Source organism: Aedes albopictus, chromosome 2 (assembly GCF_035046485.1).
Source record: "Aedes albopictus strain Foshan chromosome 2, AalbF5, whole genome shotgun sequence".
NCBI classification, from domain to species: domain Eukaryota; kingdom Metazoa; phylum Arthropoda; class Insecta; order Diptera; family Culicidae; genus Aedes; species Aedes albopictus.
The window spans coordinates 21906975-22051153 of NC_085137.1; the positions used below are offsets into that span (position 1 = coordinate 21906975).

Consider the following 144179-nt stretch of genomic DNA (forward strand, 5'->3'; position numbering starts at 1 on the left):
ATTACCGCATAAAAGTACGTATAACACGAACATAAACTTCATTATACGTGCAAATTGGTTGTCTGGGCACTTAACAACTGTCCTTTCACCTTATCAAAATAGCTCAAAACTTTACATATCTCTCGTTTGCAATTTTGATCAGCAGCACGTGTTTCTTGAGGCTGTTAGTTTTGTAAAAAAATAAATCGAATGAGTGTAATCAGTTTCGTAGCTTTTATTTCCACCCTATGTTGCTTATCCTTTGACAGATACGCGTATTTCGACTACCACTTGTAATCTTCCTCAGTGTCAGTTATCCGAGTGGATATTAAAAGGTACGAAACTGATTACACTCATTCGAAGAGGGTATTCTGCTTAGAGGGTTCGAAAAGTCGGTACAAGAAAAAAATAATGTTATATTCTTGTTGTGAGAAAACGATGACCAGAGATTTTTGCGAGTTTGTCGGGAGTGGGATTCGATCCCAGGTCCTCGGCGTGATAGTCACGTGCTTTAACCATCACAACATCCTATAAATATCTCATGCGTACGGATTCTAACTGGAAAACATTGAACGCACTATCACGATTTGTGCAACGAACGCAAGATTGATTCAGTTGCTAGCAGCTGTAGTAAGATAAGATTAGTAGATTTGTTCTAAACCCCATCATCATATGAAAATAGCATTATATTTTTTTTGTGTTTATTATAGAGGCTTTAAATTTCAAATTCATTCGCCTCTTAAGAATAGCATTATAGTTGATTAAACACAATATTGAAAATCAAGAAATTTGTTGCGCAGTTTCAATACATTTTGCTTTCCTGAACGTCACTTACCTTCAATTGAACTCCCACTAATCATTCAATACCCAGAACAAATTTCACAATTTAGCAGAACAGCAATGATCCACCAGCTGCTAATATTCCAATAGAACACTAAAACATGTAGCTGCACACGTCAAATCACAAATCTTATGAAACAATACACTCCACTTGTTTACAATACTGATCGAAGTGCAATCACATAAATTTCATCGAATTCATATCGACGGACGAGACGATGAACACATGTTTCCCTAAATAGCATTCTTTCGCCATCGCAACACAATGAGAACGAGCAGAGCAAAGCACCATAATCCAATGTTGAGGCAGGTCAAGATTTTCCTTTCTTTCCGTTACGCTGTTGTTTATAATATCGCTCGGAACCACTGCTAATAACAAATCATACTTTATTTGTTTTCATTTGGCTTCTATCCAGACGCCATGCTTCAAGGTAAAAGCAGTGCACTATGAGATCTCGCAATAAGCAAAGGGTTACAGTTGCGCCGTATCCGTCGGTTTCCTCGATGGGTTAGACTACGTACAGACTAGAATACGTCATTCTTTGTGGCAGGATTTTTTCTACTTCAATTTACACAGGCGGCATCTCCTACTTGCGCGAATCACAGGACGACATCACATTCAATTTGCTTCACTGGAGAGCAGGCCAACCTCTCAATTCTCGAATTTCACGTACAGCCACAAGAATCTTCAACGAGCAGAAAAAAACACGAAATAAGCACTTTCCACTCTTTTATTCGCTCACACTGGTAATCCAATTCCACACGGTTGTTGTCGTTCTGGTACCTCTTCACCACTGCTGCTACTGCTGCTCATATGAACGTGTTGTTGGTTTGGTGCGAATCGTCGCAGCATCCTGCTCCAGTGACATCGCCGGCTCGTCCTAGTAGTTCACCCTCCACCCAGACCTCGTCGCAGCCACTAACGGCATAATCATCATCTCCCTGGCCCAGCTGAACCCCTTCGCAGCAACAATTCATTAGCCACTCGAAACACGTTCGCTGCTGTTCGGCATTCCAGCCCCATCCGCATCCTCGCCACAGCAGAGCCACCCACCCAACGATTCCACCCGGAGTCGTACTTCGCCCACCCCCACCGACGACGCCGTTGAACATCCCTCGCGCGCGCAAAAAAATAACGAACCAGAGATGCTGCACAACACTTTCACTCAACGCACCACACCGGTGGTGCAGGTGCGAACCAACTGATTCCGACTTCAATCGAGCGTGGAGCCGAAATTGCGCGCGTGGTGAGGCGTTGGATCCGTTGGGAAAAACCGCATCCTGCGCGACCGACCGACGATACAGTACTGAACCTACTAGGGGGAGACAGCCAATGCTCCACATGGACAGGACGATGACGACCGTAGTGATGTTATTTTGGCACCGGGATGTTCGTGTCCCGACGGCGGTGGCAGTGAGTGCCACCACCAAACGGGATGACGAGAGAACTTCCTTCCGGAGTTAGTCCTGGGAAAATGGTTCGAATGGGGTGGATAGCGCTTGTAAACAGAGAGTGAGTGGGTGAGAGCTGTGAAACGCATCGAGAGGAGTGGTTTCTGCTGGTTGGTGGGACACGTTCGCTAAATTATGTTGTGGGCGTTATGCTTGAGGAAACAGCGAAATTCGAAGATAGTCGGGCCATGCAAGAGTGAGAACTTGAACAAAGAAGAAATTTTATGGCTCACACTGATTTCACTACTGCTTCATAGAGGGCTAGAAGAAGCAATTTCGAATATGTGATGAAGGGGAATATTTATAAAAGCATACATTTCGTCTCATGCTGTTACGTAGGGTCTTGTACCATTTGGGCAGGTGTACCTATTTTGGGCACTTGTCGCTATAACTAAGTCAATTTCAAACGTATTGATTTGAGTTTTTGTATAGAGTTAGGCACGTACAGCATCTAACTCCATACAAAAACTCAAATCAATCGGTTTGAAATTGACTTATTTATAGCGGCAAGTGCGCAAAATAGGTACACCTGCCCAAATGGTACATGACCCTACATACCTATCTGTTACATTATATTTAAAGCTTTGGAGCCGGAGGGGTCATATATGACCCCAACATAAAAACGGCTGTATAAATTCACACATACAATAAAACATACATAATTATTTTGTTAGCATTACTATCTTCGACAAAGTTGTTGAGTCCTCTATTGAGGAAAAACAGGAATATTTGTATTTGAGACTATGCTGGCAACCAAGAACATCCTGAAACCATGATGTTTGGAGAAACGAAATGATTGACCTGTTGTTCTGAAAGCTAAATTTGGATATGGGGTACGTTCATATGTATTCATTTAACCTTCGTCAAAAATATAAGAAGTTGTTTTATTTTCTCGCATCTTCTAGCTGTTCCGAACTGTCCTGTAGTAAAGTACTTCAAATCTACAAAAATAATTTGATGTGTTTTCGCCATAAACAATATCATTGCATATGTAATCTACTGGGATCCGTGCAGCACTTGAAATCTACAATGATAGCCATATCTGTTATACTGAGTAACGTTGCATAATCAATCGTGATTACTGAATCAATATTATTATCAATACTATTTATTATTATGAACCTTTAGAACATTTTAGGGTCGTCCAAGCTGTCCTGAAGTTAAGCGCTTGTCAAAAACAATAATTATTCTCACAATGAACTGTAACATCATACATCCACAATGTGGATTCCACATCCATCATACTATTCTGCTATTCTGCTATTCTGCTATTATCAACGCATCCCCTGGCTTTCGCCCATCTGCGTTGTCTTTTCACAAGGCAATACGTCTACCAACTGATGTTTATGGGCTTGCCGGATCAAGTCATGTAGCTAAGCCAAACACCTCACCTACAACTGTTGGGTAGGCACCATTGTCCCGCCCACTGGTCTTTTACAGCTAGTTGTAGGTGCATGTGTGCGTGTAAGTATTGGTGTGTGTGTGTGTGTGTGCTAGTGTTGGTGCATTGTAGACGCCAACTCGTTCTATCCCACTCTGATTGCTAACACCATTATCCTTAAATTTGGCAATCTATGAAATAGAATGAATTAAACGCCTGTAAAAAAAAAAGGTCAGTTAAATCAAACAAGGAATATTAGTATTAAAGCGAAGATACAACGAAGCAACGCCCCGAACCTCGAGAGCACAAACCCCAAGAACCAAATGACAGGCAGCGCCGATAAGTCGATCGACTGGCCACCACCAGTGAATAACCAATCGAGCAAACCCCTCAGCACAAACTGCCACCAGCGCTCCCGACCTGCGCCCAACAAATCCGAGGCACAGCCCGGCCTTAGCTTCACCTTAAAACCAAAATCTAGATTGCAGAACACAATACTTCCCAAGTAACCACGCAGCTCGAGCCGCAAATCACGCACACCACGGTACAAATAAGACAAACACTACCCCGCCCGTACAACCGAAACCGACGTATAGTAGAGAAGGGTCTCTTTCCACTCCAACCCGGACTCAACTGCACCTACAGGGCAGTGCACCTCACCCACACCGCACTCATTCATGCATCACTGTCCGAGCCGCACGGTCACCTGGGTTGGTCTATCTGCATGACCTCGCCCAACCCGTAACACAGAGTTAAAGTCCCTCTCTGGCATTACAAAGTACTCCCTCTTCCCAAAAGTCTGTGCGTGGTATAAATGAGATCTTAAGGCTGAAGAAATCGTCACCAATATAACCGCCAACACTGAGCACTCAATGATGTCGGCCTTATCAACGACGACCCCCTCAGTCCCAAACCCAATTATCCCACACTACCCAAGTAACCACCCTGCTGAAGCCGTATGCACCGCACGCACAAAGCACACACACACCGACACACATCACCCCACACAAACCATCAAGGCCGAAAAAAAGCGGAAAGCGGTGCCACCACTGTTGAATCACGACTTTTCCAGTATAATTCAGCAATCGTAGATCCATTCCCCGACCCTACTCAGCCCTAACGGTCCATAGCAATGTCTGTCAATATATGCGCCTCACACATGCAACCCCTACACCCTAACAGTATGATCACTTGGGTATCCCTGGGTTTTTGACATGATGGTCAGGGATCACAGCCATCAAAACGTTTCACACTTTATCAGGGCTTACGACCTGTAGACATGATGATTTCTCAATAGTTTCAAGCTCTTTCGGACCTTCCGCTATGGGAGACCATCATGGCTAGCGGTGTTATGGGTTCCACATCCATCATACTCCATAGCTTCAGATCTACAGTTGTGATAATAGCTTTTGCCACTACGTTAAGTAATAAAATGTGGTACGGTCAAAATTTGGTCATACAATTTTTTCATAACTTTGGACTGCGTACACCAAAATAGCTGATTTTTGGACCAGTAATGGTGCATTATATGTAGCGAATGCCATAAAATTTTCATCAAAATCGGTTTAGTTTTTGCGGAGATATTGTTGAATCCTGAGATCTGCAATTTTTAAATTTTGTACAAAGAGGCTTCAAAACTAAGAACACATTTTTACTGCTTTATTTATAGAGCCAGAAATACTGGACCTAATACATTTTTTTTCTGTATATAAAGAATGCATGTCCAAATGTTGTGTAAAAATTTAATTCAATTTGATTTTGCCGTTTCAAAATTATATTTGTTTAAGTGGCACCCCGTCAGTTTTTTTCATATTCAAACTACCACAAACATACATAATGGCTCAAAATTTTACTTAGATCATATTTGTATAACAGTATTATACTGTAAAATTTTCATATGAATCGGAGCAGTATTAGTAGTTTTATAACCAAAAGTGTGCTCTACTGATCTTAAATTGTCAAAGATTTACAAAATTCTAAAAAGGCAGGTTGTTGGTTTTATCTATGTATCAACCAATATTTAATGGATTTTGATGAAAATTTTATGGCATAAGCTACACATAATGTATCATTCCCAAGCAACACGACTTGTTTCAAAGCCAGTACCAGCAACATCAGTGCAATTTATTCACTGTTCAAATTAAGGACAACAGAATACAATTGCTTCTTTTTTGAAACGCAAAAAGCGCAAATTTTAAATCGTTATACAACTTGAGCTAGAGGGAATGATAAAAAAAATGAAAAAGATACATTCAGACTCGAACCATGGACATCAGGAGTATTAACCACTCACCTTACATACTACACCAGAAGCTCTGTGAAAGATTTGCTTCTCAATGCACCATATAAGCTACTGAAGTTACGCGTTACTTCATTGTACCGTCTTTGCCACAAGTTAGAAAGCTGTCAAAATGAAAAGACGCGCAAGTTCTCCGCAACACATTTGGAACCCAATCTGAACAAACAAACCAGAGTAAGATGTTTCATGTGTGTTACATAGCACATTTAATGCAAGCTGACTGTATTGTCACTTGTGAGGAATATGTAAGCTCCGCCTCCATAAATCGATGTTAAATACGATGTTATTTGTAATTCCTATGAAACAAAGCTGCAACTTAACGATATTCGGAGTTTAAATGCAACTTAACTGACAAGATGGAAGTTGCGTGCGCTTTTATTGCAACTCTTTTAGACCAAAGCATAGAAAACCACATTTTGGATGATGTTGCAGGTGCTGCTTGGGTTACTGGTCCAAAAATCAGCTGTTTTGAGCGTTGCATCCTTCCTGTCCGTTACCATAGCACAAAGATTTGGGACTAATCTCTGACTCTTAGACAAGATTGACGCAATCCTCCAACGGTCGAGTACTGTCCTGGCCACGTCCTTGCGACAGCTGAGGAATGGAAAGGGAAGCCTAGTTGGACACCTATGAAAGTACATAGAGACCTCTACATTCTTTCAGGCCTAGGCGTCACGGGAATTTGGGTATGTATTAGTGGGAGGATAAAAATCTAAGGAAACGTTTGGTCAACGTTCAGGTGCACAAAATATGTTTGGTTGGTGCCTGGTTCCTTTCACAACTTGATCCTTGTTGGGTGTTTGATTTCAAATCTGAATCCTCCTGGAATAAAACGTTTATATGTAGTAACAATTAAACAGAACGCAAAAATAGTGCAAATTATATCAAATATTGATCCTGCTTTGATCAAATATTTCTTTTTGGAAACAGCCAGATCAAAATTTAAGTTTGAATGCTATGTTTTCCATAAACTACATAAAACATTCTGAAGGTTTTAAATTAATAAATAAGTTATTGTTGATATTGCTTTTCAAGTGCAATAAACCTGTAAATATACTAATTTGAATTGTTATGAAGTTTGCTTCTACCATTTTTGGCGTATTATAGTGTATGAGTTTAATTATAGAAGTGAATTAATTATTTTTAGAAGGTATTCGAATGCAAGACTATTTGCATGAAAACGGACATATGTGTATAAGCTATTGATTTTTGTTTGCTAGGAGGAGTCGTACCAACATGCAGAGTACAATATCAACAATATTGCGTTTTCATAAAAGGGCTTGTTTGCAAAAAATATTGTAAAAACCAAAATAAATATAAAATATGCTTCTGTGAATCGTATGTTTGCCCCACTTGCATACTGAGAGACGAACCAGCCAAGGGCTGAAAGTCTCTTTAATAAAGACAAATCAATCAATCAACCATTTGCATAGGAAATCCAGCAAATATGGCAGTATACAACAAAATAATGTTAATACAAAGTGTGCTTCATGGTATGTGGCAGTGTTGTTGCTTTTACACCCGATTCTTTTCTGGCACGGGTCGTTATTTTGCTATAACTTAGTCAACTTTGAACCGATTCTAATGAAATTATGTACACTGATAGCACTAATCGTGTTTACATGTGTACAAAATTTCATGAGAATCGGTTGAAAATTGCATGAGCTATAGCAAAAACCAGACCCGTGCCAAAAAAATGTGTGTAGTAATTAAAGAAATAATTACTTATGAATTGAAATAAATAAATCAGAGTGATAATCTTAGAGACGTTTTACACAGGAACAACAATATCAATGATAACAAACGACTTTTACAGCTTGAAACGGGCTCACCGGTAAATCCTTTTGGCATCCTTGTTGCATCCGGCGTGCGGATGGTTCTCGTGCCTGGTCCACCGTCAAGGTTGAAAGCACACATTCACACACATGCACATAACTTGAATGCTTGCGGGCCACTGAATTTTCGTTTCGGATCACTTCGGCCCATGTTTTTCAGTTATTCGCTATAATTCTTTACATTTTTTTTCCCAAACTCTTTATTTGTTTGAAATGAGATACAATTATTCACACAATAAACACCACATTCCGAACCGATCCGCTTTAAATGGTTTTACTCAGGTTCCAATCAAACCAGCCTGACGCGATCCCACGATATAACTTTTTGACATTTCTGTTAAAAAGTAAAATCTAGTTATGGAAAAAAACACTCCCGGCATAGCTTTTATTTCTTCATTTTGATTGAAATAACCCCTAATCACTGCACTGTTTCCTGGATGTACGGGGCACGGTGGCCACTTGCTTGTGGGCAATGCTTCAACCAACACAAACACTTCTCACCGTTGCTTCGACACAAACTGAGATTCGAAGGACATTCCGCATCTTTCACTTAAAATCACTTCTCTTTCTTATAAACGGCATTTTTTAAGAATAACAAAACTCAATTCCTCTGTAGGACACTCATGCAGAACTCGCATGCTGCAACCGCTCCCCCACCGCTCATCAAACCGTTTTTTTTCACTTTTCCGGCTGTATTCCGTAAGGATCATTTCAACAAAAATCACTCTGAAAACCACATCAGGACGATTTAGTATGACTGTTTCCGTGAGGTCCCAAAAAAAAATGCCGGCGAGCCAGGGGAATTTTAACGGATGGGGAATAATTTCCGCGAGACGGTTTAGGTTTACAATTTCAACTGAACTGGTATGTATTTCAACGGCTTCTTTTATACAAGGTGTATTTCATATCGAAAACAATTAGCTGATACATTTCAATAGAGGCGTGTTATCGTATTGAGGTAGAGAGATAGAAATTTTGGAGATTCAATAGAGAAATAGTTGGGCTTCATGTTTGGCGCGAACTACGAAGGCGACGTCCTCAAATTCCGCTACAACATAATCCGCCCACCAAATTACCTCGAGGAATTTCTGCTCCGTTCCGGCCTGGAACATATTCGTCGTCCTCTAGCGGCATTCGTCGAATTCGTCGAACATCTCGTCGGGTAGTACCATTGGCGGTTTTGATGGGAACCACCCTGATGTGACCATCCTGTCCAGGGAAAACTTCTACGACGCGGCCCATCGGCCATTGCTTGGGTTTTTCGTTGTCCGCAACTAACAATACGAAATCTCCGATCGAAATGTTCGAAGCTGATCGCTGCCACTTTGTCATACGTTGAAGTGACAGTACGTACTCCGACTGCCACCTTACACGAAATTCCTGTACGGTTCGCTGAACGAATTCCCATCTGTTTAAGGATCCGACGCGGCGTTCCAACTGGTTGATCTCGGGTACGGAATTTAATGATCGTGATGAAGGACGAGAGAAGTGAACGTCGAGTGGTGGGGTGAACAGAATAGGATGCTTCGTGTCGTAGCTGAATTCCGAATGCTGCAACCTGCCGCCCACCCTGAGGAGCTGATTTGCATCCAGAAAGGGTTTCAGTTGATGAAGTGAGCTTCCGCGACTGACGTCGTGATCTTGATTCAATTGGTCGATCTCCTTCCAGTAGTGCTGGGACTGGACATGTCGTACGTAGATCCTCATGGCTCTGTTGATTTCTTGCGGGGTCAGACGTCTTGTCGATCTAGACTCTCGATGTAAGAAGCGCAGCATTCGAGCGGTAATTCGCAATAAGAGTTGGAGATTTGGATAGTATCTAGCTAGCATTGCATCGAGAAATGAGTTTTCGTAGACTACTAGATACGTCACTGCTGCCGAACGTTGTTCTCTCTCCACTTGTCGCTGATGGTTGAGATCGAGATTGGGAATAGAGCGAAAGGGATGAGTACTGCCGGGCGCAGTCCACTCGGGACCGTTCCACCAAAGAGGATTGTTGATGATTTGGTCAGGTGGTGCGCCACGGGAAATCAGATCAGCTGGGTTGTTGTGTGTGTCGACGTGTTGCCAGTTGATAGCAGGTAGATGGGTAGTGATCTCCGCCACCCGATTAGCGACGAAGGTCTTCCATCGCGATGCTCCACCATGAATCCACGCTAAGGTTACCGTAGAATCCGAGAACGCTTGTACTTCGTTGATGGTAATTGGAATAGCCTCCATGACATTCGCCATCATTCGTGCTAGTATTACAGCCGCACACAGCTCCAGTCGCGGCAACGTTGTTCGTCCATTGCCAATAGGAGCAGTCTTGGATTTGGCACACAGTAGATGCGATGACGTGTTGCCGTATTCATCTGCAGCTCTAATATAGACGCAGGCATCCATGGCTCGCTCGGATGCATCACTGTAGCCGTGCCACGAGCCGTGCAGATGAACGCGGAATGCGCCTTGAATGCCGATCACTCGACGAGGTACCTGCCAGTATTGGAGATCGGAAAGATTTTGCACGAACGACAACCAAATTTGAACAAACTCACCGGGGAGAGTTTCATCCCAGTCCACCCTCAGCTCCCACAATTGATGCATGATCAGCTTCGCCTTGACGATTATTGGAGCTAATAGACCGAGCGGGTCAAAGATGCTGGCGATTTGTGAAAGCATGCTTCGTTCAGTGGGCTGAGAGATCTTGATCGGTGCGTAGGTAAACTGGAACTCGTCGCTGCACGGCTGCCAGCGGATGCCGAGGGCCTTTATGGTGCAGGTGTTGTTCAGTTCGATTGGTAATTCTAGCTCTCGGTCTGCTTCAGGTACACCGTTGAGAACTGCTGAGTTGTTTGAAGACCATTTCCGCAGGTGGAAACCACCGGCGGCGAAGATGGTTGTTAGTTGTTGACGAAGTACTATGGCTTCTTCCTCGGTGTCAGCACCGGTTAACACGTCGTCTACGTAAGTGCCCTTTTCTGCCTTCTCAACCGCCGTTGGATACTGCTGCTTGTGTGACTCTAATAGCTGCTGCACACATTTCGTCGCAAGATAGGAGGCGCTCTTCGTCCCGTATGTGACCGTATTCAGTCGATATTCACCGATTGATTCATCCTCATACCATCGCCAGAGAATTCGCTGAAAATCACGATCGGATTCGTGGATGTCCACCATGCGGTACATTTGCTTGATATCGCCGGAAATAACGATCGGTGGGAAGCGAAACCGCAGCAAAATGTTGACAATAGAGTCTTGAAGTACTGGGCCAGCCATAAGCACGTCATTGAGGGACTTTCCGCTGGTGGTCTTCGCGGAGGCATCAAAGACGACACGACATTTTGTTGTAGAACTGGCTTCCTTTACCACACAATGATGAGGCAGGTACACGGGGTTCATTGGTGCAGGCCCCTCAACGAGAGTCATATGCCCCAGCTCACAGTATTCTCGGAGGAAGGAATGGTACTCCTGTTTTAGTTTAGGATTACGATGCAACTTTCGTTCGATGTGAATCAATCGTTTTTCAGCCATTTGTCTCGAGTCACCCAGTTGACTCGGGGGGCATAGGAATGGCAGCCGGATGGTAACTTTACCGTTGTCGTCTCGTACAACGTTCTTGTAAAAGTGTTCTTCACACTGTCTTTCCTCCTCGCTTAGATGATGCACGGGTAGAGCACATTTCTCCAGTTCCCAGAACCGACGCAACTGTTGATCGAGGGTTTCAGAGGTCGTCAACAAACATGTTGGTGCAGTTGCAATAGGAGAGATGCTAGGTTCTCGATAACGACCAGCAACCACCCACCCTAACTTAGTGTTGTGTAGTGTGGGAAAATTGTCTTCAGGGCCGAGGGCGATTTTTCCTGAATGTAGAAGCTGAAAGAAGGGCTCAATCCCGAGCAGGACATTGATCTTACCAGGACGGTGGAAAAGTGGGTCAGCCAAGTTGATGGATTTTGGAATTGGCCAACCATCGATGTTTGCTGGTTTTACTGGGAGTGTTCTGGTGATTTTTTCAAGCACCATGCACGGAACTGATGTGCTGTAGTCCGAGCATCGGGATGCAATGATGATTTGTGCGCATTTGTCTACATGCGCAGGAGTGGATGAAGTTCCTTCAAGGTCCATGTCTGCTTCTAGCATATCGAGCCCAAGTTCGTTGCAAAAGCTTTCGCTGATGAAGCTTACTTGAGAAGCAGAGTCCAGAACGGCACGACAGGCGTGCGGTCGGCCAAGCTTGTCCAAAACGTTGATGGACACTGTGGCGAGGAGGGTATTGGAGGCATCGAAATTGGCATTGGAATCAAGGGCCGAAATCAAAGATTGAGCGACCGAACCATCACCAACGTACGACGTTGATGGAGCTTCTAGAGAAAGTGGAGGCACAAGGGCAAAATGGAGCAGGGTGTGGTGGAGTTGGACACATTTTCGGCAGTTTCCCGATCGACATGTGTCACCGGGATGTTTCTTCAGGCAGTTGTGGCACAGCATTTGAGATCTGATAACACTCAATCTCTCTTCAGAGCTCATATGGATGAACCTGCCGCACTGCGGAGGGGATGTGGTGATTTATCACAAACGGCGCAGTTTGGACTTGTATTGGTGGCGACAAACGTTGTTGCTCCTCTATACTGTGGCTTCATTGGTGGCTTGTAGGTAGAAACAGCTCTCGGCTTGACGGGCTGTGCAGATTGCAAAGCAAAACTGCGAGAATCAATAAACGAGAGGAAAGCCTTGAGGGTGACGTCGGCTTCGGGAATATCGGCCACCTTTTGATACCAAAGCTGATAAACAGCAGCCACGTGTCGCGATCCTCTCTCTGCATGGCTTGGAGTGCGCGGACTACCTCATCGGAGACATCATGCAGAGATCGCAACCCATGAGCAGACGGTGACGTCATAGATGGCTGGTTGAGGAAGCGCTCAATGTGTTTGTGGGCTATCTCGAGTGGTTTGTCGTAGCGCGACTGAAGCTTTTGTAAAGCAGGCATGTAGTTTGCGTCCTCTATTTTCAGGTGCGAGATGAGCGAGGCAGCCTCACCAGAGAGATTAGTTTTGAGAAAGTACAATTTCTGACTATCTCTTAGTGATGGGTTCTGATCCACCATACTACGAAAAAGATCAATGAATGACTGCCACTCGAGATAGTCTCCACTGAACACAGGCAGGTTCATGCGTGGAAGTTTTAGATCCGATAGTGGTGTGAGGGCAGGAGGAGCATCAAGAGGAGCAGCAGATGTGCTCGCACGCGCAACAGCGGCCATTCTGCCGGCCATTAGTCGAAGAAGCTCGGCTTGCTGCTGAGCAAGCTGGTTCAACGCGTCGCTTTGGGGTCGTTCTTCTAGACTGCTATCGCGACCTTTGATCACCTTTAGCACTTTCAACAGCCGATTTTTCAAGTTGATATACACACTTTCGAAGCGGCACTGTTGCTGCACAGCATCTTCGTACAGCTCATCATCTTCACTTGCGTCCAAAATTCTTTTGTGCACAGTACAATAAGCTGCCCATATGTCACCCAGCACTTCCAGCTCAGTGTGCACTTCGGTTTCTTCAGCCGTCTCTGGCTTCAAGTTGGACACCACATCCGACACACGCTTGATCCGCGGATCAAGAGATTTCCGTTCGCGGAAAAGTTTTTCCATTGCGAGCTTCACACCACAGTTCTTTAGGCACTTTTTTTCTCACAGAGAGTTTGTTCGATCACTGTGTCACGGATTGGCAGTACCACCAGGCACAAAACGGCGATTCTATTGGCGGGTTACTTGGCCAACACACGCGACACAAACTAATCGACACTGCGCGGTTCACGACGAGGACTCTCGCGATCCGGCTCGAAGGACCATATGTTTCCGTGAGGTCCCAAAAAAAAATGCCGGCGAGCCAGGGGAATTTTAACGGATGGGGAATAATTTCCGCGAGACGGTTTAGGTTTACAATTTCAACTGAACTGGTATGTATTTCAACGGCTTCTTTTATATAAGGTGCATTTCATATCGAAAACAATTAGCTGATACATTTCAATAGAGGCGTGTTATCGTATTGAGGTAGAGAGATAGAAATTTTGGAGATTCAATAAATAGTTGGGCTTCATGTTTGGCGCGAACTACGAAGGCGACGTCCTCAAATTCCGCTACAACAATGACTACGCTGCCACTAAGCACTATTCCGATTCGATGGCTCAGCCGTGTCAGCCATTACACAGCCAAATCGGCCGAATCGAACTTTACGCGGAGGCGAAAAAAAAACGTGACGCGAAAATTTTCACCAAATTTTGACCGTACCACCCTTTATTACAAAATCCACTGTATTTAGAAAGGTAGTTCAAGGAACAATAAGCGTTATTATATATTTTTCTTTCTGGGATATTATGGGCCATCCTTTTGTTATAGAGCTTAGTTGATAAAAACAACTACAGTAACATGAAGTGATTTCGTTTTATGGGAGGTATGCACTTCAAACGGAATCGCTCAAGCAATTTTTGTTCAGTGCATTATTTTTCCATGACCGGAATGGTCAAGAAATTTAACACAGCAAGCCCCATTTGATTTGACGTTTCGTTTCAGCTCCGTACTAGGATCCGGAATAAAGCGACGCTTTATTATTTCTTGAGCGATTCCTTGCCTGAATTTTCCACGCATCGAGATAGGCCAAGAAATTTCTTGCGATCAGCGTACTACCCATTAGATAGGAACGTTGCACACTCAACTCTCAAGGGTTCTTTCATAATAGTTTTGTGATAATTTATGTCATTCAATCTTTCATGGACTACTCAACTTTATGTATACACTTACAATGCTAGAATGCTACACTTAATCATGATACATAATGAACGATGTTTACTAATATTATTCCAAGACTAGTAGGCATTGTTCTGTGCCTTTGAAATATTTAAGGTTGTTCAAACTATTATGAAACTCATTTTTGAAATCTGCATATATTCTAGTCATTATTTGTGCTATCAAAAGTTACGGCTACCTAATCTAACCCACCAAGATCCGTGAACTTCTGTAAAATTCAGAGCCATTCCAAAACACCTTTGAGATTCCAGGAATACTAGACTTCCCTAAAACTAAGAACTAAGCTAAGATCAAGATATGACGAAGCCATATCGCATGCATAAATCTGAAGGCAAATATGGGACGCAACTGAGGATAAGGACTGCAGCTACAAATCGAGTGTTTTGGTGAAGTATTATTGATTTAGTTTTATTATAATTGTTATTAACCTTCCGTAGTTCGCGCGGTTGGCCACCACCGTCAGCACCACGGCAATGCTAAATACAAATCGAAACATTTTCAGCGTGTTGTACAAAATACAACAGCGCGATCGCTCGAGGATTATTGCTAGATAAATGAAATAGATATAATCATTACGGTTGGCAATGTGGCCTCTTTATGTTGTACAACTCTTATCAGAAAAAAAGAGTTATTACGGCTGTAGACTCCATGTAATATATTCCGACACAGTGTGTACGATTCTGAATGTCTCGAAGCTATGTCATGGTCTCTGGATGACCCCAGCTGATCTGATGATGCCCATTGAATATTAAGAAGATTTAATGGGCATGATAGTTTACATATCGTTTTTTTGTATAATGAAAGAAGTTACTGTTACACCCTTAACAGTAACAAACAACAAACAACAAACAGCTTAAGAACAGTTTGGATGACCTAGGATATACCGACTGACCTGATACTGTCTATTGAAGTTTCAGAAGACTTACTGGACATGATAGAATATAAATCGTAGTTTTGTATAACGAAAAAAGGAACTGTTACACCCGTGGACTCTAGGATCTATACTCAAGAACAGTTTGGATGACGTAGGATATCCCGACTGATCTGAGACTGTCTATTGAACTTTCAGAATGTTTATTGGACATGATAGAGTACAAATCGTAGCTTTGAATAATGAAAGAACCTACTTGTTACACCCGTATACTTTAGGATACAAATTCAAGAACAGTTTGGATGACCTAGGATATTCAGAAAAAAATATTGAGCATCATATTCTACCCTTTTTATGATGTTGAGTACTAAAAACACCAAAATACGTAGAAAAACTCTGTAATAACGATTGGGAAAATACCGGCTTCAAAGGGTTAAACAAACACTTTTTAAGAATTTTACGCATACCGTAATCTGGGGGGTAGTTAATCACTATGGGATCGCTCCTGGGCATTTGGGGTTTATGGAGTTTCCAGAAAGTTCCCAGAGAGCCGGAAAAGGGGGGGGGGGGGTGGGTTCCAATGGGCTTCAGGCGCGTTTCAGTGGGTTGTTACAGGGGCAATTCAAGGGCATTATGTCAGGTTTAGTTGGGCGTTTCAATCATATCAAGGGGGTTTCAGGGGCATTAAGGGCAATTCAAGGGATCTCAGGAGCCTGTGAAGGGCGTTATAAGGGGTTTGAGGAGCGTTAGAAGTAATTATAGAGTCATTTCAGATAGTTTCAGGGGGTTTCGGGAGCATTTTAAGAGCGTTCCTAGAGATTTTAGGGGCATTTGATAGAAATTCAGGGGCGTTTAAAGGGGGTTTCAGGTGCGTTACCGGATCATTTTAAAGGCGACCAAAGGGGTTTCAGAGGAATTTTAAATTGATTAGATGATTTCAAGGGCCTTTCGATGGGATTATGGAGGTTTCAGGGGCATTTGAGGAATTTTAGGTCAGGGTCGTATCAGGGAGTTTCAAGAACACCTTTAAATCAAAGGGTATTCAAGGGGCATTTGGGCTGCAAAACGGTGAGTCAATAAGGAGAGCGTCCAACATAGCCCTGGTCCTCACAAGTTCCTACGTCATGCTTCCACGGATCAAACGATGACAAAGACCGCCAGCTAAGAGTTGTGTGCTTAGCTGGTAGTGCAGCCTGGGCACTGTTGTCCTTCTGACTTCAGCTAGATTGAGGAGGTACGACCCGAGTGTCTGTTCACCAAGGAGGTGCGGCTCAAACAGCGTCTGTTTTGGCATCCAGCGGCTGAATAAGAAACGCTGCACCACGCCCAGCTAGATCCAAGGTGGTAGCCCCATCAGCGTGGACGTCCCAGTGTTGGTTGGGACGTTAAACAGAACTGGCACGATGACCCTCCGGCGAGACAGGAGTGTTGGCGTAGGCCCAATAAGCCACCCGTAAAAATCCCCATTGCGAATAACATAGGAGAAAATACGACTCGATACAATCGGCAAAGACCCACGCGACGAAATAAGGACTACGATTGGAAACTTGGAACATGGAATTGCAAGTCACTAGGTTTCGCAGGATGTGATAGGATAATCTACGACGAACTACATCCCCGCAACTTCGACATCGTGGCGTTGCAGGAACTTTGTTGGACTGGGCAGAAAGTGTGGAAAAGCGGGCATCGAGCGGCTACCTTCTACCAAAGCTGTGGCACCACCAATGAACTGGGAACAGGAATTATAGTGTTGGGCAAGATGCGACAACGTGTGATCGGGTGGCAGCCGATCAACGCAAGGATGTGCATGTTGAGAGTTAAGGGCCGTTTCTCCAACTACAGCATCATCAACGTCCACTGCCCACACGAAGGGAGACCCGATGACGAGAAAGAAGCGTTCTACGCGCAGTTAGAGCAAACATAAGATGGTTGCTCGCCGCGTGACGTGAAAATCGTTGTCGGCGACATGAACGCGCAGGTAGGAAGGGAGGAAATGTGCAGACCGGTGATCGGGTGAAACAGCCTGCACGCCGTATCGAATGATAACGACCAGCGATGCGCAAACTTTGCAGCCTCCCGAAGCACCTTCACCCTCGCAAAGATATCCACAAAGCCACCTGGAGATCACCCGACCATCAAACAGAAAACCAAATCGACCACGTGCTAATCGACGGGAAATTCTTCTCGGATATACCCAATGTCCGCACATACCGCAATGCGAATATAGATTCGGATCACTACTTAGTCGCTGTATGCATGCGCTCAAAACTTTCGACAGTTATCACCACGCGTCGAAGTCGAACGCCGCGGCTCAACATCGAGCAACTTCGTAACGTAGAAGTGGCTCAAGACTACGCGCAGCAGTTAGCAGTGGCCCTACCATCGGAAGAGCAGCTTGGCGCAGCTACACTTGAAGATGGCTGGAGGGACATCCGATCCGCCATAGGTAGTACCTCGGCTACAGCACTAGGCTTCGCGACTCCGAATCACAGAAACGACTGGTACGACGGCGGCGGATGTGAACAGTTGAAAAACGAGAAGAATGCAGCATGGGCGAGAGTGCTGCAACACCGTACGAGAGCGAATGAGGCACGTTACAAACAGACGCGGAACAGGCAGAACTCAGACTTCCGGATGAAGAAGCGCCAGCAGGAAGAACGAGATCGCGAAACGATGGAAGAGCTGTACTGCGCTAAGGACACACGAAAGTTCTACAGAGGCTTTGTGCCACAAGCCGACATGTGCCGAGATAATCACGGGAATATTCTCACTAGCGAGCGTGAGGTGGTCGAGAGGTGGCGGCAGCATTACGATGGGCACCTCAATGGCGACGTTGCAAGTACCGAAGGTGGCGTGGTAACAGATCTTGGAGTATGTGCACAGGACGAAAGACTTCCGGCCCCTGAACTCCAAGAGACTGAGGAGGAGGTCGGCCGGTTGAAAAACAACAAAGCCGCTGGAGCAGATCAACTACCAAGTGTGCTTCTAAAATACGGTGGAGAAGCACTGGTGAGAGCACTACACTGGGTCATTACCAAGATTTGGGAGGAGGAAGTATTACCGGAGGAATGGATGGAAGGTATCGTGTGTCCCATCTACAAAAAGGGCGACAAGTTGGATTGCGGGAACTACCGCGCGATCACACTACTGAGCGCTGCCTACAAGATACTCTCTCAAATTTTATGCCGCCGTCTATCACCGATTGCAAGAGAGTTCGTGGGGCAATATCAGGCTGGATTTATGGGTGAACGCGCTACAACGGACTAGATGTTCGCCATCCGCCAGGTGTTGCAGAAATGCCGCGAATACAACGTGGCCACACATCACTTGTTCATCGATTTCAAATCGGCGTATGATACAATCGATCGAGAACAGCTATGGCAGATTATGCACGAATACGGATTCCCGGATAAACTAATACGATTGATCAAGGCAACGATGGATCGAGTAATGTGCGTAGTTCGAGTATCAGGGACATTCTCGAGTCCCTTCGAATCTCGCAAAGGGTAACGGCAAGGTGATGGTCTTTCGTGCTTGCTGTTCAACATTGCGTTAGAGGGTGTAATAAGGAGAGCGGGGATAAACACGAGTTGAACGATTTTCACTAAGCCCGTTCAGCTGCTTGGTTTCGCTGATGATATTGATATTATTGCTCGTAAATTTGGGACGATGGTGGAAACGTCATCCGTCTAAAGAGTGAAGCCAGGAAAATCGGATTAGTCATTAATGTGTCGAAGACAAAGTACATGTTGACAAAGGGCTTCAGGGAGGAATTAGCACGCCCACCACACCGAATTTCTATCGACGATGATGAAATCGACACCAGCAGAGAAATTCAGAGGCGCATTGTGGCAGGAAATCGTGCTTACTTTGGACTCCGTAGAACTCTACGCCGTAACACGAAGTTAACTAGCTACAAAACGCTGATTAGACCGGTCGTCCTCCATGGGCACGAAACATGGACCCTACGTGCAGAGTGTGTAAAGCCGAATACCGCCGGAAAGGAATCATCCAGCACCACAGCTCAGCACGTCTTACCTGAACGCTGTCCAACGAGAGAAAGTGCTGTGGAAGCGCTTTGCTGCATGCATGACCACAGTGCCGTGGTACAGACGAAGCGTAAACCCAAAGGGTGGAATCTATTGGAGTTCAGCTCCAAACACACCAGAAGCTGAATGCTCCTTCGTACCCACACACAGAGGACCAACGCGCCCTTGGAGTTTTCGAACGGAAGGTGTTGCGTACCATCTACGGCAGAGTGCAGATGGAAGACGGGACTTGGAGAAGGCGCATGAACCACGAGCTGCATCAGCTGCTGAGAGAACCAACCATCGTCCATACCGCGAAAATCGGGAGGACGCTGGACGGGTCACGTCATCAGGATGTCGGATGGCAACCCGACTAAAATGGTTCTCGAAAGTCATTCGACCGGTACAAAAAGACGTGAAGTGCAGAGAGCGAGGTGGGTCGACCAAGTGGAGCACGATCTGCGGACCCTACGCAGAGTGCGGAACTGGAGACAAACAGCCATGGACCGAGTGGAATGGAGACGGCTACAATGTATAGCAGAGGCCAAGCCCGTGCACAAGGGGGGGGGGGGGTGTTTGGGTGTTAAACCCTCCCCATTACCGCCACTTCATACACTAGGCGCCCCTCCGCCCTTCGCCGAAATTGGGAAAAACCCCTCCCTTGGCGCTACTTCTGTGCACGGACCTGGCAGAGGCCACCCCGGCCTAAGCCTGATCGGTAAGGTCAGTACGTTTTTCATCGATTGGGGATTTTGTTTCACAAAAAATATTGATTAAACTTCACGAAATATAGCTACCTTTATTTCAGCACAAAACATTCATGGCTTCGATGACTAAAACGCAGTCAATTTCAACTAGAACGTGAATTACACAATTTTTCATGAACCGTTGTTATTTGGGAGGGGTGAAAACGAAAACTAGTAAGTTAATTGATATTTACTATTCGGTGTTAACACACAAAATCTATTAAGCTCCTTTAGCATCACCGTTATTGTCGAACGAAGGAAAAAGGGGGGAGGGGTTGGGTTTAAATATCTTAGAGTATAGCTACCTTGAAATGTTATAGAATCGTAACTAACGCTAACATGTTAACACGTTACTAATCAGTCTCCACGTGGATCGAAGACACTTGTAATTGCTGAATATCATGCGTTTGATGTCTTAATGGGGGTCGGTTAGTTTTGCGTGTGGGAACTGAATCATGCTTTGGAAGGATCGCCAGCGATCCTTTCCACTGTTGTGTGTAGGTTAGAGGTTATGTATAGGTTGGAGCAAATATCAAGTAATATGGAACTATTGCAACTTGTGGGAAAACTGTGAACTTCAACTGACTCAAACTGTTATCCTTATCCTAATACAATTTTTTGATTTCGATTTCACCTAATTTGCAATCGACTCCATCGATCCCCGCGCAGCCATTCGCTTGGGATCGACGACAGCCGATGATTTGTATCGTAGCACCATGTTCTTGATGATGAGATTATCTAAGGCTATATTGCTAACGCCTCGCAGGCAGATGTACATCGTGTCGACATTACCGATGATGTACCCATAGGGTAGCAGCTCGGGCAGGCGGACATCGTAGGCTCGTTTCGCCTCACCAACGTGATAGCTGGCGATCGATTCCGTGCTGAGCCCGAGGTTACCACCGGGGTCCACCCGCTCGAGGAAGTCCTTGAAGCTCCGGTGGATGATGTAGTCCAGGCTTTGCCAGCTGGTTTTGGTGGACACGTACGTGAAGGCGATGGTGAACTCGTTCTGGCGGATTTTCCCGTTTTCCTGATGGCCGTTCTCGTTCATTTCTTCGAGGTATTTGGGGAATTGGTCCATCTGGCCGAGGTAGACTGCGATCGCGATCTTCTTGCCGTCGATTTGATCGACCATGGACTCGCTGGCGATGGAGATGATCTCCGAGTCGGGAATCATGGGCCGTTCGATTGTTGGGGACATGTCGGCGATGAAGGCAGGGCTGAGGGGTTCTGGAGGTGGTTCTGGGGCCGGGGCCGGTGGGATGTTGTCCTCTTCGCCTTCGTCCAGGTCCAGAGGAAGATCGAGCATAGGACGACCGCTGAGGTAGTCTACGGCAGCACTGTATCGTCGGGATTCACCTACAGAGCTTGTGGGGCTGGTTGATCCTAGGGAAAGTTCGCTTCCAGTGATCGACCGTCGCGTAACAATCTGTTGAAGCCGATCGTTGTTCTGCTTAAGGGACATCATCTCCTGGCGCATCTTCATAACCGTTTCCTTTAGGCTTTCCACTTGAGAGGCAGTTGTGAGAGCCTCCAGCCGAATGTCGGTTAAGACTAGATCCTTGTCACGAAGCTGTTTCACTAGGTGGGTGACTATCGGATTTCCGTCACGATCGAACGTGATGTGTTGCTCGCCTGAAAGTGAAGAACAGGTTTGTAAAGTACATGTGCGTAGAATATAGAAATTTGATTATCACCATTCTGAATAGGACTGGCCGAATTTGGTGGGCTAATCTTCGTCGGAGACAACGGTGGAACGTACGGCTGTGGACTGATACAGACGTCTTCGTGGCTTGGATAGTTCATCAGCATAAAGTCCGGATCCGGATTGGAACTCTGACTGACCGGACGACTAGCCTTGGAACCTTTCTGATTGCGGGAAAAGGCCCTTTGCAACGAATGCCGAAAGCCGCTTTTCTTCTTCGATATCTTGTCCTGGTTGGAACAGCTGGTGCTCGTTGAACTTGCGGAGTACATCGAGTCCGTACTATGGTGACGCTTCATCTCTCCGTTGGTGGGGGCTGCTTGCGATTGCTAAAATGAATATGAGACATTGATCGATCTAGTTCTGACAAATTGGAGTGAATGAACTTACCGCAGTCCCACTAGCCGTCGTACCGTGGGAAGAAGTGAGCGCAAGTAGCTGAGTGGCGGCTATTCCTGCTGACTGCTGCCGGAGAAGCTCGATCGTTTGTTTCATCTCTCGAATTTCGCTGTCCTGTTATATTAGAGGTCTCGTTATGTCAACTGGTTAGAAATAGAAAACTCATCAGTGGCAATACCTTTTCATCCGTTGAAGTCGTCATTTTCTGCAACTTTTGCGAAACATTGACCAGATTCTGCTCAAACGCAGTTACAGCGTTAGACTGGAATGAAATGAAAGAAATTCATGAAAATTAGTTGAAAAAGCTTGAAATGGGGGGTTTGAATGAGCTGAATTTATTGATTCGCGCCTCAGTCAGTAATTTTCGACCTCCCATACCATAGTCGACAACTTCACCTGCGCCGCCCCGATCAGTCCGAGTAGGCGTAGGTAGCCGAAAATGTTCACAGCCTACTATATATCACACGATCAGATTAATTTACGACCTATCGACATTCCTCTCCTTCCGCAAAGTCGAGATGCGACTCCCTCATCCAAGTTAACATTTAAGAATGCCATGCCATGACTACCTTTTTCAAAATGACAACCGGTAGAGGCATCATTCACGACTGCAAGCTCCCGCAAGTAATTTATGCAAGACAGTTGATTTATGACGTCGATCGAACGACAATGGACCACCTCGAGGATGATCAACCGGCATCATCATAGTATAGTTCAGAAATCATTAACGCCGTTGAAGGAAACGCCGCTAATTTGAAACTATGATCAAGCTTGTAAAGCTCGAGATAGCTTTACCGTAGCTATATAGCAATCACGCATGAAATTGCTTCGTAGTAGCTCGTTTGCTCTCAATTCTACAGAGTAGGAACACCGCACACCGTTGTCTGCCACAACAGAGCATCATAACGATGGGAAATTGATTCACACAATCATGCGCGCTTCGCCGTCGTTAACATTGTTGACCTGCGGCTTGATACACATAGCAAGCCATGATTAGTTTGATCGAGAAATGATCGGATGATGACTGCAGCACTTGCACTACGGTGGCAATTTATGCCCTATTAAGATGGAATGCCTGCCTGTGTTTGTTAGAGCAGAGGTGATGATGCGATTAACAGCTGGAAAGCATCGGTGACTGGGGAGCACGTTACGCGAATTGAAGGTTGTGTTTCTAGCTTCCGTTCATAATTTATGCAATTCTAGACTGAACTTATCTTTGTCGTTGATTGCGGAACAAGTATATTGTTAAGGCTCAGAAGGACTGGCACTACGAAGTCGACAAGAAGCGCTCAACGGCAAAAGGTTATTGCAACCATAACAAATTGCAAATGCACCGTAGAAAATCAAAAAGCGCTCCATAAAGAATGAATATATGTTCCATGAAAATGTTCAATGTTACCCATAAATAATTGAAATGGAACGTTTTTTATAAAAAATGTACCGGTAAAACATTAATTTTTTTCATTAAAAGTGAAATTTTGCTCCAATAAATAATACTGAAATGCTCCATAATAAAATACAAATGCTCCATAGAAAAATGCAAATGCTCCATAAAAAATTAAAATTGTACCCATAGAAAATTGAATATTGCTCCATAGAAAAATTGAATTGCACCATAAAAACCCAGATTAATCCACCTAGCGGTGATAGTGCCTTTCTCGTAGAATACGTTCTCTAGCTCCTGCAACATAGAAGCTTGAACTTGTAATAGTTATAGCAATTAGATTCTTCAAGGGTAAACCAAAAATATACAGTAAAATGGGGTATCTTTCATAGTTTTTCAGCAAATTTTCTTAATATTTTCCCATGTAACAGTATTTCCAATAATAACATACATATTTTCAAAAACTTTTGTTCGGTGCAGAACCATCTGTCAAAGTAACGCTTCGATTGTGAATATAGGAAAGTGCGTGCGCTGCTTTTGTAAGATCTGTAAAAGTGATCTTTAGTGATTTTCAAGTACGAAATGGTATCACCACCAGAACAAAGGTATAATTTGCGTTCCTAATGTGGAAACTAATGTGATTGCAGCTAATTAAAGCATTTTTTCGACAAAATTTAAGTGACTCATTATTGTTGCGTGAAAATCACGCAATTATGGGTGACTTTTTGTGCAGCATATATGTAATTGAGAGTTCTGCGTACATAGACATTGCATACTTTTAGGCGTTTATCGGTGGTGTGGGTGGATGGAGATTTGATCCCAATTTTGAAAAATTGATTTCAAATCATGAAAACACGCTTCGTTAAGGACAAACGTCTCGAAATCCCGCTACAACTGTGCATCAGAACTTCAGACGCACAAGTCTCAAGAAGCATGCTTTAAACAACAGTGCATTTTATTATTTTGTTCTTGCTCACTTGTAATATGCTTAAAATAAAAATGTCAGGTGCGCTGGTTTTGTTTACAAAGAGATTTGTGCTCTCGAAATCGTGAGTAGGTGCGAAAATCAGCCATTGTGGCGGCCATTTTGAGATTCTAACAAGTCTGTCCTTAAGAAATTTGAGACCAGCTTTAGATTCTACTATTCTTTATTACACCAACGAACCTAACCTCAAAATGACTGACAATTCTCAGGTCATTTTGACAGATGCAACATGAACATTAAAAGGACGGCACCAATGTCGATAAAGTAGAATATATGATCCGTATTTTTCGTGCATGTGTGTTGTCTGTCAAAATGACTTGATAATTGTCAAACATTTTCATGGCTAGCTTTGTTGGTGCAATGAAGAATAGTTGATCTAACGAGAATAAGTGATCATTCATTAACAAAATAGATGATAAAACTTGAGTAACTAAATAAATAATAGACAACAAGTTGACCCAAAATTGTTACACAGCCAATTTTGGCCCATTAATTTAGTTTTCATTATTCATCAACTTTTTAGTAATTTTCATCACTTAAAGTGAGTTTTACAAGCAGATTTTTATATAAAACAATAAAAAGGAGTTTCAATGATAAGAATGTAAAATAACAATAATGTGTTATTTCTGTATGAAAATCGATTATGAAATGATTGCTTCTTGAGTAGGTACCTAACCCATAATTGTGCTATGAGTGTAACTTTATGAATCAATTTTGAAAAAATGAACTACCCCATCCATATCCGAAAGCTCGAAAATCGTTGCCATCATCTTATATGGCCGGGGTTCTGCTAAACCGAACTAAGCGCCAAAAAGTTTATTCCGAGATAATTAAGCTTCAAGTTCAACCACTCAGAAATAAACAACAGCTAAGATTATTTGAAACTTTTTCGCACATATGTAACTTACAAGCCTTTATTAACCATCAGAGATGAAGAAAACATGTAAATTATTTAAAATCATTGATATAATACCATTTAATTTCTCAATACTTTGCACTCAGTTCACTCTGGCTGAACAAAAACATTGGAATATGGTTTATAGTTCAGTGTGGCTGACTGTGTTTCTTTGTTTCAGAGAAAACCAGTCGGAATGTGATAAAAAAATCTCGATTTTTCAGAGTCTATGAAGTTGAAATCGATATCACTCACAATACTTTACATGAATCAGAGAGGACGCGTAGTATGGTAGCACAAAGGTCTCAAAATAGTGTGAAATGTAAACGGCGGAAGCCCTCCCAGCTCAGCCCTTCCCATCTATGTTTTTTTTATAGGCGGTGCATGTGCAGGCACAGAACAAGAGTGATTATGTCAAATGATGTCCTTGCATGTCCTGAGGTCCTGAGATGTGAAAATGGAGCAATTTGTGTACTTCAAATTTATACTGGTCGAAGAAAACCATGAAAATGATCTGCCAAAGTGAACTAAGACAAAAAAAAATTCGAAAATATTAAAGAGATTCGAACTTGGGTCCTTTAAGTGATAACCAAGCACGTTACCTCTAGGTCATTTTACTTAGCTGAAGGTCAGGTGTTAAGTCTGAATCAAGTTCTAAACATTCTTCTCTAGCATGGTTTTCGTGAAAACGCCATTTTTCGATCAGCCAAAGCGAACCAAGTGTTTGATTTTTTTCAAGCTTTATTATTCTTATTAGCCTTGTTGTTCAATGACGGCTCCTGGGTTAAATAATCAGTATGAGGTGTATCAACATAACGCATGTATTCAAAGCCAGTTCATCTTTGTATTGTTGAGAATAAATTGATTTTTAAATGCAGTGGATTTGGTTCGGTCTAGCTGACTGTGATTTGGAAAAATGGCGATAAACGCCATCGAAATCCAAATCGATCCTCCAACACCCGTATTTTTGATTACGTGTTAAATTCTCTCACAGATTGTTACTATGAGTCGGTTAGAAGTTAGAAATCTGACAGCGATGAGGAAAACTTGAAATGTTCATCATTTGGACCAAAACTAAAATATTTCGCTGATTCTATGGAATGGTTTACAGTTCACTCTGGTTGGATGCAATTTTATTTTTTGTATGTTCTTCCAAACAGAAATTTTGAATTTACTAAACGAAGAGCTGTCAGAATTACTGGATTTTTACACGAAAAGAAGATCATCATATTCTTCATCTAATGGTTAAGAAAACTCAATTTTTCAAAAAATGGTCTTTGGTTCGGTTTAGCAGAACCCCGACCATATAAGAATAGTACTTTGAGCATGACGCTGAGGAAGGTGATTCAGTCCCAAAACAAAATTGTTGGTCCTTTTTATACAGGAATCAAAAACATTCAATATTGAGAAAAAAGGAAAATTTGATGAAAAATGAAACTAAAAATAAATGACGGGAGCGAAAATTTTCACTCTCATCAACAAGCGCGGCACACTACGAAAGTGATCTTTCTTAACCCTCGAACAGTCGCGTCTTCAGCCACCCTCAGCGACACCACGCTCACGCTGTGTACCACAAATGTGCTTTTTTCATGGTGCGTGTACTCAGTACACGACGCGACTGTAACCGGGTTGATGAAATATACGATTTATTAAAAGAAGGTTTTCAATTCCCTAAAAGTTTGCCTACCTTAAGGCGTTATTAGTTTAGACGGTTTTAACACTACAGCACGGGTTCCCAACCGGTGGTCCGCGGCCCCCTGGGGGGCCGTGAAGCCAGTCTAGGCGGGCCGCGATGTTACCAAAATAATTGTTAATTTTTTATTCTATTTTGTGAAAATAGAAAAATTTTTAATTTTGTATACCGCCAACCCCAAAAGCCAAAATTTGAGGAACAAATTTTCAGTATAAAACGCCTTCAGAAGAAACAATTTTCGGCTGCGCCGCTATTTTTCAGCTATGATTCAAATTGAATGTTCATGATATCATTTTTACGAAATGTGAGTGTCATTGATCGTCGAAGATCGCTCCCACAGTAAATTTCTGGCTACGTCACTGTACCCAAAAGACTCGGTTTCGTTCATTTAATTCATATTTTTTTTCTAAAAATTTTCATTGGGCCGCGGATGTTTTGACAATTCTTAAAGGGGGTCGCCACCTCAAAAAGGTTGGGAACCCCTGCACTACAGTGACAAAAAAACACATAATTTGTATGACTTTGGATCCTTTGGACAGCATATTCGAAATCAGGGATATCTATTTAGTACACCCAGCGAATAAACTAACGAAATTCATCAAAACACCTTATGAACTTTTGCTATAACTAAATATTATGGAAGCCATAAGAATACCTCATGAAAATTCATTGTGTTGATTACTTAAAATGAAGCATACTGGAAATGATCCATGAACATTTCATGAGGTCGGTCAAGGCAATCAATGTTACCCCGCTAATCAAAAAATCTGTTGGCAACTGGGTTCAAACCAACAAGCTTGAGATCAACTGGCTCGCATGCTACCACTCGGCTATAGAACGAGTTGATATGAGAGGGAACAAAACGCAGACAACAAGCGTTTGTTGGACGATGATCACCTTTTTTGCCATGGTAAATTTAAAATCATTTTTATGCTGGTCATTACCGCAAGCCGTCTTTCACTCTTTCAGTTAGTTTTCACAACAAAATTAATTTCAGTGTAAAGGGTTAGTTGTAAATTGGGTCAATTATAAAATTGACAGTATTTATCTGTTGAATTGAAGCGAAACTCAGTCTGCAGAATAGTCCATTTTACGAGCCGTTATTATGAATGAAATTTTAGCAGGAGATAGCGTCCAAACCCGCGAAAATCGATATCAACATCAACATTGTTGTCACTTCGTAAAATGGCTCATAGTAATTTCAACCACCAGCCGTTATTCAGTGTAGGAAAACAAAAACTATTTCTGACTTTCTGAATAAGATCAACCCAGTGACTGAGTAGAAATTTTCCTCGGTAGGTGATAATTAGAACCTGACAAATGTACATTTATTCGTTAAGTGGTAGGTTAGTTAATCGCCAAGATGTATGCAACACACTATATTAATATCTTCGAGACGTTCATAGATTATGTCACTTAAAATTTTCCATTCTAAATAACTTTTCTCCCTCTACGTCAACATTTTAACATTTTCATCTTCAAAATGTGTGCATGGATTATTACACTTTGTGAGTACCTCTTAAAGTGTGTCGTGATTCACGATTGCTCCCTTGCCTGAGCGAAGCACACGCTTAAAAATGTTACATTAATATGTGTACTATACGTAACGTGTACACCTGCAAAAAATTTTACTCGGTTTCTGAGTTGGTCTCACTCAGAAATCGAAAAATCCTTTGTTTTCTTGCACAGTTTCCATTAATGGTGGGACAACTCATTGGCAACGGGTTGTCCCACTTTTAGCTAAAACGAGTAAGAAAAATAATCGATTTTTCGATTTCTGAGTAAGATTATCTCAGTCACTGAGTAGAATTTTTTCTTGGTGTACTAATTAGAACCAGGTAATCGGTAAGTTAATCGCCGAGATGTATGCAGCACACTACCTATTAAAATGTACTAATGTGTTTGGGACGTTCTCAAATTACGTTACATAAAAAATGTCATTTTTCAACCCCTTTTTCCCTTGCAATCAAACTTTTTGCATTCTTCATTACACCAACAAAGCTAGCCATGAAAATGTTTGACAATTCTCAGGTCATTTTGACAGACCACACACATGAACGAAAAAGATGGATCATATATTTTACTTTATCGATCTTGTTGCCATCCTTTTCATGCTCATGTTACATCTGTCAAAATGACCTGAGAATTGTCAGTCATTTTGAGGTTGGTGTAATAAAGAATTGAATCTCCAAAACATGTATCGGGATTATCACATTTTGCAGATATACCTCAAAATTTGACGTGATTTATGATCGCTCCCTTACCTGATACAACGCACACGCCTAAAAAATGCAACATCAAGAGGTGTACAATAATAATAATGAATTATTATTCACTACTTTTCGAGCTTAAAATAGATCAAAACCACTCCGTTGAATATGCAACTTAAATTTACTACATGTTCTGTTGGGCTAATAGAAAATAGTTTTCGCTACAACTTTGTCAATCTAAACCAATGCGAGTTAAATTCTCAGCTCAGGTGAATTTTTTTAGGGTCCCCGATAAGCGTTCGTGTCCAGACTTGGAAAATGGGAACGTGGGAATGAGAAGTGTTAATTTTGTGGTAGCTCGCAAACTTTTTCAAATATCTCTGAAATGGCTTGAAATATCCAAACCAAATTCAATAGAGTTCAACTACAACCTATTCCCTATCAAACAAAACATGTTGCGGCTCAGTCGATTGACATTTACTACACGGTCAGAAAATTCACTCATTTTCGAGCTAAAGTGGGACAACTCAAAATTGAGTAAATTTTTTTTCCAGCGATAGCGCTGGCCCAAGTGCGAAAATCTCATCAGTTTAAGCCGTATAATATTCTTGATGATGCGAAGAATATTATACGGCTTAAACCAGTTGGATTTTTGCACTTGGGCCAGCGCTATCGCTGGAAATGCAATTTACTCATTTTTTGAGCTGTTCCAGTTTAGCTCAGTTTTGTGTGAATCTTACTCATTTTAGAGTAACATTTTCTTAGCGTGTAGGGAAAACATAAGCTCATTTCTTTGCTTAGGGTCTGTGTCAATTGGGGAATTAAAATTAATTTTCACATAAACTTGACAGTTCGATAATTATTTCCCCTCCAAGAAATCATCCGAATGTCAAATTTAATTTTTTCGTGGTCCAATTCAAATTTGGGTATTTTCGATCAAGTAGGCGTTTGCCACCCACCTAACATATTTGTTATGTTTTCCTTCAAATTCGTTCGACAGTGTCTCGAGTAAAGCACGCAAACGAGAAAATGCTTTCTCAAGCGGAATTTTTGATTGTTGTGCTATTGACTATTTATTTTTTCCTGTACAAGTGCCGCGATGATAACTCCGAGTCGTTGAAAGTGTGTTTGTTTTCGTACAATCCGGTAATTTATGTGATATTTCATTTATATGAAAGCAGATTTTCAATCATTTGGTATTTCCAGGAACCCGGTATATGCAAATACGCTGTCAGTGCTCCATCTGCTTTGATGACGAAAATTTTAAATCAGGATCCCACAGCCATCAAAGAGAACCTGCGTGTGTCTGTGCAGGTGTTCCGCAAGGTGATAAGTTTGATGCCTCATAAGCGTTCGGGATGGGATCGAGAAATAGAGCTCTCCGTGTTCTTGTACTGGATCGCAGCTGGTACTAGTTATCGGGTCGCAGGAGTAAGCTTTGACATACCACGGGCAACAGTAAAGCGAATTTGCCATAAGATGTTGGCTTTTGTGTTGGATGTCCTGATGATGCAAGTTATAAAATATCCAAATGCGGATGAATTGGTGGAAATTGCCAGAGGATTTTGCAGCCGGGCAAATTCGGGTATATTTGAACGTGCTGTCGGAGCGATCGACGGATCACATGTGAAAATTAAATGCCCACCATCACTACACGATCAATATATTAATCGAAAACTAGACTACTCAATCCAATGCCAGGCGGTATGTGATTCCAAACACAAATTCCTCGATATATGTGTGGGATACCCGGGATCAGTGCATGACACAAGAGTTATGTACAACAGCCCTCTGTATTATCGGCGACTCTATCCACCACCGGGATATTACTTGCTCGGGGACAGTGGTTACCCTTGCAGCATTCATCCGATTGCTATAATTACACCTTTCAAAGAGACCGGCCGTCAGCGTCTAACTCCAATGCAAAGAAAATTCAACAACCTCCACAGCAAAGCCCGAAACATTGTGGAGTGTGCATTCGGGCAGATGAAAAATCGGTGGAGGAGCATTTTTTACAAGACTCTGGAGCTACGCATTGACAATTGCGTGAGGGTCATCGTAGCATGTTGCGTGCTCCACAATATTTGCATTGATGAAAACGACATAATGGAGGCAGAAAGCATCATTGAAGACCATGAAGAACTTGAAGGCAATGCAGCGGCTTTTCAAGAGGGCGAGTTTCAACCTGTAAGAGACACCGGAGAAGGAATTGCTTTTCGTCTGCAGCTTCTACAACAAATCATGGGCCCACGAATGGAAGATTGATTTTAAATTTGAAAGTATTATACAATATGTTCAACAAGAGAAAAGAAGTATATAATAAATAGCTACCATTAACTAGTATAGCTATTTTAGTATTTTTGTATGAAATTGGGAAGTTTTTAAGAAAGAACATCTGTCTCAAACCCCCATTTAATATTTTTTTTTAAATATTATATGAGCGAGGGCTCATATTCTCGATTGGGTAAGCAAGCGTAATGGCATTTAACATGACCATGATGAAGGGCTGAAGGTGACGGGTTTGTTTCTATTTTGGTCCAGGATCTTCATAATGGAAATTTTCTTGACTTTCTTGGGTCTGCCACACGATATACGAATTTAAAATAATCATTGACAGAGAAAGTTCTCAGCTAACAACTGTAGAGCTAAGCTGTGATGTAGGTTTTATAAAAGGCAATCTAGCATAGTATTTTAAAATGTGTCGAATTCCTTGATAATCTAAACAGTTCCTAAAAAATAATCAAAGTTACTAGAGCACAACTGGGATTTCTGTGGTCTATCACAAACAAACAGACGTAACAATCTTCAAAGGAATTGCTCCATGTAGCAACAACGAATCGTGCAAATACTGTCAAAGCCTACTGAGGTCTTAGGAATTCTTCTATGGTGTACTCAAGCTCCAGAGGATCTGTTACTATTCTTGAGGAACTACCGCAGTCCCTAAGGTTCATTTATAGTTCCCTTGTCCATAAGCATTTAAAGAAGTCTATGAAAGTCGACTGCAAATGAAAATGAAACATACTGAAGTTACTGAACAACTTAAAGCTTTTCCAAAGTAACTAAGAGACTACCGTCTACCCCCGTTGGTTTGATCGACACCTCATGCAAACCACCGGAGCTCATTTTTTAGTTTGAATTCCTTGTTGGCATCGAAGAACACACTGATGGTAACCCTTTTTGCTTTTTTTTTATTCTGCGTTTTATTTCACCCCGTTCCACGGCCATAATGACGTTTGAACCATTTTTAGTTTGAACGATGTGCAGATTAGCAAGGGTCAAATTAAAAAGTGTTCAGGTTTGATGCGGTCAAATCAACGGGGGTAGATGGTATTCAAATCTCCGTCGATTAATCAAAACTCCTGAAGATCTACCAAAGTTACTGAAGATCTACCAAAGCCGCTATGATTCAGAATAGTATTCTACTTAACCCAATTAATTTGTTTTTTCATTGTGTACCCCTTGTAACTACAAAAAAATAACATCGGAATCAGATTTATTTCGTAAGTATATAGTTGAAATAATAAGTGAAATAGAAAATATTTTACTGTTTTTATTTATTGATGATTTTTTTTGTCCAGGCAGGTGTGAGGTAGGTTATAACAGTTACATCAATCTAATCCAGCTTTAACATAAGTGTATTTAAAAATATATTTGAAAGGTTGTACACTTTGTACAAATCAAACATCAGCATCAGAATCGGAAGAGCTTGAATCGAAGTCAGCCACATCTACGTTTTGCGATTCAGCTATTCTTTTCAATAAGCCGAAGAACTTTTTCCCTTCTTTCTTCTTCTGTTTCGATTGCTTTACGAAAAACTCGAACATGTCTTGCTGACTGTATCGGCTTCGCTTTCTCCGTCCTCGGTCTGCATATCCTTCCGAATTCTGTGGACTAGAGGTTGGAGGTATCATCTCGGGACTTGAAACATAAGCTCCATCTGAAGGTCCAGCTTCAACGGATCCGGATGGTCCAGCTTCCATCTCTTGTCCATCGTCCTGGTTGCTTAGTTCAATTGGAATATTGTTGGAATTTTCAACAATAACACCACAACTGTTGACCACCAGGGGAGGGTTTATGGTGTGCTGGGTCGACATAAATTCGTGCATTTGCCCGAAATGCTCCCAATCTTCCGCCAGCTCCTCTCCGTTTTCGGTCGCTCCACCAGTCGGAGGAGTGATGAGTATCTTGAAGGAAAACAAAAGAAAAAAAAAAGTTCAGTAAATTTGGCTTACAATGATACCTTGAATTTCACGACGGAATACCATCGTATTTTGTACTGCGGAATACACTTACTTTGTACTTTCTTGTCAAATTATTCCATTTGATTTTCACTTGTTCATCAGTGAACTCATGCAGTTCCGCTTGTTGTTGAATTTTCCTACGAAAAAGAACGAATGTTAATACAATAAAACTGCAAACTTCTCTAAAACTTTCACTGATTGCTATTTGATGGAAGCAAATATTTGATAATCCACAAAAATCTAACATCCCAATTAAAAGCAATTTCTAGAAAAAATCCTTGAGAATTCTTGAGTGTTTTTTTATTCTTCTCGAAGTATTCCTGTAGATGGAGGAGTTCCTGATGGAATCCTGGGATCCATTCAAGGAGAAATTTCTAGAATATTTCCTGCAGGATTTTTTAACCTTCCTTTTGCATTAGGGTCATTTTTGGCCAATCGGCACATTAATTTGACTGTCATATCGTAACAAAATAAGCTAGAGGCCTGAAATTTGCTGACTTTTCCTAACATGAAAACGAGCATTTTCGAGCTATAATCAGCTTCCAGCGACATATAGGAAGAGAGCAACAAAATAAGTAAGGTGCCATTAGACTGTTTACTTAAATGAAGGATAAGAATCAGACCGTGTCTTATTCGTGGACATTCCGGGACATGAGCTCCTGTAACCGGTTCCGGAAGTTGCCCACAGGAGACACATACAGATTTTAGAGACTTAGAGATTTTAGATTTTCCTTCAAGGATTCCTCCAGGAGTTCCTTCAAGGATATCTCCAAGAATTTCTTCAAGAATTCCTTCAAGGATTTCTCTAGGAATTCCTTCAAGAATTCCTCCAGGAATTCCTTCAAGAATTCCTCCAGGAATTCCTTCGAGGATTCCTCCAGGAATTCCTTCAAGGATTCCTCCAGGAATTCCTTCAAGGATTCCTCCAGGAATTCCTTCAAGGATTCCTCCAGGAATTCCTTCAAGGATTCCTCCAGGAATTCCTTCAAGGATTCCTCCAGTAATTCCTTCAAGGATTCCTCCAGGAATTCCTTCAAGGATTCCTCCAGGAATTCCTTCAAGGATTCCTCCAGTAATTCCTTCAAGGATTCCTCCAGGAATTCCTTCAAGGATTCCTCCAGGAATTCCTTCAAGGATTCCTCCAGGAATTCTTTCAAGGATTCCTCCAGGAATTCCTTCAAGGATTCCTCCAGGAATTCCTTCAAGGATTCCTCCAGGAATTCCTTCAAGGATTCCTCCAGGAATTCCTTCAAGGATTCCTCCAGGAATTCCTTCAAGGATTCCTCCAGGAATTCCTTCAAGGATTCCTCCAGGAATTCCTTCAAGGATTCCTCCAGGAATTCCTTCAAGGATTCCTCCAGGAATTCCTTCAAGGATTCCTCCAGGAATTCCTTCAAGGATTCCTCCAGGAATTCCTTCAAGGATTCCTCCAGGAATTCCTTCAAGGATTCCTCCAGGAATTCCTTCAAGGATTCCTCCAGGAATTCCTTCAAGGATTCCTCCAGGAATTCCTTCAAGGATTCCTCCAGGAATTCCTTCAAGGATTCCTCCAGGAATTCCTTCAAGGATTCCTCCAGGAATTCCTTCAAGGATTCCTCCAGGAATTCTTTCAAGGATTCCTCCAGGAATTCCTTCAAGGATTCCTCCAGGAATTCCTTCAAGGATTCCTCCAGGAATTCCTCCAGGAATTCCTTCAAGGATTCCTCCAGGAATTCCTTCAAGGATTCCTCCAGGAATTCCTTCAAGGATTCCTCCAGGAATTCCTTCAAGGATTCTTCCAGGAATTCCTTCAAGGATTCCTCCAGGAATTCCTTCAAGGATTCCTCCAGGAATTCCTTCAAGGATTTCTCCAGGAATTCCTTCAAGGATTCCTCCAGGAATTCCTTCAAGGATTCCTCCAGGAATTCCTTCAAGGATTCCTCCAGGAATTCCTTCAAGGATTCCTCCAGGAATTCCTTCAAGGATTCTTCCAGGAATTCCTTCAAGGAATCCTCCAGGAATTCCTTCAAGGAATCCTCCAGGAATTCCTTCAAGGATTCCTCAGGAATTCCTTCAGAAATACATTCAAGGATTTCTCCAGGAATTCCTTCAAGGATTCCTCCAGAAATACATTCAAGGATTCCTCCAGGAATTTCTTCACGGATTCCTTCAGGAATTTCTTCAAGAATTCGTCCAGGAATTACTTCAAGGATTTATTCAGAAATTTCTTCAAGGATTCCTCCAAGAATTCCTTCAAGGATTCCTCCAGGAATTCCTTCAAGGATTCCTGCAGGAATTCCGTCAAGGATTCCTGCAGGAATTCCTTCAAGGATTTCTCCAGGAATTTCTTCAAGGATTCCTCCAGGAATTTCTCCAGAAACCCTCAAGGGATTCTTTCAAGAATTCTTCCAAGATTTCCTCAAGGGATTCTTTCAAGGATTCTGTCAGGAAATCCTTCAAAAATTCCTTTAGGAATTCCTCCAGAGATTCATCCAAAAATTCTTCTAGGAATTCTTCCAGGGATTCCCACAGGAATTCCTCCAGGGATACCTCCTGGAATTCCTCAAAAGATTCGTCCAGAAATTTCTCCAAGTACTCCTTAAGGAATTCCCACACAATTTCCTCCAAGAATTCCTCCAGGGATTCCTGCAGGGATTCTCCAATGACTCCTCCAGGAATTCCTCCAGACATTCATGAAAGAGTTCCTCCTGCGATTGCTCAAAGAATTCTTCCAGAAAATTTTCCAGCAATTTCTCCAGGAATATCTCCAGATATTCCACCAGAGATTCCTCCAAGAATTTCTCCAGGGATCTACTCAAGAATTCTCCTAAGGATTCCTTCAAGGATTACTCCAGGATTTCGTCAAGGAATTCGTTCGAGTCCCTTAAGCGATACTGCCAGGAATTCCTCCAAAGTTACCTCCAGGAATTCTCACAGACATTCTTGCAGGAATTCCTCCAAAAATACGTCCAGGAATTCCTCCAAAGATACCCGTAGAACTCTCACAGACATTATTCCAGGAATTCTCCAGAAATTCCTCCAGGAATTCCTCCTGGGATTTACTCAGGAAATCATCTAAGGATTCCTTCACGGACCTCCAGGGGTTTCTCCAGGAATTCTTCCAAAGAAACCTTCAGGAATTCTCATAGACATTCTTCCAGGGATTCCTCCAGGAGCTCCTCCAGGGATTCTTGCAGGGGTTTACTCAGGAATTCATCTAAGGATTCCTTCAAGAATTTCTCCAAGAATTCGTCCAATAATCCAGGGATTCCTCAAGGGGTAACTCCAGGGATAACTCTAGGAATTCCTTCAAGGATTCCTCCAGGAATCCCTCCAGAGATACCTCCAGGAATTCCTCTACGGATGCCTCCAGGAATTCCTCTACGGATTCCTCCAGGAATTCCTCCAAAGATACCCAAGAGATCCTCCAGGAATTCCTCCAGAGATTCCTCCAAGAAATCCTCCATTGATTCTTTCAGGAATTCCGCTAAGGATTCCTTCAGGAAATTCCCTAAAGAATCTTCCAGGAATTTCTTTAGGGATTCTTCCAGGGAATCCTGCAGGGATTCCTCCAGAGTTTCCTCCAGAAATTTCTCCAGAGATTCAACCAGGAATACCACCAAGGAGTCCTCCAGAAATTCCTCCAAGGATTTCTCCAGCAATTTCTTCAAGAAATCTTGCATGAATTTCTGAACGAATCTCTGTAGGAATTTATGGAGCAATTCCTGGAGGAATCTCTCAGGAAATAGCTGTAGAAACCCTTAGACGATTTTTTAGAGGAATCTCTGAAACAATACCTAAAGGAATTCCTGAAGGTATTCCTCGAAAAATCCCTGAAGGAATTCCTGGAAGAATCCAACGAGGAATTTCTGGAGGAATCCTTAAAGGAATTCCTGGGAGAATCCTAGAAGGAATTCCTGGAGGAATCATTGAAGGAATTCCTGGAGGAATCCTTGAAGGAATTCCTGGAGGAATCCTTAAAGGAATTCCTGGAGGAATCCTTAAGGGAATTCCTGAAGGAATCCTTGAATGTATTTCTGAAAGAATTCCTGAGGAATCCTTGAAGGAATTCCTGGAGGAATCCTTGAAGGAATTCCTGGAGGAATCCTTGAAGGAATTCCTGGAGGAATCCTTGAAGGAATTCCTGGAGGAATCCTTGAAGGAATTCCTGGAGGAATCCTTGAAGGAATTCCTGGAGGATTCCTTGAAGGAATTCCTGGAGGATTCCTTGAAGGAATTCCTGGAGGATTCCTTGAAGGAATTCCTGGAGGAATCCTTGAAGCAATTCCTGGAGGAATCCGTGAAGGAATTCCTGGAGGAATCCGTGAAGGAATTCCTGGAGGAATCCTTGAATGTATTTCTGGAGGAATCCTTGAAGGAATTCCTGGAGGAATCCTTGAAGGAATTCCAGGAGGAATCCTTGAAGGAATTCCAGGAGGAATCCTTGAAGGAATTCCAGGAGGAATCCTTGAAGGAATTCCTGGAGGAATCCTTGAAGGAATTCCTGGAGGAATCCTTGAAGGAATTCCTGGAGGAATCTTTAAAGGAATTCCTGAAGGAATCCTTCAGGGAATTCCTAAAGGAATCCTTGAATGTATTTCTGGAAGAATTTCTGAGGAATCCTTGAAGGAATTCCTGGAGGAATTCTTGATGGAATTCCTGGAGGAATCCTTGAAGGAATTCCTGGAGGAATCCTTGAAGGAATTCCTGGAGGAATCCTTGAAGGAATTCCTGGAGGAATCCTTGAAGGAATTCCTGGAGGAATCCTTGAAGGAATTCCTGGAGGAATCCTTGAAGGAAATCCTGGAGGAATCCTTGAAGGAATTCCTGGAGGAATCCTTGAAGGAATTCCTGGAGGAATCCTTGAAGGAATTCCTGGAGGAATCCTTGAAGGAATTCCTGGAGGAATCCTTGAAGGAATTCCTGGAGGAATCCTTGAAGGAATTCCTGGAGGAATCCTTGAAGGAATTCTTGGAGGAATCCTTGAAGCAATTCCTGGAGGAATCCGTGAAGGAATTCCTGGAGGAATCCGTGAAGGAATTCCTGGAGGAATCCTTGAATGTATTTCTGGAGGAATCCTTGAAGGAATTCCTGGAGGAATCCTTGAAGGAATTCCAGGAGGAATCCTTGAAGGAATTCCAGGAGGAATCCTTGAAGGAATTCCTGGAGGAATCCTTGAAGGAATTCCTGGAGGAATCCTTGAAGGAATTCCTGGAGGAATCCTTGAAGGAATTCCTGGAGGAATCCTTGAAGGAATTCCTGGAGGAATCCTTGAAGGAATTCCTGGAGGAATCTTTAAAGGAATTCCTGAAGGAATCCTTCAGGGAATTCCTAAAGGAATCCTTGAATGTATTTCTGGAAGAATTTCTGAGGAATCCTTGAAGGAATTCCTGGAGGAATTCTTGATGGAATTCCTGGAGGAATCCTTGAAGGAATTCCTGGAGGAATCCTTGAAGGAATTCCTGGAGGAATCCTTGAAGGAATTCCTGGAGGAATCCTTGAAGGAATTCCTGGAGGAATCCTTGAAGGAATTCCTGGAGGAATCCTTGAAGGAATTCCTGGAGGAATCCTTGAAGGAATTCCTGGAGGAATCCTTGAAGGAAATCCTGGAGGAATCCTTGAAGGAATTCCTGGAGGAATCCTTGAAGGAATTCCTGGAGGAATCCTTGAAGGAATTCCTGGAGGAATCCTTGAAGGAATTCCTGGAGGAATCCTTGAAGGAATTCCTGGAGGAATCCTTGAAGGAATTCCTGGAGGAATCCTTGAAGGAATTCCTGGAGGAATCCTTGAAGGAATTCCTGGAGGAATCCTTGAAGGAATTCCTGGAGGAATCCTTGAAGGAATTCTTGGAGGAATCCTTGCAGGAATTCCTGGAGGAATCCTTGGAGAAATTCCTGGAGGAATCCTTAAGGGAATTCCTGGAGGAATCCTTAAGGGAATTCCTGAAGGAATCCTTGAATGTATTTCTGAAGGAATTCCTGGAGGAATCCTTGAAGGAATTCCTGGAGGAATTCTTGATGGAATTCCTGGAGGAATCCTTGAAGTAATTCCTGGAGGAATCTTTAAAGGAATTCCTGGAGGAATCCTGGAAGGAATTCCTGGAGGAATCCTTGAAGGAATTCCTGGAGGAATCCTTGAAGGAATTCCTGGAGGAATCCTTGAATGAATTCCTGGAGGAATCCTTGAAGGAATTCCTGGAGGAATCCTTGAAGGAATTCCTGGAGGAATCCTTGAAGGAATTCCTGGAGGAATCCTTGAAGGAATTCCTGGAGGAATCCTTGAAGGAATTCCTGGAAGAATCTTTAAAGGAATTCCTGGAGGAATCCTTCAGGGAATTCCTAAAGGAATCCATGAATGTATTTCTGGAAGAATTTCTGAGGAATCCTTGAAGGAATTCCTGGAGGAATTCTTGATGGACTTCCTGGAGGAATCCTTGAAGGAATTCCTGGAGGAATCCTTGAAAGAATTCTTGGAGGAATCCTTGCAGGAATTCCTGGAGGAATCCTTGGAGAAATTCCTGGAGGAATCCTTAAGGGAATTCCTGGAGGAATCCTTGAATGTATTTCTGAAGGAATTCCTGGAGGAATCCTTGAAGGAATTCCTGGAGGAATTCTTGATGGAATTCCTGGAGGAATCCTTGAAGTAATTCCTGGAGGAATCTTTAAAGGAATTCCTGGAGGAATCCTGGAAGGAATTCCTGGAGGAATCCTTGAAGGAATTCCTGGAGGAATCCTTGAAGGAATTCCTGGAGGAATCCTTGAAGGAATTCCTGGAGGAATCCTTGAAGGAATTCCTGGAGGAATCCTTGAAGGAATTCCTGGAGGAATCCTTGAAGGAATTCCTGGAGGAATCCTTGAAGGAATTCCTGGAGGAATCCTTGAAGGAATTCCTGGAGGAATCCTTAAGGGAATTCCTGGAGGAATCCTTGAAGGAATTCCTGGAGGAATCCTTGAAGGAATTCCTGGAGGAATCCTTGAAGGAATTCCTGGAGGAATCCTTAAGGGAATTCCTGAAGGAATCCTTGAATGTATTTCTGAAGGAATTCCTGGAGGAATCCTTGAAGGAATTCCTGGAGGAATTCTTGATGGAATTCCTGGAGGAATCCTTGAAGTAATTCCTGGAGGAATCTTTAAAGGAATTCCTGGAGGTATGCTTGAAGGAATTCCTGGAGGAATCCTTGAAGGAATTCCTGGAGGAATCCTTGAAGGAATTCCTGGAGGAATCCTTGAAGGAATTCCTGGAGGAATCCTTGAAGGAATTCCTGGAGGAATCCTTGAAGGAATTCCTGGAGGAATCCTTGAAGGAATTCCTGGAGGAATCTTTAAAGGAATTCCTGGAGGAATCCTTCAGGGAATTCCTAAAGGAATCCTTGAATGTATTTCTGGAAGAATTTCTGAGGAATCCTTGAAGGAATTCCTGGAGGAATTCTTGATGGAATTCCTGGAGGAATCCTTGAAGGAATTCCTGGAGGAATCCTTGAAGGAATTCTTGGAGGAATCCTTGCAGGAATTCCTGGAGGAATCCTTGGAGAAATTCCTGGAGGAATCCTTAAGGGAATTCCTGGAGGAATCCTTAAGGGAATTCCTGAAGGAATCCTTGAATGTATTTCTGAAGGAATTCCTGGAGGAATCCTTGAAGGAATTCCTGGAGGAATTCTTGATGGAATTCCTGGAGGAATCCTTGAAGTAATTCCTGGAGGAATCTTTAAAGGAATTCCTGGAGGAATCCTTGAAGGAATTCCTGGAGGAATCCTTGAAGGAATTCCAGGAGGAATCCTTGAAGGAATTCCTGGAGGAATCCTTGAAGGAATTCCTGGAGGAATCCTTGAAGGAATTCCTGGAGGAATCCTTGAAGGAATTCCTGGAGGAATCCTTGAAGGAATTCCTGGAGGAATCCTTGAAGGAATTCCTGGAGGAATCCTTGAAAGGAATTCCTGGAGAAATCTTTGAAGGAATTCCTGGAGGAATCCTTGAAGGAATTCCAGGAAGAATCCTTGAAGGAATTCCTGGAGGAATCCTTGAAGGAATTCCTGGAGGAATCCTTGAAGGGATTCCTGGAGGAATCCTTGAAGGAATTCCTGGAGGAATCCTTGAAGGAATTCCTGGAGGAATCCTTGAAGGAATTCCTGGAGGAATCCTTGAAGGAATTCCTGGAGGAATCCTTGAAGGAATTCCTGGAGGAATCCTTGAAGGAATTCCTGGAGGAATCCTTGAAGGAATTCCTGGAGGAATCCTTGAAGGAATTCCTGGAGGAATCCTTGAAGGAATTCCTGGAGGAATCCTTGAAGGAATTCCTGGAGGAATCCTTGAAGGAATTCCTGGAGGAATCCTTGAAGGAATTCCTGGAGGAATCCTTGAAGGAATTCCTGGAGGAATCCTTGAAGGAATTCCTGGAGGAATCCTTGAAGGAATTCCTGGAGAAATCCTTGAAGGAATTCCTGGAGGAATCCTTGAAGGAATTCCTGGAGGAATCCTTGAAGGAATTCCTGGAGGAATCCTTGAAGGAATTCCTGGAGGAATCCTTGAAGGAATTCTTGGAGGAATCCTTGAAGGAACTCCTGGAGGAATCCTTGAAGGAATTCCTGGAGGAATCCTTGAAGAAATTCCTGGAGGAATCCTTAAGGGAATTCCTGGAGGAATCCTTAAGGGTATTCCTGAAGGAATCCTTGAATGTATTTCTGAAGGAATTCCTGGAGGAATCCTTGAAGGAATTCCTGGAGGAATTCTTGATGGAATTCCTGGAGGAATCCTTGAAGGAATTCCTGGAGGAATCCTTGAAGGAATTCCTGGAGGAATCCTTGAAGGAATTCCTGGAGGAATCCTTGAAGGAATTCCTGGAGGAATCTTTAGAACTATTCCTGGAGGAATTCTTGGGGGAATCGCTGGAGCAATTCCAGGAGGAATTTCCATAGGAACCCCTGGAGGAATGCCTGGAGAAATTCCTGAAGAAATCGTTGGAGTAATTTCTGGAGGAATACTTGGAGTAATCCCTGAAAAAATAATACCCTGGCCGAATTAAAACAAATTAGGCTCGAAATTGTTAGGAAAGTCGGAAAGTTTCAGGTTGCTATCGTTATTTCTTTACGAAATGGCAGCCGAATTACGGTGGCAGCCAAAAAAGACCCTAATGCAAAAGTTAGGTTAGGAAATCCGGACAGGAATTGCTCAAGTAATTTTGCGAGGAGTTCGATGAGCTTTTGGAGAAAACCTGGAAGTTATCTCAGGAGAAATCCAGTAGGGAAGATTTAAATATTATATTTATAATTTTTTGGGAATTTTAGACCCACTGCCCCCTGTCACGCATTTTCCTAAGCAAAACATACTGTCATATTTTTGTAGACCCCTTTCCCTCCTCTAAATTTTGGACATAATTTATGAATATCCTTCAGGAAACGATTTTTGTTCAAACCCCGAAAGGCATAAATTTCTAGATAAATCCCCGAAAGAATTCAGAAATTCTCGGAGGATTTCCTGAAGGAAATTTCGGATGAATCCTGCGATGAATCTATGAAGGAATTTTTGAAGGAGTATGGAGGTACTCCCGAGGGTACTCCTGGAGGAAGTCGGGAGCATTTCCTGCAGGAATCCCGGAAGCAATTTCCGAAGAAACCCAGAAGGTTTTCCAGAAGGCATCCCCGAAGGATTCATAACCCTCGAGTGATCGCGCTGTTGTATTTTGTACATATCTAACTTTTTGTACTCTGGATTTGCGTAGTACTGCAGGTAGTAGCCAACCGCGCGACTGCCGGAAGTTTAAAGAAACTTGGAAGAATTTTTCGGGAGATTCCCGAGGAAACCCCAGAATGATTTTAGGATGAATCAAGTGAGGAATTGCTGCTGCTATCCTGGAAGGAACTTCGTGGGGATCCAAAGAGAAATAGCTGGAAAATCCCTGAATGAATCCGTTAAAATAGCACTTCGAGGAAACCCTAAACTTCTTCTCATCAAAGAGATTGTGAATCGAAATCCGCGTAGTTACAATCTAACGGGATCCGGATAAGCTGATAGGTAACTGCTAAACAAATCTGAATCGCATTTGGTTTAGGAAGCTTTCATTCAACATGATTTACGATAGCCTAATAGCAAACTTTGCACTTCCAGTCTAGTTGATTTTACCCGCCGGAGTCCAGATTTTGATTACGTTTGCCGTTCTAGATCAACGGTGTTAGTTCCGGGCTCCGGGACATGGCTCAACTAGCAGTAAATAAATGTTCTTCCAGCAGAATGTCACGGAGCACGCCAAATAAAATCATCATCTTACCTCCAGGCCGCTTTTTTATCATAATATTTTGCCGTAAAAAGGTGATTGCAGGCCACTCGAGCAGAAATCAGTCGACGTATTTGTTGAGCGGTCACTGTCGAGATAAAAAAAAAATGCTGTGAATAACGCCACAACGAAAATGCTTGATTTTGCTACTCACTTTTCTTTGCTCTGGATTTCTGTTCCTGTTCCATATCACAGGGAATATCTGGTCGGGGCACAGGGAAAAACTGGTCACGGACGGAACACGAAAAAAAGCTGGACACGGGCAGAACTCGAGTGAAAACCGCGGGACAAAAGTGCACACGAGGAGCAGTGCTGTTGTTTACCGACGAGAACGAAAAAAGAACTCGGAGAGAAACGTCAAAACGGCGGAAAATAAACAACCCACCCAGCTCGGCATGAAATTATCAATCTGTCAAAAATAAGTCTCCTCCGGAGCAGACTTATTTTTGACAGATTGAAAATGGAGGGGAAATAATTATCGAACTGTCAAGTTTAAGTGAAAATTAGTTTTAATTCCCCAATTGACACAGACCCTTAGCATTATTAGCACACCAATACACACACACATACGGACGGACATTTGCTCAGTTCGTCGAGCTGTGTCGATTGATATATGAGACGTGATAATCTGAGCTTTCTATCAAAAAATGATTTTTGGAATGATATGATACCTTTCGGTACAACTTTGTTGTACGAGAAAGGCAGAAATGCCAAAAAACGCAAAAACAAGTACACGGTCAGAAAATTCACTCATTTTGGAGCTAAAGTGGGACAACTCAAAAATGAGTAAATTTTTTTTCCAGCGATAGCGCTGGCCCAAGTGCGAAAATCTCGACAGTTAAAGTCGTATAATATTCTTGCTGATGTGAAGAATATTATACGGCCTAAATTGGTTGGATTTTTACACTTGGGCCAGCGCTATCGCTGGAAATGCAATTTACTCATTTTTTGAGCTGTTCCAGTTTAGGTCAGTAACTGAAACTGTTTTGTGTGAATCTTACTCATTTTAGAGTAACATTTTCTTAGCGTGTAGGGTTTTCATACTTTACTCAGTCTTGGTTGTTTGTTTTTGAGTTTTTGGCATATTTTTTTTTGGTAATTTGTTTATTCGTGTGTAACGTGTACTAAATAGAACTCGGTAAGCGGTAAGTTAATCGCCGAGATGTATGCAGCACACGACCCACGAAATATACTAATATGTTTGGGACGTCCTCAAATTACGTTACTAAAAATTGTCTATTTTCAACCCCCTTTTTTCTTGCAGTCAAACTTTTTGCATTGTTTCTCTAAAACATGTGTCGGAATTATCACATTTTGCAGATATCCCTCAAAATGTGACGTAATTTATGGTCGCCCCTTACGTGCTACAACGCACACGCTTTAAAAATGCTACATCAAAAGGTGTACAATTCACTACTTTTCGAGCTTGAAATATAACTTCAAAACCACTCCGTTGAATATGCAACTTAAATTTACTACATCTACTGTTGGGCTATAGCAGAAAATGGTTTTTGTTACAACTTTGTCAATCTAAAAAAATAAGAGTTAAATTCACAACGCAGGTAAATTATTTTAGGGTGTCCAAGAAGCGTTCGTGTCTAGGCTTGGAAAATGGGAACGTGGGAATTAAAAATATTTATTTGTGGAAGTTCGCAAAGTTTTTCAAATATCTCTGAAATGGCTTGAAATAACCAAACCAAATTCAATAGCGTTCAACTACAACCTATTCCCTATCAAATGAAACTTGTTGCGGCACAATCAATTGACATTTACTAGGAAAAACTTAAGCTCATTTCTTTGATCTATTATTAGCACACACATACACACACACATACACACACACATACACACACATACGGTTCGTCGAGCTGTGTCGATTGATATACAGGGGATAGACAAAATGATCGGGACAGGCAAAATCTTCACTTTTCAAAAAATGCTCAATTAGCTGTAACTTTTCGAAAAGTGCGTCAAATATTCTCAAATTTTTACTGTGAGTTCTTCAACTAGTTGCGTATCAGTGGACAAAATTTAGAAAAGATCGGACAATTCTTCACGAAGTTATAAAGATTTTTGAAAATGATAAAATTATCCGATAGCCAACTTTGAGCTGTTACATCTCTGGATTCAATTAACCGAATGTAATGAAATTTTGACCATTAATGACTTATATAATGAGCTATGAAAAACCATTGACTTAACTTAATATTCTTAACACGGAAGAAAATTATATCAATTAGATTATTTTTCTAATAAAACACCAAATTATCCAAAACATCAACATCGTTTCAAAATTCAAGATGCAAATTATAGTTCATTTAGTTTCCCTCTAATTGACATATATATAAATGCGTTTTGAAGGAAAGTAACAACATAGCCGCCAATAAATTGAAAAAGTAATGGGATGCATATTAAAAATAGACCAATTTACTAAAAAATCGTGAAAAAAATAAAATCGCTATAACTTTTTCGCTTGTTAAAAATTTCAAGTTAAGTCAAATGTTCTCCAGAGTTCATTATATAAGTCATGAATGGTCAAAATTTCATTGCAATCGGTTCATTGAATCTGGCGGTATAACAGCTCAAAGTTGGCTATCGGATAATTTTATCTTTTTCAAAAATCTTTATAACTTCGTGAAGAATTGTCCGATCTTTTCCAAATTTTGTCCACTGATACACAACTAGTTGAAGAACTCACAGTAAAAATTTGAGAATATTCGATGCACTTTTCGAAAAGTTACAGCTAGTTGAACATTTTTTGGAAAGTGAAAATTTTGCCTGTCCCGATCATTTTGTCTATCCCCTGTATAAGACTTGATAATCTGAGCTTTCTATCAAAAATTGATTTTTGGAGTGAAATGATAGCCTTTCGGTACAACTTTGTTGTTCGAGAAAGGCAAAAAAAGACGATTGCTCCATAAGTATTATCAAACTGCACCACATAAAATACAATTATGAGAATATGCTATCTATGGAGGATTTACAATTTTTCATGGAGCAATTCATATTTTTTATGGTGCAGTGTGATAATACTTATGGAGAATTCATCTATTTTCTATGGTGCAATTTCAATTTTTAATGGTGCAATTTACTTTTTCTATATTTTCTATATTCAATATTCAATTTTCTATGGGTACAATTTTATTTTTTATGCAGCATTTGCATTATTCTATGGAGCATTTGCATTTTATTATGGAGCATTTCAGTATTATTTATTGGGGCAAAATTTCACTTTTAATGAGAAAATTTTATGTTCTACCGGTACATTTTTTGTAAAGTATGGAACGTTTTCAATTATTTAAGGGTAACATTGCACATTTTCATGGAACATTTCAGTAACAAATTTTGAAAACGACGTATAATCAATGCTACACCATTGATTATACGTCGTTTTCAAAATTTGTTACTGATTTGTTCTTTCTTAATGGAGCGCTTTTTGATTTTCTATGGAGCGTTTCTATTTTTTATGGGTGCATTAAATATGCTGCCGCGCTCAACATAGCTCTAGCCCTCACAAGCTCCTACCTAAAGCTTCCACGTATCAAACATTGACAAAGATCACCAGCTAAAAGTTGTGTGCTTGGCTGGTAGTGCAGCCTGAGCGCTGTTGTCCTTCTGACTTAAGCTAGATTGAAGAGGAACGTCCCAAGCGTCTGTTCACCAAGGAGGTATGTCTGTTCTGGCATCCATCGGCTGAGTACACTCAGGCAAATAAACCTAAGATTGTCATAAGGTCTAACTTATGAAATGACCTTTAAACAATTCATAACGGCTAGAACGATTTTCATAAGGTCGGTCTATGATGCAGAATCGACTCACAGTTTGGCTTTTATACACATTGAGCAACACAATATTCTCAAGCGTCGATAGCCGCGTGGGTTGGGCACGAGCTCAGTGATCTCGACGTTAATGGATCGATTCCAGTCTGTATCATTTTGTAATTTTTCCGCTCTTTTCATAAGTTTAACTAATGTAATTAGGTCATAATAAGCATGTTCAATTTTCATAAGGTATTCTTATGGCATCCATAATTAACAGTTATGGCTAAATTACATAAGGTATTTTGATGAATTTCGGTAGTTCACTTCGCTGAGTGTACCTCTACCAGAATGGTGGATAGGGTGCTTAGACCAACAGCCTACTGTTCCCAAAACCCAAAAAGCTACGCACCCAGAGAAAGCAGTGAATCACAGATGATACCTGGAAGAAAATAGAGGAGCGAAGGAACGTCAAGGCCACGACAGAGAGAGAGCGAAAACACGAGGAGCCAAAGCCGTAGCTTGGCATCGCTATTCGGCTATCATAAAGAAAATGAAACGCTCGTGTTCACGGGACAAAAGAGCTAGGGTGGACTCCCTAGCCGACGAAGGCGAGAAAGCCACCGGCGACACCCGTCTCCTCTGCGATGTTTCACGTCTTCTTAAAGGGACTAATATGAATGCTACGATGCCTCTGAAAGACACGTCTGGACAGTTACTGACCGAAACGCTGGTTCGAGCACTTTGGAAACTTTTTTCAAGTGTCGGCCACGCCATCAACACCTCAGCATGATCCGCCAAGGGTTCGACGCATTACACGTGTCAACACCGAAGCTCCATCAGTGCAGGAGATAGAAACAGCCATCCGTAGCATGAAATCAAACAGAGCCCCAGGGGTCGATCGCATATCAGATAAGATGCTCAAAGCTGACCTCGTAGTATCCGCACAACTACTGCATCAATTATGGGAAACCGCAACATTTCCGGCTGACTAGATGCAAGGCGTCTTAGTAAAGGTACCCAAAAGGGTGACCTGACTGTATACTATAATTGGCGGGGAATCATGTTACTGTGTATCGTTCTCAAAGTCCTCTGCAAAGTGATCCTTAACCGGCTACAGGAGAAAATTGACGCAACTCTCCAATGACAGCAAGCAGGATTCCATGACGGACGATCCCGTGTGGACCATATTGTCACGCTCCGTATCATCTTGGAGCAAATCAATGAATTCCAAGAGTCTATCTACGTGGTGTTTATTGATTACGAAAAAGCTTTCGACCGTCTCAATTGCGGAAAATGTCCTCAGGCGCAAGGATCTCCCTGAGAAAATCATCGGCCTCATTGAAGCACAGTACAAGGCATTTTCGTGCAGAGTACTGCACACAACGGTGTCTTGTCCGGGCTCATCCAGGTCGACGTTGGAGTAATGCACCGCTACTATGTGGGATGTGAAAGCTCTCTGGAGTTACAGCCATGGACATCACCAGCAAGGATGGGAACACTCACTTGCAAAGAGTTACACTCACTTGCAATTTTCTCAGTTCAGAAGCGTGCAATCAAGAAACGATGTATAGACAACTTTTGCCTTGTGGTTTTGCCTACAAGTTTGTTGAATAAACTAGGAGTCGCACTCGTATACCGAAGTCGCGAGGGAGCTGCGAAGGCAACTCTCCACGAGGTGAATATAAAATACACTCACCTCGTGGAGAGTCACTTTCACAGCTCTGCCACCCTTAATTTACTAAGGGATTTTCTTAAACTTTATTTGGAAATTCCTATAAAACTCTCTCTCTAGGCATTGCTTTTCATGTATTCAGACCTTCCTTCTGGGATTTTTTTAAATTTTCATGAACATTCATAGACTTTCTCAACAATTGCTACAGAGATAACTACCGAAACTATTCGTTAGAATTTTCAAGATTTTTGAAGAAATTTTCTTATGAATACCTGCAGAGAATTCTCCAGTTCTCCCAGGTATTATTTCAACGATTCCTTCCAAAGTTCATAATTTTAATTCTCCAGTGGCTCTCCAAAGAATTCGTCCAGGATAAGAGTTCTTTCAGATGCTTCTTAGTAGTTCTTCCAAGGATTTCTTTGAAAAACTCTCCAAGGATTCTCGTAAAAATCCGTCTGCGATTTCTACAGACATTTTTTAAAAGAGTTGTTTAGCCTAGTGGTTAAGGCTATGGATCGCCAATCCGGAGACGGCGGGTTCAATTCCTATTCCGGTTGGGAAAATTTTCTCGACTCCCTGGGCATAGTGTATCATTGTCTTTGCCTCACAATGTATAAATTCAAGCAATGGCAGGCAAAGAAAGCCCTTCAATTAATAACTGTGGAAATGCTCAAAGAACACTAAGTTGAAAAGAGGCAGGCCAAGTTCCAGTGAGAACGTCGAGCCATAAAGAAGAAGAAGAAGAAGAAGCTATCCTAAGATTTAATTCCATGTATTTTCCTAGGCAATGCAGGAAATGATCAAGAGATAATTTTTCGCCCAATTGCTGGAGAAATTTTTGCCCAGGAACTCCTCCAAAAATTTCTTCTCGAAGTTGCCAAAGTTATCTCCAGGAGTTTTTAACGGATTTCTCCAAACAATACTTCAGAAATTTCTCAGAAATTGGTTTAGGGATTCCTTAACCCTTTGGGGCCGAATAATTTCGCCATTGATGCCGCAACCTCGCTGGCCTCGAATACGTCTGTTATGCTCAGTTTCATCACCGGGGTCATATTGAGCTCTCCATCACAGGAGAAATATCTGAACAAATTCTGCAGACACCCCAAGAGATATCTCCGAAGGACCTGGAAGAACAATTCCTAAAAAATCCTTATAGGATCAAAGTTTTTTTTTTCAGAGAATCCTTGGAAAAACCCTGAGAGGAATTTTCGTTGTTGCAATCCCTGTGGGATTTGTGAGGAAGTTTTTTGATAAATTTCTGAAAAACTCCATGGCAGAAGTTTTGAAGAAATCCCTTGCTGAAATTCCATAAGAAATCCCTAAAGTGTTGAACAAAATTTCAGGAGATACAAATATCTTCTCAAAGAAGGTTCAGAAGGAATCTCAGCAGGAATTTCTAAAGAAATCTTCAATAGAATCTCACCAGCAATCTAAGGAATTGCTTTTAACTCAATCTCTGGAAGGATATCAGAAGAAATCCTAAGAAAAACTTGAAGGAACACTAGATGGAATTTCTTGGGAAATCGCTGAATAATACCTGGATAAACTTCTCGGGAAACCTTTGGTTAAATTCCTAGAAAAAAAAAATACTGAAAGATATGGAAATCCAGGAAAATATAAGGATAATATCATATAATATAAGGATATATCTAGGAAAATTCCTGGAGAAATCGTTTAATAAATTCTTGGGAGATTTTCTAAAAGTATTCCTGAAGTAAACTCTGGACAATTTTCTGAAGAACATCTGTAGAAATACCTGGAAAAACGCCAAGATATAATCGGCTGAAAAGATCCCTAGAAATAAAACAAAGATTTATCTCATGATCTATAGCAAACTTCCACAAAAAATCCTTCGAGCTATTTTTGAATTACTCTGAATAAATTTTGGGGTAAAAAATGACCCATAAGGTTTTCCTTTAGAAATTCAGATTTTCTTCACAAACTTTTCAAAAATCATAGCTTAAATATCTTCAAATGTTCCTTCAGAAATTACTCAATTTTTTAAGGATGTTCCAGGTTTTTTTTTTTGGAAATTTCTCTAGAAATTTTTAAGAGATTCTTCTCTAACTATTGTTTTTGATTTATTTAGACCTTCCTTCAGAGATTTTTTATTTTTTTGTAGAATCTCTCAACAATTACTGCAGAAATATCTCATTCGGTAAAATTTTTAAAGGATTTTCCAAAGAAAATTTTCTATGAATACCTGCAGAAAGTTCTCTAGTTTTTTCAGGTATTATTTCTTTAAAAAAATATCTTTTCAATTTTCAAGTGGTTCTCTAAAGAATTCCTTTAGGAAATCACTTAAGAAAATGTATGAGATTTTTTTCTGAAAATTCTTCCAGATGAATCTCAGCAGTTTTCCAAGGCAAGCCCGTGATATTAGGGGTTAAACCCTCACTTTGACCTTATTTTATATACTAGGCACCCCTCCGCCATTCACTAAAAATGCTCAAAACCCCTCCCTGTCTGCCTTTTCTGTGAACGGGCCTGTCCCAAGGATTTCTTTGAAAACCCTCGAGGAATCCCTAGAAATTTATAGAAGAAGTTCTTCGAAAATTCCATCATAACATTTGTCTGAGATTTCTATAGACTTTTTCAAGGGATTTCTTCTGAATTTCCCCTACGGTTTTTCCAGGAATCTCTGCAGACATTCCTAAAGCATTTTTTCCTTAGAATAACTAATAAGGATTTTTTCAAATAATCCTTGGAGATACCCTGAGAGAAATTTGCGCAGCAATCACTGTGGGATTTGTGAGGAAGTTTTTCGAAGAATTCCTGAAAAACTCCATGGCAGAACTTTTGAAGAAATACCTTGCTGAAATTCTTTAAGAGTTGGAAATACATTCTCAAAGAAACTTCAGAAGGAGCCCCAGCAGGAATTTTTGAAGAAATCTTCAGTAGAATCTCAGTAGAAATCTTAGGAAGTACTCATGACTAAATCTCTGGAGAAGGATATCAGAAGAAATCCTAAGAAAAACTTGTAGGAACCCTGGATGGAATTTCTTACGACATTCCTGAAAATACTTCTCGGGTGGAATTCCTAGAAAAATAATTTCGATATATAAAGGAAAATTCCTCTGAAAATGCATAGATAAATGGTTAATAAACATAAACACTGTTGAGATAAATCTAAAGCAAATCCATTGAAATTCTTGGAACTATTTTCGAGTAATGAATTATTGATAACTCCAAGGGAAACTGTGATAACATTTCTGGTATAATAAATAGAGGAATATCTGAAGGAAATCCTGGAGAAATACTTATTTTTCTTTCGAAAACCTGCTAGAATTTCCGGGATGAATCCCTGAAGATATTTCTGGACGCATTTAAACGAAACTGGAAGCATTTCCTCATTTCTTTAATTTTTGATTTTGTTTAACAACAAAGAAATATTTTCAAAATCGGTTTTCTTACACTTGTAGAGTTTGGATCAAAGTATCTTCTGATTTTATTTTCGTGGTAGAAAATGGTTTTCTATTTTTGTGAAATTTTGTTTAAACCTTGTTTCTGCAAAAACAAAAACTTTTTCCACCAGAAAGAAATAATCAGGAAATACATGTGTACGAAAACCGATTTTGAAAATATTTTCGTTCTTAAAAAAAATTAAAACTAAAAAATGAGAAAATGCAGTAGGAATTTTCATTAGAATCCCTGAAGTCATTCTTTAACTAATATCTTGTGGACTGATGAAATACTCAAACACATTTTTGAAGGAATATCTGGAAACTTTACTGAAGAAACCTCTGAAAGAATTTATTAAAGAATCTTTATTTATTAGAATTTTCTTAAGGAACTCCTGTAGAATATCCCTGGTGTTTTTTTTACGAATCTCTAGAATAATTTTTAAAGTAACTCATGTAGGAGTTCTAGCTGAACCTCATAAAAATTTACCTGAAAAATTCATCAGGCAATATCTAAAGTCAGCCCTGGAGAAAATTTTGAAAAATTTCCTAAAACAATTAGGCTGATACAAATTTAATTTTGACCTTTTGTCCTCCCCCCTTCAAAAATTTTTGGAGAAATTTTTGAAGAAACTCATTGAAGCTTTTCAAGATGAGTTTTTTCTTAGAAATTTATGGTGGGTGGCTCTAATGAAAATTCCAAATAAAATGTAAAGCAAATTCTAAAGCGATCCATTGAAGATGTTCAAAAGAATTTTCAAAAGAAATCAATGGAAGACCTTCCAAAATGAATTCCTGGATTTTTTTCTAATAGAATCTATGGAGCATCGGAAGGAATTTGGAGAATTGAATGACTGATTTGTTTTTGTTAAAGAGACTTTCAGCCCTTGGCTGGTTCGTCTTATTTAGAGAAGGTTTTATAGAGAAGTTCCTACACTAATACACCAGCAATTAATCTTTTAAACATTTTGGGGGAAAATTCTAAAGGAAACTCAGAATTTTCTAAAGAAATCAATGGGTGTATTCCTAAAGATTTCTCAGAGAAATCTGATAAAGCAATCAAAGTTTTCTGGAAGATTTTCTGAAGGAATGACTGGATCAATTTCTAAAGAAATACCTACAGAATTTTTCGATGCAGATCTGAAGATATTCATGAGAATCTAAATAAATCTCTGGATAAAATTTGATAGAGAAAATTTTCAAGAGAAATTTGTGGGGTATTCCTTGAATATATGTCTGATTAAATCCTGAGACAAATTTCTGAAAGAATTCTCCAAAATATTTGTTTTATTTGTAAGAATCTCTGAAAAGAGAAGTTATTGGCTCATACCTATATCCGCTAATTTGTGTCCGATTTCAATGTCCATGCAGTAAGTACCATTCACTTTGTTCCAAATAAGCCAAGAAGTCAGCTAATAACCTACATCCCATTCAGGCCCTACCCTATATATCCAGAATCCACACATCTTTGACTAACCTACATCCAAACAAAAAAGCGCACCAATCTGTGGTGGCAAGCAAACCCGCCCGTCGAACACAGATGTCACACGCGATGGATGATGCAGATGTTGTGTAGAATGTAGAGTAAAGCTTGGACGGCAAACGGCAAAACTGAAATGAAAGACCATCAATTGCAACCCGAGATTATAGCTCAAAAGAGCTAAAACAAACAAACAAACCACAGAGAGAAGGTAAAAAGAAAAAGGGAGTGCCACAGCAAAATCTATACCAACTGGCGGCTGGCTGGAGCTGTGTTTGATTCTATGGTTCGTTCTAGATTTGCATGCATAAAACCTTTCAATCCTGGAGGTTAGCTGAAACTCGAGTTTCGTTTCACTTTCCGTGCCCTTCTATAGAAGTTAAGGGAATCGGAATAAGACACTCCATTTGACCAAAATGTTTCATGATATAATTATGACTGTGGGGTTTTCAAAAAAGTGTGTTCTATCTTTTCAGTATTGTTAATTCGTTTGGCGCTTTTCAACTGGTTTACCAAGTGTATATGATGTGATGTTTTTGAAAAGTAGTTTAATTTGAAAAATATCCGGGAAAGCGAGTAAATTGTTTTAAATTGTTTTTTTTTTACAAACAACATACATTTTACGAGAACAATTTTGCTCTTCGATAAAACCTATTCAGTTGCAAAAAAAACAAAACACGAATGAGTAGAAGTAGCAAACTCTATATGAGTATGTATTTGACCCCTTCTTCCTCAACTGTAAAGGGAATGACGACCCAATTTGCATCAACTAGCACAGATTCTTGCTGAATAATGTAAAAGACAACAGTGAATTCTTGAGTGACTCCAACATTCAAAAGATCAGTCGAGCGAAGGAACACATCTGCTGGATCATTCGTTCGATCGTCGATGACGAACACGGAGACTGCGAGTCTCCACAATCGACGTCGAACATTAGCAAAAAAAAAATGCCAATCTTTTGCGTCACTGTTTTGGTAGAAACGTATAATGGCTTATGTTTAAACAACAAACTGTCAATCACTTTAGTTGCTTGCCGCAGGAAGCTGCGCTTAACGCGCGCTTACTGCATTCTTGTGATAATGCAAAAGAAAGCTATTCGTGATGCAACGGAACCGAACTGGAACGTGTTTTGGTCATAATTATTCGGAAAAATTGATAAGCATAAAATAAAAAAAATTCAATTAACTTTTAAGCTGTCAAACTCGAAGTCATCCTGCGCAGTATGAACTGATGCACAGACTTGTGCACAGATGAATCGCTCACATGTGCCAACGGGATACATTTGATCCGGTGCGGTGTCATCGCCTGCTGTGTTTGGGCTTCTACGCGCTTGACTGACTAGTTTTGATGAGCAGGTTTCATATTTTTACTGTTTTCTCCAGCTTAAAATTTGTGACCCACTGTGCATGTTGTGACATACGAGAAGAGCGAAAATTTCCACTGTTGCCTTTTGTTTCTTCTGCTGATAATGAGGGCTGTTTGTAGTAAGGTTGAGAATTAAATTACAATATAATTTATCAGCTCGATTAGTGAAGCTGTGATTATTGATCTTTGTTTGAACAAGATTCACTCTTCATATTTCTTTAACCCTGACATAACTGAATACGTGAGTTAAATATGTAACCCCTGCTCGGAAATCATCGTGACTGGTAATTACATCTGCAACGAGTTAATCATCATTCTCGATAATGACCACTCGGGGCTCCGCAAGTTAAATTGTCACACTTGGTCTAGTCAGTTGGAATCGTTCAAGAGTGCTTAGCTTCGTATCCACGTATATACCAAAGATACAGTCCTCAGACAGTTTGCACCAACAGTGGTGGTGGAGAGATAACTCCACCGTCGTCGCCAAGTCGTCATGATCGAGTCTCGAGAGAACCTCTTGTCGTCAGCGGCGACAATTATGGGTGGCCGCAATTACGGTCAAACGCATTGCCCGCTCTCCTCAAGTAGGTACATAGATCTCCGGCGTCTTCTAAATCGGTCTTATCTTGGCGCTATGTTTGTTAGTCGTGCTATGGTCCACACGGCACACCAACTGGCGACTGCAACGCGAATCGGTCCGGTAAACAAATAGCTCGCTATTTGCTCAGCTCTATTTACGCTCGGGTGTATCTCGAGCAACATTTAACACCTTCTTTATTTACGAGTCATGTGGTTGGGGCTTTGGCTGTTTATCCCAGTTCCGCCCGAAAAAGGTGTCTCGATGGCTTACACAAGGTGTACGATTGAAAATAACAACAAAAAATGTCAATTAATTGTTCCGGTTGAATGAATTCGAAAGCCGGAAATACAACTATCTCCAGTAGTACTGCGAATGGGAACATCGTCTTATTTCTATCTTGAATAGCCTAATTGAAACCTCGGATTTGCCACCCACCTTGAAACGGAACCATGCACCGATCGCTCTCATTGGCGCTTGGTTGGACCATAAAATTCAACCAGAGGTTTTCAATCTTTTCCATAGCGTACCCAGCATTGTCTTTTACGATTAACTTTTATAATTTATCCAATGGCCATAAGTAGCATCACCACAGCAGACGGAATCCCAAGTCGAGTACGTTTTGATTGATGTACGGCACTTTTTCAGCATTATCGACGTCAGGTGCTATCGTGGCGCTACCATCGACTCCGACCCATACCTGGGGGCTGTCCATAAACCACGTGGTCATTAAGGGGGGGGGGGGGGTTTCGGCCAATGACCATTTTGTATGGACAAATAAAAAAAATTGTATGGACTAATGACCACGTGGGGGGGGGTTTGAAAAGTCCCAAAAAAATGACCACATGGTTTATGGACAGCCCCCTGGTGATGGCCAAACTGCGCCCAAAACTATCCATCATTAACAATGTACGGTACCGGCGACAGCAACAATACAAGCTAGAGCGGCTAAAGCATGCGGATGTTGTCTCAGCATATGGCCCTTCCAGAGGAGCTGTAGTACAGTAAAAGTAGCCACCAACGTGGCAACCGAGAGCACCGATGGGTACGTAGAACGGAGTCGACGTAACAAGGTTTAACCCTCGAACAGTCGCGTTTTTGACTACCTGCAGCGACGCCGCGCTTACGCTGTGTACCACAAGCGTGCATTTTTCATGGTGCGTGTACAGTAGACGTTCGATAAGTGCAACATGTTTACGTTCCAGTTACCGAATGAAATTCGCTAACTGCAACGACTGACATCTGTCAAACAGTTGTCAATTGCTGTTGGACGCAGCCAGAATGCATCCAAAAACATCGCAATGCAGCTATGGCCCACTGCACGTACTTACACCGGCCTGCTTACTCTCACAGAAAATTTGACGTTTGAGAGGTGCCGACACCGCTCAAGCGTCAAATTTCGTGTGAGAGTAAGCAGGCCAGAATAAATTCATGCAGTAATCCATAGTGCATCCGAAAAACATCGCAACTCAGTTGACGTTTTGTTTTTGACAGATAGCGGTGCGATAACTGCAAAATTCAAGCCTAACTTTACCAAACACCGTATCTAAAAAAATCTACGAACGGAGAAAATCGAAGGGGAAGTTCGCTGTTCCTATAGTAACTCTTACATTGATCATTTCCGAAAAGTGAAAAATCCGGGTATTTTTTCACAGTTTATCCCCAAAGGTGAGTGATACAAGTAGTCCTTAACAAAATTCAGTGCCTCATGTGAAAATCTCGTTTTTGTTTACATATGTTACATACGGTGTTTGGTAAAGTTAGGCTTGAATTGTTGCACTTAGCGGACTTGCAGTCAAAGAGCATTGCACTTAAACCGTTTGCACCAAGCGAACGTCTACTGTACTCAGTACACGACGCGACCGCTCCCGGGTTAATGAGGAGTGCAGACCAATTCTGGAGGGGAAAAACCCAGCGCAGGCGGTGATACTGTAGCAATGAACCCGGCAGAACAGCGGACTCGCCTTTATCGGAAGATATAAACGGCACCTGAACGAAACATAGTACAAGGAAATGGAACTGTTGTGCCGTTTTCAAGAAAGCTGAATGGCACGGAGATCGTGGACATAGGGAACCAACAGTGTCCAACGGTGCAAACTACTACGGCAGTGGACGGAAATCACCCAACTCTCACGGTGAGGCTTGCCATTTACCAGCTTAAAATCAACGAAGCAGTTGGCAAGGATGACATCGCACATAAATTCAGGATTTATTGGAAATGCTTTCGACACTTGTCGTACACTTGTTTGGTACCCCCTTTTGGGATTTTTTCGGAAATGTGTGAAGCAATAGGTTTGGTAATCAATTTGAATGTAATGGACCTCATAAATTTTTTTCGGCAATTTTCGTTTTACAATCTTGGGCAGTTATTCGATAATGCATTTGAAAATTTCTTCGACAATGTCATCAAAATTTATCCAATAATTCCTTTGGGAATTCCCACAACTTTTTTTTGGGGGATCGATTTGACGATTTCTTCAGTAGTATCTATGAGATTTATTAGTCAATTCTGTTGTGAATTATTACGGAAATATATTTAGGACTATTTTCAATAACTTCATAGGATTATCTTTGAAAATTCCGTCGGCCCCGCAATTTCTATTGATAGTGAATACTTTTTATGATCTTTTGGTTTTTTTTTTCAACTGAATCACTCAATCCAGCATGAAAATAGAAACAGTTCATACGTTCATAGCTTCAAAAGTTTATCATATGTTTATTTATTCAAGTTCAATATACACACGAAAAAGCGCGTTAGAGTTAAATACATGCATTCAAAAGTTTAACGTGTCGTGACCTTATTGTTTACGATTCGAGATTATAGGAAAAATCGCCAGCTTCCAATCTTTGGTTGATTGAGTTTAAATGTGGGGTTCGCGTGCGTGCGAAAGTGCGCTTATTGATGAATCGCTGGTGGCACCCTCCAGAAGCTCCTTCTGGAATTCCCTCAACAATTCGTACCAGAGTTTCCCCAAGAATTCCTTCCACGGTGGTGCAATTACTCCAAGAGTTCCTGGATTCCTCAAGAAATACCATCCAAAATGTTTCTAGGAATTCTTGATGGGGGAATCGACTGTATTTTGTGCGAATCGGATTACCCGAGCATTTTTCCCTGAGATTGCTTCAGGTATTCCTCTCGTGGTTTCTTCAGAAATCTTATCATGGATTTCTCTAGCAGTTCCTTCATACTCCATAATAGAGAGTGGGATGATCCTTCTCTTTCTCGTGTTTATTCGGGAGAGTGAGTTAGAAAACAGAAAAACCTAGATACGTCAATAGTAATCCCCCAGAAAGGCCCATCTGAGATTCTTCTTGGGGCTCCTTTAAAAGTTCCCTGCAGAATTCTTTCAGAATTCGTTCTGAGATTGTTTCTGGGGCGCCAGAGGATTCCTTTCGGGATTTCTCCAGGAGTCTCTCCGAGGATCTTCCAATAGTTTCTTTTGGAATGTCTTCAGAAGTTTTTTTTTTTCTTTTTGTGATTTTCAGAAGAATTCTTAAAAAAATGGGTTCCCAGAAGAAACTCCAGAGGGAAATCCTTAAAAAGCTGAGGGAGGAATTCGCCATGTCATTGTTGGTGGAATACCTCAAGGAACTTCTGTAGGAACTTCATAAAGAATTCCTTCAGTAATTAAATCTCGAATGCTACAAACAATTTGTGGAGGAACTTTTTTTTTCTTTGTATTTGTGAATGCTAATTCTTCACACTTTATGGAGGAACTCCGTAATAAACTCAAGAAGGATTTGCTTGGAAAATACCACAAATGATTTCAGAAGAAATTCCAGAAAGATCTAGGGGATTTCCGGAAGGAAAACCTGGAGGAATCCAGAAAAAGAAATCTTAGATCAATCTTGGATGGAGTTCCTAAAAAAGTCCGGAAGCAGTTTCTGAAAGAATTCTGGAAGAAGCTCCTGGAGGAATCCTAGAAGGAGTTCCCAAAAGAATATTAAGAAGTTTCTGAAGCATATATGTACTGGAGAAGCTCTTGAAAGAATCCCGGAAGAAGCCCAGACGAAGATCCCGGAGGAACCTCGCAGAGTTCCCTAATGAATTCCGGAAGAAGCTCTTGGAGAAATCCCGGAATAAGTTTCCAAAGGAATCCCAGTTGAAATTTCCGGAGGAAACCCGGTTATTGAAGCAATCCCGAAAGAAGTTGATAAATAACTGTTAAAGGTTTTGGACGATTCCCGGAAGGAATTCCCTAAAGTAATCCCAGTGGGAGCTCCAGGAAGAATCGAGGGAGGATTTGTTAAATTGAGGTATCCGGGGAACATATTCTGGAAGAATCCTTGAAGGAATTCGAGAAGCAATCCTGTGACTAGTTCTTGGAAGAAACTCGGAAGGAGTTTCCGGAAGAAGCTTGGAAGAAGTTGCTGGAGGAATAAATTCTTGTAGGAATACCGGAAGAAGTTATTGAAGGTATTCCGGGTAAATGAATCTCAGGATTTCTTAATAAATTCTTTAAGAAATCTCAGAATGAACTCGTCTAAAGATCCCACATAAAAATCTTGAAGGAATTCCGGTAGGAATCCTTACAGGAATTTTGGAACGACTTTCCGAAGTGATTGCTGATTTAATTCCTGAAGCAACCCTGGAACGAACTTCTGGAGCAAGTCCGGCAGAAATCACTGATGAAATTCCTGGAAAGATCCCAGAAGAACATCTTTGCTTAATCTTAAAACAAAATTCTTGAGAAATTCCAAAAAAGAAGAATGGAAAGTAATTGTGAGGGAGGAATTTTTGGAACAACTCCAAAAGAAATTCTGTTAGAAATCTGGGAAAGAATGTCTGGAGGAGTCCCGGGAGGACTTGCTGGAAGAGTCTCAAATAGAATCGGTTAATGATGTCCTTAGAAATCTCCCAAAAGAACTCCTAAGAATCTGCTGGAGGAGTTTTGGAAAAAACTTGTGGAGAAACCACGAGAGGAGTTCTTGTTGGAATTCCAGAAAGAGCTCATGGAGGAGGGGAGCTCCCAACAAGTCATACCCGGGTAGAGTTAAGTACTGACGATCAAAACGTGATATATAGTTTTATTGCAATAAGAGATAAAAGATTTGAAAATAATATCTGAAAAATGTTCCTGGAACATCTGAACAATATCAAAATGTGATATTTCAAGATTAAGGATTATGGATTATATATTATGTTTAGATCTTTTATCTCTTATATCAATCAAACCAATATCACATTTTGATCTCAATATCATAATATCATCTTTTTCTCTACCCAGGAAACCAGCACACTTTCCCCCGCACGCGATCCCCATCTTTTGTACTCAATCTTACCTGCCATGGAATACTGACAAAATTTTCCAAAACGTTAACAATTATCGGCCACGAAACGATAGAGACTTGGAAGTGCTCTTTATGTTTAATGATCATCAAGCACATAGTTCTAGAAAAAAATGGATGCATTTTCTCATTTTTTTTTTGTTTTTTGTTGTTTTATTAAATAACGAAGCAAAATTTCCAAAATTTGGTTTCCAAATTTCATATCTCCTGATTTTTTCCTTGGTGAAAATGTTTCACGTTTTTTATTAAAATCATTTTCTAACAAAATTTCTAAAAAAACTTTTTTTAGAAAAACGAAAACATTTTCCACCAGGAAAAATCAAAATAACCAAAAAATGAGGAAATGCATCCAGTTTCGCCTTAAGAAAATTACATGTTTTTGACGGAGTGACTGATCTGGACTGCATGTATCGAATTAGCTTAAAACTTGTTTACTTATTATTTAATAACTTAGGCGACAGAAGATTATCGTTTTCCCAAAATCAAGAAAGTTTTATTGAAACTTGTTAATCAATGCATTGAAAATGTCTTTGATAATTCCCGAGTAAATTTCTATGGAAATTCGATTAGAATTTCTGCAGATCTTATTCAAATTTCATTTGTATTTTTTTTTGTTGGAACATTCTTTTGGAAATTATTTAAAAATTTAATTCAAAACTGTACTACGAAGCTTTTTAAGCAAGTCATTTGAAATTTGCTAGGCTCACTGGTTTTGAAATATCCAAGGAATTTTATTAGGAAATTTCCGACACGGTTGCTTCACAATACTCTGCGGGAATTCTTTCGACAAATTTCTTTGAAACTTCTTCGGTCATTCTTTCCGAAGTTTATCAAACAATATCTTCTTGAACGTTCTTAATTATCATTATTATTATTATTATTTCTTTATTATAGAGATTTTCAGCCCTAGGCTGGTTCATCTCTTTAAAAGTATGAAAACGTTCTTAAATTTTTCAGTCGGAACTGCTGAAAAAAATTGATATTCAAAAGATTGCCAATGGAATTTCAAAAGGAATCGCCTATTAAATTAAAAAGAATATTTGATAAATGTCCAAAGGAGTTGGATCTGTTTGAGAGATTACCAAACAAAAAATTAAAGCAATTCCTTAAAATATTGCTAAAACTTACCCAGAGAAATTAGCAAACCAATCCCCAAAAAGTTTATTGAAGTTTTCAACGTAGTCTTTGAAAAAAAATTGAAGAAATTACCGAAGGAATTTCAAGAAAAACTACTGAAGCAGTTATCGAAGGAACTTTCAAGCATTAGAATTACCAAATCAAATCTCAAGGGAAATTTCTGAAAAGGATTTTAATGGAGATGCTGAAGCAATTTTCAAGGAAATAACCGAGGGTTCCGAATGAATTCTCAAAGAATGTACCGAAATACTCTTTCGGATTGACATTGAAAAAAAAAAATACTTGATGAACTTTTTTAAAAAATTGCTGGAAAATATATCTACAGCAATTTTTGAGCAAGCAAACCAATTGCCAACCAAGCTGAATGAACCTTGCTAAAGGAATCCACGCAGAAAGTGTTGGAAAAAATACGCATGGAATTTCCTGAAGAGTCACCGTGGAAATTTCAGGAGTAATAATCGAAGAAGTTTCTAAAACAATGGCATGAAAAATGTCTAAAGGAATTTCCGAAGGAATTCCTAAAGTAATTGCTGAACCAATTCCCAGAAGGGTCACCGAGGAAGTTTGCAAAGGATTTGCCGAATGCATTTCCAAAAGTGATAAAAACTTCTGAGATGTTTTGGTACTTTTGTGAAATTGACGATTCTTAACGAAATTTTCAAAAAGAATTCTTTAAATACCCTTCAAACAATTGTTACAACCAGTGCTGAAAAAAAAAACACGAAGAAATCGCCTTATCAATTATCATAAGAATTACAGAAACAGTTTCCAAAAACATTGTTGAAGGACTTTTCAAAAAAAATGCCGGAAGATTCCTCAAAAAAGAAAAGAAAAAAAATTGCCGAAGGAATTCCCAAAGGAATTGTTTAGGAAGTTTCCAAAGGAAGTGTAGAACTAGCTATAAGTTAAAATACACGTTAATTAAAACAAAAAAAAAGTTTCCAAAGAAAATTTTGACTTTCGAAAAAAAAAAGCAATGCAGTATTTATTTCACATAAAATTCCTAATAAATGGTCAAAACCACTGATTAAATGTTCAAAGATTGATTGATTTTTCAAACGAACTTACAAAGAAATGGTAGCAGGAATTGTCTAAACAATTGCTGAAGAATGCCGATTTTTTTTTTTTGAATATTTATAGGGATTATTACAAAGTTTTTTTTTAAGAATCTGATTGCATAGAATTTCTACTTTGGTGTATCTGTATTCGACTTTTTTTAGGGTCAAGTCTTACGAAGATATTTTAGTTTTCTGATTGCAGAGTTCTATCCTGCGAATTAATTCAGCTCTGTTTGCAAACCCCTGATTCTAAGCAACCCCCAGGCAATTAATTCAAAAACAAATACAAGCCACTGGATGGCCAATATGGCAAATGCTTGCAGTAAGCGGATTTATGGTACCACTGGGGCCCAGAGCAGTAATAAATCATAATAGCTTAGGACTTACCAGTTTTGCGACATGAAGTGGGAAAATGATAGTGTGAAACGACAATTAATAGTGGTGGTCTTAAAATAATAAAACCACCGCGTGTGTCAAGTTTAGGTACTCGCGCGCGCACAGCTTTGGTCACGAGCTTGTTGTTCATGCGAACTATGCCACCACCGTGCGCGGCCGTAACTCGTTGGCGTCAGTTGGACTTGAGTCAATGCCGTAATTATTTGAATAAACGGTTCGCGTCATTTAGGGCCTCCCTCCACGCTGACGACAACGGTAACCAACCGCTACAGCTAGATGGATGGGAACGAATTTGTCAATCTAATTAGCTTGCAGATGCAAATTTCCGAAACTTTTAAAGTACGTGGCCGTTTACCAGATGGGACTCGAACCACATTTCAATGATCCCAGAAAAAAAAAGTCGTCATGTGGATCAAGATCGATGGGACGAAAACGACTCGCGCACGTTGGTTGGTAAATATAGCCGTCATCAATATTCAACTGTGCAAACTTATATCCACAACTTGCGCACAAAGTTTCTTTCCCACTTGAAATTCCCATGTCCGTAACGGCAATTTGGCAGGCCGGTCGTAAAGAAAGAACGCTTAGCGAAAAGCAAAGCAAACTGTGCAAACAGGAAATCGCCGCCCCGAAAGAGAGCCCCCCAAAACTAAACTATCGACAACGGGTAACGAATGATGCCTATTGGTGATGCGGATAAATGGCTAAAAGCCGTTTCTTGTCAAGCGTATCGATGCGGCGATGGCAGGCAGCACAATTGAGCGTGGTGGTGGCACCTGGAAGAAATCGTCAATTCGGTTCGCAAATTGGGTGCTTATTTCGCGAAAGTGAGTGGATCGACACGGCGTGGATTCAGGAGACCGTTGAGGTGACTGTGTGTGTTGTGTTTAGCGATTACATGGGAGAAATTCGTCGTTGTTTGGGATACATCAGCCAGCCAGTTTTGGTTGATATGCTACGCTTCACCAATGTTTTGCATACATTTTGTGCAAATAATCCATGAAAGCAATGTTACGGTCAGTAGTTTGCATACCCAAACTAAAGCTGTTAATAAAAAATCGAGGGTTTGACAACTGGCATTTATGGGAACTTGTCCCATAAACTGTTGTGACTGATTGATCTTCTTCATGATTTTGGCCTGGTGACCACGGATCCTTTATCCAGGCACAAATTTCCTAATGGAGGCCGACCTACTGCTGCCCTTATCCAGTCTACAAGTAGTTTAATACCCTCCCAATAACCCTGCGCTTAAATCACATAACATATAACATTGTGCTTAAATTTACATAAAACAGACTCACCGAATCCACAATGATACTAAATAACTGTTTATATCCATCGGTGTTTCGCCAATTTCGTGTAAACAGTGGAATGATAAAATAAGCCATAGAGTGCCTTCTGCTTCTGATGAATCGTTGTCCTGTCTGTAGGAATTTCATATTTTGATCCCAAAACCGCTCGATAGATGTATTCAAAACCTAAGATCTCTGATACTACAGCTTATATGAAACGAAGTATTATGAAAAATTTGACGTGCAGCAGCATAATTTTCAACCTTAGCTTCGCTCATGAACATTATGACTTTCTTGCAAATATAAAAAAGTGGCAAAAATGAATAAAATCCCACCCAAAAATGGTGAGCTGGCTTAAATTTAATAAACTTTGAAGTAGGGAAGCCAGATGATTTTTTGAAAAACCTGTTTCACTATTTTCAATAATCTGTATACCATACAAAATCTGGATAAATAATTTCTAAAGTTTCAAGAATTCTCCACGAAGCATATTTTTTTACCGATGAACTTTTTTTTGTTTTCGGCGACATCCCAGATTAATTTTTATATTATTATTTTAATATATTGTCTTGGGTATTTAAAATTCCTAAAAATAAAAAATAAGCTGAAAAAATAACGGAAATTCAAAATCTAATCATGTGGATTCTTTCAGGACATCTCCAGAGATTTCTTCAGAATTTTCCACAGAAATTCCTTTTAAAAATGTTTCAAAGATTCCAGAGATTCCTTCAGAAGTTCGTATATGTATTTGTTTAAAAAATCCACCAGAGATTGTTTTCAGGAATTCACATAGGGTTGTCATTTAAAATTCTCGTAGGTATGTGTCCTGTGATATCTGTGGATCCTTCAGGATTTTCTCCTTGAATTTTCTCTAAGGATAAACCTAAGAATTACTCCACGAATACTTTCAGGAATTTGGAAACATTTCCAAATAATTTATGCAGGTTTTTCTGAACATCTTTATGGAAGCTTAGTAAGGCATTTATCTAGGAATTTTCACAGGAATTCCTTCAGAAAGTCGTCATCTAATTGCTTCAGGAGTAATCTCAGGATATCCTCCAAGATTTCCACTAAACGAACTTTACGGCATATTCCTAAAACTTCCTCGATAAACTTTTCAAGGAATTTCACCAAGGGTTTCCCGAAGAGTTTTTTCCAGGAGATTCTTCAGAAATTCCTCCTAGAAGTGCTTTAACCCTCTAATACCCAATTTTTTGATTTTGATCTAAATATCATTTTTCGTCATCTAAAATCGATTTAAACATGTTTTGGAAGGTGATTCTTTTTAATTCTCGATTTCGTGAATTTCAGTTTTTGATTTTTCTAATTTTTATTTTTGAACATCCCCACAGTTTTATTTTTTTCCTAGAAGTCTATTTCGGCACCAACATTTCAAAAGGGCGTAACTGCATTTGGAAGTAATACCTTCTTTCAAAGCTGTAGGTCGTACTGCCTCCCTTACACTCAAACCACCGTGGTTGTCGGAAAGAGGAGAGTTTTGCCCATCTGGTACTTGTTGTGAAAAACATGGAAATCATAACACATGATCCACAGCTTTAAAATAAGGTGATGATTCCAAAAGCAGTTACGCCCTTTTGAAATGTTGGTGTCGATTTGGGGTACGGATTTATTTAGATGAAAACATTTTGAGATTTTATGATTATTGTTAAAATATTTTTATTTTTATTTTTTTTCATAGCAAATTTTATTTTCCGTGCATCTTTAGGGAAATTAATTTTAAAGTGTATTCAATTCCCTTAAACTATAAAACTACGATAGAATGACTTGGGAAAAATTTAAAATATGTTAATTGTAGCTGTTCAGGACAGTGCTGTATTACCCCGATTTCTCTCCCAGGAGAGCGTACTGGCAAGTGATGGGAGAGAAACGACTCCTAGGAAGAATGACGACTTCGTAGCCTATCGTTCGCAGCCACACCAACAGTAGTTAAACTGGAGCCACACGACACACACGCTACACAATACACATCGGATTTATAAATGAATTGTTGGACAGGACAGGACAGCAAAAGGGACTAGAAATGTAAGATAATAAATAAAATTGTACTGAACTAACATGCAAATTACTAACTAATATTGATAAATAATGAATTAAACATGCAATGTGAACTTAAAAACTATGTATGTTGAACTTAAACTAAATAATTAAATATAATTACAGCTAAAAGCAAACTCAAACATAAAAAAACGAGTTTCGCTCATTGGATCGTCCGAAACAACAGTTCCTGGCCAACAAACTTTTAGATTTCTAACTGCGAAGGAGATAATTATCCATTTCGACCATTTCAATCATCACCACGCGGTAGCAGCAGTTCGCAATGGCGGCCAGATACACATGCGTTTGCGGTCGTTCAATAGATACCGAACAAGAGATGTGCCAGTGCGGTGATTGTTTGCGAACAATACATCTCGCATGTACTTCAACGAGACGAACTATCGCGGGGAACTGCGTTGTGTGTGTTCGTTGTATGGAGAAAGATACCCCACCGGCGCGATCGCTGTCAAGAAGATCCTCTAGTTCAACTGCCCGTGCGAGAATTCTCCTTGAGTTGAAGCGACTGGACGACGAAAGAGCTCTGCAGGAGAAGGCAGCCGAGGAGAAGGTTATGCGGGAGAAAGAGTACCTAGCGAAGAAGTACGACCTCATGCAGGCTCAGCTTGAGAAGCAAGAAGAAGGCTGTGCAAAAAGTCACCACTTGATGTCGAATATCCACAAGGAGGAACAGTGGCTTCAGAACGATCCCATCACGAATTCTGTTTCTGGCATCGGGTACTATGTAATCCCCGCCGACGACGAATCACGAACAGGGACAGTTCACAAGCCAAAACCATCGATATCTACGGTAACCGTTTCAACTCCGAAGTCCGGTCAACACGCGGAGTTCACCTTCCGCCACAATCCGAGCCTACCACTTGATGCTTCCAAGCAGCACTTGTCTGCGGCAAATTGCGTACAACCAGCTGAGTCCGAATACCAAGTCCAGGACCCGTTGGACTGGAGTCTGACGTGGGATGTGCCCGTCGTTCTCCAACCTCTAGCGGAAGGACAATACGCAGTGGATTTGCAGGAGATTCAGTGGAAATTGTGTGGTGTTCAGCATTGTCTGCCAAAGCCCAATCAGCAGTCCGTGGGTCCATCGTCATTAAACCCACCGACGGGCGGAAGTCAACCAGGCATCAGTCATGAAGCCAGCACTTTGAAGCAGGAGGTTCCGATTACAACGCCAGTAGTGGTAAGTGATCCGCAACCGTGCCAGGTAACGCTGGATCAAACCGCCTACCACTCCGGTCAGTCGTCCAACCTCGAAGCACTACCTACCGAGCGTCAAGCACCTGTAGCAGTAACTCTGGTAAGTCAACCGTGCTCTGATTATACGTTATCACACATAAGAACATGCACAGCGACGTTTAAAGTACCAAAGCTTTCTTCAGTAACCGAACCATGCAAGCCCCCCCATCCTCTTCGGCACAGTGCATCTACGTTTCACCCAACATACAAAAGCACACCCCATGTCCACCCCACAGTTGCCCCTTTCGTGCACTCCGCTGACAACCCAATTGCGTCGTCTTCTGGATTGTCAACGTTTGCCCCTGTACGAACCGTTTCAAGCCATACGCTACCAGCAGAGTCATCAATCGCTGTTAATAGTAATCCTCCGATTCTTATTCCGACGTCCGACTCAACTTATGCCCTCGGTCAGACTGCTGCTTCGTGGATCAACGCTCCGACATCTCAACATCTCGCTGCCAGACACATCGTTCCCAAAGAACTCCCACTCTTTTCGGGCGATCCTGTCGAGTGGCCGTTGTTTGTGAGCTGTTACCAAAACACGACCCAGTTACGAAATTACCCAGTGCGAAGTTTGCTCCTGGAAGAGCATTGCCAGTGCCCTCGGTGTGAGAAAAAGCGTCGGCCCGACGACGAGTTACACGATGTGATTGAAGAGTGCTTCTCGGCGGAAAGTAGAGGAGTTGCCGTAATCCCGGTACTGAAAAGTTCTGATGAGATGCGATCAATGAAAATCCTCGAGGACACGACTGTGCGTCTACCTTCTACAGGGCTGATCTGGAAATATGACCATGTCGAGTTTCCGGACAGCAAACCCATGGCAATGCATCGATTGCAATCCTTGGAACGGCACATACTCCGAAATCCTGAGATTTTCGAGAATCTTAAACAACAGATAGCCGAGTACGTGGAGAAGGGATATGCTCACAAAATCAAGCAGGAAGAGATTGCCAACTCAGATCCCAAGAGACCATGGAATCTACCCTTGGGAGTAGTAGCTCATCCCAAAAAATCTGGAGAAGTGTGGATTGCATGGGACGCCACGGCAGCGGTACATGGATCAGTTCTGCCGACATCCCTTCCGTTTGTTATCTCTAGATACCAGCAACGTCCGATTGCCAACAGTGGTGGATCTCAGCGGTTCATCTTTCGAAGTGATCTCTCCAAGACGCCGGATACGTATTCGGTGGATATTGCAAGTTTCGGCGTAATCTGCTCGCCAATCCACGCGAAAGCCGAACACCACATAAGGTACTTGATGTCAAGTTCGAAGAAGGTTCTCTCACGGGTCGGGCACATCGCAGAGGAACAAATGAGGAGCTTCATGATCCATACTTCTTCAAGTTCAGATGGCAAATTGCGAGAACAGATTCAAGCAATCAACAACGATTTGGCTTCTGCATTCATCAACACCGTAATCCACAGACGCTTTAATGCACCGGCGGCACCACATATGAGGGGTGCTTGGAAGCGCATGGTTCGGTCAATAAAGTGTGCTTTGGATGGGCTATTTTCCGAACGCAAGTCGAATGAAGAATCTCTGGTAACTCTGCTGTTCAAAGCAGAGTCTGTGGTAAATTCAAGGCCGTTGACCTACATGCCGATAGAAACCGCGGAACATGAGGTACTAACACCAATCTGCCTCCTCCTTTTGAACACTAGTGGTGTGAATCAACCTCCGACTCAGCATTCCGACGAGAAGGTGGCTCTACGACACAGGTGGTTCGTTGATTCCTAACCGGTCTCGACCGGTGACTTGGTGATGGTAGTAGAAGACCGATTACGAAATGGATGGATCAGGGGACGAGTTCTACGTGTATTCTTTGTATGGGACGGAGGATGTCGTAGCGCAAATATAAAAGCATCGACTGGCGTTCTGCGACGTGCGATGGATAAACTGACCGTCCTGGAAGTAGCAGCTACTGCTCGTGAGGACACGGAGCAATACGGGTCGGGGAATGTTCAGGACGGTGCTGTATTACCCCGATTTCTCTCCCAGGAGAGCGTACTGGCAAGTGATGGGAGAGAAACGACTCCTAGGAAGAATGACGACTTCGTAGCCGATCGTTCGCAGCCACACCAACAGTAGTAAACTGGAGCCACACGACACACACGCTACACAATACACATCGGATTTATAAATGAATTGTTGGACAGGACAGGACAGCAAAAGGGACTAGAAATGTAAGATAATAAATAAAATTGTTCTGAACTAACATGCAAATTACTAACTAATATTGATAAATAATGAATTAAACATGCAATGTGAACTTAAAAACTATGTATGTTGAACTTAAACTAAATAATTAAATATAATTACAGCTAAAAGCAAACTCAAACATAAAAAAAACGAGTTTCGCTCATTGGATCGTCCGAAACAACAGTTCCTGGCCAACAGTAGCGATTAAATACAAAATAAACAATGACTTCTAGAAGGTGACTAACACATCAATGTTTCAATGATTTATAAAAAAAGTAAATACGCTTTAAAATACATTAAAAACATTTTGAGATACACAAAATAGTCCTAATTATCAGCCAAAAATATAAAAATTTAGCTTTTAGCCAAAAATATAAAAATTTAGCAAAAATTACAAAAATGCTCAAACTATACCCCGTCTAAAGGCGGGGTTGGGTATTAGAGGGTTAGGAATTTCATAGATATTTCTTCAGATATTTCTCTACAGATTCATTCAACAGTACTTTCTTGAGCTTCTACAGGGATCTTACTGTAGATTATATCAGAAATTCTTTCAGAAATTCCTCCGAAAATATTTCCAGAGACTTCTTCAAAGTTGCAGATTTTTTTTCAGATTTTAACATGGAATTTGTTTGAAATCTCTTCAATGGAGTTGTCATATTTTTTTCTACAAATTTATCTAAAAATCCTTATTAAAATCCTTGAAGCGATTTCTTCAGGGATTCTTGAAGAAATTCCTACATGGAGTTTTGGGAAATTGCTATTGAAATTTCAGTTTCGTCAGAAATATTTACTGGAATTCCTGTAGATATTGATTTAGACATTCCTCTAGATTTTCTAGAAACTGTTTCAGAAATTGATCAAAAAGTTACTAGAAAAATCCTGAAACTATTTCAGAGTGAAACTATTTATAGTGATCGTACACAGTTATAAGATGTCAAAGTGGAGACGATATGCGTATACTTAACATGCTCCTAAATGGAGGCATGCACGCATATGGCCTCCACTTTATCATCATATGCAACATCTTATACGATTACCGGTTGTCTGGGTAGTTTATGAAAATTGTCTGGAGGCATTCCGGGACAAACCTTACTGAATTGTCTCTAGGAGAAATCCTGGATAAATGTTTGGAAGATTATCTGAAGAAGCTCCTCAAGTACCCCCTCAATTCCTAGAATATAAAATCATTAGAAACTTGTGAAGGAACTCTAGAAGTGATTTCGTGGAAATTTCTGTAAGGATTACTGCTGAAATCTGTGAAGGAATCTTTTAAAAAAATGTCTGCTGACATTTCAGACAAAAGTACTGCTGTAGTAATTGAAAAAAAAAACCTCAATAAATTTCCAAGGAATCCGTGAAGGATTTTCTGAAGAAATCCTGGAGATAGCTCTGTAAGAATTGATGGCAGTACTTCTCATGCAATTTATGAAATAAATCTTTGCAGAGATTCAATTATTCTGGAGATATTCTTTGGAAAACCACTGAAGAAATTTATTTAAAACAAAAATTCTTTTGAAAGTTTTTTTTTTTAATATCTGAGAGAACTAGAGAACCCCTTACAGGTTTACATGGAAGAATTTCTTAAATTTCTGCTGAGAGAACCTTTGGAGACATTCCTGAAGCATCTTCGTATTTTTTTATTGAATAATCGCTGAAAAGAGGTCTGAATAAATCCTAGGAATTTCCAGAAGAATTGCTTTAGATTTTTTTGAGAAATTTCTGAATAAAGGCCTGAAAAAAATCTCTGAATGTATACATTCAAACCTGAAGAAAGCTCTTGAAGAATTCCAGCAAGTTTTCTCAAAAAGAATCTCATAATCTTTATGAAGAAATTTGTCCAGGAACTGCATATTTATAAAACATCTTTGACGGAATTCTAGAAGAAATCCCTGATAAAAATTGGAAGATTTTTTGAGAAGTTTCGACAAGAAATCTTAAAGAAACCCAAAGAAAATCTCCTGGAAGAAACTCTGATGATATTCCTGGAGGCATTCCTTTAGAAGTGTTTGAGGAAATAACAGTAGGAATACATGCACGCACAAATTTATGTAATAACCAATAAAGGAATTGCCTAAAGATACCCTGAGAAATTCCAGGAAGAGTTTCTGAAGGATTTTTTAAGAAACCCGTTTACTAGTTTTAAAATAAATCTATTGGGAAAAATCTTAAGAAACTTCATAAGCATCTCCGGATTTTTTTTTTTAATAATCGTTTAAGGAAGGTTTGAATAAATCCTGGACAATACCTGAAGGAACTTCCAAACCTACTGCATAAGAATTTCATAGCGAATTCCTTAAAGAAATGGCTTAAAAATCCCAGAATGTATGGAGTCAAACAGGGAGTCAATCCTGAAGAAATTCCAGCAAGACAGAATCTTCAAAGAATTTTCTAATGTTTGTGAATAAAATTGTCCTGGATCTGCATATTTGAAATTTTTTTTTCAGATGTTTCCAGGAGGAATAACTTCAGAAATGTTTGAAGAAATAACTGAAGGAATACATCCACAAATTTCGGATGCAATCTTTAAAGAAATTTCCTTAAGAGTTCCTGAGGTATCTAAGGAAGAATTTCTGAAAGATTTTTTGAAAAATCCCGCACAAGAATCCACAAGAATCCCTTGAGAATCCATCATTCTCAAGAATCTTCCACAAGAATCACTTGAGCATCCAGAGAAATTTCCAAATTAATGGAGTCAAACCTGAAGAAACCTCTTGAGAAAATCTAGCAAGATAGAGTTCCTAAAAGAACCACATGAGTTGTGTCCTTTATCGGTACAGTGGCGTTTCGGTTTTATCACTAGTCGTTTTAATCACTACTCGCTCGAATTCACGCTTTTCTATTCGATTTTATCACGATTTCCGTTTCGTTTTTATCACACTTGTTCTAAAACATTCCGAAATCAAAATAAAATCAATACTGCATTGCCCAGTCCACCAAAACTGTTAAAAAATGTGAACTACGACTCATATATATTACAGCTGAACGATTTTGAATGAAAAAAATACATTTTTTTCTCGTTTCACCAAATTCACGGTTTCGTTTATATCACGGTAAAATTTTTTTTGATCGTGATAAAACCGAAAAACCACTGTAATAAAAAAAATCTATGGAGGAGAATCTCAGAATCTTAGAACTCTTCTTGGGATCCCTTCCAGAATTTCCCATGGTATCCCTTCAGAAACTTCAGCCAGAATTTTTATCAAAAATTGCTTCTGGATTTTCAAAAAAAAAACTCTGCTAAGAATTTTTTAGAAATTCTTCCTGTGATTCTTTCGGGAATCCCTCTAGAAAATCCATCAAAAATTCCAGTAACCCCTTCAGAAATTTCAGAAATCTTTTTATATTATTTCATGCTTGGAATTTTATCAGGGATACCTCTAGGAATACCTGCAGATTTTTTTTAAATAACATCAAGGATTTCTAGAGAAGTTCTGCCAGCGATTTTCCATAGAATTCGTTAAGGTAGTTTTATAGAGATGTATTGAAGTGTCTTGGAATTTTCCAAAAATTCACTCAGGAGGATTTCTTTCACATTTATTTTGGGAATTTTCCCAGGTATGTTTTGGGGGTTTCTTTGAAGAATCCTCCAGGGATTTTTCCGAAAATTTTCTCAAGGAACTCATTCGGAAATTCCGGGAGTGCCTCGAGGGTTTCCTCCTCTGGCGAGTTCGAATTTTCCGTAGGGATTTTTCCAGAAATCTCCCCATTTTCAGATTCTCCAAGCAGCTTCCCTTTTTTCCAGGGATTACATCAGGAATTCTTACAATAATTGGTCAAATGATTATTTCAATCATCTTAAGAAGACTCTTTCAAAATTTTTATAGGAGTTTGTTCCGAAATTACTCTAGGGATTGCACCAGGAATTGTTCTAGGAAAGTTTTCTTTTTTTTCCATAAATGTTTGACTACATTTAGCGATTCTCCAGGATTTTTTCCTTCAGGTGAATTCAAGAATAAGGATTCCTGTACCCGGGAGGCGAGAGTTCTCCAGGAATGCCTCCATGAAATTCTCCAGAAATTTCTCCAGCGATTCCCTTCAATAATTTCTCCAGGGATACCTCGAGGGTATTCTTCAGTGATACTTTAAAGGCTTTTACAATAATGCCTCTAAGCTAACATTGTGGATGGGGGAATCTGGTGATTAATCGATTAAACTATGTAGAGTTTAAACATATCTAAGGGCTAGCCTTATGATTTTTCTCATTCTTTGTGGAGTATCGTCCATACTAGAACAGTGTTTCTCCTCAGTTAAATATTCTACATATGAGCACTTCCACAGTTATTAACTGAGAGCTTCGTAGGAAAATTACCATTTTGCATGTGCATATCGTGTGGCATGCACGAAGATACTCTATGCCCAAGGAAGCCAAAGAAATGCCCATTATGAAAAGTTCCTGGACCGACCAGGAATTGAACTCGTCACTCCCAAGTAACAATTCCATTGCTGATTGGTTTTGTTTGATTTTTATTAGGGTTTCATTACAGCTATAACTAAAACTAACCGTTTTATGACTACTTTTATCAAAACCATTGATGAAATGTATTATAGTATACAGTCATACCTCGATATAACGTAACTGCAATTTTATTTTCGTTACGTTATATCGAAGTTACGTTATATCGAAGCAAAAAAATTTTTTCACGAATTTCGTTTTAAATACAAATTTTGAAAAGAAAATTACCAAAAAGATTATATTAATCACCCAACAGTGATTTCCAGCCTTTCTTATATATTTTTTTTTTCATCATTGAATTTTATATATTTTTAAAAGTTTGTAAGATCATACATAAGTCGAATACTTAGCATGTCTCTTTATATTTAACTATTTAAGCCAATGTCACATAAATCAGGATTCTTCTCCATTTTTTGCATCTAGATCTGGTCAAACGTCAAGCGTTATCTATTGGTGTGATCAGGCTATTAAACTTTGACACTTTTCACTACCTTCGTTTCGTTGCCGCGGTCAGGTGTCAGCTTGCTTTGTTTCATACGAGCGCGACCGCTACCTCTTACACACAATACGAACGGCAGAACGAAGATCAATAAACAAAAAAGTGGATCAAATCAACGTCGTCTGACACGATGACATTTGTCTAATTCCAGCTTTTCGCAAGATTTCAGCCAATTTTGATTAAGATTGGTATAATATTAGTTTATTCATGTGTGATAAATCGATTACGACACATACATTTATCCAAAACAGCTCTCTTTATAGGAAAGACAGGAATAACAAAAACCGAACCATCTCCCGAAGACGCAATCGTGGTCAAGCGCATTCATTCGACATTTTTGTTCCGTACAGTAGTTTGATCGCTTGTGTTGCGAATGTTGGAGATAAGAGCAGCCGAATATCGACGAAAAGGTGTCAAATACTGTGATCGCTAACAAGACTGGGTGTGATTATAAGTAAGAAATCTATGTGACGCAGGCAAAATTTTAATCCGATGATGACTCCAAGAATTCCTCTCGGGATTCCTCTAGAAACAATTCGGGAATTCACCCAGGTTGAGTGCCTCATGAAATACCTCATGTGATTCTAAGGATATTTATTCAAGGATCCTTCAACCTTCTATGATTCCTCCATAAATTCTTACTGAGTTTTATATCTGCTATGATATCTTTAGGAACGCCTGCCTTAATTGCTCCAGATGTTCGTGGTATGATTACTCCACGAATTTCCCCTGTGGTTTCTCAAGGAATTTCTGTAGGATTCCCCAAAGAAATTTGCTTTTCAAGATTTATTCTGTCCAAGACTTTTCCAAGGCTTAATTCTGTCGTTCCTCTTAAAATTCCTACTAGGATTTCTCCAGTCACTCCTGCAAGGATCCGCCAAAAAGTTCCAATATTTCAACTATTCCTGTTCGAAGAGTCCTAAGTAACACATTTGTCGCAGAAAACTCACGGCGGCACAGGTTTTGTTGCACAGGAGTCACTGTGACTTACTTCTAACAAATGAATTCTTACTTGCTAGAAGTAAATCGCAGTGACTTCTGCGTCATGAAAACCTGCGCCGCTGTGACTCTTCTATGACAAGTGTTACTTGGGGTATTTGCCAAGATTCACCCAGGTATTCTTGCTGCAACTCATCCAGCACAACTTGACGGAGTTTCCAAAAAACTTCCTCTTCAGATTCCGCTAGAAAAACTTCTGTGATTTCTCCAGAAGTTTCTCCAGAGATTCCTTGGAAATTTCCTTCTGAGATACAGAAGTCATTCTTTAAAAAAAATACTGTAAGGATTTCTCCAAGAATAACAGATAGAATTCCATTAGAAATTTCTTCAAAGATTCCTCCAGATATTCCTTATTTGATTTTTCCAGGAATTCTTCCTAGAATGCATCCAGGATTTTTTTTAAATTACTTCAGGAATTCAACCTGAGTTTTTTCCATGGATTCTCACTGTGACTCTTCTTGAAAATCTAACTAGGATTCCACCAGTGCACGAATTTCTCCAGAAGTTCCTGCTGAGATTTATTCAGAAGAAGAATTAAAGACTGCCCCTAAATGTTACCAGGAATAACTGTGTTTATTGCGGTAGAAATTCCTCCGAGGATAACCCAACTAACAATCACTCATTTTACAAGCACCTTTACGACGAATTGATTCAGCATGATGCTGAATAACATTTGGATAATTTTCAGGCACAACCTTTGTTCGGATTTTGTTCACACAAATTTGGAGAAACTGTAAAGCATAGTGTTGTGTACCAACTGAAATGTTTGTTGTTAAATCGTTTTACAAATATATAGTAAAGCTGTTATTCAGCTTCAGCAAAAATGATTAAAAATAAAAAAATGCAAAATTTTTCAATTTCCACGAGAGTTTATGATTGGAGCTTAATGCTGTGAACAAATATTGTGAAATAATAACTACACATAAATTTACCTAAATCCAGATTCGAACTCGAGACCCGTCGATTGCCAGCCGCATGCCTTCCTATCTGTGCCATCCTAGAGATGATGAATTGCAGCGCTCAAATCAAAACATAAACTTCCCGTGGTTTTATAATGATCAGACTCTGACTTCTATACAGCAGTGGTGAATAAGCACAACATTATGGTTAACGACTGAACAACAGAATTATTCAGCTGTTGTTCGGTAAAAAACACGTGTTTTTCATCATGTACTCTGAGTCGAAGTATGATGAAACGAAAACGCTTATTTGACTTGTGAAAAACACATTATTCAGATACATGTCCTAATTTTTACATGAACTTAACAAGAAGCAGAAAAAAGTCTTGTTAAACTATGTTGTAAAGGAATTACTGCGAGTCGAATAAAAATCTTATTAAACGCTTTAAAAGTGTTTTAAATTATCATTATTAATACCAATACGAAAAGTTGAACATTGGCTACTTTTTCAATTGAAAAAGCATTTGTACAGTAATATGTACAGCATATTTTTAGTTCAGCTATAATTACTATTATAAAGCAACAATTCAGCATGCATGCTTGTTTGCGGCTGGCGATTGTTAGTTGGGAAAGCACGATTTTTTCCAGGCATTCCTCAAGGAGTTCCACCATTTATTCAGGAATGTCTTTAGGAATTCCTTCAAGAGTTCTTCTGAGGATTTCTTCGCGAATTTCTCCAGTGAAGTTCCTCCAGGGATTTATCTGAGAATTTTACTAGCGATTTTCTGCAAAATTTACTCTAAGACAAAGCGGACCGTTACTGGCGTTCTTACACCCAGTATCACACGAAATCGAGTTCACTTCCAATGCTGTCTACTGTCATCTCGTTTGAAGTTTAAAGGCTATGTTCCAGTAGGGATGTAATGCCAATAATAAGTAGAAGATGTTATATTTGTTCTGTGAAGAGTTATATAACATTTCTTATCAACTGTGACACCGAAAACTCTTATAAAACTTTGAAATTGGTCGTATAACCCATAACTGGATAGCAGGCTTGGTTCCAGGAGGGGTGTAATATCATATAGAAAATTTTGTAAATCACTCTAATTATTTAAATAGTGAAAAGTTGGAACCAAAAAAAAAGTTACGTTATATCGAGGTAAAAGTTACGTTATATCGAGTTACGTTATATCGAGGTTACGTTATATCGAGGTTACGTTATATCGAGGTATGACTGTATTTGAAGATATCCATAAAGCTAGATTTTAAGAGTAAGCAAAACTCTCCGATATGTAAACCTTCTGGCAATCATTATTACCACCATAAAACTGTTCAAACGCTCAACAGATGGCGATTCGTTCGATAAGTAACGACATCTGTTGGTGGAAAATCAGAAACTACGACTCTACTAGGTTTATTGCGGTCATCATAAAAGTAAACGTGCATCATTGGCGTATCTAGGATTTTTTCCTAGGGGGTGCCTAGGGGGTGCCAGTTCCAGAAGCTTCCACTTTGCTTTTTTTGTTAATGGAATACCGATCTACCCTCAATTTCCTAGTTTAATAATATACTGCGGCGCGGGAAGAACTAACCCTGACTAAACCGTAAACTTAATCGCAATCATAAACAGATGCGCACGACTGCGGCAAATCGTGTTGAGGACATCAACGCATTATTCTTGAGCTAAATTACAAACTTTTAGTAAAAGACACCAAATTTAAATCAATCCTGAGTCGCGTTGTCAAGCTTCACAAACATATATCTGGTAAATGAATTGCTGTATGAAGCTGAAATTTTCACTTTCGTGAAACTTTGATTAGTAATCAGTGTCAAAATTTCAACTTCTAACAGCATTCTGTAAGCAAGAAACATGTTTTCGAAAGTTCCAAAACTTGACCGGATAATCGAGTTTTTTTTTTTTGTTTTCGGCAAAACATTCTTTCGGCAATTCCTCAGGGAATATTCCCGGCAATTTATTTGAAAATTGTATTACCATTTGTATGCCAATTTAGAGACATTTTGAAATTTTTTCAGTAATTTCTTTGGAATTGGAAAATTTCCTATGCATTTTCATTGGACTCCCTTCGGCAATTTCTTTGAGAATTGCTTCGGTAATATGTTTAGATTTTTTTTAAATTTTAATTAAATTATTTTTTAAATTTTAATTAACTACAAAATATTTTTCGGCACATCTTTTGATAATTTCATCGGTAATTACCATGAAAACTTCTTCGGCAATCCCTTGAGAAGTTTGTTTGGCGTTTTTTTTTTAATTCCATCAACAAATCATTCGGATTTTTTTAGTAGTCTCTCAAACATTTTCAATTACGTCAGCAGTTTTTTTTTGGTAATTCATTCGACAATGACTCTAGCAACTTCCTCGCGAATTATTTTGCAAATATCTTCGGAAATTCCATCTATTTTTTTGAAGAATTTCGTCGGAACTTTTTTAATGTGCTATTCAGTTTTACTTCGGTATTTTCTTCAAGATCTCTTCAGTAATTATTTAAGGAATTCATACAGCCGATTCTTTCAGAAAACATTCGGCAATTCTAATGTTACTTATTTCGAGTTTTTTTGGAATTTCATTAACAATTCCTTTGAAAAAAAAAAATCTTTCAGTCCATACAACTGTTATTTCCAGTAAATTTTTGTTTGCGCTTAATCTATTGCAAATATAGCAGAATTTTTTGGTCGTTCTCACCAAAAAAAAACTACCAATGAGTTTTTTTTATTCCTATTCCCCAAATAAAATATTGTATTCCAGAAATTACTTCATCAATTTCACCAATCATTTCTTTAGATTTTTTTGCTAGGTTGCCATCAGAAAATCTTTCAATCTTTCAAAAAATATTTCAGAAATTTTCTCAAGGGATTTCTTTGGAAAATTCTTTAAGAATTACTTTAAAAAATTCTCAGAAACTCATTTAGGGATCCTTAAAAAAATAGTGAAATATTTCCATGGGATCACGCTACGGCTCTGTTACTGCTTTGGGAACTTTTTAGGTAATGCTTTGGAATCTTTTTCGGCAAATTCCTTATAGATATCCCTCAGGAATTTCTTTGAAAAAATCTTCGGTAATTATTTCAGAATTATTTCGAACATCCCTTCAGAATTTGCTTGAAAATTCCTTCGGCAATTCCTTTTGGAACTCATTCTAAAATTCCATCATAAATTCCTTTGGTGATTTTGCCAATAATTCCTTTAAGAATTTCGCCGGCATGGTATTTGGAAAATTGTTCGGAAATTTCTTAGAAAATTACTCAAGCAATTCTTTGGAAATTTTTTCCAACATTTTTTTTGGCATATTTTCTGAGAACCCCTTTGAGAAAAAAAATTTTTATTACTTGTGGCAAGTTTCATGGAAATTTTCTTCGGAAAGCTTCCATAATTTCTTCAAGGATGCCTTTAATAGTTCTTCTAAGAGTTCTTGATATATTCCCAAAAAAAAATCTGGATAAATTGCCATCAAAATTACCTAAGAAATTTCGAAAACAGTTGCCAATTGTTTGGAAACTTCTTATTTAATTTTGATGGAAATGTATCCTGCAATTTCTCTGGGAATTTTTCAGAATTTTTTGGATTTCTTATGGTTTTTTTTTATTGAGAATCTTTTTGAGTTTTTCTTTGCAAATTGATTCGGCAACACCATTCCGCAACATCACAATTCCGCTGTAAATTATGAATTTTTGAATTTCCAAAGGAACTATCAGTGAATTTGCAAAGGAATGGTCGAAGAGATTCGCAAAGAAATAGCCGAAAAATCCCCAAATAATATACAAAAGAAATTGTGAAACGAGTTCCCATGGAATTATAAAAATAATTGTTTGCGAAACTTCCAAATTAACTGCCAAGGGAATTTTCAGAGGAATTACCGAAAAAGCTTCCAATGAAATTGCCGAAGATCTGAAAGGCATTACTGTAAGATTTTGCACATAAATAGCAAAAGGAATTCTCAAAGAAAGTGCTGAACACCGAAGTATTTCACAAAGGAATCGCCGAAAAAATCATCGATGATGCAGCCAAAGGAATTCCCTAAGAAATTTCCGAATTAATCAAAAAAAAACAATGCAGAAAAAATTATAGACATACTGCCGAGGCAATTTTTGGAAGCAATAATCATAAATACACTGAAATCATAAATAACTACAAAAGAAATTGCCATCGAATTGCCAAAGAAGTTTGCAAAGAAACTGAAAAAGGAATTGTGGACGGAAATTTAGATGAGTTGCCATTGAAATTTCGGAAGAAATTTCCAATGAAATTGTTGATCAAAAACCAAGCTCGTCGCATACAGTGCGAGCGTGGTGCAGTTTTAGGGTCAATGGTTAAAATTAAAATTAATCACCCAAACCACTGCCAGAACCGATAAACTGATACACATTTCATATAGCATCTTAGGATAATCCAATTTGAAGGGTCTTGAACTAATTAATCAGAAAAACCATATTTTTAGTGCCACCAGAACGCGATTTTTTATTTCAAAAATTCATCTCTCAATTTGTCAATTAGCAACAATCTGTGTCTTCTAACTACAAGTTTTTCTGTATGTTTATGACATACCAGCTAATCTGGTAAATGCCAGTAAAGGGCAACATATATCAGTGTACCCTACCTTGCGTCGTCGGCGCAGTTGGTCGTGTAGCGTGCGACCGTGCCGAGCTCTCGACGCATACTGAATAAGACAACCAGGGTTGCCACTATATTTTTGAACTTATCTGGCAAGTCTGTAATTAAAAATCTGGCAAAATCTGGCTCTACAAATAGTTTTGAAAATCCTCAACATTGATCAAACTTTATCTGAATTTTAATAATTTAAATAATAAAACAATGTCGTTTTTCAATAGTATTTGTTTTATTAGATTGAAATGCCTATTAAAAACAACTTCATATACATATGGTATGATAAAAATCATTATGAGTAGTTTATCAAAATTATCTTCAATGTTAGTGTTGTGTTCAATGTGTAAAATGTTTACAGTCATTTTCTTTCTCAATGCTAGCTGGACTATTCTGCAAAACAAAAAATACATTGTCTTTTCCCCTCTTCACCGACTCAGTTATTTTAGTCAATAAACGATAAAGTCAATCAAGAATTATTCTCAATTTCCGCCAAAACAACACTAATCAAATGGTATACAAGCTGTGTAACACATCTTTCTATGAAAGTATCGAAAATGCAAATGCAATTTGGACTAAGACAACATAATTACTAAAATTTAGTAATCTTAATCTTAATCTTAATATTATTCAACTGAAAAATCAGTAATGGAAATCGAATTGAATGTGCAAGAAAGTTAACGAGTTTCCAACGAACAGATTCAAATGAAAATGACATGACGCAGAACTTTGAGTTGTCTTAAAATTGCTACATCAATAAGATACATTTTCAAAACATCAAGGAGGAATTGCGTTGATCAATAATCTGGCTTGAAATAAAAAATCTGGTAAAATCGATGGTTTCTCTTTTTGTCTTTTTGGCACCTGAAAATCTGGCAGTGCCAGATAAATCTGGCATAATGGCAACCCTGAAGACAACAGCAAACAGACTGCTTGGTGGCTAGGTATGCGGAGTGCGAGAGTAAGTCTCGGCTTCAAATAAAAATTATACGCTCTCACTTGTAGTTGTTGGGCACAAACGAGGCTGTGTTGTGGATTGACATCTAAGCCGAAAGAGAGATGGTTCTTGAAAAAGTGAATGTTCATGGTGAGGGCTCGGGTTCAGTTTAGCTTTCTATTCCGCAGAATCATTACCTGTGCTGTGGCTTATAGGGTGTCCCAGAAAGTATGGGCACAACTTTGCAGCTCTGCCATTTGGGAACGGATGCATAAACAAACTTTATTTTCACACATATCCTACCTTAATATGTCAACATCAAATGCCAATCATTAAAACTTGCATTTCAGACTTCGTTTGAATGCGGTAGAACATTTCCTGAAAGACCTTTTAAAGCTTCTGCACAAATTGCTATATTTTTTAAAAACATCGCTTAACAAATTGTTTTCCACGCATGAAATCAAGCTCGATAAAAATTTCAAAAAATAGGGTATTGGTTCCCTTATTAAGCATGTGGCTCCCATTTTCATCCTACTGAAAACAAAGAAATGAAGCGCTGTTTGTTTTGTTTCTTATTTTTGTATTTTTTGTTAGGAGTGAGCACGCATGAAACCAAAAAGAACGGAATCAATCGGTGCCGTAATCGCTTGTTTTCGAATAGGATGAACATGGGAGCATGAGATTAATGATGGCACTCGTACCCTATATCCGTGTATTTCTACATGCGTATCTATTATACAACCCTAAGTTCGAATTGAAAACATATACTTTTGAACCTGAAAAATGAATTGAAACACCAAAATCGATATCTTTGAAAACCTGTTTTTGTAATAGTTGCAAACAAGTTTCTGAATATATATCACAACATGCAGAAAATTACATTTTAATTTCACAATAAGTAAAAAAATTCAATCAACCATCTGAGGAAACATGTTTTCGAATGTATCATGTAAAAAAATCGAAAAAATGTTTCGAATTTTGATAGTTGACAAAACCGTAAAAAAGTAGTTTGTGCAGAAGTTTTACAAGATGTTTTTCCATTTTAATTATTCTGCATATAGAAACCATTTTTAATGTATAAACTCTTCATAGGTATCAATCAAAATACTCTGAATAATAATACAAAAATATAAAAATTGTTGTTTGTTAAGAAAATGATTGTATTTTCGCTATACAAAGTTGTGCCCATACTTTCTGGGACACCCTATAGTTAGTTAAAGCACCGGTCTAGCGAATACGGGGTCGTGGGTTCGAATCCCACCAAAACGCGATTTTTTTTTTCAAAAATTCATCTCTCAATTTGTCAATTAGCAACAATCTGTATCTTCTAACTACAAGTTTTTCTGTATGCTTAAATTATGGAATATAAGTCCAAAACGCTAATATGTGAAATTATAAATGAAGTCATTGCGTTTGTAGCTTTAGTTTTGTTTAAATGCGCCATCAATAAATATTGGAAGTATCGTGTGAAGTTTTAATTTCAATATCAACGAATATCAAGGCTAATATCAAGGCAAAATTCTAGGGGGTGCCAAATTCATTCTAGGGGGTGCCAGGCACCCCTGGAACCCCCTCTAGCTACGCCAATGACGTGCATACGTTTTATTTCCACTAATTATGGTCGTCGCCATATTTAGGAATTAGCTGACGTGAAAGGAAAATAGTTAATTTTGCTCAAATAAGCAATGAATTGATAGTTTGCTGCCATTTTCATAGCATACTCACATAAAAAAACTCTCTCAGCTGAGTTTCTCTGTGATTCTAAATTGTTTTACAAAATTAACAAATTGACTTATTTCATTCCAAGATGATAATATTCAATATTTTCGAAGCGTATTAATTTGATATTTCTTCAACCCCAATAATCACGGTAAAATTGAATGCGCATAAGTCTAGAATCATAATAAAAGACACGGACAACGTCTTCAGCTTTCGGCTGTACAGACTGTTTTAAACTTAACATTAGACAACGGACAACGGAGCATGCACCAGTGTAAACGGGGAAGAAACTATTCTTACGAAAAGTTTCAACGCCCGAAGCGGGAATCGAACCCTCACCCCATAGCATGGTGCGATTATAAGCTTGGTGACCCTAACCGCACGGCTACGAGGCTCCACAACTAGTAAAATATCACTTTGAAATGATCACTTTCTACTTACGAATGATGTATCCTCCTGAACTTTACGTGCCATCGAAGAAGCTTTTCTGCATCTTGAGCTGTCATAGTTTTTGTTGAAAAAAAAAAACGACATCCATAATAACCTCTTTTCGAGAATGGGAAATTTTTCAACTAGGTTTTGAAACAGTTTTATTGCTACTCTTAATGTGGTTTGCATAATCTCTCCGAGAGTGGTACACTTAGCCGGAAGATGCTCTTAAAGAGGTTATCAAGAGGTTTTGATGTATAAATCAGTTTTATTGCAAGTTTTATAAAATTCGTTATGAAGATCTCTTACAGAGCCGAATAAAACTTAAAATGTTACTTGGAACTCGCACGTTTACCGGTTCAATTGTATAGGCCTTTGGCCTAGTGTATTTATTCCAGATATTCTTTCGGGAGTTGCTTAACAAATTTCTACAGAAATTCCTGAATGAAATTGCTTTACAAAAGGGGTTGACAGATTTTCCAGCATTCTAAAATTTTTCAAAATGTTGATCAAATGTTTGCGTGTAATGCACAGTTTTCAAGGTTTTTTGTTTTAAATATGGGTACCACACACAAGTGCTTTTAATCGCGAAAGACATCTAGAGCGTCAATCGTATTAGTTAACGTTTCCTCTCGTTTCGTTAGTGTCTTTCCCTTAACTTCATCTTATGCTTTCAAGATCGTGACCCAGGTTTACCGCGTAGGATTTGACCCACCCCCTTCTATTCGCAATAGCGCAACATTCGATCAACAACACCAAAGCAGCATCAGAGTTCAGGCAATTACTGGCCCGGGATCTAAGCTGATGTAACACAACTTTTCTGATCCGGAAATGGGAAACTCTCCTGACTACCCAGTGTCGATTGTGGTACCGATCACATAAGCTCGGTGATCGTGAATGTAAAATTAATTCCATCGATAACTACAAATTGCGTTACTTATCGATGGTGACCGCAAGAGTAAATCGACCTTTCTCAACGTCGTGGGTTCACTGCGATTTATCACCGCAATCCCACCAAAGTCAAAGCTTACCATCACTTTGGTCGTTGCATTTCTCCCAGGAGACCTGCTCTCGGCAATGCACCGAAACTCGTCTCACGTAAGGGGGCGTTCCTAATGTTCCAATATCGTCACCATGAAATTAGCTATCACTTTCAACCGTCGTCGAAGTTCGTTCCATCGCATCGCTGCTAGTTTACAAGATTCAATTTTGTCTTCCTCCACAGGCAGTCAGGTAGGTAAATAATCTGCGTCTCTACGCAGAATGTGGCTTATCGAAAAGCCATACATTTCAATTCGTTGACTCTCCATCTGATGCTGGTGCTGCACCAGGCTGAAGTTGAATCTGACTTGGGTGCGTTCGTAATTTATGGTATCACTGTGGCGTGATCTTGTTCTCGGACGGAGTCCGGTTATTTGTTGCAAAGTGTCTCTGCCTGCGCCCGTACCGGGTTGTCGATAGCTCAATTTTAGCACCACCGTGCAATAAACTGGATTTAATGCACACATCGTCGCGTCGCGTCGCCGGGGTGAGTACAGACCCCCTCAACTCAATCGATGTTGGCGATCTTGTCGAAGTGCTGCGTCGAGTGGAGTTCAAGTCGTTCGTCGTGAGATTAATGGCCAGGTGTTGTTACGAGCAAGTTCAATTGGTGCGATTTCAATTAGCTGCGTGTACCTTTTACATCGCCTGGATGAGATCAAGGTGGGATACCATTTGTGTGCGATGTTATCTTGTGGATTCCTTGAACTGCCGATCAAACCACGCCCACAGGAAACTCCCCACCGAAATCGGGTAGTAAAGTAACAATTGAATTATCCCAATCTTAAGGTTTGAGTTACTCCCGGTGTAATTTGATACTGAGGCGGGTAGAAGAAAACAAAAATGGATTAAAAACGTGTCTTCAAAGAGCACACCAAATCGCATTGCATTGTACCCGCGCAACCGTATCAAATTGCATCACTTAGGTATAGCAACCCGGTTGTATGTTGAACAGCTTCGAGACCGTTAACAGGGCAATTCGACAGAAGAAAAAAAACTGGCGCATTAGTGGGTGCACAATGCCTTGTATCGATAACAGTTAAACGTGAAACATTACAGCAGTTATGAGTTCGGGCAGGGGATTTTCAGCGAAATACAAGTAGATCCATTTTGGGGAAATACTCAAGATATCGTGTTAAAAGCAACCGAAGGTTGTACGACGAGCGCAGGGCGATAACTGATGGAGTTATTCAAGCGGATTGTGACTTTTTCGGTGTTAAATCGATAAACGGGAAGTGTGAAAATGGGACGTATTACTGTCGACTTTGTCGTGATATGTTGAACTTGTAGTTGTACATTTCAACATTGACACGCTCCGAAATCAAGTTGTGGAATTACGCCAGCTTTATTTTGTAAAGTAAAGTGATCGTTGGAATAAAATACTTGTTTGCAGTTTTGCTACAGAGTATATTCCCAAATCTTGGCGCGATATGACTATGATGATTAACCTGGGCTTGTTAGGGGAATATCTGTAAATAAAAGAAAATCGGGTTAAGTACGGTTCCTTTGAATTCCACTAAGAATTTGCATCCTTTGACAGATACGTATTTCGACCTCAACTGTAAGGTCGTCTTCAGTGTCTTGTACTTGACTTGTCGAGTCAAGTACAAGACACTGAAGACAACCTTACAGTTGAGGTCGAAATACGTATCTGTCAAAGGATGCAAATTCTTAGCGATATGACTGTAAAGTTTATTCCGAAGGTGGGTCGTACGTCGTATGAAGAAGCAAAGAGATTCAGACGTACCAGTTTGACCTCTTTTCTTCTGAAATGCTTAGAACGCATTGTGGATCATCACATCCGTGATGTTCATCTGGCCAACGTGCCTCTTCATGTGAACCAACATGCCTACCAATCTGGTAAGTCCACTGTGACTCTTTTACACAAGGTTGTTTACATATCAAAAAGGCATTTGTTCAAAAGCAATTCTGCTTTTTTTTTCATAGATATCGAAGGTGCCTTCGATAATGTGCCTGTCGCCGACATATTGGAAGCCTCACGGAGTCATGGTATATCTCTAATGATTTCCAATTGGATTCAATAAATGCTCAAAAACCGACATCTCTTTTCGATATGGCGTCAAGCAGCGATTAGGAAATTGAGTGTTTGCGGATGCTCCCAAGGGGGAGTCTTGTCACCGCATTTGTGGAATCTCGTAGCAGATACGCTATTGAGGCAACTCAATAATAGCGAGTTTCCTACTTATGTTTTGTCGACGATTACCTAACATTGTTAGTTTGTATGTGCATTAGCACCCTTTTAGATCTGATGCAGGTAGTGTAGGGTAGGTGTTGCCGTATGGCCTTTCGATTAATCCGAGTAAAACATCTATTGTTCTTTTAACGGAGAGGCGAAATCGTAATGGTATTCGACCTTTGTGTTTCTTTGATTCTCAAAACCGATGTGACAGGTAAAGTACGTCGGATTTATTATTGATTCCAAGCATTCCCGGACAACTCACATGGAGTTCCGAATCAAGAAAGCTTGTATGGCCTTCGGGCAATGCCGGCGAAACATTCGCAAAACTTGGGATCTAAAACCGCAACTGTTACACAATTGTTGTTCGGCCTATTGATGTCTTGTGTGGTGTCAAAAGGGCGAAGTGAGAACAATCCACTCAAAATCTGCATGCGATGTGCTTGATAGCGCTCGAAGTTCTCTTTGACGATGTCCTACTGGACATTGATTCCTCCAGGAGATTCAGGATTCTCCCAAGAATCCCTTCCGAAGTTTATCCAGAAATTCCTTATAAGATTGCCCCTGTCATTCTTCCTGGGATTCCTCTACGAATACTTAACATCTGTATTATATCCAGAAATGTATCCCATGGCTCCCATGAAGTTACTATTTTGATTTCTCAGAGAGCTGCTACTGAAATTCTTCCAAGGGTTTATTCATCCTTGGGTTTCTCCAGGAACTCCTTTCGAGAATCCTCCAGGAATTTCTTCTGGGATTCCTCCAGGAAATTGTTTGGAAATCCTTCCATGTTTTCTCTAGAAATTCAAACCAGAATTCCCTTAGGTTTCCTCGGGGAGCTACTTCGAAGATTTTTCTTGGGGTTTGTTCGTGATTCCTTCAGAATTACCCTCTGTGATTCTTCCGAGAGTTCCAATAATACTATTAGATTCCCAAAGGGGAACCTTCTGGGATTTTCCCAAAAATTCTTACTGATTCCCTTCAGAGATTCCTACAACGATTTCTCCAAAAATATCTTCCGAATTTCTACCAGGAACACCAGAAATCTTCCACGAATTCCTTTTGAAATTATTATCTGAGAACTAGAAGTCCCTTCAAGTATTCTATTAGAAATTCCTTCTGAAATCCCTTAAAGAGCTCCTTTTGAGATTCTGCAAGGAGTACCTTCCAGAATTTCTCATTTTTTCCAGGAGCTCTTCCTGGGATTCATTCTTTTGAAGTTTCTTTCTTCTGGGATTCCTCGAAGAGCTCGTTTTAGTATATTTTCTAACGTTTCTTTGAAGACTCCTTCAAGCGTTCCTTCACGATTTTGTCCTAGAAGCCCTTACGGGATTTCTCCATATTTGTTTTTCTCTAAGAATAACCAGGGATTCCTTCTGTGATTCTACTAGGAGTTCACTCAGGAGTGTTAATAATGGAAATCCCCCAGAAGTTTATTACAGAATTACTGCAGAATTGCGAGTTTCATGAGTTCCTTATAAAATTCTTATAGCACTTATTTGAAGAATTCTTCCAAATATGTTTCAAGGAACTATCCTCCAGTTTTATGGAATTCCTCGAATAGTTCATCCAGAGATGACATTTCTACAGGAGATCCTTCTAGGAATTAGAGAAAACATTTCGAAGACATTCCAAAGGAACAGGAAGAACCTCAGAAGAAACTAAACAAAAAACAGAAATCAATTACTTAGGCAGATCCTTTAGGAATCACAAAATAATCTTTAGCAATTTCTGGAGAAACTCCTGCCAAAATCACAGATCTCCTTAAAGCATATCAGCAAAGGCTACCTGAAAATTTTCAGAAAGAGCTCAAAAAGATGTTTTGGAGAAATCTCAGAAGGAGTTCTTGGAGGATTCCCGGAAAGAAACCGTACGAAAATCTTCGATAAAACCTCTTTAGAAGAGAAATAACTTCAGAATAATACCAGAGGGAGCTTTCGAAGGAATTCCGATAAACACAACTGCCAAAATCTCTCAAGGAACTCCTGAAGGAATCCCAGTATTCAAATTCTGGAGAAATGCCAGAACCAAGGAATCTTCAGGAATCTTGAAAGGAATTCCTGAAGAAACCGTGGAAAGAATCTCAAGAAGAATCCCAGAAAAAGTTCCTAGGGGAATCTCGGATCACGGAGAAAGCCCAGATGAAACCTCTTTAGGAATCTCAGGAGAAGCTCCTGAAAGATTTCAAACAGAAACCTTTAAAGGAATTCCAAATAAACCTCTCGAAGAATCTAATAAAGAGCTCCCTAAGGGATCTTGGTAGAAGTTGCTGGAGAGACCGCGGAAGGAATTCCTGGAGCTCCCTTGGAAGAATGCCTGGAGGAATCCCAGAGGTCCTGGAGGAATTACGGAAGGAGCTCCTAGAGAAATCCCATAAACAAGAAAATAAGCAAAAATGGGCTTATTGACCCACATTTTGTAATCAATAACACTACCTTATATTGTTTCAGTAACCACGCTAACCACGTAATACTATCCACATTCTTATGAGATCCTCCTGGTATACAAGCATCCCATAATAATTCCTACAATTTCGCTGTTTGTTTTAGTTCATGCTAGTAGAATTCCCTCTTAAACACTCCACTACTTTCTTGGAATATTACAATCCAGGTCTTACCCAGAAAGCCTCCACAAAAACCTAGTGCGAAATTTTAGGTGGCTAATAGCCACTGACTATGCAATTCTTCATTTCAGCTTTCTATTCAATGAAAACATTCGCGATAAGGTGCAATTGGCATTCGCCAACGAAAACGTTTCCACCCTCTTTCATTTTGCCAAACCAACCTCCCGTACGACATACGAACAGACTCGAAGCTGATCAGCCTTGCCGTTGACCAGTTGCCTTCTAGTGGATAGTACATACGCAGATCACAAGAAATTTCTGGGTCTATCTCGATGCGTGGGAAATTCATGCAAGGAACTACTCAAGAAATGAGCAAGCGTCGCTTTATTCCGGATCTTAGTACGGAGCTGAAACGAAATGTCAAATCAAATGAGGCTTGCTGTGTTAAATTTCTTGACCATTCCGGTCGCGGAAAAATAATGCACAGAACGAAAATTACTTGAGCGATTCCGTTTGAAGTGCATACCTCGCATAACTAAAGGTGCCATTAGACTGTTTGCTATGAAGACAAATATTTGGCCAAACAAGCCCGACAAATGACCAACACAACGTGAATCATGGCAACCTAGGATAAATGTCGGACTACAATGACAAATATATTTGTCCGTCTAATAGGGAATCGCGCCACTTGGGCGGTGGCTTCTATATTCGTCTGTTTTCCACTATAATCCAGTCAAATTTGAACCAATTGACACAACTTTTGGAATGTGGTGAGATAGGTATAGTATCTGTCCGTGTACAACATTTCAAGTCAATTGTTTCGAAATTGACTGAGTTATAGTGGAAAACAGACGAATATAGAAGCCACCGCCCAAGTGGCGCGATTCTCTAGGCCTAGTCAGAAGACTTTTAAAATCAGCTGATTTTGGGAGCCTTTGACAATTCTCCTGGGAGAATAACAGTTCAGGGTTTGCGCCTTTGTTCGGCAGTTGTAAACAGTGGTATACACGGATCTGTCAACTAATAAGGCTTATGGATTCTTAAGTATTTAGCGGGCCCCAGACGACAGCAGTATTGACAATATTTTTATTGTCAATAATTTTCAGCAATATTTTCGACGAATCCGAGCCGGGTCACTCACACTGAGTCGCTCCACACATAAGATGAAAATTTTCTATGATGCCTATCAAAACAAATGACAAGCACAAAACATGTTCGCTTCGGTTGCTCTCGGCAAGCGAGGTTAAATTAAGAGGTGCAATGAAGGGAAATATGGAAACTCGAGATCAAAATTTACTGATTTTCCTCAACTTTTGCATCAATATATAAAAATTGCCTTCATACGGCATCAATATGCTGATGTGTTTCGTAAAACCACAGACAAACAGACGTAACACTTGCGAAATTTCCATCGACCACGCTTTTAACGATCATTTTAAATCAGCGATGGATGTTCACGAAAATAACTCTGGACGTTACGTCTGTTTGCCTGTGGTAAAACCATAAAAGTAATGATGTCCTATGGGGGCCGCATCGTCGGATGCAAACTGTTATTGGTACCTATAGTGTCGGTATATTCAAATTATAGATAGTAGAGTAAACGTAGATCTAGATGAATTCGTTGTATCCGAACGAACTGTCATCTGTATCCAAACGAGCATGATGTCACAATGCCAACAACACCAATGGAGCGCATGACATCATATTCAACCGTCACACTGTTGAAAAATACTATTTTCGCTTGAAACGTTTTACTCAGACCAAGCCCACTCGTGGGCTTAACACTACACACGCAACAGCACGTCGTTAACGATTTTTAATTTCGTTATCCACCCATTTTCGCACCGGTCGTTCGTTTCCATGTGAGTAAAATAATGATCGGTCGCCTTTCCGCACCGGTGGTCTCTATTCTATCCGTACCATCGGTTTTTTGCACTTCCGTAAATCATCGCAATATTTTGTTTATTTCTATGGTGTTATTGCAAATCTTATTCAGTATAATAATCTGTGCTCATATTTTGAAAGAAGGGGTTTTGGATAAGACTGAAAACTGTTAGTAAAAATTGAACTCAAATAAATAATTCCCTTGGAGATTTGTACCAGTTTTGGTGCGTTTCAAGATATCATTGTCTCAATAATGTATGATTGTATTTAATCCCGGAATTCAAGCAATCTTTTTTAAATTATATGTTTGTTGCTTACTGTATGACTAGTTGGTTGAATTTTTATCTAAAATAATATCCATCTCTTCGATATCCATGTTGCCTTTCTCGCAAGAAATTTATCTGAATTTGAGATTTTAAGCATCTTTTTTAATAATTAGGTTTATTGAATAATTACATCCCTTGCATTTCCAACACATTTATAACGTAGTTGTCTCCTTTACAACTTCGCGTAGGTCAAAATTCTTGAATCCTGGTCATAGTAGAAGCTGTCTTCTAACAGTCTGCGATAAGTTTGCGCAACCTTTTTTCATAAACGTGTATTTTAACATTAGCTAATTCTATACTCAGTCACAACTTTTTAGTTACAAAGCATCAATCGGAAATCTTAATATACAGGGTGTTAGGTTCCTGAGTGCAAACTTTTTAAAGGGTGATAGAGCACCATAAATGGAGAAAAAAATTGTTCTACGCATATGGTCAAATCTCAACCGTTACGTAGTTATTGAACTTCCCATGTTTTTGACTCTTATTGCCTTAACTGGAAATAACTTGAAAATGGTCAAACTTATCGAAGTTTTTTTACTCTTATTCGAAAGATTATTGAATTTTCTAACAAATGGCATCTTTGAATCGATTGGTTTAGTTAAATAACTAAGTTTTCTAGAGCAAAATAGCTAAAAATAGTGTATTTTTATTGGTTTTTGTCAATTATCTTTGAAACATGCGTAATAAATTAAAATTCTTTCTTTGGCAAAGTTGTGGCCCCTGTTACACTCTACAATTCGTTCTTTGACACCAAACTTCTAGCTCTTATCGTTTTCTTGCAATTTTGATTTAAATGTGCGGCACAATGCGCAAAAAAGTGCTTTTCATGACAGTTGCAAATTTATGATCTGAAATGCGATGTTAAAATCAAAATTGCAACAAAACGATAAGAGATAGAAGTTTAGTGTCAAAAAACGAATTGTAGAGTGTAACAGGAACCACAACTTTGTCAAAGAAAGAATTTTAATTTATTACGCATGTTTCAAAGATAATTGACAAAACCCAATAAAAATACACCATTTTTAGCAATTTTGCTCTAGAAAACTTAGTTATTTAACTAAACTAATCGATTCAAAGATGCCATTTGTTAGAAAATTCAATAATCTTTCGAATAAGGGTAAAAAAAACTTCGATAAGTTTGACCATTTTCAAGTTATTGCTAGTTAAGGCAATAAGAGTCATAAACATGGGAAGTTCAATAACTACGTAACGGTTGAGATTTGACCATATGCGTAGAACAATTTTTTTCTCCATTTATGGTCCTCTATCACCCTCTAAAAAGTTTGCACTCAGGAACCTAACACCCTGTATATTGCGATATTTTATATACTGGTATATGAATATTTTGTTGGAAGCAGATTCTATGCGCTTGAAGTAGACTGCGCATTTGTGAAAGTACATAATGAGCCCACTCTCTTTTTTGGCACTTCATACAACATTTGTTGTATTTTAACATCCAACACTTGCTTTTTCTATAACGAGGAACCTACAATATGGCAGTCCTGCACACCGCCCATTTTAATTGATGAAACTTGGCAGCTCGACTTCAGTTTTTTAGATTTTTATCGGTATGATCAAAGCTTGTTTTTACAAAAAAAAATGACTAGTGTTTTTATGATATCTGAATTGAGTTAGGTACAGTCAAAGCATCTTTGAAAAATCATTACTACTCAAATCTAATCTTATACATACGCAGCCAGTACGCGGAATCACCCTGGAAAGCAATCGTGTTACTTTTCTTGTCAATATTGATGCTTGCAGCATATCAGGACACATACATCAAAGCGGCCAGGTCTATTACGTTGTATTTACGCGCAAAGTGTTCTTCGAAATACTTGGAGTACAGAATATTCTCTTTCGGCAAGGTACTTCTCGAATTTACAGGGGAGGAAGGATGCGTATACCAAACGATCCAGATTACATGTTGATGAATATGTTTTAAATATATAAGAATGTGTATAATAGAGCTATGAATAAAAAATGTGTAATATTGGAAAAATCTCCCCTATTGTTGGGTTGTTTTTATAGATCTAAATAATGTCGAACCTCCTATTCTGTATGATCGGTGTTATTCACATGGGGTTGTCGCAGATTTTTTTTCTGCTTTCCCCTATTGTTTCTACAAGGGTGAAGTTGCTCATTTCGCACACTTTCTTCCTAATGTCTCGTTGATTTAATTTATATTTTCAAATTTATATTTAATAAACCACCCACTGACGACCACTTTTTTTTTAGAAAAAGCAATCAAACCAAAACTCCTTTGCCTTTTTCGAAATATACACGACAAAAGGAAACGCGAGGCACAGCTCTTTCAAAACGAGCGATCTCAGCCCGGAAGGTGGAGAAAGAAAACCTTGTGGTCACTTATTACCGTCAAATGGTATCTTTTCGGGTTAGAAAATACGCACATCTTCTTACCGGAATCTGCGACGGATGACGATAATTTTGGAACTTGTCGGAACGAACTTCGCGAGTTATTTATTTGGACATTTTTTTTAATGGGCGAAACCAAATTTTACTTGCAGCGTAGAAACCCCGGCTCAAGCATGTACGTGTTAAAAAAGCAAAACTCACTGAATCACTATACATTTCAAATATAAGTTTCAAAACGATCGGCCAAATCAAAAACTAAAAGTGCGATTATGAACAATCGTAACTATTTAAAGAGAAAATCAATACATTTTCGATATGCATGATCCTAAAATTGGCGAAGAAGGGAAAACTTTATTCAAAACATACTTAAGCAAAGCTTGTCAATTTAAACCTATTATTTTTCTGCGTTTGTATTGTCACTCTATCACAATTGTATGTCAGACAATTTGTTGTGTTATTCGTGTAACGATCTATTATATTATTTGGTTGAAAATTTCAAAGCAAGTAAAAATAAAAATTTTGAATATTTGATGCAAACTAAAATAAATTTCTACCTATACAAAACAAGAAAATCATTCTCTAGAAACTATATACCGGGCAATAAATCCATACTCATGTTCTTTCGTCTCCTCTTTACGCTACCCAAAGAGCTAAACGCGAGAGAGCGCACGAGCCTACGGATAGAGACCGTACTTTGCGTGTCTCTATATTCTAAGCCCTGCTACGAACCGTACGTAAACTTTTCGCTTTCGAGCCCTACTTAGCAGCGACCGGTGCGGTTCGTTTCTTTATTCGGGGCTCTACTTACCGTTAAAACGCTTGATTGAGCCCATGAGTGGGCTTGGTCTCAGCAATGTGCACGTATCTGTGTTTACTCTACTATCTATAATGCGAATATTGCATCAGTGAGTGTCTAGAATTTGCGCCGTAGCCGCCACAACCAGACCATTCAGCTGTTCGGGCGCGCGAATGGCGGCACTATCAGATGCAAAGTATCTAAATACCAAGGTAAGAGATTCCCGCTAATATTCGCGGATTAGTGAGAAAAGGAAAAAAGCAAAAAATAGTTATGAAGTTTGCGCTGATTTGTATGGGCGCATCACTATTTAGCAAACTTTCTTAAGAAATTAAGCACTCCCATCTTAGAAGCTATTATTTAATTGCATCTGACTGGATTAAATGTAACCTCCATGCAATAAAACAGAAAATATCGCCATTTGAAAATCGGTAACAATTTTTTTTAATTGATTCTAAACATATTTTTTCAGCATTTAGAAACATCCAAACTAACAAAACTTCACAAACTTTGCTGAAATAATGACATTTTAGTGTAAAAACTCCAACTTTTCATAACTAACGCAGATGTGTTGGTGAGTCTCATTTTTGACATTTACGGGAATCTCTTACCTTGGTACATATTTATATACTTTGTATCAGATGCGCGTATAAAATCGTTTGCTAGTAGCTCTTTGTATCTGTCAGTGCACAGCTCAATTTCAAGTAATTGAAATACAATGGATCACTAAAATAACTAAAACGGCCGCTATGAAATGAACAGATAGCGCTACCGTAGGCTTGTGTGTTTGACGTCACTCGACTGCTGTCACTGTGCTACCGTCCATATAGGGTGGCGCTTTTGTTTTGATGCGGTGAGTAGCAGAAAAGTCGGCTTCAATGATTTATTGATAAGTTGTGATGGTGAAGATTTGCATCTGCGCGGGTATCGAAACAATGAAGATTCACATGAATCCTATGATTTCGCGTGCAAGTTTCGAACGACAAACATGGGCTGAATGCAACAAATGAAAGTAAACGAGGGTGCAGATCCTGATCTTCCTTTCATTGGCTGAAATTGTAAATAATTTAAGTTTTAGCGTGGTATGGTCTTCTATAAATTTGTTCCTAAGAGTGTCAACTACTGTTTGCTCTATTTCGAACTAAATCAAACCATCGAACGTACTGTGAATCTCAGGAAAATGCATCTGTCAAAATTACCGGAACGTTCGGTACTTTTTAAAAATGTACCGTAAAAATCGCAGAACTTTCGGTATGTTTGTTTACGAATGAATCCTCAATATCACTGAACGTAAGGTAAATTTTACAAATTTACGGCGATTTTATGCAAGCACAAAAAAAATGATGGGATTGAATACATGACCTTCTGATCAGGAACCACACTTGTTGCCACTGTACAAGAGAGTCTTGCTTGGAGATGATGCGCAAATTCTAATAGAACTGATGCTCAAAGCTACCGGCGTGGCTGTCAAACGCATTGTTCAGTAGTACGGTAAAATAGTCCCATCACTGATCTGTTCGTAAAATATTCACTGGCCTCCTGTAAATTTGTCTGATTTCTCTTCGGTGATTTCTTAGATTTCATCGATTTTCTCCTGCAATTTCATCGATTTCGCTGTAATACTGTAGTTTGCTTGTTTGCAGACCAGTTTCGGTGATTTTTTTCACCGAATACTGTATTTTTTTCTAAGTGTGTATGTATTGTGAATCTTGAGTGGACTGCAGACACCACCAGGATGCCGGATTATACTCGATGAAAATAGTTGTCCAGAAAAATCCGGCATTCATACATAGGTCTGAATGGAGGACCACCTGCAACGTCTGTGAGATAAATTCTCTTTTAATTTTAAAGAATTTCTAAAACACTTGTAAGTTTGAACTTATTTTTCTTTATCTCTGTATTCGGGGATTTTCTGGCGAAGGCAGGTTCATCCCAGAAGAGTTTGAACTTATTGACTGATCACATTGTTTCTATATTGATGTCCATCAACTATTGTAGATCCCTTTTTAGCTATGCAAAGCAATAATACTTACAAAGTAATAAAGAAAGACAAAGATTGAAGTAATCGAGTATTATCCCTTATGTGGCCGACAGGGTACCTGGGTACCCAGCGCCCGTTTAAAAAGCACGGTGTAGAAAAAAGCAAAAAGTTTGTCGGACACATAACGGTTAAGGTGCAAACAACAACTCTGTAATTTTTGAAATTGTCCGTTGGAGGCCACAAAGGCTTTCATAAACACAGTATGATTAATACATACTTGTCAAATCTAACAAACCATCTCATTCGACGGACCGGATCTTTCGCCCCTTGACTTTGAAGTCAGCAGCCAGCAGTCAGTAGTGACCGGCTCATTGAATGTCACGTTCGTTCGCTTCACGCCAAGAAAAACATGCAACATGTACTCATAAAACAAAAACAACATTATTTTTGTCGCTAACCCATATTCGGTTACATCGAGAGCGAAACACTTCAGAACTACCTCGCACAACTGTTCCCAACAACTTACACGCTCTGCCATCATTACCGGCATAGACACAACTGTACCGTACCGAGCTTGGAAACTCCGCCGAGCGAAATATAGGTACTACATGCTACCAGATGTTTTTGTTTTCCCTTTTTGCGGTCCCTCGCCCTCTGCTATGTTGAACAAGCAACGATGCAACAGCAGCTACTAGACAAGGGCGAAACGAACATTACACCATAATCAGATTTACGATGCTTGTCTTGAACTACCCATACCCATACCTTAGCATCAGTGCGCAGCGCAGCACACTGTGCGGCTTCTATCCGGCTTGTCCGTCCGTACCGTATCAGTGAGGGGCAGTGGTGCCAGAAAGAATGAAGAACATCTGCTCTTGTTCTACCCAGTTTATTGTTCTTAATGAAACGATGCCGATGATCATTTAGTGAAAATTTTAATTATTTATCAGTATTATTAACGTAATTGCGAGTCTTGTCCGGGAACAGTCAACGAAATCAGGCAAACTCTGGAAAACTGGCAACCCTGGTGAGAAGAGACCCACACCGGCAAGCGGAACGCAATGTCAGGGACGAAGAAAATGAGTGAGAAACCTTCGAAAAAAGAAGTTATTATTTTTATCGTTTCCTTTCTCACGATTAGCTGCTGCAACAAGATGTTGCTCCGGCAACGAGCCGCAGCCACTACACGGGAAGAAAAGGCCAACTAGATCGGTTCCAAGTGGTTGTCAATGAGAGCAGATGGTTCCGGAACGAACCGAATGGGTCGATCTAATCTAGCTTCGCTCTCGCTCAGTTGGCACCTTATTAACACTCGCTTGCTACGATGCCGGGGAGAAAAGCAACAGTTGACAGGAAATCGAATTTGAAGAATTTCCTTTCACGAAGCCAAGAAAAAAAACTTGTCACGGTGTGAGGTCCGAGACCGATGATAAACCGATCGCTGAAGCGCTGCTGTCACCCCACCGTCGTGGCACGACGGCCACGCGATTTGCGCAAATCTTTTCTTCTGTTTATTTTCCGCGTAAAGCTCTCGCGCGCTCAAAAAGTGAGACATGATCTCCGCAGCACCGCTCACTTCGATCGGCGCGGCGCAACCGGCTTTGCGTTGCATATTATGCAGGATAGGTTTATTCAATGGAAATTAATGTGTTCCGAAGACACCGGCGACGTTTGAATATATTTTCGAAACATTCAGCTTTTGCACATGACAAATGACCGAAAGAGCCGAACGGAGCAGGAGGGAATCAACGGTAAAAGTGCGCTGATCCGCCACCGCCATCAGAGCAGGCAGCCAGCGAGCGGGTTGATGAAGGCAGCCGCCGACGACCATACATCGCGATCCTGATCGTCCGCCGACGAAACGCGGTGATCGGGTTCTTTCTTTTGAAGTGATCGCTACTCGCGAGCGCGTAAATTCTGAAAGTTGAGGGAACGATGATATGCCGAACTCCAAGCCCAGTCGCAGTGACCCAGAAGCGCGCTACTGCTGGCCATTTGTTAGCTTATGAAGCAGCGTAGCAGGAAGGCGGTCGGTCTGTTTATCCCTTTCAGTCAAGTGACCGCTTCGTTCGGATAATTGACATTGATCAATTATCTACTGTTGATGGAAAAGCGGCTACATTACCGCACGCAAGCGTATCAGCTCTGAATAAATGGGTAAGCAAAACGAGGGTCCATGGCTGCTGCGTGTGTGATAATGATCTGAGCTGGATGAAACAATTAACTAGCAATTAGGTCGATTTCCTGGAGTTTCATTAAAACATGTTGGAAGATATGGTACGATAGGGCGTTTGTCAGTTACGATTACAGAATTGCTCCAATACAGAGTACGCTCCGTTCCAAAAATAGTTTGAAAATGAGCAAATAGCACATGTTATCTGTGCAGTGCACATGTTGCACATGTAGACAACATCTCAGGAAGTAATTTGAATTTGCAATGGAAATTTATGGAAAAGGATAGGTATAGGGCCACTATTTACACTTATGCTGTTTCTGTTTGTATAGAGGCGTTTCCTCAAAGAACTCCTGCAGAATAAATTCCAGTAAAAACTTCTGATGAATTTCGTAATAAAATTCTGACGGATTTGCAAAAGAAACATCCGAGAAAGCTCCAGAAAGAAACTCCAGGAGGATTCCTGAAAAAAATATTGAAGAGTTTTCCAGCTAAAAGACATGGATGGATCCCAGAAAAAAAATCCTGGCCTAATCCCAGACCGAGCTATGGGAGGAACCTGTGAATCGCCTCATAGAAAATCTTACATAGAGAAATTCCAGATTGAACTCAATTTTTAAATGACAATTCACACCATCTTCAGCTAGAGGCTGCACAGACTGAACACATTACTTTCACTAGACAACGGACAACAGACAGAACACCCTGATCTCAGAACAATATCAAACGGAAAGAAACCTTGAATGAACTCCTGGTGGAAACCTCCTAGAGGAATTTAAAAAGGAACTTTTGCAGAAATCTCTGAAGGAGGAAAATCTTTTGAATGAGAAGTCTAAGAAGGATAGTTCTCCGAAGGAACTTCTGCTTTATTTCTTGGTATAGTCCCAGAAACGATTCCGGTAGAAACTCGTGATTATACTTATGGAGGGACTTTAGAAAAAGCTTCTGAATGAATGTTAGAAAGGAAAATTGTCAAACAGAGAATGCTCAGCAGCAATTCCTTTAGTAGTCACAGATGGAACACCTTCCAGAAGAAATTCCTAAAGAAATATGTGATGAAAATGTTGGAAGAATCTTGAAAGGTATTCCTGGTGGAATCTCAGAAAACAATTCTTGAGAAATTCCAGAAGAAACTCTTGAAGAAATCTCAGATGGAGAAATTCTAAAAAAGGATTTAGGAATTCCTTGAAACAACAACCAGGAACTTCTGAATCAATTGATTTGATTGATTTGTCTTTATTTAAGAGACTTTCAGCCCTTGGCTGGTTCGTTTTGAATCAATCTCAAAGCCACTCCTGAAGGATTCTTGGAGGAATTTCAGTAAGTACTCTCAAAGAAAGCTCAAAAAAAGCTTCTGATGGAAAACCATAAGGAATTGATGGAGAAATCCCCGAAGGAACTCCTGAAACTTGATCAGAAGAAAATTATAAAAGAATACTACACTGCAGCTGGTGGATTCGCTGGTATTTTTTAGTGACCCAGTAGTCCACCAGAGTTTCTTTCGAAACATCGGCCAATGTCATACTTTTGGACCATGCTGGCAGAACTTCTAATTAAAAGGCACATCATATTGCACACCATGAACACTCCCTTTTCCACAAATCCATCTCCCTTTCGGCGTAGATACCAATCCACAACATACTTGTGTTTGAGCCCACTACAAACAGACTGCTTGATGGCTTGGTATGCGGAGTGTGCTAGTAAGTCTCGACTTTATAAAAAAAATTGCTCTCACTTTGAGTTAGTCCTGTTGGAAGGACATTTTAGAATTTGACGTTTTGTCCTTAAGCCTTCTTGTCTTTCGGCGCTTTATCACCCATCAGACTGCCAAATTGTTTTCCGATTAACCCAATCATATTTTCGAACGAAAGAAAAACCTTTATTCTAAACTTTTCAGAATTTCATGGATGTTCCAGAGAATTACAGGGGCGTTCCAGGGAAATTGGTGGGGTTCTCAGGGAATTTCAGGAGGTGAAGAGAACATTTTTTTATCTGCATTAACGAGATTTTTGGCTCTAGGCTAGTTCATTTCGGGACCCACGCTTTACTTCCCTTCCGAAGGAAGAACTCACATTTTGTGAGTTTGTCGGGAGTGGTGTAGAGGACATTCAAGATGGTTTCAAAGGGGTTGCAGGAGCGTTCCATGAGTGTTTCGAGGAGTTTAAGAGGATTTCATAGGCGTTCCAGGATGTTTCATTAAGATTCAGGGGATGTGAGGAGGATTCAGGAGTGTTCTAAGAGAAGTTTGAAAACGTCCCAGAGGATTTCAGAGGGGTTCCAGGGATGTTCCAGAGGCGTTCCAGGGGTGTTCTACGGGGTTCACAAGTTTGAAGGAGTGTTCTTAAGGTCTCAACGAGTTGAGAGGCGTTTTATACGGTTAGAGTGGGTTTCAGGGGGGTCCTGGGGGTGTTCCAAGGATATTCCAGGGTCAGATATCTTTGGTCTGATCAACACGACGACGATCCTTTCTATCTCGGTTAAGTGAGTACGGACAACGTACGATCATCTTGACGATCATTCAACGTAGCCAGTCAGACATAGTCCCGGGGATAAGTACCTTCGCACCCGAATCCAGGTAATTTTAACCCTTTGACGATTGGAAGAACGATAAGTGTAATGTCTTGTCTCGCGTCGCGTCCTCTGTATATCATGTTCCAGGGTATTACAAGGTATTTCAGAGGGCTTCAAGGTCGTTCCAGGGAGTTTCAAGGAGTTTTATGAGCGAACCAGGGGCATTCTAGGGTTTCACGGGGTCGCAGGAGTCGAATTTCAGAAGCATTCCGAGGATAATCCATGAATATTCCAGGGTGATGCTGGGGGTTTCAAGAGGTTGCATAAAGAGGTTTTAAAGGGTTTCATGGGAGTTCCACGGGGATTTAGGGGATGTCAGGGAAGTTTTAGAGGCATTCAGAGGAGTTCCAATCGATTTCAGGGGATTTCCGGAAAGTTCCCAAAACCACCTGAAATCATCTGAAACGCCTTGAATTCCCTCTGGAACTCCCTGTGGAACTTCCTCTGAAATAGCCGTGAACCTCACAAATTTGTGAGGGATAATTTCAAATGTCGATCACCAGAAAGAACCGTTCAACAATTAGCGAGAATTGGTCAACATCAGATAGAGCAGGCATAATATTAGGAAGACCAGGTATCACATTGGGAGCAGCTCACTGTACGATTAGGGTCAAAAAATGACCCTCATATGCACAAGGAAAGTTAAGGATGTGCTTAACATTTGGGTTCTAGACTTCCGGTTATTTTTGGGTCTGTAAATCTTGCTGTTATAATATAATTACAGCTCTGCAAAATACAACATTCTATCGGAAAATGGAAAAAAATAAATCATTTTTCTCAGGGAATCAGCTCTTATACACTACCCGTCATAAGTACGGACTCACAAAAAGTATTGCAACAATATTGCATCACCCTGACTCACCTCGATATCTCCAAAACCTGAGGACTTACAAAGATGCTGTCTTCAGGTAAGTTATTCAGAAGACCAAAAGCAACAACTTTTATGAAGGCGGCATTTTTGTAGGTATTCTGGTTTTAGAGATATCGAGGTGAGTCAGGGTGATGCAATATTGTTGCAATACTTTTTGTGAGTCCGTACTTATGACGGGTAGTGTATATCTATTTTGGCCAGTGACACTTATGTTTTAAAAGTCTAGTATCTATTCGCTTGATTTCTGCATTTTTTTTATATAAGGTAAAAATTTACTTCGTTATATGCTCTAATTCCCGTCATATCAAATGGAAGATATTGAATAATTGAACATATTCCAACTAACGCCTCATCAAAACGATGCAGACTATCAATAACCAGCCCCTATAGCACTGGGAATCAAATAATTACGCAAAATTTTACGTTTCCATTTAACTCCACTCACGACTTCACTATTTTTCTCGATTTGTATATGCCGAAGGCAACCGCACCAAAGCAGGAGCAGTTAGCCAAATTGTTGTTCGTCACCGTTCAATTTTCTTTTCACCAGATACACTTATTGAACTATTCACTTTAATTCACTCCACACAAAAGCTATGTCGCACTTCAAAATTGGACTTTACTGCTCAAGAATGCAGCAAAGGTTGATCAATAATTTAAATAAATGTTTTTTTTTCGTCGGTAAATTGTAAATAAACAGTTGTCTTCGTGATTGAGAAGATGCATGCAAATGTGTGCGTGGAAAACAGTAAAAGATTTCTCTTTGCACTCTGATGGCATGTTTTGATCTTGGTTTTGATCTGGTAGGCAAAAATATTACCCAGAATGTTTTGGACGATATTCTTAAGCTACATCTATCTCAATTTAAAAGTTTTGAAAAGTACTTTGAACACATGATTTGATTTGGATTGCAAGAGGTTGATCGACTTTTCGAAAATAATACCTACGACCGAATCATAATTTTTGACCATCCTATTTACCATAATTTCACGTAAAAGTTGTGCCGGGAATTGAATTCATGTTGTGCCCAAAACAGACGTGAACTAGACGGAAACAGGATTCGAAGGATAATTATTATTAACTATTATATTAAGTTCTTCAACAATATTTTTACATGACATGGAAGTTAATTTATAATTCAGTAATTGATACCAAATTGGCATTAGCCGAGGTGCAAGAATAAATTCGATCTTTCATGGTCGATGCTTAAATAGACGGGATTTAAATAAAAACCCTAGATTGAAACCTTTTACCTAACATTTTGTTAGTTTTTATAGGTACATTGGTTATTAATAAATAGGTTTCTCTGAGACTGTACAAAACCGGTGCTCGCTCCTTATAATTTTATGAATTTATGAATCTTTCGAATTTTCCAAATAAATAGCCACAAACATTCAAAGCCACGATCTCAAACACCCGACCAAACATAAACAAATAAGCTTAATTGGTCGTATTCCGTTCCTTCTGATCCGCTCTCTGCACAAACTGGCCATCGCCGCCGATGCTAAAGGGCTTGCGTTGCGGCCGATGCCCCAATCCCAAGGGCAGCACATATGTTGGCTGCGCGCGCTCTGCCTTGGTCACAATAACAATCATCTCTTTATTCCATATGTGCGTTTGGGTCGTCGTCATCGTCGTCTCCATCTTGGTCGTCATCATCAGTCGGATCGAATCCCATTTCTGGAGAAGAAGAAAAGTCAGTCTTGCGTGCGTGTTTAATTTATTGTTATTCCACTCGATCGTCCGTCAGCAGCGAGTTTTTGGATTTTGGCCGTTTAGGGGGAGTCTTGTTTACATGGGTGTTTTGAGAGTCGAGGTCGTCGTCGTTGTCAAAATTGATGTGGGATCGAAGTAAACTGCTCTATTGAAGTTTCCAGCTCAAGGATAAGTTTTAAAACGGGTTTAAAAACCTCTACAAGACTAATAGGCGATCAAAATGTTACTTGGAAGTAGCACCAATAGCTATCGTATTTTCGAAATCTAGGACAACCTTATAATTGAGACAATTTGACCATTGATTTTAAAACAGCATACGATTTAGTAAAAAGAAAAAAAAAATGATAGATAATGACAGAACATGGTTTTCCGGTGAAGCTGATTAGGCTATCACGCGAAACACTGCTAGATAGATCAAAATCAACGCAGAACTTTGAACGTTCAGAGAATCTGGAGAAGAATCGCTCAAAAACACATTTCACCTTGCATCCCTATAAACATTTCTCCTCTCGATCACCATAGCACTATTCTGAGATCCAAAAGTCTGATTGGGGTGACAGCGATTTACTTGGAAGACTATTTCGTTCCAACGAAACAGGCAGAAAGCGCACGGATCATGCGGTTGGAAAAACAAACCTAAATTATCGGAATTGAGATAAAAAGCCCCCTATGGCAGGTCTAGGCTTTGTTTGTTGACTGTCTCTGTTATTGTTGTTGCTCTTATTTGTTAAAAGTTGGGAGGTATAGGTAATTGATGCCCGTAGATTCGTGATTCTTAGCTGTGTTTTTGTTCGAGGAACTCCCCAAATGTTTTGCCTCGTTTGAAAGGTTTCCCCGGAATTGGTTGTTCAAATTTCAATCATTGTTATGACAGTCTTGTGTGGAGGCAGAAAAAAAACGGTGAGACACAAATCAATTTTTACGGCTAATTTGGATGGCATGTTGGGCCGGCTTTATGCCACAACCATTCAAGGTATCCGATTACCGTTTACCATAAGTTCATCGGTATCTGTTTGTGGTACATGTACGTTACGAACGAACACCGCATGCCATTAAGTAACAGTTTTATGGCTCTGAAAATGATCCCATTTTCAGTGCATTTATAAATACACTTGATCGCATGTAGCATTAATTAACTATCATGTTTATTTACATTTTGCGTTTGCCGTGATTGTCGCCAACTTTCGCGAGATCGCCGCTGTTGCTGCCGTTCGCTACTGCCGACTGACGACTGACGCTCACGGCAATAAAAATGTTTGAATCCCTACTTTGCGTTTATGTACCCCGCGTTCGTGTCGTCATGATCTAGGACGGTGTTTCAATTTTAGTTGTAATCATAAAAAGTATCTAGACGTAGCTACTTGGAAAACATATGATTTTCGCAGTTTGTTTATTTTTGTACTGAGATTGTGAAAATTTGTGTGTTTTCTAGATCGCGTGTCATGCCTCGATTATGTATGCCTGTCAAGAAAAAAAAAACAATTGTTACTACGACACTATGCAAATGTAGCGATTATAATTTGTTGGAATATTTCAATTATGTACGTACATGCATTTTGAAATCCATAGTAACTTGTCTGAACAGTTCCAAATGTTTATGAAAGCTTCTCGGTAAGAGATAGCTTGTGATGTTGAATCTTTGAATAAACAGTTTTTTCATCATTGCTGACTTGTGGTTGTCTCATAACTAAACTGGCCGCGGAGATTGACCTACCTCTGATAGAATATCTCCTGAAAAAAAAATAAAACTAAACTTGGGAACTCTGCTGCAATATTTCTGGTAGATTCGACCAAAAATGATACAAATATTGCTGAAAGGATTGTGAACAGAAATGCGGAAAAAATGTGAAAATTCCTCTCATCGGGAAAGACAAGAATTTTTGAAGTAATTTCTGAAAAGATTCCAGATTATTTCATAGGAACCTTAATGGGAGTTTTCTCAAAAACAAAATCCATTGAAAATTATCCGAAAAGTACCCTGCTGCATTTCCTAGTAAAATACTCGTGAAGTCTTTTGATATATTTTTGGGAAAACCCTCGGAGAAATTTCAGAAGAAATTTCTAAATTCATTCCTGAAGGAATTTCTGGAGAAATCTCAATTCTAGCTTCTATAAAAATCTCTAGAAGAAGTCCTAAAACTTTTTTGAGGAATATCTGGAGCAACTCAAAGAAAACTACAGAAAAAAAAACAAGAGGAGTTATTGAAGTAATTCTTCTGCGAGGAAGAATTCCTTGGGACAACAGAATTCCTAGAAAAATATATTGAGAAATTAAAAAAAATATATCGCCGAAGAAATATTAAAAAAAAATTGTCAATTTTTTGAAGAAAACCATGCAGCAGTATCCCAAAAAACACATAGACAAGGCATTTTGAAATAAATAAATTCCTGAAACAATTCGTGGAAAATTTTCTACAGGCATCCTTTGAGGAAATCTTTGATGAATTTCTGAGAAAAAACATAGAGGAATACTCGGAGAAATCCATTGAGAAATTCATATTCTGCAGGAATATTTAGAGAAACTTCTAAATATTTTCATTGAGAAAATCTTTCAGAGATTTTTATTGGAATCCCTGAAGAAATTTCTATAGAAATTTCTTGAAAAAATGAGCTCTTTGAAGAATTTTCTGGAAAATTTGCATAAAAAGCTTCAAATTTATTCAAATTTTCAAAATAATCCTTGGAAGAATTTATAAAGAAATCCTTGGAGAAGTCTGTGAAGAAATATATTCATGGAAATCCTAGTGGAAACAATCCCTGGATATCGTCTAATTGTCCCATATTGTATGCAAATTCCTATCTACATAGGACAATTATGAGAACGGCAGTGGAAGAGTTTCTGGAGGATCCGTTGGAGGATTTTCTGAAAGCATCCTTATACGATTAAAAAAATCGTGGGAGATATTCTGAAAAAAAAAATCCCTAGAGTAATTTCCAAAAAAAAAAACATAGAGCAATTTGGGGTAATCCGTGGAAAGTATCCCAAAAGAATCCCCGAAGGGATATCTGAAAGAATCTAAGGAGGAATTTCTAAGCAAGTCATGGAAGGTTTCCAATAGTAGCCATTTGGACATGTTCTGAAGAAATCTCTAGATAATTTCTGAAGGAAACACTGGAAATTCATAGAGGAATTTGTGAAGCAATCCATAAAACCTTTTCTCATAGGGCTGCCGGAGAAATTTGTGTAAGAATTCGTGGAAGATTTTCCAAATCAATCCATGGACGATTTTCTAAAGGAATCCGAGTAGCAATGGAAGCCATGGAAGACTATTTAAGGAAGTTCTTTTAGAAATTTCCGGAGGGAACTTTGGAAAAATAGCTGAAGGAATCCTTGGGGGAATTTCTAAAACAATCCTTGGAAACATTTCTTAGAGGAATTCGTGAAGAGATTCCTGAAAGCATTTCTTGAAGAATCTATAGAAGAATTTTTAAAGGAAACACTTGGGTTTCTTAAGGAAATCACGAAAAGCTATCCAAAAGACTTTCTGGAGGTATTTATAAATGAATCATTGGAGAGTTTTCAAAAGTTTTTTTTTTATCTATATTAACGAGATTTTTGGCCCTAGGCTAGTTCATCTCGGGACCCACGCTCTACTTCCCTTTTTGTGAGTTTGTCGGGAGTGGGATTCGATCCCAGGTCCTCGGCGTGATAGTCAAGTGTTCTAACCAACACACCAGGTCCGCTCCACTTTCAAAAGTCATCCATCAACAGATTGTAAGAAAATCCATGGAAGGTTTTTTTGAAGAAATTCTTCAGGAAGTCTTTGGAAGAATCAGTTGAAGAATTTCTGAAAAGAAAATCAGAAATAGATTTCAAAAAACTTCAAAAAACTAGTCGAGTCAAGTACAAGACACTGAAGACGACCTTACAGTTGAGGTCGAAATACGTATCTGTCAAAGGATGCAAATTCTTAGTGGAATTCAAAGGAACCGTACTTAACCCGATTTTCTTTTATTTACAGATATTCCCCTAACAAGCCCAGGTTAATCATCATCTTGTAGAGAAATTTCAGAAGCAATCCATACATATTTTCTTGAGGAAAATTGTTAAGAAATCTTTACAGGAGTATACGAGTACATTTTTTGACAGAAGGCAATATTATGTTTGTAAGAAAGCAAAAATCGTGGAAAAACTATGCTTTTCTTAAAGAAGCGTATTCTCATGCACTAGAGTACATAATAATCAATTATTGATTCTTGTAGGGTGTTAACAAAGGATAGTGTCATTCCCCTGGCCTGGCCTTCCCCTTCTAAGTAACATTTAGATGACCATTATGTCTTGTAGAGGTTTTAGAACCGCTACAAAACTAAATATCTTTTATTTTGGTTTTATGTTGATTCTAAGAACTATAAGTTCAATTGACTTAAAAATGGAACTTGTGACAGCAAGCATCATGACGAGTTTGTCAGTGTGATGCTGCTTCATTAACAACAATCTTCCGCTTTGTTGGAACCATGGAATAATCGCGCATCATTCATGCAGTCCGCCGTTCAATCACTGCAACTTCATGATCTCCTGACGAGCTACAATACGGTTAAGGAGTTCGAAATTACTGTACTGCTACTGCTTCCGGAGCCGGAAGAAGAGAGAAGAGCAATTGAGTTCCGAAGAAGACGACGGGGAGGATCGATGATCGTTTCGAGACAAAACCAAATTTTCCGCCAGCTGTGGTGGTAAAGCTGCTGATGTGTCTGGAGAAGAGCCTGAGGAATGATGAAGAGCTGTATGCCAAAGTTTGTTCTATGATTCCCAACTATATCGTCAAAGGCTTTGAATTGAAGGATATTTCTTCAGAAATTCCTAAGAAGATTCCTTCAAAAATTTTTCCAGGTTTTTTTTTTTCAGAAAATACTTTCAAATCTCCGTCGGTAGCTCCTCTTTGGAAGAATCTTCTAAAACTTATCACAGGCACTCCTGAAAGGATTCATCTCAATCAATTCTCCAAGAACTCATTCGAAAAATTTCCTAAAGTATTGCATTAGAAATTTCTCCAGGGATTCTTTCGACAATTCCTATAGCGAGCATTTTTAAAAATCCCTACAAAGATTCCTTTTTTTTGAGAAATTTTTCTAGAAATTTATTTAGTAATTTTTCTATAAATCATTTCGGAAACTTCTCCTTCAGAAAATTCAACAGAAATTCCTTAACAGATTTCTTCAAAATAATCTCTAGGATTAGATCATAAATTTCACCAAAGACTTCTTTTGAAATTTCTGAAAAAAAAATACTTGAGAAAATCAAGCAATTCTCTCTTAATTTCTGTAGAAATTTGTGCACAGCTTTCTTCAGAAATTTCTCGAAAGATTCCTTTGAAAAATCTTACATGAATTTCTTCGGGAGCTCCTCCATGGAATCATTTGGGAAAACTCTTCAAGATTTCTTTTAAGGTTTTCTATGGATTTTTTGAAAAAATCTCCAAGAATTTTTACAGCATTTTTCAGGGATACCTTCAGCAATTCCTCCCCAAATTACTGCTGAGATCTTTTCGGTAACTTTCTCCAGGGATTCCTCCAGAAATTTCCCACGAAATTCTTTTAAGGAATCTTCCATGTGTTGCTTCAGAAATTCAGTTTAGATTTAGTTGGAAATTTCTTCGAAAATTTTTTAAGGAATTCATTCAAGAACTTCTTTTAAAATTACACCAAGTATTTCTTTAGAAATTCATCCAAAAATCTGTTTAGAAATTCGTCCGAGAATTAATTTATGAAATCCTTAAAAACTCCTGCAGGAATTGCGTCAATTTTTTCTATTTCAGAATTTCCTCTAGAGATTTGTTCAAAGCTCTCTCAGTTATTTCTCCATTAATTCCTTCGTAAAATATATTTGCAAAAAATATCACTGACTACTTCGGACATTTTTCTAGCAATTCCTTAAACATTTTCTAGATATTCTTTAGGAAAACTTTTGATGAACTTTGTTTTTTTTTTAATTTCTTATGAAGATTCTATTAAGAAACATTTCATACATTCTTCTTCTTCTTACCTCCACGGTTTTATTAAGAAATTAATGAAATATTTGCTCCAGGGATTGTTTTCAAAAAATCTTTCACGAATTTCTTAAAAAAAACATTTCAGCGAATCTTATCTTTTTCAATATTGCAAGGATTACTTAAGAAATTTATCCAGCGATTCTTCGGGGCAATCAGAAACTCAGAATTACTTGAGATTTTTCAAAAGTTTTCTACGAAAAATCAATACAAATTGCTTCTGAAGAAATATCTCTAGGGACTCTTTTAAAAATCTTCCATGGATTCTTTCATAAAACCTTCCAAAGATCTCCTCAGGGATTATGCCAGGGATTAGTTAGGAAAATTGTTCGTGAACTTTTTCAAAAACTTTTCTAGAATCTTCTTCATAGATTTTTACAAGGATTCATTTTGAATTACCCTTTGCAGTGACTTCAGAAATTGTTCCAGGGAGTCCTTTAGGAATTCAAACGATTCACAGTCATCACAATCTCCTGCTGGAAATCTCGCAGGATGTTTTGTATAGATTTATCAAGAGCCTTGCATGACTTGTCCCGGTGGTTAAAGAAGGAGTTTCTGTAGAAATTTATGCAGATTCACTCAAGAATTTCTTTGAATATCGCTCCACGTATTTCTTTAAGAAATTCCTTGAATAACATCTTTAAAAATTTCTCCACTGATTCTCTAAAATTCATTCTGGAATTACTCCAGAGCTATTTCCTTTGAGTTTACCAATTTTGTAGGAGATTTCTGTAATATTTACAGATGTTTATTCATTTTTTTTTAAATATTAATAAATAGATCTCTTATAGTATTTCTACTGAAAATCTTCTAAATAATCCAAAAAATTAATAATTAGTTTTGGAATTTCAGCAGCCATTTCCCAAGGAATTTCTTCAGGTTTTCCTACTTGGATTCGATCAGATATTCCACCATGGATTCTTTCCAGAATTCCTCCAGAGATTTTTTTCACGAAATAATAAAAAAAAAAATCCTTCAAAAATCCATTTAGAAGTTTCGCCAGGGATTCCTTCTTACATGGAGTTTTTTTAGAAATTCCTCAAATGGTATCTTGAGAACGTGCATTTTGGATTGTTTCTAGAATCCATACTTCAATTTCTCCAGAAATATTTCCTATGCATTTTTGCATAAACTTCTGCAGAATTTGTTTCGACGATTTGTTTGGGAATACTTCATTATTCATTTGTTTCTCCAAATATTGCTCCGAAGATTCCCTATGGTATTTCTCCAGGAAATTTACTGAAAGTTTCTTAAATTTTTCTTTTTTGAATTCCTCCTGACGTTTTCTAAGGCGCTTTTTAAGGTTTTTCTACATGGGTTTCTTCAGATCCTCTAGAAAATAACACAAGAACTTTACATGGGATTTCTTGGTAAATTTCTGCAGGAATTCATTTAGAAATACCTTCAGAAATTATTTAGTAATTTCGCAAGGGATTTCTTCTGAAATGTATACATAAATGTCCCACATTCTTTCAGAAATATCTTCAGCGGGGATTTCTTCAGAGATTCTTCCATGGACTTTTTTTTCATAAATTCCTCCAAAGTTAACTTTAGACATTTGATTTCGAATCCTTTCCTTTCGTAAATTTAGTCTACAATTTCTCCAAAAATATTTCCTATGAATTTTTACATAATCTTTTGCAGATTTTTTTGGAGATTTGTTTTGGAATACTTACAGATGGTTATTCATATGTTTTTCCATATACTGCTTCAAAGGTTCTTTAAGGTATTTCTCCAGGAAATCTTCTACATACAAATTTCTTAAGTTATTATAATAATTATAAATTATTATAAGTTATTATGTTTTTCCAGCTTTTCTTTCTTGGATTCCTTCAGATATTCGTTCCAGAACTCCTCTCGAGAATTCTACAGGCATTTAGCAAGAAGATTTTTTCGTAAATTTCTTCAAAAAATTAAATATAAATTCCTTCAGTAATCCATTTATAAATTTCGCAAGGAATTCGTTCTGAAATTTATACATTTATGTCCAGATTCTTTTAGAAATATCTCCAGAGACTCCTTCGGCAGGGGTTTCTTCAGAAATTCTTCCATGGACTTTTTTCAGAAATATCTTTAGAAATTACCTAATTTCATCTCCAACTCTTTCAGGAATTTATTCTACAATTTCTTCAGAAATATTTCCTAAAAATTTTTGCATAAACTTTTGTAATAAGATTCCAGAATGTTTGAATAGGAATACTCATTTGTTTTTTTTTTCAAATATTCCGCCAAAGATTCTCAAGGTATTCTTCCAGAAAATTTTCTACAAATTTCAAAAGTTTTTTTTTTTTGGAACTCCATCAAAGGTTTCCCAAGGAGTTTCTACTGGTTTTCCAACTTGAATTCAATCAGATATTCCTCCAGAGATTCTTTCCAAAATACGTCTAGAGTACATATTCTGCATTCTATTCTACATTTCTTTCAGAAATATCCACAGAGACTCCTTCGGCAGAGCTTCTTTCAGAGATTCTACCATGGACTTTTTTTCAGAAATTGATATAGAGATTCTTAAAAATCATCCAGAAATTTCTTAAGGGATTCCTTGAGTGAGAAGTTATGAATGATAGTTTCGAGAGTGATTGGCAATGTTCAATTCCATCGTGTATGAAAACAATGTTTCACTATTTATCGCTCATGTTTTGCTCCCAGGAGCCTGTCATAATTAGTTTTTTATTGCCTCTTTCAAACACTATTGGTGAAAAATCGTACGTTGTATCAGAAAATAAACCTTTTTTACAGGATTCGTTCTAATTCGTTCAAATAACATGCAAAGGACTTCAGCCAAACTGCCCAAGTAACATTTTCATGGCTAATTAGTTTTGTAGAGGTTATCAGAACCGCCATAAAACCTACTGTTGAATGTTGTGAATTTTTTTACAGAAATATTTATTGAAACACCGTTCAACTCCCTTCTCGTTAACGCGAACGTGACAGTTGCCAGCAGTATCCCCACTGACTGACTGCGCCGCCGGAGGGCTTAACACTGAAACATTCGCGAATTCACTGCCGCGTAACACCAGATGCTTTTCATCAGAGCGCCAACCGAGCGGATCACAGTGAGCCTATGCCCCGCTAGGAGTCACACATACGGATCGTAATGTCGGATTTCATCTCAACTGGGGCACGCAAGGTTCCCAAAATAGATCCCTTTCCCCGCATCCTAGTCGTCGTAGAGATCACGATTTTAATAAGATGTTTGCCAAAACCCTTTGTGGCTTCAAGAGAGGTGCCGCGCGCGCTCGCACAAACAACATTGGATCGGCGGCGTGTTGTTGAATCAATAATCCGACCCAAAAACATATACACATTGCCTGCTGGAGACCATTTTGCACTCTACCTACTGGCATTGGTGGCAGCAACGGCGAGTCATTAGTATTTTGACGCCTACCCGAACATGAGGAAACCGTCGTCGCGATCCAAATACAGTGAGTCGGTTGGTAGCACCTCTGCGGCCGATCGTCGCCGCTAGATGGCGTGACTTGGATGGATGTCGCTATAATACGCACACCTGACGTTAATACCCCGCACTTAATTATGTTTCATTAGAGTTGTTTGCTGCTGCTAGCGGCTGGCAGCCGACTGACGAGTTGCAAGAAGGGTCTTCTCTCACGAGAGCTTATGAAGATCTGCAGGTAGCTGGTAGCAGGTAGGTTAAGCTTGTGATCAAGGATTAAGTTGATCTTGTCATTTGCTAATATCATTTGAGTGAATAATAGTGATTATCGCAGCAGATCGTGACTGACGAGTTAACTCGGTGGGATAAAGGTTAAGTTGAGATGGGGAACTTTGATGACTTGAGATATGGCAAGTGTGTACAAAGTTGTGGAGTGACCTTCCTTAGCTCAGATGGATAACGATCAGTCATCAAACATATCCGTACTGAAGTTATCTTGGTTCGTAAGCCCGACGTAACAGTATCAACACAACTAATGGTGCGAACCAAGATCAATCCCCTCAAAGTTTTTACCGGTTGAACTCCCAGAAGTGCTTACCTGCAACGGCGGACAGCTCTGGCGGTGATCCTTCCGGAGGGCCAACTCGTACCACGGAATAATGGGCTTACTCCGGAGAGTGGTCTGGCTACCGACCTTCTGGTTCAGTAGCTGCTGTTCCGGTTTGGCGGCGGTTGTGGATGAATGACCGAGATGAGCTTCGTTCAGCGACGAGGTCGACTTGCTCTCGCCGACCTTGGGTTTCGGCGGGTGATAGGGACGGCCGCCGATTTGGGGGGCGTCCCGCGGGTGTCCCATCGTGGAGTAACCTCGGGTTAGCGGAGGGCGGCCCGAGTCCAGGACGTTTAGCAGTTCGGCACTTTTGTGGATTTTTGGGTAGCTGCCGGGGCCACCGTCATAACCGGAGTCCGTATCGCTGGACTGGCTGCCCATGGCCAGGAATTTCTTTGGCTCTTCGTAGATGATCTCCGAGCGGGAGCTGGAGTAGGATTTTCTGTACTGAAGCGTGGTTGATTTGCTGTTCAGTAGTGGTTTGGTGGACTCGTCAGGGCCGAGAAATCCACTCAAGCTGGTGCTTTTTCCGCTGTTGATAGGGTTGGAGTAGGTGGAAGATCCGGAAGAGCAGTTATCGACGCTCTCCGGAGTTGACGAACGGTAGCTGTTACGGATTTTGCCGTACGGAGGACTCTCCGGTCGGGAGAATAGAGTGCCACTATCGATTGCCTTCGATTGAATAAGTTTCAGTTCGGTGATGTACTGGGGACTCTTCAAAGGAGGCAGTTCAAAATCGTAGTTCAGTCGGTCGATACATTCCGAGGACTGCATCAAGCTAATGTAATCGCTCGCGTCTTCTTCCTTCAATGTGGGGCTCTTCAACGGCTTAAAAGTTTCGTAAGTTAAGCTAGCTGTGCAGAAGACGTCGTCATCATTCCTGTACGGATTGTTAGAATTCTCCTTGTCATCCACCTCTTTCGGTTCGTTCCGTCCCGTGGAAAGCTCCGAGCTGGTTCTCGGTGGGACAGGCGGAGGAACACAGATTAACGTTGCCGACGTACTTTTGTACGCCAAGCTGTTGCCGTTGTTTTCGTACAGCGGTCCCGAGCTGGACGGTTTCATGGCCGAAGTGGAGCTTCTGCGGGCGCTGGGCATCTGTTCGACACGGCTGGTGCTTCGGGTTAGTCCCCGTGTCCGGATGGTGGCAAAGCCCTCCGGAACGTTTGGTTTCACTAGACTCATGGTGCGCGGGATGTCGTGATTTCGATTATGGCTTCGCAGGAAATATCTTTCAAGGGGGTCGTTATACTTTTCTGTGTATCTCCATTGCGATTGTTATACTGGGGACATGAACTTTGCTCGCCGCCTGTGGGGAAGATAGGAGAATAAGAGAAAAACAATTTGGTTAATTGAGTTCAATCAACGGATCGATGTGATGATACATGTTTATGTTTCTCTTTCACGATTATTAAGATCCAGTTGGTATGCAAGACCCAGATGGAAAACACCTGATTTGTTAAGATTTTCTACCCTAGGGTAGAACCCAAATTATCGAAAATTCGAATAGCGAAATTCTGACATAAAGTTCATTTAGAAAAAAACTTTATTTTGTTTTATTTTTTGTTAAATTTTGGAACAAGATTGGTATATGTTTGGTGAGGATTGATACGTTAGACGACATTTTTTGATTCTTACCAAAGTTTTCCATTCGACAGTGAACTGGAGTTAAAATTCCCCAATTTTTTTTTTAATTTTTTAACCCTCCTTGTGCATTATGGTTATACCCATGACACAACAATTGAAAAAAATGTGTAAAGCTAATGCCGAAAAACAGCACGATTGTGCTGCTTCGTTCCGAAAGGGATATAGATTGCGGCAGTGTAGAACGTATTTGGTTTTTGCTGTTTTTACTCATGTTTTGAGCTAAATTTTGTTCTAGCATAAACATCTGTTATCTGTGATTGGAGCATTTCCTTACGTATTCTTGGTAACTTCTTTACAAATCCCTACGATCAGATTTGCGGTTGAACTCCTGTAAGCCTAATGATTGAGGTTTTGAATCGCCTATCTGATGACGGATAATCCGATCCCAATAAATAGTTTACATAGTATAAGGATGCCCTCAGAGATTCTTCTTGAGATTCCTTTTAAAAAAATGTTGACGGATTTCCCAAATATCTTCAGAAATTCCTCCAGTTTTTTTTAAGAAATTGCACCAAGAATTTTTTTAGAAAACCTTCCATGCCTAAGAAACTTCTCCATGCATTATTTCATAAATTTCGCAGGGGATTGTTTCAGAAAGTTATCCATGGATTTCCGAATTCCTACAGCCATTTTTTTCTTCAGTAGATCAAGAGTCCATAACTCTTATAGACATTTCTCTAGGGGTTTTTTTTTCCAAAAACGCTCCAAATATTCGTACAGAATTATTCTCGAGAGATGCCTCCAGATAATCAATCAGCGATTTGAAGAAATATTTTCAATTTCCCATTAAAAATTCGTCTAGAGATTTGTGTTTAAGCTTCTCCAATATCTGATTGAAAAGTTCATAAAAGCAAAAGCGAAAATAGTCCACTGTTTATGATGTTTTTTAAGAAATTCAAATTTTTTTTCCAGAAATAAGCCCAACAAACTTCTACAGAGATTCAAAGCAGATGTAGAATAAGAACAATTAACAATTAGAACAACGCTTTCACGACTTCCAAATTTTCCTTTCAGAATTTTAGAATTCCAGAATTTGGATAAGAAATTCCTCAAAGAATTGTTCTAAATATTACCTAATAAATTGTTCAAGGAATTCCAGCCGGAGTTCAAGAAGTTTATTTTAGATAAATATTCCTTAAAATAATTTCTTCAGCAAGTCCTTCTAAGAGTTCTGAAAACTGAATTTAAAATTTCATCAAAAATTCTTCCAACTGTACCTCCAGAAATATCTCTTAGGATTCTTTTAGAGAACGCTCCAGGAAATTTTCAATAAGTTTTGGGATTTTTTGACTGGAACTGGATGTAATTGCGTAGAAACGGCTATCTCAGTCTTAATTCACTGACGTCAGGTAGAATAAAATAAATCGTCAGTAAATTAAGACTGAGATAGCCGTTTCTACGCAACAAAAAAAAATAATAAGTATAAATGTTTCTCTAGACATTCCACTGATTCCTTTAAAACATTCACAACTTCTTCCGGGTATGCTTTCAGAAAGTTCATGAATTTTTATGTGGATTTTCTCTAGGAATTGCTCTGAACATTTCTTAATTATGTTATAGAGCAAGGGTCTTTCAAGGAGTCTTTCCAAGTATTCCTCGAGGAATTTCTTCAGCAATTTCTTCTAGTATTCCTTCTGGAATTCCCTTGCAATTGCTTCATATATTGCACCAGAGATTGTTTGAAAAATGTCTCTAGTGATTTCAACAGCAATAAGATACCAAATTAATTCTAAAGTTCAATCAAAGATTTTTCCAAAAAAAACCTCCACGGATTCTTTCTGAAACTTCTTCAGGATTTTTCAGAAATATTTTTTCAGAAATTCTTCATTTTTTTCCAGAAATGTATGTAGGGATTTTTTCCAAAAGCGATTCTTTCGGAAATGGATTCAAGGGGTCCTCAAGGATTCACTTGGAAAAATTCATCAGGAGTAACTAAGATTTTCACAGAAGGTTTCTTTTTGAAGCTGCTCCTGCGGTTTCTCCAGAAATATCTCCTGGGGTTTCTTCACTGAATGCTCCGATAATTATTTCAGATATTGCTTCACAGATTTTATAGAAGTACACCAAGGACTCCTTGAATTTTCTAAAAGAATTCCTGGTGATGAATCTCAAGATTCCAAAAAAATTTTATGTTAATTTTCTGAAGAGATTCCTGAACAATATTTTCTGAGAAAAAAAATAATCTTTGGAATAGTTTCTGGAGGAATCTTTGAGTAATACCTGGAGGAAATCCTTGATATGGTTCTCAAGGAATTCCTAAAAGAGTTTTATAAAAACATTTTTAAAGAATTCAAGGAAAAAATCCTGAAGGAGTTTCAAAAAAAAAACCTTAGATTTTTACTCCTCTGGAAAATCCTTGAAATAACTTCTGCAAGAATCCGTACAGAAAATGCAGACAAAGAAAATGCCGTACGGGAAGAGTTCTTGAATGAATCTCTGAATAAACATCTGAGTGGTTCCTGGAGGATGTTCTGAAGCAAACCCTGGAAGAAAACTTGGAGATACTTCTGGAGGAGTTCTTCAAAGATATGTTTTGAAATATCTGTAAAAATATTAGGGGACAACAATCTTTAAAACATTTGCTCAAGTAATCCCTGTAGGAATTTTAGGAGGAAACTCAGCATAAATTTGAAGGAAGAACTTCTTTAATAATCTCTCAATCTCTTGAATTTTTTCTAGAAGAAACTGCCTGTGAAAATTGCGGGAGGAATTCCAGAAAAGAACCTTTCAATAAGCCTTAAAAAATTATATCAGAAAGCATTCATGCCAAAACAATATTGGTTCCTGAAGAAATCGCTAGAGAGACTCCGGGAATATCTGAACAAATTTCACAGGATTGTATTATGACATCCCAGGGGATATTTCTAATGGAACCGCATGAGCAATTTCTAAAAATAAAAATCCTAGTGAAACTTTCTGCAGAAATCACTGACGGAACTTCTCCAAGAGTTCTTGGAGAAACCTTGGCAAGAATTTCCGAAACTATATAGGATTGGTCAGGAAGTTTTTCTGGAAAACTCCATGGAAAAACTTTAGAAGAAATCCCTCGGGATGACTTCAGAAAGTACTTTTGAATGAATATCTGAAGGAATATCCGAAAAAATCCCAGGAGGAATTTCTTAAGATCCTCCTCAAAAAGCTTCTAGGGAAACCCTTGGAAGAATTCCTAGAAAATGGAGGATCTCCCGAAAGTATTGTTGGAGAAATCAATGGGCGAATTTCTGGAAATTTTCTGAGTACCTGAACAAACACATAGATAAGCGGCTGCAAAGATCCGTAGAAAAAAAAAACTTTTGTGATATTTGCAAAGGAATTGCCGTGGAATTTCTCAGGAAATATTTTTGAATAAATTTCCTAGAAAATCAACGGAGAAACTATTGGAGTTGAGGGGGTTAGAAGCAAGGGGTGTAAGTGACAAAAACCCACTTTCGAGTAAATTAGGTTCAAAGTTTTTCATTAATTTTTCATCCCATACAAAATGTATGGAGTTTCAAAATCGGCTCAACATCCTCGGATTAATTGTAATTTTTCCAATCATCGTAAAAATACTCTTAAAAAAAGTTCATGAAAGCTTGAAACCTGTAGAACGTTTTGGCATGTTCAGCTCAAAACTGACAAAATGGTCACTTACAACCCTTTGGGCCCTTCAATTATCCTTAGAGAAAGTGCCGGATAAAATTCTGGGGTAATACATGGATAACTCTTCACTCCTTCAGCAAATCCTGAAGGAATCTTTAATGGACTCCTGCTGCAATCTCTGGAGGAATTCCTGTTTGAATCCCTGAAAGTAATAATGCAATAATTTCTGGAGGATATTCTGGAGGTTTTTCTGGATTAATCCCTACTTCTGGACACATTCATGCTGGAATTTCCAATGGAATCCCTAGAACAATTCCTTAACAAATCCTTGGTGGACTTCCGGATGAGTACCCTAAACTAGTTTCAGACAAAATGTCTGCAACGCAAAATAGAAAGCAGCAAGAGTTTATCAAAGAACTGAAAGAATTTCGAAAGAAGAATTTCCTGTAGGAAATTTAAAGGATTCCCTGGAAAATTTTTCGATGAATTTTTAAACAAATCCCTAGAAGATTTTTTTAAAAACTCCTGGTGAAGTTTCAGAAGGAACGCGTAGAAATCTACCTAGAAGGATTCTTGGAGAAATTCATGAGTGAATATCCGAGGGAACCTCTTAAGAAATTTCGTAAAAAATCCCTGAAAGAACATCTGAAAAAAAAAAATCGCCAGAGGAGTTTCTACACGAAACCTTGGCAGATTGTAAGTCCGAATTCCTAGAGTAATTTCTAAAGAAATCAATGGATTAGTTTTGAAATAAATCCATAGAAGATTTTTTAGACTTCGAGCTCTTGGGCAAATTTATGAAGGAATCTCAAAAGGAATTTCCAGGAATTTCTAAACGAATTCCTGGAAAAATAACTGATGATTTTTAAAGAAATCTATGGAGAAATTCATGGAGGAATCTTTGATATCCTTAATCGCTGAATGCATTTCTGAAAGAATCCTTGGATGGTTTTCTTACAAAATTTTCAAACGGATTCTTGAAAAAAAATCTGGGAAAATTCAGAGAAAATTCCGAAACAAATATTAGAGGAAACTTTCCGAAAGGAATTTCTGGAGAGTTATTTTAAGGAATCCATGGAACAATATCGGAAGGCATCCAGAAAAAGTTTGTAAAAAGAAGTTCCTAAAAAATTTCTGTGGTAATCTCTTGCGAAAAAACAAAAAAATATAAAGAAATCAATGGATTTCTCAGAGATGACATATTTTTTTCTTAATTCTTTGGAAGATTTTAAAAAAATTGCTGGAAAAATTCCTGAAGGATTTTTGGATGAGTTTATGAAGATATCCATAAGAAACTAAAGAAATTCGTGGTAACAATTTCTAAAAAAAAATTTTATTGATTTTTTCAAGTGCCCATAGAGGAATTTAAGAAGGAATTTGTGGGGAAATCTTTGCATGAATTCCTGAAGAAATCCCATAACGAATCCCTGGAAGAATCCCTGATAAAATTCTTTTATTTGTAGGTATTTTTTAAGAAGTCCCTGGAAGAAGTCCCAGTAGCACATACCTATTTTGTACGTGTGAAGGCTCAAAGGTACCTCAATATTTCTACAGAAAATCGAACAAGTTTCTTATATTTAGGAAGCGGATTTACCATTACAAATGGAGGCAAAACAGTATTAGCATTAACATGAACTACTACTCTATGTTTGTGAGAGCACAGAATAATTAAAGAAAACTGTATAGGTGATATTATGACATGCAGGAGGGAGGAATAATCATTTTCTAATACAAAAAAAAGGTGATTTTCCTTTCAAATTTGGGAAGCACAACATTTTGAAGATTTGCACTTTTCTTATATTTGTGAAATAATTTAGTTAAAGGCTCTTCCGTTCTTCCAAAAGCCTAAAGCTACTTTTTTTCTTGCACGATTAGGAATGGAAGCGTCAACAAAAATTTCAATATCAAGAAAGAAGTTTTTCTTTTATTTGCGCAGTTATATAAAAAAAATTCTCATACCTTGAAAATTTGAAGCAAAATTTCGAATCCCCTTTTCCACAAACTAATTTTTATAAAGAAAAAAAAAACATAGGATATTTTCCTTATACTGGGAAGAGCTGGTTACTCAGTGAGTAACTTGGACTAACCCCCACAGGGATTGAAAAAAAAATGGTGAGGCTTCTATAATTCAGATTTTTTCAAATCTGAAACAGGCGAACCCTACTTTGTATTTTAAGAAACACATTGTTTGAGAAATAAGCACCGATTCTTCTAATAACATCCTCGGTCGTCTTTTTTTCCTACCCTAAAAATATCTCCTCTAAACCATCTTTTCATGGTTGTTACAAAGTCAAACAGGAGAGTGAAAAATAGCAAACCATTTCCGATGGTTGTTATTGATTAAAGGGTGATACGGTCAAAATTTGGTCACACAATTTTTTTCATAACTTTAAACTGCGTACACCAAAACAGCTGATTTTTGGACGAGTAATGCTACATTATATGTAGCTTATACCATAAAATTTTCATCAACATCGATTGAGTACTGACCGGGTGCCACTTAAGCAAATATAACTTTGTAACAGCTGGATCAAATTGAATGAAATTTTTACACAACATGTTGATATGCATACTTCACATACAGAAAAATTTTCATTGAAATCGGCTATCTCTGGCTCTATAAATAAAACAGTAAAAATGTGTTCTTATTTGTGAATCCTCTTTGCACAAAATTTTAAAATTGCAGATATCAGGGTTCAACAATATCTCCGCAAATACTAGACCGATTTTGATGAAAATTTTATGGTACAAGCTACATATAATGTACCATTACTGATCCAAAAATCAGCTGTTTTGGTGTACGCAGTCTCAAGTTATGAAACAAATTGTGTGACCAAATTTTGACCGTATCACCCTTTATTGAGTCACGGTGAAATCCCAGACGTCCCGTCTGGAACATCTCAGACAAGCGTACTGATTACGCAACCGGCGACGGCGCTGCACTCCAGGCAGGCAGAGGAAGGAACCAGCCCATGTTGTTTGATAAGGATGACATGTTTTGCAAAAAACTGATGAATCAAAGTTTGGTGCGAGTGGCTATAAAAGCAAACTGGTTCGCCAAAACTTTATCTAAACCGATATCGTCTTCGCAGTAAACAAACCTGTTCGGAGCAATGAAGTGGTTCACTCTGTGTTTATCCGTAGTTCTGTGTATCTTGAGAGCTCAGGTAAGGTGGAGAAAGCGTAGGGAATGAAGGTACCTTAATCAACCTTAATCTTCATTCAGGCGGCACCAGAACGCACTTCACGGATCATCAATGGACAATATGCCAACCACCACCCGTATAATGCTTACATAGTGTACAAAAGGGCCGACCAGTATGGATACTTCGGAGGTGGCACAATCATTTCCGATCGCCACATTCTCACGGCTGCTATGAACATCTACGGGTAATGCAACGTTTTATCTCAGATATGTTCCCCAGATTATAATCGTGTTCAAAATTCAACAGATTCGTCCAGTGGGACGTTGGAGTAGGAAGTAACATCCTCACTCAACTGGGCACGGTTGTGTCGTATTCGGCCATAGCCCATCCATCGTTCAACTCTGCAAACCGGGCTAACGATATCGGAGTCATCACCCTACCGGTTTCGCTGGTCATCTCTTCGACCGTGTCCCCAATCGCTCTTCCTCCGCTGTATACTTCCTCCGGGTTCCCCTTTGAGAACGAGCAGGGCACAGTTGTGGGCTTCGGGTTCACCGATGTTGCTGGTAAGTACCATAAAGTATTCTTCATTGGACAATGTTCAACATTTTGTTCTTCCGTAGCCACGATTCGTCCGAGCAACCTGATGATATCGTATCAGCGGGTGATTTCCAACATCCGTTGCCAGCAGCACTACCAAGTAGCCATACCGAATCATTTCTGCAGCGAGGATACGGCGCAGTATTCCAACGTCTGCAACGGAGACCTGGGGGCCGGCTTTATCAGCTATGTGAACGGGGTGCAGAGCGTTACCGGAGTTGCTTCGATGATTAGCCAAGCCTGTGGCTACATATATCCAGCGGCGTATACTCGTGTTGAGCCCTACCGGGCGTGGATCAATTCGGTGACGGGTATCTAAGCTGTGGCTGTGTGTAGAAATGATGTTTTTTTCTTTATATATTAATTAGATACAAAGTGTTTTGCGGGACATATAAATATTACGAGGCCAGCTTGGCCCTACTGCCTATGTAAGACTCATATGATCTTTGGATCACCATGAAAACTAAAAGGTTAGCATAATAAGACCAAAAACAAACCTATGCCGTCTTGCCTTTAACTAACTGAGATAACATTTTAAACAGGCAATAATAAAAATAAGAGCAGAATATGTAAAATCAAAGAACTAATAAAGGGCATAAAAAAATTGCAATCAGAGCTAAAATGTCTATGGAGCTCAAGTAATCAGAAGACAAAAAGACTAGTAAAGAAGTGGAGTGAACCTGGTGTGATGATTAAAGTGTAGCCTTTCACTTCGAAGACCAGGCATCAAATCCCATTCTCGATAAACTCAAAATCTATGTGTAAGCACACAGAAAACAAGATGCGAATTTTTCTTAGTGTATTCAAGATTTTCGAACACCAGTCGCATTGCATCGCTTCTGAAGTGGATCCGGCTCAGCTGAGCCAAGAAGATGTGTATACACAACTGTTGTGCGGCTGCTCTGTGTCATCTCGTTCTGATGTAAGGAACCACATAATTAATATTCAATAGGAGAAAAAAGACATCGCGTTGCGTTGCGTTGCCCAGTGCAGTGCAACAACCATGACAACAACGACGCGCATCGTATCTCACCCATTTGACGTCAGACCATAATGAACAAGTAGGCACCGACAACGACAACCGGCAACGAACAACCTTCCATTCCAACAACACCAATCCACCCATCGAAGGGATATACCGGTTTGCTTTGTTTTCGCATTGCGCCGATCAACGCTACGACGATTGCACCGAGCATCAGAATGACCACCGCAGTCACCACTTGTGACTGCTAATAAGAACAATATCATTCGGACGAAGTGCCTAGTATAGAAGGCGTTGCACTACTGACTGTGTGGTGATTAAAGCGAAAAAATAAACTGCCAATGGAATAAAAGTCGTTGGAAAACTGTCGGAATAATTTGTTGAATGCGGCGCGGCGACAAAGGCGACACAGGCGCAATGACCGATGGATGAAGGCGGTTGGCCAGCCATCAGCAGCAGGGCAGGACGAAGCAAGAAAAAAAAACTGGCCGGAACGGAATTGCATAGGGCGCTTACTTGGACTGGTACAGCCAGGCCAGTGTTCTTGAGCTAGTCAGCCAGGAGCTAGTTTATGACGTCTGGTTGTCGCAAACTGCAGTGTTCTGCAGCTTGGAATGGTACTGACTCATTGTCTTATAGGGTATGAGTACCCTTCATTATTCGCTGCCCCTATGTTAATCCTACTTCAGAAACATATGATTTAAACACCCGTTGCGTCCGTTCTTATTGCTATCATGCTTGCTCATTCCTTAGAAAGCTGCAGTAATATTTGTGGAACTCCGTATAAAATACAACGCAATTACTAGAAAAATAAAAATGAAAACCGTGCGTGATAATTCAGTAAGAAACTCTACTGGAATCACGTAAAATCCTTCAAGAGTTTATTTGAACGTATTCTCATAAAATTCTTCAATTTTGTCAGCCATTATTTTTGCAGGATATTTTAGCGTAGGTAATCAGTGAACCTCGAAAAATACAAACTTCATGGAACATCTGTAAACTTGAATTTTGGAAAATAACACACAGTTATCTCTAGGAATCCAGCAAAAAATTTTACCAGAATGTATCTGAACTCAAGACTGTCCAAAATTATACATTCATGAAAAGATATCTCACCTATAATGCCATCATACATTGACCAGGCAGTTGTAAAAAGTGTCCTAGGCGAAATCCAACTAGCAAGCACTAATTTTACTGAAATTCAATACCAACGCCAGTCTAGTCAGAAGCACACTAAAAAGCCTTTTGAAAAACTCGTCAAAATGTTTCGTAATAATTTCTCCAGTTTTGCCTTTCTCGTATAGCGGAGACTGAGGAGACTTGATCCCTGGGGAGACTGGTTCCCCCCATATTTGCTCGGAATCAAAAACATTTTTCTTCTAGCATAATTTTTCCAAAACTACTCCTGGACAAACGACTATGTTTTGGCTACAAGTGATTTCGATTGTACATTGCATTATTTTTTAACGGCTGCTGGTTTGTTTTCAGTCCTTCAGAAATCTTTTAGGTGATTCCGAAAAATCTCAATAACTTTGTAAAAATTGAACCAAATCGTGTCAAAATTTCACAGCACATAGTTTAAATAAAATTCTTCCAAACTTATTTATCCCAATAAGGCTGTTGTTAACTGTGCAATTCTGATTGCCCCTCGCGGGGGAAATGCCGTGCTCAGTGTCGTACGTCTGATGCGCCTGATGGTCGACCGATGAAAGAGGACGAGTCATGGCCAACCTTGCGCTGGTCGGCCTCGCACTGACAGTTGGGTGTTAGGCGTTACTTAGAAGGTATTGCGCACTATCCGTTAGCAGATTGAGGCATGGTACTCTGCACGTGCATCACACACCACACATCCTCCTCCTCCTCTAAAAAAATCAGCCACATCTATATTTATATATATATTGTCGGGCCGCCACCAAACCGGACGTCCAATACTCAAGTAGCGACGCGATCCAACTCGCGACGTTTTTGAAACATGTCAAAAGTAGTGCGCATTCTTCCCAGGCCCCTGACACGGCCTATATCAATGCATTGGAATCATGGTAGACAGGATGTCCTGGGCGCTAATAAATAGCGCCCACTGTCAAATGCGAAAACATCAACAATTTTTTGTTTAACGTTTATTTTGGTTTGTTGATAAGTTTTTGAAATCATTTTTTCCAGCTGTTATGATCACAAAACACTCAAACTGGCTTTAATATTAATGTACGGTAAGAGGAGCATGCGATTAGTTGAATAAAGCAACCCAACAAACACGCATTGTGAATGTGATTTCGTGTGTGGCTCACAACATCAAACAAAAGCTGCGTTTGTTGATTACACGCTCATTTCAATTTGCACGAATATGAAGTATAAGGCAGTTAGATGTTGGCTACGATATATTTCATTCATGCCAGGGGCCTGATTCTTCCCATTGTTGTCAGCAACACAGCGGACTGTCGTAAACCAGAATGCAAAATTCTTCGAAATTCGGCACTGATGCTGATACGCAGCACCAGCACCTATCGAACACGTCCGTTCGCTGCAAAATCCGTCCAAAGAAGGAAGAGAAAAGCGAAACCGAGCAAGCTTGATGCTCAGCTTGCTTCGACGGTCTCTTCTTGTTCAGCGCATCTGTCATTGAACCGATTCGTTATGTCGACTCAGTGTTCTCAAATGCACTGAAATAAACTTCAATGCACTTGCAACTTCGAACCGAATAATTTCATCGATTCAGTTCCAAACACAGTTTTATCAAAAGTTTTATAGTACGCTATATACACTACATTATTCCTCTCCTCTACTCTTGCAGTGAAATTTTATTGAAACCAATTATTTCAATTGTCACCTGCTTAGTTAAAAAATACATGCAAAGCATTTCCATAGTTTATTTAAAAGATAATCTACACTTATGTATCCATATAAAATCCAAAATACATTACAATCAATCTTATTCCAAACGATAATCAGATCAGATTTCAATCCATATCTTATCCAAATCCAATCCAAATTGATGATAAATTCTATCCAAATCCAATACAATGGATCCAAATCCAAATTAATACAATGGAAATCGTATTATAACTATCCAATCTAAATCCAGTGCAAATCGATGAAAATCATATCGAAATCTAATCCAAATCGAGCACAAATTGATAAAAATCCAATCCAATTTAAATTCAATACCAATTCAATCCAAATCAAATCATGATCCAATCCAATCACAGTTCAGATTGAAGAAAATCCAATCCAATTACACTTCGAACCAAATTCCAATAAAATCTTCATTCTATCCCTTCTTCTTCTTCTTCTTGGCGTAACGTCCTCATTGGGACAAAGCCTGCTTCGCAGCTTAGTGTTCTATGAGCACTTCCACAGTTATTAACTGAGAGCTTCCTCTGCCAATGACCATTTTGCATGCGTATATCGTGTGGCAGGCACGAAGATACTTTATGCCCAAGGAAGTCAAAGAAATTTCCTTTACGAAAAGATCCTGGACCGACCGGGAATCGAACCCGTCACCCTCAGCATGGTCATGCTGAATACCCGTGCGTTTACCGCCTCGGCTATATGGGCCCTTATTCTATCCCTATCCAATCCAAATAGAATCCATTTCCGATACAATCCAGTTCCAACCAAAATCCAATCCATATCCATTCCGAATGCAGTGCATATTGATGAAAATTCATTCAAAAATTAATCCAAATCCTATGAAAATTCCTTCCAATTTCAATTTAATTCAAATCCATTTCAAATTAATGGAAAACCAATCCCAATCCAATCCAAATTTAATCTAAACTTCCAATTCGATCCAAATCAGATCGAAGTTCTATTCAAACACAGTCCCCATTGATAATAATCCATTTCAAGTCCAATATCATTTCCAAATCAAATCAAACATCAATCCAAATCCAATCGAAATCCAATGCATATTTAATCAAATCCAATTCAATCATATATCGATATATCGAATCCAAATTGATGAAATAACTATCCACGTCTTAATAAAACTCTATCCAAATCCTATGGAAGTCCTTTCCTCTAAACCAATTCAAATTAATACCAAAAACCAGTCCAAGTTGATATATACAAATAACAATTCAATCCATTTCACTCCGCATTAAATCGTTATTTAATCCCATTCCAATCCATATCAAATCCAAATTGATAAAAACTCAATCAAAACCCAAATGCAATTCAAATTCAATCCATACTCAATCCAAATCAAATCAAAATCCAATCCAAATGATGAAGATACTATCCAAATCCATTTGAAATCCAATGCAAATCCCGTTCAAGTTGATGGAAATCCAATCTCAGTCGAACTTTATGAAAATCTAATCCAAATTCAATTCAAAATAAATCCTATCAAATTCCCGTTCAAACTCAATCTGAATTTACTAAGAATCCGCTTACAATAAACCAAAATTCTATACAATTCCAATTTTTTCTAATTTTGTTCGTCTACTTTCGCCCCTCTCCATAAAGTCTTCTGCTTCGTTACTCATCCATCCACCTCGTGATCGCTATCCGGATCCAAATCCCTCTCGCATACCGACACTCTCTGCGGAGAAATAATACTAAGATACCATCCTTCCCACGCGATTTTTTTATATAACAATCTTATTCACATCCAATCCAATCGGAATCTAATCAAAACCCTTTATATATCCAATCCAAATCGTATCCGAAACCAATCCTGTCCAAATCCAACCGACGCCTATAAATTTCAAATACAATCCAAGTCTAACTCAACCTAAATCCATGTTCTTTTCAAAATAAACCCAAATTATAATTTAATAACAATTTCAATTCAAGTCCAATCTAAATGAATTCCAAAATCCGACTTTTTTTCTTCCAGACATTTTACTATTGACTTAATAATTCTTTTTTTCTTTTTAATTCTATTCCGCAATCTTTTCATTGATCTGTGCAAAGATTCCCGTTTATTTTTTTTTTCAAATGTGTTCTCTTGTGTCGGAAGCTGACATTCTTTCACACCTTTGAAAACGAAAACTGTTCGGCAGCCTCTCGCACCAGATAAAAAAATCTTTTGCACGGCATCCTCTCGTACCGGCAACACAATAATCTTTTGCAAGATGTCCTCCCGCACGCGGCTACAACAAACTATTCTTTACATGGTGTCCTCTCGCACCAGCTAAAACAATCTTGTTCGGCGTCCTCTCGCACCGGTTTAGACAATTTTCCGCACGGTGTCCTCTCGCACCGGCTACAACAATCTTTCACCAACCGTACCCCTGCACTAGCAAAACGATATGAATTATTTCCATGGCAGCCGCCCGCACTTCGCACTAAAAAATTGACTCAATTTCTTCCAAACGTGAGCCGGAACCACTCAATACTTACAATAATCCAGGGAGCACCACGCCAGCCGAAACCAAATCATCCGGGTGGTTTTCTCAAACCACCTCTTCGATTCCACAATCGAAGAACTCCGGCGCTGTTCTTCAGCGCCTTCGGCATCACCAGTCGAAACCAAATCATCCGGGTGGTTTTTTCAAACCACCTCTTCGATTCCACAATCGAAGAACTCCGGCGCTGTTCTACAGCGCCTTCGGCATCACCAGCCGAAACCAAATCAATCCAATCGAGCTCAATACAAATCATCCGTGCGCTTTTGTTGACGTATGGAATCAAGCCGGTGTGATCAATTTAAACCAAAAACAATCGATCCAAAAAAAACACTCGTTGCGTGCCGGACTGCAACTTGTACACTATATCACATTTTTCTTGCACTCGCTTACCTTAACTCGTCAAAGTGTCCCCATTTTTCACTTTATTTATTGCGTAAACTCGCAATAAACCTGGCAGGTTCGCCATTGTGCAATTCTGATTGCCCCTCGCGGGGGAAATGCCGTGCTCAGTGTCGTACGTCTGATGCGCCTGATGGTCGACCGATGAAAGAGGACGAGTCATGGCCAACCTTGCGCTGGTCGGCCTCGCACTGACAGTTGGGTGTTAGGCGTTACTTAGAAGGTATTGCGCACTATCCGTTAGCAGATTGAGGCATGGTACTCTGCACGTGCATCACACACCACACATTAACATATTTGAATTAATTCAGCTTAGTATACACAACAGTGACATGGGGAGACTTGATCCCTCGAGGATTACATGCACAATATACAAGTGAAAAATAAAATTCTATTCAGAAGCCTCTATTTACTTGGAATTCTAGTCTATTCAACGATAAAATGTGTCAGATAATTATAACTTTGGTACAAACCAAAAAAAGGGGGATCAGGTCTCCCCATTTTGAAAATACGGCATATCCTTAAAAATTTAAGGAAATCTTACAATTTCAAACACTCCATATTCATCGAAAATACAAGAAAACTCGAAAAGAAAATGAATAGGAAGACTCTGGAATGATTTTCCCTTTAAATAAACCATGTGCTGAAAGGGGGATCAAGTGTCACCCATTTTTGAAAAATACATCATAAGACATGCCTCCATAAAAACACAGTTTTGAAAACTTTAACATTAATTTAAAGGCCTTCTGCTGTGTATTAACTTGCAATACATGTTTACCTGCCATTTTGTACGGAAATCGGATCTAGCTTTGTGTTTTTCTTAAAGTTTCAGGTAAATTAAGAAAAAGGGATCAAGTCTCCCCAGTCTCCCCTACCAATAATGTGTATTGACAGGCTTCACTCAGAAAACGATTTTATGAAAGTAGGTTCGGAGGGTAAAGCCACATATACCAATAAACTCAGTTCGACGAATTGAGATGAAATCTGTATGTGTGTCTGTGCGGGGATGGACCTGTCCAACTTCTATAAGCCACGAGCAAATTGCTACAATTAGCCTGCTACGCTCCCTTTTCAAAGCATCTTGCTACTTCTTTCACCTCCGATGTTCGGCATGATCCTGGAAACCATGTTGGCTATCTTTGTCGCCTTTTCACAAGCACAAATCTGAAGAAGCAAGCTTCAAACAACAGTGCATTTCATTATTCTATTCTTGCTCTCTAATAATAAGCTTAAAAAGAGAAGCTCAGGTGTGCTGTTTTTTTTTTTACGAAGAGATTTGTGCCCTCGAAATCGTGAGTAGGTGCCAGAGTCGGCCATTGTGGCGGCCATTTCGGGATTCTAATAAGTCTGTCCTTAAACATTCAACATCATCGCCCCTCTATGGAATTACGTGCCCCCCAATGCTGCTTTCGAACTGCTGAACAGCTTTTCAGTCACTGGCCATCACTACCTCCGTTTTGTGATGAGCTAGCTGCAGCTTGACTAATCTCATACAATAGCATCGATCGTCTCCACCGTCAACATTGCCTCTACTTCCAGAGTCTCACCGGTTATCGTAAATGTAGCAATAATAACGTTCAGATTGTGAAAATATAACAGAATAAAACAATTAAAAATATATTTTCAATTTATTTCAGCGTAGGAACACAGTAATCTAAATAGTGCGCTTTAGTACAGTGCATTTCTTGGTCTAACGAGATGAGCTTTTGGAATGCTTCGAAGATCCAAGAGAAAAGCGAAATGGAGTTCAGTTTGGACGGTTTCGACTTTGTGTGGCTCCGTCAAGGGCTCCGAAGTGTAGTGAGTGGTGGTTCCGGAAGCGAAAAAAAGTTGAAGTTGGAGGACTTCAACAGTAAGAATGACATCATCCGCGAAACCGACGATCTCGACTCCTCCTGTAGTCCGAGTATTATTGCTCCATTCTACATCATGTTCTACTGCGTTTGGCCGAGCATGGAACCCTGTAATACACCTGACGTAACTCTAACCGATCTTCTGATCCTGATTTGTCTCATAGAAGTAGCTTTTCAAAACCTTGCACAGATAGCCGGGAACCCTCATGCTAAGCAATGATGTGGCAATGGCCTCCCAGCTGGCGCTGTTAAACGCGTTCTTCACATCTATGGCTACAACGGCGGAGTACCAGTTACCCCTTCTCTTCTGCTTTGACGCTTTCTCCTCATTCGCAATGACCATCTGGATCGCTTTCATTGTCGACTTTCCTTTTCGGAACCCGATCTGCTTGCTAGATAGCCCGCTCTCGCTCCGTGCACTTCACCAGCCCATTCAGGATGATCTTATCCGAGAGTTTGACAGAGTATCCAGCATATCGGTCGATAGGATGCTGGGTCTCCTGGCGGCTTGCCTGGTTTTGGTAGCAACATCAAAGGTCTGGGAAGTAGCTATCGTCCAGACATTTCTGCAGCACTGTCCTGAAAATGTCCGGAAACGCCAGGATTGCAACCTTTAACACCAATTTGGGGCTTTATTTTACTTTTAGTCCTTTTGTCATTATATGGAGCTCATCATTAATCAGGTTGTCTCCAGCGTCTGCTTCCATCTCGTTGACGTACGGTGTAGGTGGCCATGTGGTTGGTCGTGCTTTGGAAAAAGACCATCGACAAGCATGGCCCCAGGGATTGGCGTCCGCTAGTAGACACAGCTCCTTGTAACAATTGCTCTAGCTTAGTGAAATCTCCCGTTTAAAAGCGGTCCTGGCCGCGCGTAAAATCACCTTACGTTGCACTCCCAACTTGACTCTGATCTTGCTCTTTGAACACGTCGTCTAGCTCTCAGACAGCCATCACGCAGAGTTTTGAGCCTTTCATTCCACCAATATGCTGGACGCCGGAAGTTCGACTCAACCTTTCTTGACACGGTTGCATCACATGTTCTCGCTACTGCTTCCGTTGGCTCCTCAGCATCCAAAATACGAGTGTTGCTGTCTGCTCGAAGGACCTCGAAAAAGATGCCCTTTTTTTATTCTTCAACCACTTAACCTAATTTACAACTCTTATGTCCACTAGGGCACTGCGTGAGTGATTCCAATTGGCGGCTGCACTTACACTTTGTACAGCGCCTAAACGTATTCTATTCTTATTCTACTATATCGAACTGGTTGCCGTTGCGCTGCTGTCACTTTTCTAACTTGTTCATGGGTAGAATGATGAGCACGAGGATGTTGATGCATGGCTCTTGTTCCTTCTCCAGTCCGATTGGGGGTTCATTATGAGTTGCCGTTAGCCGATATCCAAGTTTCCGGGTCCGTTAGAGCATATGCTCAGAAGAGGGTCAGGTGTCAGCCGCTCTCGGGAGGAAGAGCAACTGACGAAAAACTGCAAGTGCCGGGGCTGGGATCGAACCCATGACCATCCACTTATTAAGTGAACGTGTAGCCACTACGCTACGGGCCCCGGCTAAAAAAAAAAAAAAAAAAAAAAAAAAAAAAAAAAAAAAAAAAAAAAAAAAGATGCCTTTATCAAATTCGTTTATTTACCCACTATCTTTCACAAGTCCTTCGATCACGCGATGCAGAGGAGATCCACCGACCGAAGCTGTAGTGGATCGCCTGCTGGTTACTATGTGTATACGCCTCACTTATTCTCCAGTTTATGTTGTACATTAGCGACGACGAGTTGCAGAACGTCACATCTATGACGGATTCCCATCGTTGTACACCGCACACTGGGGCAGAACGCTGTTTTGGACAGACAAAACCTCTAGTGCTCTGGATATCCTTCCTAGAGGTTCGGTGTCTTCAGAGAAGTGTCTTGTAAGAGTTTGCACTAAAATCTGGTTACATGATATTCGATCTAGACAAGTTGCAACTGATCTAGATCAGTTTTAGCTTTTTTATAGAAGCGTCCTAGAAGAAAGCTTTCTTCTGCAAAGTTGTTCATTCTGCTATTTTTGACATTTCTTCCGAAGGCACTTATACTGTAAAATGCGCACAAAAGACACAGTGGGCCACTTTACTACAAAAGTCGAAAAAATCGATTTCGATCAATATTTTCAAGAAAAAAAATTTGAAAAAAATTTCGAACGTAAGGTAAGCAAAAATAAATAAGAAAAAGATTGTTCCATAACAAAAATCTAAATAATCACGTTAATTGGAGGTTTTTCTTATTCAAATAACTAAAGAAGGTGATCTACAATTTATTTGGTAACTCATGAAGCAGCAGGTGAAGACAGCTAAATTTTTGCAAGAACATGTCAATACCACTAGCATCGATATAATGGGGAAAGAAAAGTGGGGTAACTCGGGGATTTTGTTATACACGCTTCTATAAAAAGCTGAAACTGATCTAGATCAGTTGCAACTTGTCTAGATCAAATATTATGTAACCAGATTTTAGTACAAACTCTTACAAGGCACTTCTCTGGAGACACCAAGCCTCTAGTTTGGATATCCAGAGCACTAGAGGTCTTGTCTGTCCATAACAGCGTTCTGCCCCTGTGTGCCCCGTAACGTTCATCGTCGCCAGCGCTTCCAGCGAACTGTATTCGCTTTAGTTGGTCAGATTGTTTCCCCACTCCACAGCCCAAGCGTTGAAGTCCCCTGCGATAACAACTGGTGTGCGTCCAATCAACTTATCAGTTAACGAGCCTAAACTCCGATTCAACTGCTCCGGAGACCACTTTAAGGGAGCATAACATTTTTGCCTTTTTCATACACTAAGTGTACTGGAAAGTCTATATGTTCGCTCCAAAAATGACTTTTTGATAGAAGGCCCGGAGGGTCGAGTCACAAATACCAATCGACTCAGCTCGACGAATTGAGGTGATGTCTGTGTGTGTGTATGTATGTGTGTATGTATGTGTGTGTGTATGTGTGTGTGTGAGTATGTGTGTGTACAAAAAAAACTCACATCACTTTTTGGCAGTAAACCTCAACCGATTTTTATGACCGACGGTTCATTCGACGCGGAATCTGGTCCTATTGCTTCCTATTGAAAATGGTTCGGATCGGTCTTATGGCTGAGTGTAAAATACACTCACCTCGTGGAGAGTCGCTTTCACAGCTCCGTCACAACTTTGGTATGCATGTGCGACCCATACTCTATTCGGCAAACTTTTAGACAAAACCACAAGGAAAAAGTCGTCCATACATCGTTTCTTGATTGCACGCATCTAAGCTGAGAAAATATCAAGTGAGTGTAACTCTTTGCAAGTGAGTGTTCCCATCCCTGGCGACATATCAAATCTCGCCAATTTGTGTATTCTTGGTCATGGTTGACGAATTTTGTTTGTTATTCAAAAAATTTAACAAGAAAATCCAAGATGGCGGACAAAAATTTAAGATGGCGACTGTTTTATGGAGTTTTGAGTTCTAAAGCTATACAATATGGGAATATGCCTTTATTGACGAACCAGCACAATTGTGCTGTTCAGCGGTAACAGTTTTTAATAGTTTTTTTTCTTCTGTTAAGACTTTATTTTATGTGATACAAACTGTTTCAATAATTCAGCCATTACTTAAACTTGTATGTGTGCAACTTTTGTTTACGTTGCCTGTGAGATTTACCACAACAAGGTAAACAAATCCCGTAAAACATGAAAAAAAATTATCTGTCGCATTTTTTTTTTATTTCCGATTTATCTACGTAGCCAAAGCTAGAAATCGAAAGATAAAAAGTAGTTGGTTCTAACTAGGAAAAACAATTGTTGTTCAGTTGGGAAATCTAAGAGTTCTGGAGAGCCAAAGTTGAGCCATTTATATGAAGATTTCACTTTTTTGCGCTCCGTCTCGAAAGGGATATTTGGTATGGGTAAGATGTTTGGAGACAAAAAATGATGACCAGAGAATCCACTATGGTAGTCCGAAATCTAAGATGGTTTGAGCTTGAGCTTGCTTGACTGCCTGTGCATGCTTCTCCAGTATCGCCACACCAGCTATACTCACACAAGTAACCAATGAGATATCTGCCGGGGACTAAGCAGGCATTTTCAGTGTATGAGTGTGGTGATCTTCTATTTTTAGGCTACAATGGCACCTACCACGTCAGGTTGCAGGTCAATGTGGGGAAGGGGAAGGAAGCGATGATTGCAAACATTTGTATCCACAGCAGATCGAATATACCTCTGCGTCTGCACAAATTCATGCGAATGTCGGAGTGTTGGTGCGATATGGTTGGCAAAGGGTTCACACATTGCACAGTGGGCAAAATCGAGCCAAAAAACGGAACTTATTTTTGCCGCTGGTTTGAAGCAATAAAAAGTATGTATCCCAAAGGAAACAACCATGCTAAATCGATTGGTGATGGTCTCGTGACCGGCAGGTGACGGGAAGTGGCCTCTTTGGCCACTTTTAGGTCCCGAACCTGGTTTTCCGGGTTCCGCATCAGGCTATTTTCAATCAAGTCAGCTTAATATAGAGTGCGGCACATCATTTCATGTCAATTTTAAGTAAGGATGTTAGTGGTGACTATTTAAGACCTCACCAAGGTCATATGACCACTTCCGGATCCTGGTCCAGTTCCTCCGGATCCGGATTCCGGCCATTTCAAGTAAAGTCAACTAAATATACGGTGCGGCAGATCAATTCATATCTATTTTCAACAGGTATGTGAGTGGTGACTATTTGAGACCCCACCGAGGTCATATGGCCACTTCCGGATCCTGGTCCAGTTCCTCCGGATCCGGATTCCGGCCATTTCAAGTCAAGCCAGCTAAATATACGGTGCGACATATTAATTCATATCTATTTTCAATATGAATGTGAGTGGTGACTATTTGAGACCCCACCGGGGTCCTATGACCACTTCCGGATCCTGTTCCGGGTCCAGTTCCTCCGGATCCGGACTCCGGCAATTTCAAGTGAAGTCAACTAAATATACGGTGCGGCATATCAATTCATATCTATTTTCAACAGGCATGTGAGTGGTGACTATTTGAGACCCCACCGAGGTCATATGGCCACTTCCGGATCCTGGTCCAGTTCCTCCGGATCCGGATTCCGGCCATTTCAAGTGAAGCCAGCGAAATATACGGTGCGACATATCAATTCATATCTATTTTAAAAAGGCATGTGAAAACCCAAGTAACATTTTAAGTTTTGTTCGGCTCTACAAGAGATCTTCATGACCAATTTTATAAAACTTGTAATAAAACTGAATCATACATCAAAACCTCTTAATAACCTCTTTAAAAGCACCTTCCGGCTAAGTGGACCACTCTCGGAGAGGTTTTGCAAACCACATTAAGAGTAGCAATAAACCCGTTTTAAATCCTAGTTGAAATATTTCCCATTCTCGATTGTTTTTGTTTTTTTTTTCAACAAAAACTATGACAGCTCAAGATGCAGAGAAGCTTCTTCGATGGCACGTAAAGTTCAGGAGGATACATCATTCGTAAGTAGAAAGCGATTATTTCAAAGTAGTATTTTAGTAGTTATTGTGCTGGTAGGCTTATGCGCATTCGAATTTATCGTGAATATTGGGGTTGCAGAATCATAAAATTAATGCGCTTCGAAAATGGAATGATCTTGGAATGAAATAAACCAATTTGTGAATTTAGTAAAACTATCCCGAATCACAAGAAAACTCAGCAGAGAAAGTTTATTTATGTGAGCATGTTATGAAAATGGTTGCAAACTACCAATTCATTGCTAATTTAAGCAAAATTAACTATTTTTCATTCACGTAAGCTAATTTTTCAATATGGCGACGACCATAATCAGCAAAAATAAAACGAAAGCAAGTTTACTTTTATGATGACCGCAATAAACCTAGCAGTGTCGTAGTTTCTGCTTTTCCACCAACAGATGTCGTTACTAATCGAACGGATCGCCATCTGTTGAGAGTTTTAACAGTTTTATTGCGGTAATTATGATTGCCAGAAGGTTTACATATCGGAAAGTTTTGTTTACTCTTAAAATTTGTCTTTATGGATATCTTTAAGTATACTATAAAACATTTTATTAATGGTTTTCATAAAAGCAGTCATAAAACTGTGAGTTTTAATTATTGCTGTAATAAAACATTAATAAAAATCAAACAAAACCAATCAGCGATGGAATTGTTACTTGGGAAGTAACTATTTGAGACCTCACCGAAGTCATATGGCCCCCTCCGGATCCTGGTCCAGTTCCTCCGGATCCGGACTCCGGCAATTTCAAGTGAAGTCAACTAAATATACGGTGCGGCATATCAATTCATATCTATTTTCAACAGGTATGTGAGTGGTGACTATTTGAGACCCCACCGAGGTCATATGGCCACTTCCGGATCCTGGTCCAGTTCCTCCGGATCCGGACTCCGGCAATTTCAAGTGAAGTCAACTAAATATACGGTGCGGCATATCAATTCATATCTATTTTCAACAGGTATGTGAGTGGTGACTATTTGAGACCCCACCGAGGTCATATGGCCACTTCCGGATCCTGGTCCAGTTCCTCCGGATCCGGATTCCGGCCATTTCAAGTCAAGCCAGCTAAATATACGGTGCGACATATCAATTCATATCTATTTCCAACAGGCATGTGAAAAGTAACTATTTGAGACCTCACCGAAGTCATATGCCCCCCCTCCGGATCCTGGTCCAGTTCCTCCGGATCCAGACTCTGGCAATTTCAAATGAAGTCAACTAAATATACGGTGCGGCATATCAATTCATATCTATTTTCAACAGGCATGTGAGTGGTGACTATTTGAGACCCCACCGAGGTCATATGGCCACTTCCGGATCCTGGTCCAGTTCCTCCGGATCCGGATTCCGGCCATTTCAAGTGAAGTCAACTAAATATACGGTGCGTCATATTAATTCATATCTATTTTCAACAGGTATGTGAGTAGTAACTATTTGAAATCTCACCGAGGTCACATGGCCACTTCCGAATCCTGGTCCAGTTCTTCTGGATCCGGATTTTGGCCATTTCAAGTGATCTCAGCTGAATATGCGATGCGAAGAACGAAATATTTATTCAGTGTAAATATTACATCTTCTATTTGATATTTCCGTGGATAAAATTACAGTTAAGCAAATGAAAGTCTCGATTTTACTACCCAACTAACATTTTTGCTGAATAAGACCTTAAAAGAGCTTTCTTCCGATTGCATTTGTACTATAAGCACTTATGCAGCTAATTTTGTTAGTAGGGTAAGGAACTTAACTTCTGTGGAAATTGCTTCGTGTATTTTACCTGAAAAAATATTACTGTAGGGTTTTCATTCAGTAATTCCATCACGAGTTCTACTTAGAAATTCGTCACCAGAGCATTAATACTTAAATTACATCTATATTATTACCTACAATATCTTGTCGAATTGCTTTAGAGAAAAAAAAACCCTAGAAGAATTACAGTCGTAAGAGTTTCTGAATAAGTTGAAACAGTACGGATGAAATTCCGGAAATTATTGCCTAAAAATATTCAAAGGCATTGCAGAGGGAATTCACAATAAAATTGGCTATGGATTTCCCAAGGAAGGAGAAACTCCCGACAGAGTTATAGAAGGTATTCCCAAACCAATAGCAGAATGGTTTTCATAAGAAATTGCAGGGGAAAAGCTGGAAGGGTTTGCTCAGTGAATTTCCAATATATTGTCAAATAATTTAAAAAAAATGCGTGAATGAATTAACAAAATATATTTTAGAAAGAAAATCAACCAGCAGAGGATTTTTCATATAAACTCCCTAAAGAATTTCCACGGGTTTATTTCAAAGGAAATACTGTAATAATTTCCAAAGGATTTTTCGAGGTAACTTCCGAACTTATCGGGCTCTTTAATGGAATCCAGACTATTTCATATAAATAACCTCCATGGGAAAAGGGATCAAAATACAGAGTTTCATATTTTTTACCTTAGAACTACTCCAAAAAATGAATTTGATTTTTTTTTCTTCAGGGCGAGCAATCACTTTATCGATTGTCATTTATCAAAGTGAATTAAATTTGCTTTGTTAATTTGACCACCTACCTAAACGAAAATATTGAAAAGACTTTATCGATTGTCATTTATCAAAGTGAATTAAATTTGCTTTGTTAATTTGACCACCTACCTAAACGAAAATATTGAAAAGCGAATAAATTATACTCTAAAAAATGTCTTACTTTGTTTAGGCTACGAAAAATATAAATATTTTGTTTTTTTATACACCATTTGCCAAAGAAACTTCTGAAAGAAATATTCCTTTCAGCCGAAAGAATAATAAAATGAATTGTTGATGAAATTTCCTAATAAGTTCTTGTAAAATGCCAAAGAAATTCGTCTGTTATTCTGCTAGGATTTTTTCTCCAAAAAAAATCGACAAGAAATCGTAGGTAATATTTCAGATATAATTTTGTTATTATTCCTCTGAAGACGAATTTCTGCGAAGAACTCCTGACGGAATTAATGAATAAAAATTGTACAGTTGTATTTTCTGGAGATTCCTTCAGTCATTATTCAAATAAAATTGACGATTACCAAGCAAAAATTCTCCAGAAACTAATAGAACAAGTTTCGTAGAAAGTGATTGTTGAATTCTATGGCTATTTTGAACAAACTTGAAAGAAATCCCGGAAGATTTTTCCCAGATTATAAGTAAAAAAGTTACATAAAAATTTAAAGATGATTCATGAGAAAATTCTCCAAAAAATAAAAAGGAATTGTCAACTGAATTGCTAAAAGCAGCGTCAAAGAAATTGCGCATGAAATTTCTAAGGTATTCTCCGAATAAACTTCCGGAGAACATATCAAAAACTATTCATAAGAAGCAAATGAGGAATTATCGAAGAAAATAAAGAAAAAAAAAATGACAAAAGAATCCATGATAATATGCATCAGAATTTTTAGAAATAATGAAGAACGAATTTTCTCTTGACTTCATATAAAAAAAATGCCGATGGAATACCGAAAATATTTACCTAAACAATTGCCAAAGATATGCCGAAAGTATTTCCAATTATATTGCGGAAGAAATTCGAACTGAAATTAACAATGGATTTCCGAAAGAAATTAAAGAAGAAGTTCTTAAAGAAATTACCGAAGTTACTTTCAAACAAATTGCCGAAGGATTTCCAAAAAGAGTTACAGAGCAAAGTCTAGCAAAGTGGCTAGGAATTTTTTAATCATCTAGCCAAGGGATTTCCATAAAAAACTCAAAGAAGTATTTACAAAAAAATATTGAAGGAAATGCCGTAATAATTCTCGAAAGATTTTTTGAAGCGATTTCCACAGGAATCGGTCTTTTTAGTTATATCTGGATTATTTCATGATAGTTAAACTTGAACTGTTATTTTATCCACGGAAATTAAAACTGTTTATTTGACTGCAAAAACATTAGAAAGCAAATAAATGGTGTAACATTTACTCTGAAAATGTGTTTCGTTCTTCGCACTGTATATTCAGCTGACTTCACTTGAAATGGCCGGAATCCGGATTCGGAGGAACTGGACCAGGATCCAGAAGTGGCCATATGACCTCGGTGGGGTCTCAAATAGTCACCACTCACATGCTTATTGAAAATAGATATGAATTGATATGTCGCACCGTATATTTAGCTGGCTTGACTTGAAATGGCCGGAATCCGGATCCGTAGGAACTGAACCAGGATCCGGAAGTGGTCATATGACCTCGGTGGGGTCTCAAATAGTCACCACTCACATGCCTGTTGAAAATAGATATGAATTGATATGCCGCACCGTATATTTAGTTGACTTCACTTGAAATTGCCGGAGTCCGGATCCGGAGGAACTGGACCCGGAACAGGATCCGGAAGTGGTCATATGACCCCGGTGGGGTCTCAAATAGTCACCACTAGCATTCATATTGAAAATATATATGAATTGATATGTCGCACCGTATATTTTGCTGGTTTGACTTGAAATGGCCGGAATCCGGATCCGTAGGAACTGGACCAGGATCCGGAAGTGGTCATATGACCTTGGTGAGGTCTTAAATAGTCACCACTAACATCCTTACTAAAAATAGACATGAAATGATGTGCCGCACTCTATATTAAGCTGACTTGATTGAAAATAGCCTGGTGCGGAACCCGGAAAACCAGGTTCGGGACCTAAAAGTGGCCAAAGAGGCCACTTCCCGTCACCTGCCGGTCACGAGACCATCACCAATCGATTTAGCATGGTTGTTTCCTTTGGGATACATACTTTTAATTGCTTCAAACCAGCGGCAAAAATAAGTTCCGTTTTTTGGCTCGATTTTGCCCACTGTGCATTGGTGCGTGGATGCCAGGCGTAGGGTGAAAGATTAGTGTGTTTTACTACTCTGAAGATATTGCGGCACAGTTCGCTTGATTCCATAACCACTAGGCGTTATCTGATAGATTGAAACTGTGATGTGAAAGCTGGAAGAAAGGGAAACGGCTTTTTCAACCCACTTATGTTCTAGCGATGGCTATGAACATGTGAATATATATGAGGAATAGAGAGGAAAGAGAAAGTACACATAGAAAGATACAAAGTAGGAGAAAAGGAACGGGCCAGGAATTGAACCACGGACCAAACCCGTGGTCCAAATTCCAAGATGGAGAAAAACTCAATATGGCAGATGTTTTATTGAGTTTTGAGCTCTAGAACTATGCAATATGCA

At 39.5% G+C, this 144179-nt stretch overlaps 4 protein-coding genes across 4 annotated transcripts; 2 read left to right on the forward strand and 2 right to left on the reverse strand.

Annotated features, from left to right (window-relative positions):
- Positions 1-20239: 20239 nt before the first annotated feature.
- Positions 20240-117227, reverse strand: LOC109408559 (protein sickie-like). Its single transcript, XM_019681883.3, has 5 exons — positions 115934-117227; positions 22492-22575; positions 22305-22427; positions 21907-22243; positions 20240-21844 (listed from the first exon to the last, which is right to left on the reverse strand). The coding sequence occupies exons 1-5, from the start codon at positions 117128-117130 to the stop codon at positions 20841-20843; spliced, it is 2745 nt and encodes a 914-aa protein (XP_019537428.3). The 5' UTR covers positions 117131-117227; the 3' UTR covers positions 20240-20840.
- Positions 30283-31774, forward strand: LOC115254698 (uncharacterized). Its single transcript, XM_029852374.2, has 2 exons — positions 30283-30626; positions 30687-31774. The coding sequence occupies exons 1-2, from the start codon at positions 30510-30512 to the stop codon at positions 31743-31745; spliced, it is 1176 nt and encodes a 391-aa protein (XP_029708234.1). The 5' UTR covers positions 30283-30509; the 3' UTR covers positions 31746-31774.
- On the reverse strand, positions 33158-44497 carry LOC109413247 (uncharacterized). Its single transcript, XM_019686981.3, has 4 exons — positions 44121-44497; positions 43961-44054; positions 33774-33858; positions 33158-33664 (listed from the first exon to the last, which is right to left on the reverse strand). The coding sequence occupies exons 1-4, from the start codon at positions 44152-44154 to the stop codon at positions 33158-33160; spliced, it is 720 nt and encodes a 239-aa protein (XP_019542526.3). The 5' UTR covers positions 44155-44497.
- Positions 117228-124211: 6984 nt separating the features above from the next.
- Positions 124212-125539, forward strand: LOC109429611 (chymotrypsin-like). Its single transcript, XM_019705604.3, has 4 exons — positions 124212-124338; positions 124398-124561; positions 124624-124883; positions 124941-125539. The coding sequence occupies exons 1-4, from the start codon at positions 124285-124287 to the stop codon at positions 125234-125236; spliced, it is 774 nt and encodes a 257-aa protein (XP_019561149.3). The 5' UTR covers positions 124212-124284; the 3' UTR covers positions 125237-125539.
- The last annotated feature ends 18640 nt before the right edge of the window (positions 125540-144179 follow it).

What these genes read in the sequence shown, in the direction of transcription:
- LOC109413247 (XM_019686981.3), bottom strand. Translation starts at nt 44,154, where the DNA reads ATGGAACAGGAACAGAAATCCAGAGCAAAGAAAA. An exon ending in GAAATCCAGAGCAAAGAAAA is followed by an intron (nt 44,055 to 44,120) that starts GTGAGTAGCAAA and finishes TTATCTCGACAG; the next exon opens with TGACCGCTCAACAAATACGT. An exon ending in ATTTGACAAGAAAGTACAAA is followed by an intron (nt 33,665 to 33,773) that starts GTAAGTGTATTC and finishes TTTTCCTTCAAG; the next exon opens with ATACTCATCACTCCTCCGAC.
- LOC115254698 (XM_029852374.2), top strand. Translation starts at nt 30,510, where the DNA reads ATGCTTTCTCAAGCGGAATTTTTGATTGTTGTGCTATTGACTATTTAT. An exon ending in GTTTGTTTTCGTACAATCCG is followed by an intron (nt 30,627 to 30,686) that starts GTAATTTATGTG and finishes TGGTATTTCCAG; the next exon opens with GAACCCGGTATATGCAAATA.
- LOC109429611 (XM_019705604.3), top strand. Translation starts at nt 124,285, where the DNA reads ATGAAGTGGTTCACTCTGTGTTTATCCGTAGTTCTGTGTATCTTGAGA. An exon ending in TGTGTATCTTGAGAGCTCAG is followed by an intron (nt 124,339 to 124,397) that starts GTAAGGTGGAGA and finishes ATCTTCATTCAG; the next exon opens with GCGGCACCAGAACGCACTTC. An exon ending in CGGGTTCACCGATGTTGCTG is followed by an intron (nt 124,884 to 124,940) that starts GTAAGTACCATA and finishes GTTCTTCCGTAG; the next exon opens with CCACGATTCGTCCGAGCAAC.
- LOC109408559 (XM_019681883.3), bottom strand. Translation starts at nt 117,130, where the DNA reads ATGAGTCTAGTGAAACCAAACGTTCCGGAGGGCTTTGCCACCATCCGG. An exon ending in CGACGGCTAGTGGGACTGCG is followed by an intron (nt 22,244 to 22,304) that starts GTAAGTTCATTC and finishes TATTCATTTTAG; the next exon opens with CAATCGCAAGCAGCCCCCAC. An exon ending in GGCCAGTCCTATTCAGAATG is followed by an intron (nt 21,845 to 21,906) that starts GTGATAATCAAA and finishes CTTCACTTTCAG; the next exon opens with GCGAGCAACACATCACGTTC.